This window comes from Camponotus vicinus, unplaced genomic scaffold (genome assembly GCF_025532165.1).
Source record: "Camponotus vicinus isolate PSW18456_S1 unplaced genomic scaffold, iyCamVici1.0 SCAF_8, whole genome shotgun sequence".
Classification (NCBI taxonomy): domain Eukaryota; kingdom Metazoa; phylum Arthropoda; class Insecta; order Hymenoptera; family Formicidae; genus Camponotus; species Camponotus vicinus.
In genome coordinates this window covers 6614923-6759101 of record NW_028141980.1, presented here as the reverse complement: position 1 = coordinate 6759101, position 144179 = coordinate 6614923, and the positions used below count along the sequence as shown (strand labels likewise).

The window sequence follows — 144179 nt, the reverse complement described above, 5'->3', positions numbered from 1 at the left end:
CCCTGCCCTCCTCCTCGCCATCCCTTTTTCTGCTCGCGTATATAGGGGGGTCATGGGGGGGCTATACTATGCCTCCCCCTTAGTCTTATCTCCCCATGATAGCCCCCCTCGCGGGTGCCCTCCGACGCAGGCTCCTCCTGACTGGAGGAGTCCGTGACTGTGGCGAGGGGGTTGGAGGGGGAGATAGCGCCTCCCCCTCCTCGTCCTCAGTTTCCTCTGTGCCGCTGTTAATGGCGGCCGCCGCCGCCGCCCCGCCCCTGCTGGTGTTGGTGATGCCGCTTCTTGACGACGGATACGTTCCGCCGTCTCTTTTTGCAGCATCACCTCCTCGCAAAAGGCGGTGACGGCCCTCCATGCCTCTTCACTGCCGACCATTTTAGTCACTAAGACCGGCAGTGAGAGGTCCTCCCCAACCACCCCCCTAAGGACACGGCGCTGCGCACTCCACGCCTCGCAGTCCGCGAGGGTGTGCTGCGCCGTGTCACATAAGATGGGGCAGTGGTGGCACGCCGTAGTGAGCTCTCGGCCTATGCGACGCAGGTACTGGCCGAAACATCCATGTCCCGTCAGCACCTGCGTCAGTCGAAAGGTGACCTCCCCCTGAGCCCTGTCGATCCACTCAAAAAGACAGGGCCGGACGGCCCCGACGGTCCTCTGACCTGCAGTTTTCGGGTCTGAGAGGTGGGCATTCCACCTCTCTAGCATGGACCGTCGGGCGTGGACCCGGATGGTCCTTTTGGCCTTTGCGGGCGGCTTACATCCCGTGGCCCCTAGAATTTCCCGCTCCTGCTGATATATCTCAGCATACATGCTGGCGAGAAACTCTAGGGGGGGCCATCCTGCGAGGACGGTGGCCGCAGCGTGGGACACCGTCCTGTAGGCCCTAACCACTCTGGCGGCCATGCATCGCTGGATACGGCGAAGCCGATCCTTGGCTTGCCGCCTGGCCGCCAGATCTGCCGCCCACACGGGTGCGCCGTAAAGAGCCACCGAGTTTATGGTGGCAATATATAGTCGGCGCACCCGACTATCCGGACCCCGAAGGTTAGTGATAAGGACCCTACGGTTCGTCACTCGTAGCATTTTTTGACTTCAAACACACACACACACAGCAGAGAGGGTTTGAAGTCAAAAAATGCTACGGGAGTGACGAACCGTAGGGTCTTTATCTCTGCTGTCACACACACACACGCACACGATGTGCCAAATCCGACCAGCAACCACCTCGTGGTGCACATCGGGTAATGCTAATGCTGGCGGTAAATGAACAAATATGTACAGGTAACTTTGATATGTCGTAACTTCGCGAAAAAAAATCGTACAAAAAAAATTTTTTTTAAATTCACACATGAAAGTTCATATTTTACGATGATTATCATGAAATTTGCGAAAAAAGTTTATTCCACCCCGTGGAATGCGTCAAAGTATGCAATTTTTTGGAGACGTAACACGTCCTTACTTTTGAGGAGATGACGAGAGGGGGGGAGGATAAATTCTAAATCTGACAAATGATTTTCAAAATAGAGGCTTTAAGCTTGAAAATGAAAAAAAATTTTTCAAATACGACCATTTTTGACGGAGTTATACTTATTTGAAGTTATGCGCGAAGATTTGACATGAAATTACATATGCGATAATTTTGTTGACGAGTGTATATAATGATAACATATACACGCACACGATTAAATTTTTTGTCGTATAGATGATAATAAACTTACTAAAGCGTAGTTTACACAATGTATTTTTACTAATTACTAACATGTATATTATAATATTTAAAAACGACATGTTTCTTTCTCTCTCTAAACTGGTATGTTAGTGAAAATATTTCAACTTTAGCATACTACAACGTACCAGTAGTACTATACGTAGTATAGTAAAAATGCGTTATTTAAAAATTATTGACTAAGACTGTATGCTGAAATTCATTGCCAGTACTGGAAAAATATAGTTCACATTACATATCTTATAGATTTTCAATACTGACAGTTTCGGAAAGCTAAATTAATAAATATCTAAAGTAGTAAATAAATAAGTTAAATTCTGATAATTTCTTTTATATATTTATTTTGTTATTATGTATTGTAACTGCATATAACTTCATATAATCGACTCATAAAGAATGTAACCGTTTATGCATTGTGCGAATTTATTCCAATAAAGTTACTGTTGTGTACAGTAGGCGCCAATAATGCCTTAACATATGAAATTGGTCGCATTCGAGACTAATAATAACTAGTTACTATTAAGTTATTATTAGTCTCGAATGCGACCAATTTCATATGTTAAGGCATTATTGGCGCCTACTGTACATCTGTCTATTTGGTGATTATACACATATCTTATATAATATTAGTAGTGATACTAGTCCGGTTCTAACGCAGGTCCTCCGAGGGGGGGTGAGGTGCGAGGGGGGAACCGCGGCGGGGGGTGACGTCACGCGGGGGGGGGGGTGACGTCACGCGGGAGGGTTACGTCACGCGGGGGGATGACGTCACGCGGGGGTGACGTCACGTGCGGGGGAGTGATGTCACGCGCGGGGAAGGGGGAATCGCGGCGCGAGCGATGGACGAGGGGGTCCGCGCGGGTAGGGGGGATCCGCGGCGCGAGCGATGGACGAGGGGGTCCGCGCGGGGAAGGGGGAATCGCGGCGCGAGCGATGGACGAGGGCGTCCGCGCGGGTAGGGGGGATCCGCGGCGCGAGCGATGGACGAGGGGGTCCGCGCGGGGAAGGGGGATCCGCGGAAAGAAGACGGTGGTGTGAGAAGGATAGCGCTACGTGTGGGAAAAGGATAGCGCTAAGTGTGTGAAGAGGACAGTGCGACAAGGATGGCATCAACGTGTGACAAGGATGACCAACGTATGACAAGGATGGCGTCAACGTGGGACAAGGACGACACACTGTAAGATGCTGCATAAGTGGAAGAAGGACGACGCAAAGGTAAGTGAGTGAGTGAGTGAGTGAGTGATAGCGACGAGCATATGAATGAGAGAAAACGATAATATCGCGAGACAACGTGTACGAAAGAGAACGATATTGCAAGAATAACGCGTGCGAGAGAGAACGATAGCGCGAAGAGAACGCATACGAAAGAGAACTATAATATCGCGAGACTTAGAACGATAATAGCGCGAGAACAACGCGTGCGAGAGAGAACGATATTGCGAGAACAACGCGTGCGAGAGAGAACGAAGATATCGCGAGACTTACAACTAACGCGCGAGAGAAAACGATATTGCGAGAACAACGCGTGCGAGAGAGAACGAAGATATCGTGAGACTTACAACTAACGCGCGAGAGAGAACGCAACGAAGATATCGCTATACTTACAACTAGCGCAAGAGAGATAGAGACGCAAGGGATGGGAGCGCAAGGAGAGGCGCGTAAATAAATACTTTTTTTTTTAAATTAAAATATAAAATTTATTTTAAAATGTGTGTGTGTGTGTAAATACATTTATGTGTGTGTGTGTGTGTGTGTGTGTGCTTAATATAATATATAATAATAAAAGATATAAAATTTAAAAAATATAATAATGAAAAAAAATATAATAAAATATAAAAATATATATATTGGGGGGTGCGCCGGGCTAAGAGGGAGGCCGCTCCTGGAACAGAAAAAGAGACATTTCATTAGTTTTTAATAATTTATTGTAAGATACTATTCATGTAATATAAATTGAAAATTACTTACAATTTATGTTTCTTGAAAGAAGAGTTCGTTACGCGTCGTCGAATTCTCGCTCTGAGTAGGCAGCATATAATAAGGTTCCAGCAACTCTTCTCGTTGCTCTTCTATACTAGGAGGTTCAGACGGTAAAAAATGTATCTTCCATATTTCCATACGGTCAGTATTATATACTATGACAGACATATTATCTACATCATATCCTTGCTTCTTGAGGGTGCGGAACGTATGACAGTATTCCGGGTAACAATCCTTACAGTCTAGGACAGGTCTTATCACCGTTACTTCCGTGCCGCAGTGACAGCACCTAAACGGCGTAAACGGTCCCTCGGAGAACCCGTGGAAATAATTATGCTGTAATGCATAATTTCGATAAAATCCGTACCGACAATCCTTGCAGTAGTGTCGGTTTCGACGTAGATAGGACTCGGTCCAGAAACATTTTGCAATGTGTATTCTCGGGAGATCGGAGTGAAAGCGAGGATCGGACCTCGATTTGTATGGTTTAGGAATACACATAATTTTGTCTCTTCTTTTCCTAATTATTATAAATAAATGTACTGTCAATATAATTCTTTCATAAAATATATGGAATAGAGTAAAAGAAAGTGTAATAAACTCACAGCTCACTTTTCTTCCTCGCACACTCTCCACAACTTGTGACAAGCACAGAACAACGAAAGAAATAATATTCTAATGTCGCAGACTCCTCTTCATTATATATCTTTTAATATCTTTTGTCTCATTCCAACTAGAGCATCACGTCTCATCTACCTCAGCATTTCTCTACATCTTTAGCGGAGCGTGTTGAGAAAAGTATAACTATTCTTATTCATATGGAAGGAAAGAATTAAAATCATAGATGGAATAAAAATAATTATTTATTGCACGCATCGTAAAGAATATCATTTACAGCGCATGTTAGTAATTCGCAATCGATTAATGATTCGCTGTTAAAGACATCACTATCGCGTATCGTTTTTACAGCATCGCATACAGTAGTAATATTGTTACGTTGTAATACAGTTTCAAATTGTTTAAATTTTTCATTCACGAGATAGGTATTCTCGCATAACCAATTGTGCATATGATCGATACAATTTTCAAAATTAAATAAATGTAATAATGTTTGTGGTTTCATGTACAAAGAATTTTCGCATAATGTGAGTTTTACAATTTTCGACTGATATATTTCAATCGATAAATCTCCAATCCTTAATGGGAGAGCAGTCAATTGTAGAAATTGTTCGACGTCTGCTTGCTTCTGCATCAACAAATTCCATATTGAAAAAGGCAACACTATTTGATTGCCTCGATTATCACCGAGAATCAGTTCTACGTACGATACAGCTCCAATGCTTATTCCAATGTCCAAATACTTGTACGACGTTGGGGTTAGAGCATATCTTCTTCCAAGTATGCGAGTCGGACGATGAAGCTGAATGCTATAAAAATATATATAAATTAGATCAATATTTAAAAAAAAAATTAATAAATAACAAAATTTTTAAACGATCGAAACTTACGTGTCACATTTTTGCTTCTTACACGGTGGAGTTTCACCGTTTCGAATCGGAACGTAAGAATTCATGTTGATTTCTTCAGCAGTGAGCCTTTTACACGCGCGATTGATGCAATACTGATCGTATTAGAATTATTATTAATTCAAATAGTATCGCAAATTGCAATGTAGAGGGGATTATTGCTGACGCAACATTTTAATTTCCTCAAAATTTTGTCGCGCCGATCTACGGCTGCGGTGACATCATCATCCCCAGAACAAAGAATTAGCTGAATTCGCTAAAATCGAGCGCCGATGTATGGCTGCTCCTGATGCAATCACGTTAGATTTTTCAAATGTACGTGACAAAACGTAAAATTTTCAAGGTTAAATTGCGCATCGGAACAAAGATTTAGCTGAATTCGCTAAAATCGAGCACCAATGTACGGCTGCTCCTGATGCAATCACGTTAGATTTTTCAAATGTACGTGACAAAACGCGAAATTTTCAAGGTTAAGATGCGCATCGGAACAAAGATTAACTGTCAAGGTTAAAACGCACATCACCCCTAGACAAAGATTTAGCTGAATGTGTTAAAATCGAGCGCCGATGTACGGCTGCTCCTGATGCAATCACGTTAGATTTTTCAAATGTACGTGACAAAACGCGAAATTATCAAGGTTAAATTGCACACGCTATTCCGGGGAATTTTTAAGATGAAATCATTCTAGAATGTTCGATGATATGCAGGAGACAGTATATAAATCATGATAAAGAGGCACACCCCGCCAGTATTTTCGCTAAAGTACATCCAGAACTATCATTGGGAAGCACATTTCGCAAGTCTGATACAATATGGAGGAACAAAATTTGCGAGAGCAATCCACATTGATTGATTCGCTGGAAGACTACATTGTGTGGGAGCAACGATGCGACCAATACATCGAGTCGTTGGAAGAGCAAAGTCGCATCAAGCGACCGCGATTATCGATCGGAAATCGACAATCGCTGATTGCTCGGATCGCGCGCCTCGAAGGGTTGAAAAATTCGGTACGTGGACGTTTCGTACACGCGGGTGCCGGATGTAGCGCGCGTCAAAATGGACTTGTGTGGCGTGAGATTGATACGGCGTTCGAGAGTCGCGTATCGACTGGTGCGGTGATAAACTATAATCACATCGAACCTCGCCAATTTCTCGATGACGCCAAAGACATTGTGATAGAACATGTGCAGGACGTTATGAAAAGACACAATTGTGTGAAAGTGAACACTATATTTAACGGTGAATTCGTGGCTGGAGATAAACGCGCCAACAAAAGTATCAATATGAGAAACTATGAACTCTTTCGTACATCCGATTTACGCGAGTGGTACGAATGGCGCGTCATCGAACCCATCCTAGCGTCTCTGGAAGAGTTTCAGGAACGCGACAGCGGGTGGGCACTGTCACGAATACTAAATTTAACTGTAAATATAAATAAGTATAATCCTATGCGTGCGGGATGTCACATCAAATTACCGCGAGAGATTATGATGAAAAGAGCGGTGATTAATGTACAATCAAAGGACAATGCATGTTTCGCGTGGGCAGTGGTCGCCGCCCTATACCCCGCTGAAAGAGACACGAATCGGGAATCATCGTATCCGCATTACGCGACAGTGCTGAATCTCCAGAACATTGAGTTTCCAGTGACTGTGAACCAAATAAAAAATTTTGAACTTGCCAATGACATTTCGATCAACGTCTACAGCATCGAAGACAAGAACAGCATTGTCCCGATGTGTCTTTCACAGCAGAAGCGGGACAAGCATATCAACTTGCTATACGTGGAAGACGACAAGCGTCGGACATTTTGCATGGATTAAGAATTTATCCCGGCTCGTGAGCTCACAATTGAGCAAAAAGGACCACAAGAAATATATCTGCGATCGGTAAGTTTAATTTATATTATTTGAATAATTATAGGTTATACACTTTGTTATATAAATCTTTAAAAAACTTTTCTTTTACAGATGCCTGCATTATTTTAATTTGGACGCCAAGTTGCAGTCGCATACAGTCGACTGCAGAAAGATGAACGATTGCGCTGTCCGATTGCCGAGCGATAAGGACAAGTGGTTATCGTTCAACAACTTTAATCGAAGGAGCGGCTTTCATTCGTCGTATACACCGATTTGAAATGCGTTCTGGCCAAGACGGAAGAAGGACAACAAAAATTGCGTCAACATCACCAAGTATTTAGCATAACTTACTATGTACATTGTTCATACGACGAATCGTTATCGGCGTATCATTCGCGTCGTAGTACTGATTGTATAGCATGGTTCGCCGAAGACCTCAAAAATTTAGCGTTACGTGTAAAAAATATTTTAAAAACAAATGTCCCCATGGTAAATTTGACGTCCGAAGAGTGGAAGAAATTCCATAGCGCCACTCAATGTCATATATGTGAAAAACCGTTCGCGGAAGACGATACACGCGTTCGCGATCATTACCATCTGACCGGGCGGTACAGAGGTCCAGCACACTCAAATTGCAATTTAAATTATAAAGAATCTTTTTGTATTCCCATAGTTTTTCATAATTTATCCGGTTATGATTCACACTTTATTATCGAGGAAATTACCACATCGTTCGAAGGGAAAATCGAGTTACTTCCGATAACAAAAGAGAAATATATTTCGTTTACCAAAAATGTTTGTATGGAAGAAGAATCAAAAAATCATGTAAAATTACGTTTCATCGATTCATACAAATTTCTCGCATCGAGTCTCGATAAATTGGCATCATTTTTGGACAAAGATAAACTCAAAATTTTAAAATCAGAATTTCAAAATTTATCAACAGAAAATTTCAATTTATTAACGCGAGAAGGTGTATTTCCGTACGAATACATCGATTCCGTTGACAAGTTGCAAGATACGTGTTTACCACCGCGCGAATCGTTTTACAGTTCCTTGACCGGTGACACTGTATCCGAGAGCGATTACGCGCACACCGAGAACATCTGGACGCGATTCTCCATTCAAACACTAGGCGAATATAGCGACTTGTACTTCAAAATCGATGTCTTGTTATTAGCCGACATTTTCGAAAACTTTCGAGATAAATATATCGAAAGTTACGGACTCGACCCCGCGTATTACTATACTCTCCCCGGATACACGTGGGCTTCCGATGCCATGTTGAAGCATACGAAAATTACGTTCGAGTTGCTTACCGACATCGACATGGTTATGTTCATCGAACGTGGTATACGCGGCGGTCTGAGTCAATGTTCGGGTAGATACGTTCGCGCTAATAACAAGTACATGGAATCGTACGATCCATCGAAACCATCATCGTACCTGATGTACTTTGATGTAAATAATTTGTACGGATGGGCAATGTGTCAACCGTTGCCTTACGCCGATTTTCGATGGGTCGAAGACGTGACCAATTTTAACGTATCATCCATCGCGCTAGATTCGCCTACACGCTATGTCCTCGAAGTGGACCTCGAGTACCCGCAACATCTTCACGATGCGCACACTGACCTACCGTTTTGCCCGACACGCGACAAACCACCTGGCAAGCGGGAATTCAAACTGCTTGCAACGCTATACGATAAGAAGCGTTACGTGATACACTACCGCAACCTGCAGTAGTGTACGCGTCACGGTCTTCGCGTAACAAAAATACATCGAATTTTACAGTTTTCACAATCTCCCTGGCTTCGAAATTACATAGAACTAAATACACATTTCAGAACATTGGCTAAAAATGATTTCGAAAAAAATTTATATAAATTAATGAATAATGCGGTGTTTGGTAAAACGATGGAAAATGTGCGGAATCGTGTCGATGTTAAATTATTAACAAAGTGGGATGGTCGGTACGGCGCAGAGGCGATGATCGCGAAACCAAATTTCCACAGCAGAAGCATTTTTTCAGAAAACTTAATCGCTGTGGAATTGCACAAACTCGAGGTGAAATTCTACAAACCGATTTACGTGAGTATGTGCATACTCGACATATCCAAGACATGTTTGTACGAATTTCATCACGAGTATATGACGCCAATGTATCGCGACAAATGCCGGGTAATGTACACCGATACGGATAGTCTCATATATCACATTGAGTGCGCGGATGTGTATGAGAATATGAAGCGCGACGTCAACAGATTCGACACGAGCGATTATGCGGTGGATAATGTGTACGGTATACCGCTTGTAAATAAAAAGGTACCGGGCCTGATGAAGGACGAAAACAACGGTACCATAATGACCGAATTCGTCTCAGAGCAAAGATGTACGCGTTACGAGTGAATGGAAAAAAGGACACAAAGAAAGTTAAAGGTGTCAAGAGTAATGTTGTCGCGAGAACGATAACGTTTGACGATTACACACGGTGTTTAAACGAAGAAATTGAAATGACGCGTCAGCAGTCGTGTATACGATCTAAATTACATCAAGTATACACGATCTGCGAGACGAAAATTGCTCTGAGTCCGTACGACGATAAGCGGTATATCGTACCCGAAACCACCGATACGTTACCGTGGGGACATTATAGAATACCATTGTAAATAAATGTATATTTTGTTTATTATTAATTGTATATTTTGTACATAACCATGTATATATTTTTATATTTTATACATTTTATATATTTTTATATTTTAATAAATTTTATATTTTTTATACACATATTTTATATATTTTAATAAATATTTATAATACATTATTTTTATGTATCCAAGAGTTGTATGATTTATCCATTCCCAACCATTTCACGTATACGTCATCACCCTTTTCCCGCAAAATTTTTTCCACGAGATATACGTCGGGATTAGCGACGCATTGTAGTTCGTATTCGTAGAATCCTCCAGCGACGGGAATCCTCCACGCGAATCTTCGAGTATGAATGTCGCGGGATTAGTTTTCTGCACCTCGACAATCTTAAAATCTTCGGTCGTCCAATTAGGTGTGAAACCTTTTTCAAAGATGGTCTTGTATTTGCTCACGCGTACAGAATCGCCTACTTTAAATTTTGTCGGAGCCGCAATTTTTACGTTGCTATACACCGTATTTAAAAGTTTTTCGGCGATCGCTGGAGTGACGTCGGCAGGTCTCATACCGATGATGCGATGTTTTCGCGTATTGTACTCTGCAACGAGTCGAGATAGCTCGTCGATCCATTTGTAATTTCCGTTGAGCGTAAACATTTTCCACATATTGTTTTTCAAAGTACGGTTGAATCGTTCCACGACCGAGGCTTTCATAACGGAATATGTCGAGTAATGATTAATGTTGTGTTTCTTCATGAGTTTCTGCACACTCGCGTTGTAAAATTCTTTTCCTCTGTCGGTTTGAAAATTTTTCGGCCACCTTTTATCATCTCCAATAATCTTTGCGATCGTTTCGGACATTTCGTTTCCGCTCTTACTCTTGAGCGGTACGGCCCACGCGTACTTGCTCAACACATCGATAACTGTGAGTATGTATTTATGAACCTTGTTGAGTCGAGAGTACGAACGCATGTCGACCACGTCCGCCTGCCACAGATCGTCGTATCCGCGTACAATGATGCGTCTTCGTGGAAAATTTCTTCTCGCCGGAGCATGTAGTTCCTCGACTAGTTGTTGCTTTTCGGAGGTATTTTTCTTCTTTCGCACGTTTGATCGAGGCATAATTACTATTGCGATATTAGTATGTCTCGTTTACTGTGTCGAGTCAGATGTTGCATATCTCAGCACATTCTTTATCTCATCCATCATTATTCGTAGCGCTTGCACGTTTGTTTCGAGCGCGATAATTTTTCGCTCAATTTCTCCCTGTCGATCTCTCAAAAGTTTATCCACCTATCGTTTGTTGACGGCGTCAGTATCAGCTTCCGGTTGCGCCACGCGTTGAATCTTGCGCGATCTTGCGTCAAAGCCGGTAGTAGTCTGGCAGAGAGCGTTATCGCGAACGTAATTTCTCAATAATCCATTCCATTGATAGTACAAATTATTCGACGTTCCGAGCGATAATCCAAATTTATTAATCGACATTTCGGTACCGAGAACATTGACCGAATGACACGTATCGTCGACGCATAGTTTAATTTATAATAATGCCAGCCTCGCGAAGTTCTTCGATAATTGATAAGATTTCATTGTCGTGAGCATTGTTGCCGGCTCGACGTGAGGCGTCCAGCAATCGCAAACGATCTACCAATTCGTTGGGATCGTTCCAATGCACGTAATCGATCATGTTGTCGCTTAGCGTCATGGTGCGTCTATACCTCTTCCCACCTTTCTATCGGGGAATAATGGTGCAATTATATATTTGTACTTGTATCCTTTATTACTTTTAATAGGATTATTAACTTTGTTGTCACGTTTATGCGCATTTGTTGCTTTTAATATACTTTGATATTTATACAAATCGTCTTGAGTGTATTTTTTATGATTGGGAATATTTCTAAAAATCAAATCGTAGATACCTTCGGTTCCCGTATATTTTATTCCATCGATAATTATATTATCTTCCATGTCCACATCGAAACGTTTATCACCGAGCATCATTCCTTCGCTGGTAAATTTAACACCGTAGACGTAATATTTTTGCGCTAGTGGACCAAAATGATCTCGGAACGTTTTCTGACCTTCGGACGTTTCTAATTCATGTCGGACCGATGTTACAAACGAATCGGGCGTGGTCTCGTAAATTTCTTCGACGGATGGGGATGGCATTGTTTGACGCGGTTGTACTTTTATCGGAGTAGAAACAGTAGCCATAGAAAATTGTTTCCTTCGTTTTGATCGATTCGGTGTCGAATATATCGGCGAATCGTTTATCGGCATATTTATCCGTGCTCGCTCTATTCCTTGCTTTGACTCTTTTATTTTTTCCTCGTGCTTCTCTCCAAACGTTAAACTCAATGGCTCGATTTTCGGCGCATCAGATTCCACAGTATTTTCGACAAGCTGTTTTAAAGGTTCCGTAATTGGCTTAAATTGTCTTTCCAATGCAACGTCTTCCTCCATTTTACCAGTTTTCAAAGCGCGATATTTTTTGCGAATTGATTCGCTCGTTTTTGCAATCTCTCTCGCAATCTTTTCACGATCGCCGTTCATGATGCTCGATCGATGTGTCGATGACGACTGATCGCTTTACGGTATCGCGAAATCATTAAATCCTCTTCTATATCGTCCATTGATCAACATGCTGTCTTTATCAATGACTACGAAGCCATATTTGCGTTGCCAACATTTCTGACACAATGCGCGGAAATCGTCGTAAGACATGTCGGTATTTACATGATCGTTGTACACATGTTTCAAGTTTGTGCCGTCTTGTTTAAATAAAATCAAAAGATTCGCATTGTCGCGTATAAGATGCTTAGGTATCTTGGCGTACGTTTGACAAAGATAGAAACAGTCGACGCTCGAGTGTCGACCCATTGCAAAGTACTCTCTTGTCGTATCTTGCTTGTCGCATGCCACGTCATCAAAGATAAAGATGGAATTCGGAAGCGCCTCGCTCGGTGGAATGACATCGCTGTTATTAGAGAATGTAAAATAACCAATTTCGTCTATATGTGCTAGTAAATTTTCCAAGTATCTATATTTCGGTTGTTGAAGCGATTTCGAGTATACGTACACGTTCTCGAAACGTACACCGTACGGACTTTCTATCAAACTAATCAACACGTTTGTCTTACCGCAGTTTGAAGGGCCGCAAACGATACCACGTATAGTAGTCTGTAGCATGTTTCCATGCTTGTGTACTTTTTTCTCCGATATCAAGAGACACGGTAGTGTCTTGCGTCGAGTTCATCTCTCTAGCAAGACGCGCGCCGTGTCTCTTTACGCGAGACGGGAAATTGAGACCAGTTCAGATTATTTCATATTATTATATTACGATAACCGCTGAACGGATCGAGCTCTTATTAGGCTTAATCGATAGCTTATGTTCGAATTATATAGTAAAAGTGTCTTTATTTTTACTCTACGAGCTGTAGAAGTGGAAATATCGCGATATATAATTCTAAAATCGTGAAAATACGATTAAGAAACGTCCACGTCATCAAACAATATATATAGAACACAATTTGGCGTACGACTGCCGCTGTCGACACCAGATGGCGGAGGCGCTGGCGCCTGGCGCTTCGTAATTGACATATACATGTCAAATCAAGAGACACGGTAGTGTCTTGCGTCGATTATTGATATGAATAAATTGTTATCAATAAATTAATATATACATGTCAAACATATACATGTCAAATTATTATTGATATGAATAAATTGTTATCAATAAATTAATAATAATTACTTTTATTTACAGCAAAGTCATATTAATAAATAATATAATATAACATATTGAGAGAAAATAATCTTCTGCATAGTCATATAATTATGATTATATGATATTTCTACAATCATTCTTGACTATGCAGTAAATATATAAATCTATGATTGCAGAAATACTATATAATCAATTATGTGGCTACGCAGAAGATTCTCTCTCTCACATTATGTTATATTATTGTTGTATTATTTATTATTATGACTACGCTGCAAATATATAAACTTTTACATAATATGTACTACTATGGAATGATGCAACAGGAAATGGAAAAGAACCAGAAATAAAATGGTTTGTGATTTCAGAAACGGTGCACCATAAAAATATAAAACTTGTACTGTTAGTTAAAATTTCTACAAAGATTAATTTAACGTATAATAATAATTTTTAAAAACAACCCATTGGGGGTGAAATCTAATATTTCAGAAACGGTGCACCACAAAAATATAAAATCTGTACTGTTAGTTATGACTTGTAGAAAGACTAATTAAGCGTATAATAACAATTTTTAAAAACCACCCTGTTCGCGGATGAACGCGTCGTTACAAGAGGCGCGAAGCGACAAAGTTTTGCAGGAGAACACCACACGATCAAATAATAAAGACGAGCCACGACACGTAATTTTTTTGTGTTTTTTGGTTTTTTATTGCACGACACCACAATTATAATTTTAGAAAATATATATATATATATATATATATATATATATATATATATATATACAGTCTGAAAGTTAATCTTCTTTCAGATTACAGAGCGGTTTTTCACAGCGGTTTGATCGAAGCGGTTTTCCGAAGAACTATTAACGAAAAGAATAGCGAAAGTCCAAGTGAGCAAGCGGTCGAATACTGAAATAGCGGTTTAGCGAAGCGGTTGAGCGAAAAGTGCGGTGTAACGTAAAGTGCGAGACTTCAACTTGCTCGCGTGCGGTGCCCGTTATAAGGCGAGCGGAATTTTGGGCCCGTTGCGACGTGGCCCAATAATTTTTGTACTTTAGCGGTGACCTCATGGCGCCGCGTACAATTGGCCGCCGATGAGGCCTGACGTTGACAATTCTTTAATGCGCGCAACCTTTTTCTGTCAGCTGATTGGCAATCAGCTGATCGTGACGTATGGGTGCGCACGCCCATACGCTGATTTTGACGATGGTTGACATTGTTGTTGTCGATGTTTATGACACGCGTTTCTTATGTCTCAAAAAAATTAAAGATAATTCGAACGATCGAGTTTTTCTGGCGAATAGAGGTCTCGAGAAGTTTCTCGACGCCCGTTAATTTTGAATTCTAGAGTTATCGAACATTATTCGAAATATTTTAAGTACTTTAATTCGGGATGAATTTTATGATTTTCGAACATCCCGCCCGCCTCGTCAGTACATGACGAAATTTGCGAGTGTGTTCGTGTGCGGACAGGTGTCGCGAACGGTTCCATCGGTGAGTTGTTGATCGCGATCAATGAATGGAATGCGTGACGTAGTACAAAGACACGTGTTGTTCAGTTTATTCGTGTCTTTCGCGAGGATAGTATCGTGTGAATGTAATGAGATTTATACAGTGATGAATAATGAGAAAATGTACAGAGTGAATTTGTGAATAATCTCGCGATGCAGTGAAATGTGAAAGTGAACGTGAAATTGTGACGCAAGAGAGAGAACAGAAAAGAAAAAAAAAGAGACTGACGCGGCTCGCGGATCGCACATAATATTGAATGTGCCTGAATATAATTACATGTGATTAAGCGCGGTACGATTCCCGGAAATATGATACCGTGAAACATAATGTGAGTGAATATTATACAATGCGGATGAGACATTTACGAAAATTCGGAGTTTATAAGAGCTCACGAATCCGAGTGCGTTGGAGATGCGGCGGTATCGGCTCCTGGCAATAGGATGATCTTCGCGAGTGGCCGGACGAACTCCGAGGATGTTGTGCGCACGGTGACCACGCGTGTTACGCCGTCGTCTCCCGGGTGCAGTGCCGTGATTCGGGCGAGTGGCCACCGGGTTGGAGGTGTTGTCTTCGACCGCAGGAGGCACAGGTCGCCGACGCTTGGGCCGGTCTCGTTTTTCTGCCATTTCGGTCTGCAGGCTAGCGTCTGGAGATATTCGCGCGACCATCGTTCCCAGAAGTGATCGCGCATTTTTTGGAGAAGCTGCCATCGTGACAGCGTGTTATCTCTCTCGGTGGCAAGCGATGGCTCGGGGACGGAAGAGGAGCTCCGATCAGGAAGTGACCGGGTGTGAGAGCCGTCAAGTCGTCCGGATCGTCGGTCAGCGGTTGAAGCGGGCGCGAATTGAGGCACGCTTCCACCTGTGTGAGAAGAGTCGTCATCTCCTCAAAGGTGAGCGTTGCCTCGCCGATGACCCTTCGAAGGTGGTGCTTCGTCGACTTGACGGCTGCCTCCCAAAGTCCGCCAAAGTGAGGAGCTGCGGGCGGGTTAAACCGCCACCTTATGCCGTCTGAAGCTGCTGCCTTTGCGATGCGACGGCCGTCGGCAGTTGAGGCGCGATACATCTCTCGGAGTTCTCGGCTTGCTCCGATGAAGTTGGTGCCGCAGTCCGAGAACACCTCGTGGCAGAGTCCCCGTTTGGAAACGAAGCGACGGAAGGCAGCCAGGAACGCCTCAGCCGTGTAATCGGAGACAACCTCTAGATGAACTGCCTTGGAACTAAGACAGACAAAGACAGAGATGAAACCTTTGTTTGCTCGATGGCCTCGCCCCTTGCTGGTCCGGATGAGGATCGGACCGGCGTAGTCCACCCCGGTACGCAGGAATGGACGCGCCGGAGTCACTCGCTCCTGAGGGAGGTTGCCCATCAGTGGCTGCGGTACGGTGGCTCGCCATCGCGTGCACGTGACGCATCGATAGATGGATCTCTTGACGATGGCTCGACCTCGCGGGATCCAAAATCGTTGACGCAGTAGCCCGAGGGTGAGCTGCACTCCTCCGTGTAGAGTTCTACGGTGGCAGGAATCCACTAGGAGCCTTGCCAACCAGGAATCCGGCGGAATGATGATCGGGTGCCGTTCATCGTGAGACAGGATGGCGTGTTTGAGTCGGCCTCCGACTCGCATTACGCCGCTGACGTCGAGATGAGGACTCAACCTTGTGAGCGGGCTGCGTGGCAAGGCACGTTCCTTGCTCAGTGAGACTTCGGTGTGGTAGTGCAGTGCCTGTGCAGTTCGAACCCATCGTAGAAGTGCGTCTTCGATCTCGTGTGGCTCGAGAGTTTGTGCGGTGTCAGCGGGGTTGTGCGTCCTCTGAACGGTTTTTTGTCGCCATCGAAGACTCCAAGCCGTCACCCTGAGCAGCCGGTGCAGCGACGAAAAGCGGAGAAGGATGTCTGGCTCGGTGATGGCCTTGCCGACGGCGTTGAGCGAGCTGACGGCTCGTTGCTCCGGCAGTTCCGCGTCTGGCAAGACGCAGTCGTTGCTTGGCCAAAGTGCTTCGCTACCCAGCAGCCAGGATGGTCCTGTCCACCAAAGCGGATGGCCGATCAAGTCACCCGGTTGGATTCCTCGGGAGGCGCAGTCGGCCGGATTGTCCTTTCCTGGCACATGCCGCCATCGAGCTTCGGGCAGTTGGACCTGGATCTGTGACACCCTGTTTGCCACGTAGGTCTTCCAGCGGGAGGCGTGTCCCTGGATCCAGCTCAGCGTGACCCTGGAGTCAGACCACAGGAAGACTGGTGCTGTGGACAGACCTAGAAGGGTGCGCGTGTGAAGAGTGAGATTCGTCAATAGAGTGGCCGCGCACAACTCGAGTCGCGGCAATGATACTGGCTTCACAGGAGCGATTTTGCCCTTGGCAGCCAGCAAGTGAAGTGCGGTGTGATCTCCAGTGATGGAGCGGAGGTACACCACCGCGGCATATCCTCGCTCCGAGGCGTCGGCGAACCCGTGGAGTTCGACCTGTGCGTGCGGTCCGTCGCTGCCTAACCAGCGAGAGACCCTGATCTCGTTCAGGTGCGGAAGATCGGAGAGGAGGTTCCTCCAGGATAAGGCGTCTGCCGACGGAAGAGGAGCGTCCCAGTCCAACTTCTTCAACCAGGCGGACTGGATTAGTATTTTGGCTCGCATTGTGACTGAAGTGAGCCACCCTAGGGGATCAAACAGTCTTGCGGTTTCGGACAGGACGCGTCTTTTTGTGAGTTCAGTGAAGTAACGCGGTTGTACCGAGAAAGTGAAGTGATTACTGGCCGGGTGCCAGTGAAGACCCAGTGTCGCGTGGCTTTCGTGTGACCACGAGTGCGGTGAGCTGGTGAGCCGGTGCGGGACTCCAGCCAGAATGCTGGTGTTGTTGGCCGCCCACTTCCGAAGCGGAAACCCGTCCGCCATGCAGAGACTGTGTAGCTCCCGCTGCAATGTGGTGGCCTCCGAGATGGTGCTCGCTCCGGTGACGACGTCGTCCACGTAAGTATCGCGGCGCAGCGCGACAGCTCCACGCGGATATCGCCGACCCTCGTCGTCGGCGAGCTGGCGTAGGGTCCGTATGGCGAGAAATGGCACGCACGCCATACGTGACCGTTCGTAGGCGGTATTCACGGACGTCGTCGGCGGCACGGTGCCGCCAGAGAATCCGTTGGTAGTCGCGGTCCTCCGGGTGGATGAGGATTTGGCGGTACATTTTTTCCATGTTCGTCACGAAGACATGGCGGTGCCAGCGCCAACGGAGGAGCACGTCGGCGAGAACTGGCAGGAGGTTGGTGCCCGTCAGCAGATTGACGTTGAGAGAGGTGCCCGAGGTCGTGAGCTGTGAGCCGTTGAACACGACCCTGAGCTTCGTTGTTGTGCTCGTTTCCCGCAGCACTCCGTGATGCGGTAAGTAGCACTTAGCGGTGTCTTCTTGTTCGGATGAGGTGTTTACGATCTCCATATGTTGCAGGTCTTCATACTCCTGCATGAAGCCGCGGTAAAGATCGCCGAATCGAGCGTCCTTTGAGCAGCGGCGCTCCATGGCGTGGAGCAGACGTTCGGCTGGCTTGCGGGTCTCAGTGAGAGAGGGCGGTGCTCCAGTGAACGGCAGCCTAACAACGTACCGTCCGGTGTTGGTGCGTGTGTGCTCGCGGGTGAAGAGGTCTTCGCACCTCTTCTCTTCGGCGGTGAGAGCGACGGGAGCGGCGGTCTCTCTTTCTTGCTCCCAAAACAGTTGCACCAGGTCGTTCAGCTGGTGATCGACCGAACATTGGTGGGTATTTTGGCTGCTCTGGGTCGTGGCCCTGTTACCTCCTGACAGGATCCAGCCGAGTGAGGTTCGCTGCGCGATGGGCTCGTCCTTGCGCCCCTTGCGAAGACCATCTTGAAGGATGGCGGAGTACACGTCCGCGCCGAGCAGTAATTCGATGGGGTCTCGGTCGAGGTACTGCGGATCCGCCAGAGAGAGACCGCGAATGTGTGGCCAGGTGATGGTACTTCGCACGATGGGACCCTGGTACGTCGAGAGGCGCGGAAGGACGTATGCCATGACTGGAAGCTCCCGTCACTCCAGAGACGAGGCTCAGGGATAGCCTTCCGCGAGTTGCTCCGGATGCTCCTCCAATCCCGGCGATGACCATCGAGGAGCGGATCCGCAGCAGACACAAGCGTTGCGCCAAGGTCTCGTAGACCAGAGAGACTTCCGATCCCTGGTCGATCAGCGCGCGAACGTCTTGAGGCCTCCCCAGGTGATCCGTGATAGTGACGCGTGCGGTGGCGAGGAGGATCGCCTTGCGGTCTGACGCGACACGTTTGGCCGATAATGAGCTCGCTCCGTCGGATGGTGCGTATGCGTCGTGGAGTAGTGTGTGGTGTCGTGACTTGCACGTGAAGCAAGTCTTCATAGACTGACATTTGGCCAGGAAGTGATTGCCAAGACAATTAAAGCACAGTTTGTTTGCTTCTACGAAGTTCTTTCTGTCGCTCGCGGTTTTCGACTTGAACTCCGTGCATTGCATGAGGGAGTGCTTGCCCTTGCATGCGGCGCACGTCGAGGAGTCGGATGTGCGTTTCACAAAATGCGATTTCGCGGATCTGGAAGTTCCTCCGGATTTCGCAACAGAGTTCGTCTGCACGGCGTTTAGTTTGAGGATCTGCTTTGAAATGAAGTCCATCAGCACGGCATTACTCGGCGGATCGACGGAATCGCGTATGGAGGACTCCCATTCCATCCGAGTTAGCGGATCGAATCGTTCGACGAGCAAGTGATTGAAAAGGTCCATCCCGTGCGTGGCAATGGGCCTATCGATGCTCTCCTGAGCGTTGATGGCAGTATTCGTGGCGGCGTTATAAATGCGACTTAGCTCGTCGGCGGTTGCGGCTTTCATTCTTGGCACGGCGGTATAAGCAGCGAAGTTGGTGCGAATGAGTTCCCGCTTATTCTCGTAATGCGAGCTCAGAATCGTCCACGCCCGCTCATAGTTGCCCCCGACAATTGGTAATGACCGGATTAATTTTTCCGCAGGACCTTGCAAGCTAGTACGGAGGTAATGCAGCTTCTCTACGTTGGAGACTGACGGATTATGGACAGGAAGATATCGCGGAACGCTGGCCAATCTCCGTACGCGCCAGAGAACGTCTGGAGCTTTATCCGCGGCAACGATGTCTTGAGCGCGTGCTCCTGGTGAGCCTCGGTCTTGGGCGCGCTGGACGGCTCGCTTTTGAGTTTGTTCGCGTACCCGACTAACGTGCTCCGCTGTGTTACGTAAGTAGATTCCGCGATATCAATGAAATCTGCCTTTGCGTACTCACTCTCGAAATATTTATCTTTCAGCGCTGTCCTGATGAGTTTGTGCTGGGCCTCGAACTTGTTCCACAGCGTCTCGAGGAGATGTAGGCGAGCTTGGATGGCTTCGGCGGTGATATTCGAGACGCCCATCTTACGCAGATTGTCCACTGAGTGAGACATTCGCCCGTGGATGTCGCTCTGTGCTTCGAGCAACGCCTTCAAGTCGACACTCATTTTTACCAATTGTCTTTTTGTTCAGGTTCGCGCACTGGACGACACACGTGAATTTCACCCACGAACTGCGTATGCGGATGATACTCCGGCTCGAAGGACCAGAAAATGTTCGCGGATGAACGCGTCGTTACGAGAGGCGCGAAGCGACAAAGTTTTGCAGGAGGACACCACATGATCAAATAATAAAGACGAGCCACGACACGTAATTTTTTTGTGTTTTTTGGTTTTTTATTGCACGACACCACAATTATAATTTTAGAAAATATACATATACATACAGAGTCTGAAAGTTAATCTTCTTTCAGATTACAGAGCGGTTTTTCACAGCGGTTTGATCGAAGCGGTTTTCCGAAGAACTATTAACGAAAAGAATAGCGAAAGTCGAAAGTGAGCAAGCGGTCGAATACTGAAATAGCGGTTTAGCGAAGCGGTTGAGCGAAAAGTGCAGTGTAACGTAAAGTGCGAGACTTCGACTTGCTCGCGTGCGGTATCCGTTATAAGGCGAGCGGAATTTTAGGCCCGTTGCGACGTGGCCCAATAATTTTTGTACTTTAGCGGTGACCTCATGGCGCCGCGTACAATTGGCCGCCGATGAGGCCTGACGTTGACAATTCTTTAATTGTCATGCGCGCAACCTTTTTCTGTCAGCAGATTAGCAATCAGCTGATCGTGACGTATGGGCGCGCATGCCCATACGCTACGCTGATTTTGACGACGGTTGACATTGTCGTTGTCGATGTTTATGATACGCGTTTCTTATGTCCCCAAAAAATTAAATATAATTCGAACGATCGAGTTTTTCTGGCGAATACAGGTCTCGAGAAGTTTCTCGACGCCCGTTAATTTTGAATTCTAGAGTTATCGAACATTATTCGAAATATTTTAAGTACTTTAATTCGGGATGAATTTTATGATTTTCGAACACACCCCTTGGGGGTGAAATCTAATATTTCAGAAACGGTATACCACAAAAATATAAAACCTGTGCCGTTAGTTAAGGTTTCTACAAAGACTAATTAGCGTATAATAATAATTTTTAAAAACCACCCCTTAGTGGTGAAATCTAATATTTCAGAAACGATGCACCACAACAATATAAAACCTGTACTATTAGTTATGACTTGTAAAAAGACTAATTAAGTGTATAATAACAATTTTTAAAAACCACCCTTTGGGGGTGAAATCTAATATTTCAGAAACGATGCACCACAAAAATATAAAACCTGTACTATTAGTTATGACTTGTAGAAAGACTAATTAAGCGTATAACAATTTTTAAAAACCACCCCTTGGGGTGAAATCTAATATCAGAAACGGTATACCACAAAAATATAAAACCTGTGCCGTTAGTTAAGGTTTCTACAAAGACTAATTTAGCGTATAATAATAATTTTTAAAAGCCACCCCTTGGGGGTGAATATTTCAGAAACGGTGCACCACAAAAATATAAAATCTGTACTGTTAGTTATGACTTCTAGAAATACTAATTAAGCGTATAATAACAATTTTTAAAAACCACCCCTTGGGGGTGAAATATAATATTTCAGAAACGGTGCACCACAAAAATATAAAACCTGTACTATTAGTTATGACTTGTAGAAAGACTAATTAAGCGTATAATAACAATTTTTAAAAACCACCCCTTGGGGGTGAAGTCTAATATTTCAGAGACGTAGAGTCACAAAAATATAAAACCTATGCCGTTAGTTGAGGTTTCTACAAAGACTAATTTAGCGTATAATAATAATTTTTAAAAACCACCCCTTGGAGATGAAATCTAATATTTTAGAAACGGTGCACCACAGAAATATAAAACCTGTACTGTTAGTTATGACTTGTAGAAAGACTAATTTACCGTACAGTAACAATTTTCAAAAATAAAATATTATCCCTAAAAATAATTTAGTAATATTTCCCCCCAAAAAATAATTTACAGGAAGCATATAAAATTTGACAAAAAGATGTGAAATCCCTCTAAAAAAAACCTTGCAAAGGTAAAAAAAAATACGCCAAGTACATAAAAAATATTTCGCTTTGTATACAACAAAACGTTTAATAAAAAAAATGTCCCTAAGAATAATTTACAAAAATTATCCCCCAAAAATTAATTTGTAGAAAGGATATAAAATTTTACAAAAAGATGTGATATTCCTCTAAAAAAAAAAACCTTACAAAAGTTAAAAAGATATGCCAAGTACATAAAAAATATTCTATCTTATATGCAACAAAATGTTTAATGAAAAAAGTCCTAAAAATAATTTATAATAATTTTCCCTTACAAAACCATATTTCTGAAAAACAAAACCTCAACAAATAATTATCATAAAAAAATATAAAAAAATAAAATATCAAAACTAAATAGGAAATCAATAATTACTATTAGCCAAGTACCTAAGAGCAATTTGCAAATTTGATATAATACTTGCCATGAAATCAATTTTACATTGTAGAAATATTATACATAAATTCTCCCTAAAAAATTAAAACGCATTTTATATTTATTCAGACAAACTTGATTTTTAAAATATTTAAAATCAACACTAAATGAGAATTAGGATTCTTTTAATTCCTAAAACATTTTTTATATAATGTATATAATTTAAGAAAAAAACGTTTTACGCAAGTTTTAAATCGCACAGTCTTTAAATCGAAGTAAGTTATGAAAACTTGGCGTGCCCGGATCGTTTACATTATAAACAAATATATCCCCAATAAAATGTAAAATCTTAGACATTATACAATTAAATATTAAATCTGTGCTTGATTACGATCCGGGCACGCCGTTTTCATAACTTACTTCGATTTAAAGACTGTGCGATTTAAAACTTGCGTAAAACGTTTTTTTCTTAAATTATATACATTATATAAAAAATGTTTTAGGAATTAAAAGAATCCTAATTCTCATTTAGTGTTGATTTTAAATATTTTAAAAATCAAGTTTGTCTGAATAAATATAAAATGCGTTTTAATTTTTTAGGGAGAATTTATGTATAATATTTCTACAATGTAAAATTGATTTCATGGCAAGTATTATATCAAATTTGCAAATTGCTCTTAGGTACTTGGCTAATAGTAATTATTGATTTCCTATTTAGTTTTGATATTTTATTTTTTTATATTTTTTTATGATAATTATTTGTTGAGGTTTTGTTTTTCAGAAAAATGGTTTTGTAAGGGAAAATTATTATAAATTATTTTTAGGACTTTTTTCATTAAACATTTTGTTACATATAAGATAGAATATTTTTTATGTACTTGGCGTATTTTTTTAACCTTTGTAAGGTTTTTTTTTAGAGATATAAGTATGTGCAGAGAAGGAACATCTAACATTTGGATCGAAGCTAATGATGCTCAAGTTAAGAAAAAACAATGGCCTAGAGGTGGTAAAAATGTTTGTTTACTTTTCCTACGAAGAATGTCTAATAAGTAATATATAAATATATCCAATATGATAAAATTAATAATTTAAATATCTGTAGTAGGCAAGAAAGACCGTCACATTTTGAAAAAGTATGACGGGGGGTTTATTTAAAAATGTATAATAAATACGTACTATAAAAAAATAATATTCATAAAAAATTTATAAAATATATAATGCATACATTTTTAATACATAAAAAGTGATATTCTTAAAAAATACATTTAAAGAAAAGTTAAACTTAAATATCTGTAAAAAACGATCATATAATATTTAAATATCTATAGTAAGCAAGCGAGATCGTCACACATTTTGATATATTATGACGGGGGTGGTGGTGGGTTTATTTAAAAATGTTTAATAAATATTATGAAATATAATAATTATCAAAAATTAAATTTAAAATACATAATTTTTTATACAAAAAGAAGTGATATCCCTAAAAAAATACCTTTTAAAAAAAGGTAAAGAAAAAGCGTCGAGTTCATCTAAGAACCGTCTCACAAAAAATAGCTATCACAAAAAGTAGCTATCTTTATGTAAAAAATTAACTCTAAAAAATTTTCACAAAAAATAGTTATCTAAAAATTGTTTCACAAAAAATATTCACAAAAAATAGCTATCACAAAAAATAGTTATCTTTATGTAAAAAATTAATTCTAAAAAACTGTTTCACAAAAATTCACAAAAAATAGCTATCACAAAAAATAGCTATCTTTATGTAAAAATTTAACTGTAAAAAAATTGTTTCACAGAAATCGTTATTTTTATGTAAAAAATATTTTTACAAAAAATACTTATATTAATTATAAAAAATTGCGTCAAGTTGGGGTGCAATTTCACTTTAAGTTTGTTAGTGTTATAAAATTTTATACATATGTGCTTTTATATAATCCGCTGCTGACAAATAGGTAGTAGTTCCATTTAAAATCTATTACATTTTTGTCATAAAGAAGAATATTTTTGTTAGAGTTGAATCAATTTTTTAAAATAAAAGATTACGTCAAATGATTTTTAAATTTTCTAGAAAATTAAAATAAGATTAAAAAAACTTGTTTAAAAATTAAAAATTCAAAAAAATGAAAGATTACGTCAATAATTTTTCAATCTTCTACAAAAATAAAATAAAAGAACAAATTTTTTTAAAAATTAAAAATGAAAAAAAATATAAATTAAAAAAATTTTAAATAAAAAAACTCGGCGCTACCTAGTAATTATTGAAATAATGTTAATATGTAATTGTTCATTTATTATTATTGCCAATCAAATTGGTAGCGCGCCGAGTTTTTTTATTTAAAATTTTTTTAATTTATCTTTTTCCATTGCGTACCGCTCAACATGTTGCTGGGATTTTGCGAAGATTATAAACGCGTTGTGATTAAGGCTCGTCACGAATTGATTCTGATACGTTCGCGCAACGATAATAATTGTCTATTCGGACATCCATTGTCGGAAGCAGAGATTGAATTACTCAAGATACAGTGGCGTATGTCTCATGTAATATTGAACGAGATTAATAAATTGTCGATGTTGCGAATGTTGGAAAGCGGACGATACTTGAACATGAGTTTCCGATCTTGGGATCTATACGAATTTCTTCTGCTACATAGCACGACTAAGCATTCGTGGACCGTGAAAGCCACCTCCCAGCTAGAGAAACCACGATACGTGATCTTTGCACTGCAAACTGGTAAAAAGAATTCAGTGTCACAAGATGTTACATTATTCGATGATTGCAAATTGACCAACGTTAAACTCTATTTAAACTCGGAATTTTATCCCTACGATGATTTAAATTTAGATTTTGAAAAAAATAGATTCGCCGTCCTATTCGACATGTGCTCTCGTTTTCGCAAATCTTATTACGGATGCGATAACAGCACCACGCTATTAACCATTTCAAAGTTTCTACATTGCGGTCCTCTCGCGGTCATTGATTGCTCGCGACAAAACGAGTCTGTCAAAACTGCTACCGTGGACGTGAGAATAGAGTTTGAATGCAGGGAAAATATACCGGCGAATACTACCGCCTATTGTCTCATCTTGCACGATCGGGTTGTCGAATATAAATCCATTGACCAATGTAGTCCGCAAAATTACATAAGTCAGCAAATATCCCCTCCATTGCATATGAAAAAAATATATAAAAGATTGAGATGTTTGAGGATCGACATCAGTCTGCGATCGGATCTTGTCATCATGGCTGTGCCAACGTTTGTGGATCTACAAGAATTTATCGTTGGGAAAAATTTTGTTGTGAAGGAAGCTGCGGTTCTGAGGAAGGGATCCGTACTTTCTCATTACATTTTTACATGTCCCGAACCATGGCACACGCTCACAAAATCTGAGAGATGTCAGGTTTTATGGCTGATGAAAAATCACCATGGATTATCGTGGAATGATGGACACGTTTCATATTGGAAATCGAAACGTTTAATTACGACGGCGGTGATGGGTGCAACGGGGGAGGATGATGATGCGTCACCTCTCGTGTACGTTAAAGGGCACGAAAAACGGAAATGGTTAGCCGATATACTGGACAATGATGCGAGAAACGATGTGATTATCGAAACTTTGGATGCAGACTATGAGGATGTAGCTTCTTTAAATAAGTTAGATGTTAAGAATACTGTGCGTTGTGAAAATCATGTAAAAAATTGCGCTTTACAAAATGTATTTAAGATTTATAATTGGTGGTTGAAACATCATGATAATGATTCATCGAATCCATATTTATAATAAATTGATGATGCGATATACTTTTATCGTCTTTCTCATTCTCTCCTTTCTTTCCTCATCTCTATCTATGTACGTGTGCAGTATCGTGTTTCCGTACATGACACAGCTGCCACAGATATTGTATTTCGATACTACATTGTGGTACATGATAAATCATTTAAATATTTGATAATTGGATATAGTTTTGCGTTCGATAGCTGTTGATTTCCGTTCAACGGTCGTTCGACGAGCGTTCGTTTCCGTTCGATGACCGTTCATTTCCGTTCGACGAGCGTTCGTTTCCGTTCGACGGGCGTTCGATGACCGTTCATTTCCGTTCAACGGGCGTTCGTTTCCGTTCGACAGTCGTTCGATGACCGTTGGACAGCCGTTCAACGGGCGTTCGTTTCCGTTCGACGGGCGTTCAATTACCGTTCGATAGCCGTTGGACAGTCGTTCGTTTCCGTTCGATGACCGTTCAATTACCGTTCGATAGCCGTTCGTTTCCGCTCAATAACCGTTCAATTACCGTTCGATGACCGTTCGACGGTCGTTCGTTTCCGTTTGACAGGCGTTCATTTCTGTTCAATTGTCGTTCGATGACCGTTCAATTGTCGTTCGATAGCCGTTCGATGGGCGTTCATTTCCGTTTGATGACCGTTCGACGGTCGTTCGTTTCCGTTCGACGGGTGTTCGACAGTCGTTCGATGACCGTTTAATTACCGTTCGAGCAGGGTTGACACATTATATTATAATGTTATATTATATCATGCTAATTTGCATGGGAACATGCATACTTTTGTCTTACGACGAGTTTTTGGTAAAGCGATAATGATACATCCCTATTCTAAAGTTTCATGTCGAGACGACTGTCTCCTCACAAAGTTGCAATATGATAATATTAATATTATATTATATACCATGCTGAGTTTCATGGGACCGCGCTACTTTTGTCTTACGACGCGTTTTTGATATGGTGATAATGCCACATCTCTACTATAAAATCTCGTGCCGAGACCTCGTTCTCTCATCAGAAAGTTGTTGACAGTGCGCGAGTCGAGAAGTACGTGTTAAAAAATTAAATTAAAAAAAATGGATCAAACGAATATTTACCCCCAATGGAAAAGAGCATTTTTTGACATCCTATGCATAGTATTTATGAAGTTGACGTTCCTGTGGAATGTAAGTATCGTTTTTGTGAATATTTTGTAAAAAATTGTGTATTTATATTAATTATATTTTTTAAATAAATTTTTGTGTAGTTCTAGGACCAGGTGGAAATTCCCGGGGTCATCAATATTGAGCGTCGACGCTGGATGCGGGCGGTGCGCCAGACCGAGAGGGAGGACTTCTCCTATATGTGGGGCGACACCCCGGAGAGTCGCCATCACCAGGTCGAAGATATTTTCGACCTGCGGCGGCTCTTCGGGGAAGAGCCCTACGATAACATAGAAGAAGAACAGTGGATACAAGAAGATTGGAACATAGAAGAAGAGGAAGAGGAGCAGGAGCAGGAAGAAGAGGAACAGGAGGAGGAGAGAGAAAAGGAGGATGGGGAAAGAGAAGAGGAGAATGAGGAGTAGGAGGAGGAGGAGGAAAGAGGAGTGGAGGAACAGGAATGCATTGATAGATGTAAGTGTTTTTTTTTTCTTTTTATAAATCTTATTGTAATATATTTCTATTAACGCAGCATCTTTTTTCTGTTCCAGGAGCGGCCTCCGCCTTAGCCCGGCGCACCCCCCAATATATATATTTTTATATTTTATTATATTTTTTTTATTATTATATTTTTTAAATTTTATATCTTTTATTATTATATATTATATATTAAGCACATACACACACACACACACACACACATAAATGTATTTACACACACACACATTTTAAAATAAATTTTATATTTTAATTTAAAAAAAAAAAGTATTTATTTACGCGCCTCTCCTTGCGCTCCCATCCCTTGCGTCTCTATCTCTCTTGCGCTAGTTGTAAGTATAGCGATATCTTCGTTGCGTTCTCTCTCGCGCGTTAGTTGTAAGTCTCACGATATCTTCGTTCTCTCTCGCACGCGTTGTTCTCGCAATATCGTTTTCTCTCGCGCGTTAGTTGTAAGTCTCGCGATATCTTCGTTCTCTCTCGCACGCGTTGTTCTCGCAATATCGTTCTCTCTCGCACGCGTTGTTCTCGCGCTATTATCGTTCTAAGTCTCGCGATATTATAGTTCTCTTTCGTATGCGTTCTCTTTGCGCTATCGTTCTCTCTCGCACGCGTTATTCTTGCAATATCGTTCTCTTTCGTACACGTTGTCTCGCGATATTATCGTTTTCTCTCTTTCATATGCTCGTCGCTATCACTCACTCACTCACTCACTTACCTTTGCGTCGTCCTTCTCCCACCTATGCAGCATCTTACAGTGTGTCGTCCTTGTCCCACGTTGACGCCATCCTTGTCATACATTGGTCATCCTTGTCACACGTTGATGCCATCCTTGTCGCACTGTCCTCTTCACACACTTAGCGCTATCCTTTTCCCACACGTAGCGCTATCCTTCTCACACCACCGTCTTCTTTCCGCGGATCCCCCTTCCCCGCGCGGACCCCCTCGTCCATCGCTCGCGCCGCGGATCCCCCCTACCCGCGCGGACCCGCTCGTCCATCGCTCGCGCCGCGATTCCCCCTTCCCCGCGCGGACCCCCTCGTCCATCGCTCGCGCCGCGGATCCCCTCTACCCGCGCGGACCCCCTCATCCATCGCTCGCGCCGCGATTCCCCCTACCCGCGCGGACCCCCTCGTCCATCGCTCGCGCCGCGGATCCCCCCTACCCGCGCGGACCCGCTCGTCCATCGCTCGCGCCGCGATTCCCCCTTCCCCGCGCGGACCCCCTCGTCCATCGCTCGCGCCGCGGATCTCCCCTACCCGCGCGGACCCCCTCGTCCATCGCTCGCGCCGCGATTCCCCCTACCCGCGCGGACCCCCTCGTCCATCGCTCGCGCCGCAATTCCCCCTTCCCCGCGCGTGACATCACTCCCGCGCACTTGACGTCACCCCCCCCCGCGCACGTGACGTCATCCCCCCGCACGTTACGTCATCCCCGCACGTCACCCCCCCGCGTGACGTCATCCCCCGCATGTGACGTCACCCCCCGCGTGACGTCACCCTTCGCCGCGGTTCCCCCCCTCGCACCTCACCCACCCTCGGAGGACCTGCGTTAGAACCGGCCTAGTATCACTACTAATATTTTATTAATTAATACAAAATCTGTATTATCATTTACACATCATATTTTTCATTACATTACTTTACATTTACATTATACTTTTCATTTTTTCAGATTAATATTTTGAAACTATTGGGTGGAAGTAATCCAGATGTAATGATATGAAATATATTAAAAAAGCTATTAACAAATTCTTTAGCTCAACAATTTAGTTGGGTTGGCACAAAAGCTAAAAGTAGCTTTAAAGATTTGAGACTAGCAAATATAATCACACGTAAGTTCACTTTATATAATATAATTGTATAATGTATAATTGATATTTTAATATATTTTGAAACATGTACTTTTTTTTGTATTATAGAAGCTGTTCGTACAGTTTATAACCAAACTACTGATGCTGAAATCAGTAATTCAATATCCAAATGGCTTACTCAAGGTACTCTAAGAACGCAAAGAGGAAGGTATGTTTATTATTTATAACCGAGAATAATAAATTATTTATTCATTTCTAGACAATAATTAATATGATTATTCATTTCTAGGCAATGTGCAAATGACAATGATTAAAAAGTATATAATAATATTAAAGAAAAATATTAAAATATTCACGTATTATATGTTGCAAAATATTAAGATATTTTAAAATGTTATTTCGAACATATATAAATATAATATATAATATATGTGGTATGTTAAAAAATATTGATATTTTAAAATATGTTATTTTAAATATAAAATAAATGTATGGCAGAAACAATAAAACTCATATTTCTTATTAAATTGCTTTATTTTTTTTAATACATAATATATAATTACAGTGAAAGATAGTAATTTCACACATTACCACCGATGTCATATATTGGATACTTCAAATTTCAATGTATATAATATTGTGAATACAGATAAATAATATGTCATCTATATACTGGGTGTTAAAAAAGTCTGGACGCGGTCGAATATCTCGATAAGGAAGAGTTTTACTAGAAAGTGTTTCAGACAAAAGTTGTATGGCTTCGAGGGGGACATAACATGGTACCATTGGTTTGATCTTGAAGAGTTATTTGAAGGTCACCTTCAATTTCTTAAATGGAACCCTCTATTTTTTATTGCATATTCTTGTAGCTTATCTCGAGGGCTTTCCAAAACACTATAATAAAATATTTTTCCCTCAAGTACTTTTTGAATTATAAGGCTTGAAATCATTTCTTAATTTTACATCTACCGTAAAATATCTTGTAAAATATTCATTTTTCGATTATCTTACCATACTTTTATGTACAAAATAATGAGAGGAATCAATTGGTGTAAAGAAAACACATAATTGTTTCGAAAGAAAAAATGTAATTTGCAATTAACAATTACATTTTTTTTCGAAACAATTATGTGTTTTCTTTACACCAATTGATTCCTCTCATTATTTTGTACGTAAAAGTATTAAGGTAAGATAATCGAAAAATGAATATTTTACAAGATATTTTACGATTTATGTAAAATTAAGAAATTATTTCAAGCCTCATAACTCAAAAAGTACTTAACGAAAAGGTACTTAATTATAGTGTTTTGAAAAGCTCTCGAGATAAGCTGTAAGAATATGTAAAAGCATATAGGGTGTCCCATTTAAAAAGTTGGACGTGACCTTCACGTGACCTTCAGGTGATTCTTCAAGATCAAACTAATGGCACCATCTTATGTCCCCCTCGAAGCCATGCAACTTTTGTCTGAAACACTTTCTAGTAAAACTCTTCCTTATCGAGATATTCGACCGTGTCCAGACTTTTTTAACACCCAGTATATTCACAATATTATTTATATATTGAAATTTGAAGTATCTAGTATATGACATGTCAGTGGTAATGTGTGAAATTATTATCTTTCACTGTAATGTTGATATTTTATTGCAATGTTCCTGAGGCTACACATTTCAATGTTGCTGTAATGTTTTATTGTAATGTTCCTGAGAACACACATTTCAATGTTGCTGCAATGTTTCATTGCAATGTTTCCTTGGGCGGACATTTCAACGTTGATGCAAGCTTGCAGTAATGTTGCAGAACATTTCGCAACTTCCGTGCAATGTTCCAATGTTTCAGTGTTAGGTCTATGCAACGTTTCTGCAATCTTTCGGTGCTGTATGGGTAACTTCTAGTCGATTTCAAATATCAACGACATTAAATGTATCAGATAAAGGTGTCCAAGATGACATTAGAAATCTCAATGAAGGTTAATTTATTTTATTATTTCTTATTCATAACCGTATTGAGTTGTTTAGTGCTTAAAATGAAATAAATATCTATGGATTAGTTTTTATCGCTTAACTGATAGTATTATTTAAAAAACTATATATACTGTATATAAACTATATAAACTGTAAGAATTTTGTGTACGCTTCAATGTATATTCTTATATATTTTTTGAACTTGCGCAGCCAATCCAACATAGGAAAAGAAACCTTATTTAAGGATTGAATAATGATAAAAAAAAATAGTAGCAGGCCGTGCTTGATAAACTCAAACTATAGTAATTTAATTTAAACAAATACAAACTTTCTAAAACAATACATATTGGAATGTACATATAAATACTTTTAGAATTATATTATTTGTATTACATGTTTTTTTTTATATTATAACATTTATTGATCATTTCAAATATCATAAATATCATTTTCAAAGATTATTGCCAAATATTAATGTCGGAACATCTGTATTGTTTTGTATTGTCTTGATTGATTTAGGTAAATTTATTTAGATATTTGTAAAAACGAATTTTTTTTTATCTTTCTACTTAATTTTTTTGTTTTTAAAGTCATACATAGCTGTAGTGGACATATTTTTAGATGAAGATATTTATCTTTTATCTTTCATCAGATATTATATAATATTAATATCACATATTTTATATTCGAGAGCCGACATCAAGAAATTTAATGATTATATAATATAATTTTAGATAATTTTCATATAACTGGCATGGCAACACATTTGAAGTATATGAAGATTACGATTTATTTGAACCCATCACTGCAGAAGCTACAATTTCTAAACATTCCGAAATTGGTTCATCTGTTTCCACTGAAGGTATATTTATTCTGTTACTTTAAGTTATAAAAATATAACTTATTTATAATTTATCATCTTTAATATAATTTAAATGCTTATGCATTTACTTACACAGATCGACAAATTTCATTTCATTCTAACTATCTGAGATTGGATATGGTAATCCCAAAGAATTTTTGTGCGTTAAAACTGAATTCGTTGTCCAAATTTGTCTATTATATTATAATTTTGAAAAAAGATGTTAAAAGGCTTTAAGGTGTTAAAACAAAAATTTCAAGGAATTTTATGACGTTGTCCCACTGACAGCACTTTTTTAAAAATGTCAATGCCATCAAAAATATCATTTAATAAACTTTCTCAAAATTAAAGTTCTTTTGAATCTGCTGTTACTTTAGTAAAAAATGTTATGTAATAAACAAATTTAAATTCGATTTCAGCACGCAAGAATTCTTCAAAATCGCCATGTCTAGTTCGATAGAGTAAAAAATGATTAAATTGTCAACCTGTGTTATTAATTAACACAATGTAAATAAATAATTTTTTTTTATATTTGCATCAAATGTAATAATTTTTGTTATATTTAATTTTTTTGATATTTTTATATTTTTATCCATTTTGTTTTTTTAGCATATCTTAATAATAAATCTGTACAAGACAACAATGATAATAAATCTGTAGAAGACAATATTTCAAAAAATATTTATGATGGGGATCAATCTTACATATCATCAAATAGTTCATCTGATGAAAGTTTTGTTCAACCTATGATGGATCAGGCAACAAATTCTCTTGCTAAAGAAACTAATAGTTCAGAAAATACTTCTAGTGGATTAGTCATATCAATGTCACTATTTGGTAAAAGTGTTCGGGATGACACTGAAATGTTTGTTACATCAGTTGGTGCAGGAAACAAGAAACATTTCTGTATGTATTGCAACACGTTTCAGAGCAAAATAGCTCATCATCTTGAAAGAGTACACGCAAATGAATTAGAGGTACAAAAATGTGTACATATGCCAAAAGGGAATCCAGAACGAAAAGAGATCTTAGAAACGATACGTAAACGTGGAGATTTCTATTTTAATACCGATTGTGCACGAAACGATGGTGAACTATTAGTAGAAAGAATATAACAGGACATCTTCTGAATATGTTGTATGTCCAAAATGTAAAACTTTCATTCTGAAACTTACAAGTAGACATCACTATCAGAGATGCATTAAAGAGATGGTAAAACTAAAGATAGTAGATCGATATCGATTTTAGGAAGACAAATAATAGGACGCATACATAATGAGGCAAGCAAGTAAGATTACAAGTATTTCCACTTTTACGAGAAGACGATATAATAAGAGGATTACGTTACGAATGAGTTAATAATTGCATTTGGTTATCAACAATGCGAAAAATATAAAACATCTGATCACAATGATGCGATGATGCGATGATTAGACAAAAGATTAGAAGGATGGGTCACCTACTTCAAGCATTGAAATTAAAAAATTTTAATATTACGGATTTTTCTTCAATTTACTTCCCCTGATACAGCAATACTTGTATTGAAACAATTAATACAAGTTAGTTAAAAGGCTTCAAGGGCCAAAGCATTGGTGAAATGTATGCGAAAGTAGAACGGTTATCTCACTTCATGTAGCAATCCATATGAAAACGTTTATTTAATTTAAACACGACAAACGCTGCGTTTCGATCCAATTCGGATCCTTTTCAATGTCAGAAAACAAAGTAACAGTAATAAGCATAAAATAAAAATAAAAGTCAATGAGCAATCAGTTGTTTAGATTGTGAGGCTTCTTATGTGGGACAGACTAAAAGAAAGTTGCTTACCAGAATCAAAGGACATCATTCTGATATTAATAAAACTTCTGGTTCGCTTTCGGTTGTGTCCCTTCACAGACTTGATGGCCATGACTTTGATTGGGAAAATGTTTCCATTTTGGATGAGGAGCCGAGATATAGAAAGAGATTGATTGGGGAAATGTTGCACATTTCTAGTCAGAATCATGGCATCAACATTCAGAGTGACACCGAATTCTTGGATAGGTTTTACTTGCCAATCTTAAAAAAATTTTCGCATTAATAACTAAAAAAGAGAATTCCGTTTTGTCTTTCGTTCTATCTTCTTTCCTTTTGTGATGTTCTGCTTTTCCCCCCTCTTCGGACGCTTCAGGTACTAGGCTATATATGTTTCTTACACCATTGTTCAGCGCCATTTGATACAGCGGTGTGATATTCTTAACTTGCTCGCCCTTTTTGTGGGATTCGATGAATGTCTGTGATTGCGTTTAATCTTGAGACCCGTATGTATAATAATTTTGTTATTAGATCTACATTACTTTTATATTGTACGTTAGATGTTTTTATCTTCGGATGTTTAATATTTAATATTTGTTTTCCGGATTGTCGTTGGAGAATATGATGCTCCGTCTGTTTTTCTTTTACAGGCGGTCACCTCGTTTAAGCCTTATTACACAACCTTCATCGCTTTGAGAATCTTCAAGATTTTAATTTTCATCGATTGACGCATCCTTAACTACCTTTCATTTTAAATTGGAAATGATCGTGGACTTGCGTTCCAGATTTCTTTTCGGTTTTTGCTTTCGAGCGGCGTGTTCTTTAGTGTACACTGTGGATATGGGGGAAAAGGGTTTTTTATCCGATTTTTGTTGCGACATTTCGACCATGAATTTTAATATTTTGCACTCTCGTCTAATCAATTTTTTGAATTATCCGTTATTTTGCGTTTTTTTGCTTCCGACTTTTTGACTTTGTAAGCACCTTTTATTCTGTTTTGTGTTTCCGAAACTTTGTATACTTTATTATGTTTTGCTCATTGACTTTTATTTTTATTTTATGCTTATTACTGTTACTTTGTTTTCTGACATTGAAAAGGATCCGAATTGGATCGAAACGCAGCGTCTGTCGTGTTTAAATTAAATAAACATTTTCACATGGATTGCTACATGAAGTGAGATAACCGTTCTACTTTCGCATACATTTTACCAATGCTTTGGTCCTTGAAGCCTTTTAACTAACTTGTATTGATTTTATCTAACGGACCTTTATTACATTATAATAATCTTTGAAACAATTAATACTTTAGCCGGTTTATTCTTATGTGGAAAATTTTATAAAACTCCTTCATTAGCTTCTGCACTTGGAGGTTTGATAAAAGAAGTGGGTAAACTTCTGATCAATCGATGTATTAGAAAAGAAGAGGAGGAAAGGAAATTACGTGTCGAAGATTTTTTAAAAGTATTTACGGAAGATTTTGCAGCACGTATTTCAAAAACAATAGCGGAAACAATGAGTAGAAGTATGAGACGTAAAAAAATTACATTACCCTCTAAAGCAGATATTATTAAGGGGATCCTAAAGCGACGGGCGAATTCCGACGGATTAGCGCCCCCATCTAAACGTAACTAAAAATGTTGATAATATCGATAATATCGACATTTTTAGTTCCGCCATTACCGACATTATTATTGAAACATGCATAATATAATAGAAAATGCAATCTTTTGCATTGCGTTCAATATATTGAAATGAGATAATATCATATTTTTATTGATTTATATATACATGCATATATATAATATATTTTATATATGTATAAAATATATATATTAAATATATTATATTACATATATATATACAGGGTGATTCAAAATAACCCCTGTGTCCCTGAAATGACATATTCTTGAATCAATTCTAAGACGATTTTTCCTTCGGCAAAATTTCGTCCGAAGCTTAGTTTTTGAATTATTAAAGGAAGTAGTTAACGTATGACGGGTCGAATACAAGAGGCAGGCAAGGGTGGCGCGATTCACCGTCAGACGCGGGAGCTTACGCGGGGCGCCTGCTGCGATCAGTTGATCGCTATACACATACAGACACACATGCGAACACATACATTCTCTCTCTGTCTGTCTGTCTGTCTGTCTGTCTGTCTGTCTGTCTGTCTCTCTCTCTCTCTCTCTCTCTCTCTCTCTCTCTCTCTCTCTCATTCGCTCACTCACCTGTAAATTTTTTTTTTTTTTTTTTTACGAGAGAGGGGAAAATGCATTTTATGCATACCCACCGGTCGATCCAGTGAGTTATGTGGGACTCGAGTACCAAGTCGAATTACCAACTCGGTACTCCCTACCCACTAAAAACCCCTCTCTTTTCAAGAATTTCCTTTAACACACTGTCCCTCTGACTCCCCGAGATCTGTTTTCACATAACGTCAAAAAATAGTTATTATTACCTTGTTCGATGACTTTTGATGTATTGCTGTAATTGCTTGAAGGAGAAATGAATTTTCCGATAGATCGTACGTTCTCAAATTTAACGTAGATATCACGTTGCAAAAGACAAGAAATCCACACTAAATTATTAACTGAAAGTTTTTCTTCTTTCATGAACTGTATTCTTTTATTAAACTTTAACATAATCACATTTATTTACTCACTCGATGAGACGAGAAATTTACTAATGACTCTATCACTAATCACTATTAATCACTGTCGAATAATAATTGTTGGCGATTAAAAATCACTCGATGAAAGAAACACGCGCGGACACGTTACTACACGACGCGACGACGCGACGACGCGACAATGCGACGATAATTACGACTCGGCGACTGCAAGCAGTTTTTTGTCATGGTAGGTTGCGGTAGGTTAAGGTACTACTGGCGCTATCGAACGCGATCATGTGTTCGATTGAAGAATGCGGTAAACATAATAAACATTTAACATAATAATAATATTAATATGTTAAATGTTTATTATGTTTACCGCATTCTTCAATCGAACACATGATCGCGTTCGATAGCGCCAGTAGTACCTTAACCTACCGCAACCTACCATGACAAAAAACTGCTTGCAGTCGCCGAGTCGTAATTATCGTCGCATTGTCGCGTCGTCGCGTCGTCACGTCGTGTAGTAACGTGTCCGCGCGTGTTTCTTTCATCGAGTGATTTTTAATCGCCATCAATTATTATTCGACAGTGATTAATAGTGATTAGTGATAGAGTCATTAGTAAATTTCTCGTCTCATCGAGTGAGTAAATAAATGTGATTATGTTAAAGTTTAATAAAAGAATACAGTTCATGAAAGAAGAAAAACTTTCAGTTAATAATTTAGTGTGGATTTCTTGTCTTTTGCAACGTGATATCTACGTTAAATTTGAGAACGTACGATCTATCGGAAAATTCATTTCTCCTTCAAGCAATTACAGCAATACATCAAAAGTCATCGAACAAGGTAATAATAACTATTTTTTGACGTTATGTGAAAACAGATCTCGGGGAGTCAGAGGGACAGTGTGTTAAAGGAAATTCTTGAAAAGAGAGGGGTTTTTAGTGGGTAGGGAGTACCGAGTTGGTAATTCGACTTGATACTCGAGTCCCACATAACTCACTGGATCGACCGGTGGGTATGCATAAAATGCATTTTCCCCTCTCTCGTAAAAAAAAAAAAAAAAAAATTACAGGTGAGTGAGCGAATGAGAGAGAGAGAGAGAGAGAAAGACAGATAGACAGACAGAGAGAGAATGTATGTGTTCGCATGTGTGTCTGTATGTGTATAGCGATCAGCTGATCGCAGCAGGCGCCCCGCGTAAGCTCCCGCGTCTGACGGTGAATCGCGCCACCCTTGCCTGCCTCTTGTATTCGACCCGTCATACGTTAACTACTTCCTTTAATAATTCAAAAACTAAGCTTCGGACGAAATTTTGCCGAAGGAGAAATCGTCTTAGAATTGATTCAAGAATATGTCATTTCAGGGACACAGGGGTTATTTTGAATCACCCTGTATACAGGGTGACCCATTTTAACTTAGGCAGCCAAATAACTCGAAAAATAAGCAAGATAGAGAAAAATGTTTTAGACAAAAGTTGTATGGTTTCGAGGGGGCCATAAGATGGTATCATTGGTTTGACCTTGAAGAGTCATTTGAAGGTCACGTGAAGGTCACTTCAATTTTTTTAAATGGAACATCCTATATATTTTTGTACATTCTTGTAGCTCATCTCGAGAGCTTTCCAAAACACTATAATTAAGTACATTTTCGTTAAGTACTTTTTGAGTTATGAGGCTTGAAATAATTTCTTAATTTTACATAAACCGTAAAATATCTTGTAAAATATTCATTTTTCGATTACCTTACCTTAATAGTTTTATGTACAAAATAATGAGAGGAATCAATTGGTGTAAAGAAAACACATAGTTGTTTTTAAGAAAAAATATGGAATTGTTAATTGCAAATTACATATTTTTTCTTCAAAACAACTATGTGTTTTCTTTACACCAATTGATTCCTCTCATTATTTTGTACGTAAAAGTATTAAGGTAAGATAATCGAAAAATGAATATTTTACAAGATATTTTACGGTTTATGTAAAATTAAGAAATTATTTCAAGCATCATAACTCAAAAAGTACTACTTAACGGAAAGGTACTTAATTATAGTGTTTTGGAAAGCTCTCGAAATAAGCTACAAGAATGTACAAAAATATATAGGGTATTCCATTTAAAAAAATTGAAGTGACCTTCACGTGACCTTCAAATGACTCTTCAAGGTCAAACCAATGATACCATCTTATGACCCCCTCGAAACCATACAACTTTTGTCTAAAACATTTTTCTCTATCTTGCTTATTTTTCGAGTTATTTGGCTGCCTAAGTTAAAATGGGTCACCCTGTATATATACAGGGTGAGCCATTTTAATTAACGCACGCAATTATTTCGGAAACAAAGCATTTTAGAGAAAAATGTTTCAGACAAAAGTTTTATGGTTTCGAGGGGGCCATAAGATGGTATCATTGGTTTGACCTTGAAGAGTTATTTGAAGGTCACATGAAGGTCACCTTCAATTTCTTGAATGGAACCTACTATTTGTCATTGCATATTCTTGTAGCTTATCTCAAGAGCTTTCCAAAACACTATAATTAAGTACTTTTTGAGTTATGAGGCTTGAAATAATTTCTTAATTTTACATAAACCGTAAAATATCTTGTAAAATATTCATTTTTCGATTATCTTACCTAAATACTTTTATGTACAAAATAATGAGAGGAATCAATTGGTGTAAAGAAAACACATAGTTTTTTTTAAGAAAAAATATGGAATTGTTAATTGCAAATTACATATTTTTTCTTCAAAATAACTATGTGTTTTTTTTACACCAGTTGATTCCTCTCATTATTTTGTACGTAAAAGTATTAAGGTAAGATAATCGAAAAATGAATATTTTACAAGATATTTTACGGTTTATGTAAAATTAAGAAATTATTTCAAGCCTCATAACTCAAAAAGTACTTAACGAAAAGGTACTTAATTATAGTGTTTTGGAAAGCTATCGAGATAAGCTACAAGAATATGCAATGACAAATAGTAGGTTCCATTTAAGAAATTGAAGGTGACCTTCATGTGACCTTCAAATAACTCTTCAAGGTCAAACCAATGATACCATCTTATGGCCCCCTCGAAACCAAACAACTTTTGTCTGAAACATTTTTCTCTAAAATGCTTTGTTTCCGAAATAATTGCGTGCGTTAATTAAAATGGCTCACCCTGTATATATTATATATATAATTGTTGTATATGTAAATGTTTATATACTTGTAATATAAATTTACAAATATTTACATTACATTATATATTTATCTCATCGCGAATATGAATAGAATAATGAATTTATTCATTTTTTCAATTTACAATTTCTGAATATAGAGTAGGCCCATCCATCGCCCATTCTTGTGAGATGCAATATATTTTTCGTCTCTCCAATTTTAATTAACGAAGATAATTTTTACATTGAGATTCTTTTTAGATCGCCTCTGGGATAAATATTTTTTAATTATCACAGCGCTTATATAAACCGCATCGGGTATAAAATATTTTCAAAAACCAGCACACGAATAGATCGCCTCTGGGACAAATATTTTTTAATTACCACAGCGCTCATGCAAACTGCATCTGGTATAAAATATTTTTAAAATCCATCATACGAATAGATCGCCTCTGGGACAAATATTTTTTAATTACCACAGCGCTCATGCAAACTGCATCTGGTATAAAATATTTTTAAAAACCAGCACACGAATAGATCGCCTCTGGGACAAATATTTTTTAATTACCACAGCGCTCATACAAACCGCATCTGGTATAAAATATTTTTAAAAACCAGCACACGGATAGATCGCCTCTGGGATAAATATTTTTTAATTATCACAGCGCTCATGCAAACCGCATCTGGTATAAAATATTTTTGAAAACCAGCACACGAATAGATCGCCTCTGGGATAAATATTTTTCAATTATCACAGCACTCATGCAAACCGCATCTGGTATAAATTATTTTTAAAAACCAGCACACGAATAGATCGTCTCTGGGACAAATATTTTGGTAATTATGCATAAAAAGGACCCACCTTCGCACTAATGTGTCATTGACATATGTTGTCAAAGTCATATCTCTAATTAATATTCTGAAGGTTTTAGCCGGCGGTCGTTGTTTATTAAAAAGTTATTAACAAAAGAATTTCACAATTTTAATGCTTTTTATCTCCGAAAGTATTGATTTGAGAAAAAAATTTTAAGCAAAAAATAAAGCAGCTGAAAAACTACAAAAAAGGTTATATGCACTTTTTTCATAAACCTACTATTTTAGCTGTTATATGAAAAAAAAATAATAATTTTTAAATACAATTTAAATTTATATAGAATTTAATACAATTTAATACAATTAAAAAATATCACAAATGTATATGTACACACACACACACGGGGGGGGGTGCAAGGGGGGCCTTTGGTCCCCCTCCCACAACCACCCCGCCGGTAGGCAAGGTGGACCTCGCTTTACAACTTACAGCATATATCCATTGTAATTGAACTCTTCGCAATGCGTTCCCTACCAGCGGGGTGGTTGCGGGAGGGTGGACCGAAGGCCCCCTTTGCACCTCCCGCGCGCGCGCGCGTGTATGTATGTACACATACATTTGTGATATTTTTTTAATTGTATTAAATTCTATATAAATTTAAATTGTTTACCTGTTTTATTTACCTTTAATTTACATTTTTTTGCGTTTTTCTTCGACTTGCGAGTTCGACCGCTATTTTTAAGTTTCATATTCGTGTTCAGGAGATAAAAATACGTAGAAATTGGGTATTCTTACCCATTATTTCATATAGGTAGGTTTTCAGAAGATTTACCTTATTTTTGTATTTATTATTTTTATCCTTTTTCAGCCTATATCTCCAAAACTATTTGAGTCTGACCCTTATATATACAGGGTGTCCGATTCCTGAGTGACCAAACGAAAAGTAGTGGTAGATTGGATCAAATTGAGAAGAAAAGTTCTCTACTATTTTGCAAAATTCGCAATAATTATTAAGAAATAAGCAAAAATGTTTCGGCGCATGAGAAGCGGTAGATCGCTCGCAGTGTCCGATTAATGAGTGATCGAACGAAAAGTGGTGGTAGATTTGGTCAAACTGGAAAGACAAGTCCTCTACCATTTTGCAAAATTCGCAATAATGATTAAATTATAGGCAAAAATATCTCAGCGCATGAGAAGCGATCTGTCTACCGCTTCTTATACTCTGAGACATTTTTGCCTATAACTTAATAATTATTGCGAATTTTGCAATATGGTAGAGGAATTTTCTTTTCAGTTTGACCAATCTATCACCACTTTTCGTTTGATCACTTAATAATCACACACTACAAGCGGTTTACCACTTCTCATGGACCGAGACATTTTTGCTTATTTTTTAATAATTATTGCGAATTTTGCAAAATGGTAGAGGACTTTTCTTCTCAGTTTGACCCAATCTACTACTACTTTTCGTTTGGTCACTCAGGAATCGGACACCCTGTATATACGAAATTACTCGGGAAAATCTCCCCTATAACATATTTAAAAATAAAGCAAATCGGTGAACAAATAAAGTAGAATCTTTATATTAATATTTCTCACATTTATTTGTTAATAACTTTTGAATAAAGAACGACCGCTGGCTAAAACCTTCAGAATGTTAATCAGGGATAACATCTTCACAACATACGTCAATAACACATTTGTGCGAAGATGGGCCCTTTTTATGCATAATTACCCTTTTTATGCAATATTTTTTAATTACCACAGCGCTCATGCAAATCGCATCTGGTATAAAATATTTTTAAAAACCAGCACACGAATAGATCGCCTCTGGGATAAATATTTTTTAATTATCACAGCGCTCATGCAAACCGCATCTGGTATGAAATATTTTTAAAAACCAGCACACGAATAGATCGCCTCTGGGATAAATATTTTTTAATTACCGAAGCGCTCATGCAAACCGCATTTGGTATAAAATATTTTTAAAAACCAGCACACGAATACATCGCCTCTGAGACAAATACTTTTAAAAGCAACTAGCTCACGAATAAATCGTCTCTGGCACTAACTACTATAAATATATAAATATATATATATTGTGACGTTGCCGTCCCGACGCGCGTCCATCCGCCCCGGAAATCTTCACGGGGCGCGAGCCGAGCGGCCGCGCCAGAAGAAGATTGCGAGAGCCGTGTCGAAATCTCCGGAGAGACGAGCCATTATCCTTTTTCGCGCTAGTATTAATTATTTTTTTTGTATCATTTTTGTACGTCGGGCAACCCGCCGGAGGGAAACCAGAAGAGGCCCAAGAGGAATCATTACGACAGCCGATACGACAACGCCGGAGGAACAGAGTCTCGGGTGGAGATCGCTCCCTTCAAATAAAGGAAGGAAATCAGCTGTCTTGTGGGCCGAAATAACCGGGCCGGATCGGCGCCACCCTCAGAGGAGGGAGGACGGAAAATTTACCTCCGGACGATCATGGATAACAGGATCGCCGAAAGTCAGCATTTTTAAATTATCGGGGCCGTTACGACCCCCGATACGGCGATGTCGCGGGGCGCAGTAATACCTCGCGTGTCGCGGCGCTATTGGCCGCTAATCCGCGCACCCCTGCGCGCAGAATTGACGCCGCTATCGACCCTGGATCGCGAGATCCAGGGAATCACTCTGGTGCGGTCGCTCTTATCGTATAGTCGCTCTGTTCCAAGTGTGTCGTTATCGTATTGTCGTTGTCGCCGAGGAGATCGAGCTGAGAGGACGAGACCGAGGATCATCCCCTGTCTAAGGGAGCAATTATCGGTGAGGTTGCCCATCGGTAATTGTAAGCCACGTACGCGATTCTGTCCGCGGACCGGCCGTTCTGTCGCCGTCGCCATTTTCGTGTCTCGTTGTCGCTCGGGCATTGTACCGAGCTCGCGATTTTCGTGTATTTCGGGCGACCGGAGACAAGCGACCGAGGCATCAAGGACGATCGTAACGTCGGCCGTAGCTGATAAGGAACCGTTCGTCTCTCTCCGGGATTCGGGGTGTCGTAAAACGCGTAGTGACCGGCTGTCGTATATCGACCACGTGCGCGGTAAATCGCGGGGAATGCGTCCGCTATCCGTGCTGTCGAAAAGAGTTGTCGAAACCGCGTAAGACATCCCCGCAATCGATCTCCGGGCAATTTTCGTCTGTAATTAGCGTGTATGTGAGCGTGTGACCGTGTGCGTGTGACGACGTGGCAAATGTCGTACTGTCCTTGTTGCTCTTGATACTTGTACGAATTGCGTTTATTACGCGGTATTTGTCGTACGTTGGAGTGTGTCGCGGTGCATAATAGATTACGAAAGTGTCGAAATTCGAGGGTTTCGCGTAGATAGAAAGCGTTACGCCGAAACGAGGCGAAGCGGCGTCCGACGGCTATCGAATTCCGAGCGAATCGATCTTGCTCGTAGCAAGCGAGATTTTTCGTCTTCGCAAATCGCTTGATTACTATCGCTCAATTATTAAGCCTCATTTCAAGCATAGTGCTGTCGATTAAAAGAGCGAGTAACAAAGGGAATAGATCTGTTAAATGCGTCCTCGAGGAGATTGTCGAAATTTCCGTTACGCTCTCGAAACGCCGTTCGGTTTCGCAAAGTCCGGCCATAAAAACGGGCCTGGAGGACGATAAATATCTCTGCTGTCTTATGATCTCGATTTCGTATTGCTATTGTTATCACCGCTGTCGATCTGTTGTACGTTATTTCAAATTTTCGCATTTATGTTAAACTCAGTTATATTTCGTTAATTCAGTCTCGCTAATTTATGTCATTATTACTATTTCTTTCTAGAACTTGTTATTTCTTTCCCTTTATATTCTTTTCTATTATATTTCTTTTATTTCAATAAATTTGTTACATTCTCTTTTCTATTAAATTCGCGTAACTTATTTGAGTGTTCGTTTGTCGTGAGCGTTAAATCCCGTTGTGTTCGTCAATTTTCGTAATCACCGACCGCCTCGCATAAAATAATTCAATATCCTTTTCAACGAACACTGCCCCTCTACCGTTAGGTGAGCTAGTCGGCCCGTGGCGAAACAGGCTAATGTTCTTCGCGTTATTCTGACGATTTTGCGAATTGATACGTGAAAGACCGTATCTGGCGCCCATCTTCGAGATTTCGAGACGGCCTTCGCTTCGCCGCGGCTCGCGCGAGAACGCCCTCCATCTTAGTTCCTCCGAGCGCGAGTATCTCTATCCGCCTTGTGTTTTTTTTTGACGGCGTTTTCGCTCCCCCTCTCACATCCTCCCCTCCAACACCCGAGGAGGATTGAAAAATTAAGAATAAAAAGCGTCGCAATATATATATATATATATATATATATATATACATATATATACATATAAAGTATGTAATCTTTGACCATAGAGAGGCAAGCGTTTGGCATTATACTTACACACCATTATATGAGCACTATATATAAAATAAATGAATATGCACTATATATATTTTACTTTCATTATTATAATCGACATTATAACGCGTTGTAACTTGTAACGGTCGTCACAGTCGACTGTTCTTACGCTGTTTTCTTGTTACGTAAGCACCGGCAGCGCGACAGCAAGTATCTGTTCGCGCAACAAATATATAATACAATAATTTTAAATATTACCCGATTTATGTCGTATTTGGTGTCATTTTAATCACAAAAATCTCATTAATTTATTACAAATATTTGTAAACGGATAAAATGCAAAATAAAAGTTTTAGTTTTAATTTTATAAGATGTTTATATGTATAGATAAAGAAAAATTCCCCCATGTTGAAGAGTCGCTAAACGCGAGAGCGAGAAAGAATAAGGAGCAAGTGAGATGAATAACATCAAAGAGTTCCGAAATCTCTCGCGAGGTTCCCTTTATCTATAATCTTTCACGTATTATATATCATCTTACAATCGAAAATAAAACTTTCATAATTCGCATTTTATTACTTTGAAAATAATTTTAATTAATTAATGAGATTTTTGTGATTAAAATGACACCAAATACGACATAAATTGGATAATTTTTAATAAAATATGTTATCAAAAATTTGATTATTTATTTAATTAAAATTGACCGATTTATGTCGTGTTTGGTGTCATTTTAATCGCAAAAATCTCATTAATTCATTGCAATTATTTTCAAATCGAAAAAATGCGAAATAAAAATTTTAATTTTTACAATATTTAAATCCCTAACAGTTGTTATAGATAAGGAAAGGTCTCCGATCGAAGCGAGAGCGAAAAGGAGTAAGGAGCAAGCGAGATGACGAGACACGAAAGAGTTCCGAAGTCTCGCTCGCCAGGCTCACTTTTTCTTATTTTCATATGTATACATGTCAACTTACTGTGGAAAATAAAATTTTTATATTTCGTATTTTTTCGATTTGAAAATAATTGCAATGAATTAATGAGATTTTTGCGATTAAAATGACACCAAACACGACATAAATCGGATCATTTTTAATTATATATATAATTAAAATTTAATAATTAATTTGATTAAAAATGATCCGATTTATGTTTGGTGTCATTTTAATCGCAAAAGTCTCATTAATCTATTGCAATTATTTTCAAATCGAAAAAATGCGAAATATAAAAATTTTATTTTTCACAATAAGTTGACATGTATACATATGAAGATAAGAAAAAGCGAGCCTGGCGAGCGAGACTTCGGAACTCTTTGATGACTCGTCATTTCACTTGCTCCTTACACCTCGCTCTCGTTTCGAATCGGAGACCTTTCCTTATCTATAACAACTGTTAGAGATTTTGAATTTTCTCTTTCCCTCCTTCATGCGTGTGACAATAATTTATATATATGCATTATTATTATTACATTCTCTCTCGTATTTTTTCTTTCGTTTTCTCGATCATATGCTCATTCTGTCTCTTTCTAATTTCTCGCTCATTATATATCGCTCAGCTTCATACTTCACACATACACGGTTACACATGTTGCGTTTCTCTCTCTCTCTGTCTCTGTTTATTTGCTCGGTATGATATTCTTTCATTCGTTCATGTCTCTTTTACTTTTTTGATTCTTGTTTCTCTATATGAAAATAGTTTTTTATATGTATGCATTTTTATTCTATAATAAATATAAAATATTTGTCTCTCTTTCTCTCTGTTTTGTTATAATAAATACATCTATATAATAGAATTTATATATATTTTTTACATTTACAGTAGAATAATCTTTATGATAATTGATCACAATTTACAACTATTTACCAAGAATAAAGTTTAGTAAAATCAATTTACATCAAATATGTATATTAATAAAATCACTACTACGAGTTACCTCGACATGACATAATAATGAAATTTACAAATTTTATTATAGGAAAATTTTGTTTTTTTGACAAATATAGACTAGTTCTTATAAATTATAAATACATACTTATCAGCTATAAGAATCATGTGACTATTATTATTGTATTGTATGAAATAAATAATTGAAATTAACTTGTATGCACTTGTATGTACTTGTTTTATTAAACATGTATAAGCATATTAAATTTTATGATTCTTATAGCTGATAAGTATGTATTTATAATTTATAAGAACTAGTCTATATTTGTCAAAAAAATAAAATTTTCCTACAATAGAATTTGTAAATTTCATTATTATATCATATGTTGAGGTAATTCGTAGTAGTGATTTTATTAATGTACATATTTGATGTAAATTGATCTTACTAAACTTTATTCTTGGTAAATAGTTGTAAATTGTAATCAATTATCATAAATATTATTCTTATTGTAAATGTAAAAAATATATATAAATTGTATTGTATAGGTGTATTTATTATAACAAAACAGAGAGAAAGAGAAACAAATATTTTATATTTATTATAAAATAAAAATGCATACATATAAAAAACTTATTTTCATATAGAGAAACGAAAACCAAAAAAGTAAAAGTGTATCATACCGAGCAAATAAACAGAGACAGAGAGAGAGAGAAACGCAACATGTGTAACCGTGTATGTGTGAAGCATGAAGCTGAGCGATATATAATGAGCGAGAAATTAGACATAGAAAGAGACAGAATGAGCATATGATCGAGAAAACGAAAGAAAAAATACGAGAGGGAATGTAATAATAATAATGCATATATATAAATTATAGTCACACGCATGAAAGAGGAAAAGAGAAAATTCGATTTTGTCTGTTCCTGTCGATAAAAGTTTAGATGGCAGTGCTATCTATCATGCTATCCATCAACTAATTTTGTTTGATTTTACTCTTTTGATATCGAGACTGTACACGCACGCACGTACACTAAACAGTTCGATCATTAATCTTTTTCATATAAGGTTCGATTCCCGATTCAGCGACTTTCAGCCCGATATTTTTCTCGCCTAAGACACTACAGGGGGGAAATAGAGGGATAATAATTAAATAATTTCTCGAATTGAGAATTATTTAAAATTTGCTTGGTATCGTACCAAGAAAATTTTGTGCCCTGTGCACACAAGTAAGTCAACGAAATCTTAATTCTCGTTGAACTTACGCACTACCATCCGCGTTTAGCTCTGATGGCCCGTTTAAATTTAAGTTTATATATTAATCTTTTTATACAAGCTTCTAAGATCATTTCTTTTACTTCTGTATTATTCTTTCATGTTATCCCAAGTGAGAGCGCTGTGTCTTTTACACAGACAAACTGCAAAACTTATATATTAAAACAATATTGTTACGACGTGATGCAAGAAGTCGTTAACACGACTGTAATTAACACAATTATAAGTAACTTTTCTTGGTTTTTTGTATGAAGTTGTAGGGCCCGCACTTCGTTATTCTTAGTACTTTAATTGTGGAAAAGGGTTTATCGATCTGTGTAGCCAATAAAAAGATTAATGATCGAACTGATTCTTCGCATCTTGTCGGTAAAAAAGTCGACTTTAGGATCCCCTTAAGCTGCATAACTTTCTAAAACAAGAACATGAAACAGCTTATAATTTCTTGAAAGAAAAGTTCACCTATGATGCATGGCTTTCACTTACCAAAGCAACATTGACTTCAATACAAGTCTTTAATCGTCGTAGAGCCAGAGAGATACAAAGGATAATACAAAGGTTAATCGAGGATTATAAAGCTTATCAAGGAATTGATTATCAGACACACGATATGTATAAAGCACTTTCAGCACGAGCTAAAGAAATTGCTAAAAAATATGTAAGATTTACCCTACGATGAAAACTTGGACGAACGGTACCCGTCTTATTAACAGAAGAATTAAGAGACTGTATCGAAATGATTTTAAAGCATAGAAAGGCTGCAAAAGTTTCTTCGAAGAATCCATATTTATTTGGTCTTCCTTCGCTTAAAAAAGATAAACACAGATATCTTTTAGCATATGACTTATAACGGCAATATGCAATAGAAAGTGGCACAGAAAATCCAGAAACTATTCGTGCAACAGAATTACGGAAGCATATAGCAACAATATGTGTTCATTATAATCTATCTGAAAATGAAGTTTCAACGTTTGCAAATTTTATGGCTCATGCCGATAAAATTCATTTATCTCATTACAGACAGCCTGTTATCGAAAAAGTAATCCTAGAAATATCTTAATATCTGGAAGCCGCACAAGGAGCTAATATGAATGAAAGTGATAGTATGATTCTAACTCTGAACTTTCAGATAATGAAAATACAACAAAGAGTACAGAAACTTACGATGACAGTATTAATAAGGAAATAAGGGCATCCAGAAGAATTCGAGATATTCAACAAGGTACTTATTCTTTCATAAATAAAATTTGAATTTTTTAATCATACTTTAATAATCAAGTAGTGATTAAGGAATGAATGCAAAAATTCTATTTTGGAACTTAAAATCGTATTTCTTTGATATACAGGGTGATTCAAAATAACCCCTGTGTCCCTGAAATGACGTATTTTTGAATCAATTCTAAGACGATTTTTCCTTCGGCAAAATTTCGTCCGAAGCTTAGTTTTCGAATTATTAAAGGAAGTAGTTAACGTATGACGGGTCGAATACAAGAGGCAGGCAAGGGTGGCGCGATTCACCGTCAGACGCGGGAGCTTACGCGGGGCGCCTGCTGCGAGCAGCTGATCGCTATACACATACAGACACACATGCGAACACATACATTCTCTCTCTGTCTGTCTGTCTGTCTGTCTGTCTGTCTGTCTCTCTCTCTCTCTCTCTCTCTCTCTCTCTCTCTCTCTCTCTCTCTCTCTCTCTCTCTCTCATTCTCTCAATCACCTGTAAATTTTTTTTTTTTTTTTTTTAACGAGAGAGGGGAAAATGCATTTTATGCATACCCACCGGTCGATCCAGTGAGTTATGTGGGACTCGAGTACCAAGTCGAATTACCAACTCGGTACTCACTACCCACTAAAAGCCCCTCTCTTTTCACGAATTTCCTTTAACACACTGTCCCTCTGACTTCCCGAGATCTGTTTTCACATAACGTCAAAAAATAGTTATTATTACCTTGTTCGATGACTTTTGATGTATTGCTGTAATTGCTTGAAGGAGAAATGAATTTTCCGATAGATCGTACGTTTTCAAATTTAACGTAGATATCACGTTGCAAAATACAAGAAATCCACACTAAATTATTAACTGAAAGTTTTTCTCCTTTCATGAACTGTATTCTTTTATAAACTTTAACGTAATCACATTTATTTACTCACTCGATGAGACGAGAAATTTACTAATGACTCTCACTAATCACTATTAATCACTCTCGAATAATAACTGTTGGCGATTAAAAATCACTCGATGAAAGAAACACGCGCGGACACGTTACTACACGACGCGACGACGCGACAATGCGACGATAATTACTCGGCGACTGCAAGCAGTTTTTTGTCATGGTAGGTTGCGGTAGGTTAAGGTACTACTGGCGCAATCGAACGCGATCATGTGTTCGATTGAAGAATGCGGTAAACATAATAAACATTTAACATATTAATATTATTATTATCATGAATGTGTGTGATATCCATACATCGTATATCTATTTAAAAATTAATTAGATTAAATAAGTGTTTTTAAAATATTTATTACTTTTACTATTATCTTAAATAAATATTTAATATTAATATTTTATGATAATAGTAAAAGTAATAAATATTTTAAAAACACTTATTTAATCTAATTAATTTTTAAATAACGATAATATAATTCTAATAGCGATAAATCGCGTTCGATTGCGCCAGTAGTACCTTAACCTACCGCAACCTACCATGACAAAAAACTGCTTGCAGTCGCCGAGTAATTATCGTCGCATTGTCGCGTCGTCGCGTCGTGTAGTAACGTGTCCGCGCGTGTTTCTTTCATCGAGTGATTTTTAATCGCCAACAGTTATTATTCGAGAGTGATTAATAGTGATTAGTGAGAGTCATTAGTAAATTTCTCGTCTCATCGAGTGAGTAAATAAATGTGATTATGTTAAAGTTTATAAAAGAATACAGTTCATGAAAGGAGAAAAACTTTCAGTTAATAATTTAGTGTGGATTTCTTGTCTTTTGCAACGTGATATCTACGTTAAATTTGAGAACGTACGATCTATCGGAAAATTCATTTCTCCTTCAAGCAATTACAGCAATACATCAAAAGTCATCGAACAAGGTAATAATAACTATTTTTTGACGTTATGTGAAAACAGATCTCGGGAAGTCAGAGGGACAGTGTGTTAAAGGAAATTCGTGAAAAGAGAGGGGTTTTTAGTGGGTAGTGAGTACCGAGTTGGTAATTCGACTTGGTACTCGAGTCCCACATAACTCACTGGATCGACCGGTGGGTATGCATAAAATGCATTTTCCCCTCTCTCGTTAAAAAAAAAAAAAAAAAAATTTACAGGTGATTGAGAGAATGAGAGAGAGAGAGAGAGAGAGAGAGAGAGAGAGAGAGAGAGAGACAGACAGACAGACAGACAGACAGACAGACAGACAGAGAGAGAATGTATGTGTTCGCATGTGTGTCTGTATGTGTATAGCGATCAGCTGCTCGCAGCAGGCGCCCTGCGTAAGCTCCCGCGTCTGACGGTGAATCGCGCCACCCTTGCCTGCCTCTTGTATTCGACCCGTCATACGTTAACTACTTCCTTTAATAATTCGAAAACTAAGCTTCGGACGAAATTTTGCCGAAGGAAAAATCGTCTTAGAATTGATTCAAGAATACGTCATTTCAGGGACACAGGGGTTATTTTGAATCACCCTGTAGAAAGACACATTCATAATTCTTCTTATCTTATCTTATATTTAAAGTTGTCTTAAGTTTGTCTTCAGATGCTATGTAGCCAATAAAACGGCGTTTACAGCATCTGAAGATGAAATTAATTGTTTTAAACATATATACTCAATACATCAAACTACTATGAGTTACTGGTCATAGATTTATAAATTTTTGTTAATGTAGATATAGATGAAAATACTGATATGCCGCCGGATATTAGTTATTAAATGATAATATACAAAATGATCAAAACGTGATAAATAGAAAGGAAAAATTGATTCAAAACAATCAGGATTTAACAAAGAAAAAAGAGTAAGTAAAAATATTGCATTATTTTGTAGTTATAAAACACATACACAATTTTAACATGATGATTTGATATTTATATATTAAGATGATATAAAGTTTTTAGTAAAAATATACATGTAAACTTGGTCAGCCTGAACAAAACAGTCGTCTATCATTTTTGCAAGCTACAAAAAATTTTGAGTTATTAATTATTGAAGATAGCCATGCATAGAGGCTTCTTTAATTCATAAATCAGAAATTTGCAAAATGGCATAGATTTTTTGTTCTAGATGACATAATCTACATGTACATTTTTAATTAAAAATGTCTTTGTATATATGAATCTTAAATAAATATTTTATAAAATTAAATATTATAAATCTTTAGAGACAATTATATAAATTAATAAATATTTTAATAGTTTTAGTATCTAATCGCAATCGATGGACACAAAATGAAAAACGTATCGTTATTGATGCTTTTAGTCATTATATAAATTCCACTGACAACAAATTACCCACATTTAATGAAATTGAAAAACATTAAAAAACATCCCGAGTTAGAACATCGAAGCGTACCTGTTCAAAACTCGGCGAAAATCGTCAGGTCAAACCGAAAGCCGTTAACGCGTGCCTGTACGGCACGATCACGCTTCGCGATGTTTTTCCTGGACGAAAATCCACGTGCCCCGTGGATGCTCCGGATCGTGCGATCGTTCGACGGCCAATCAGCGATCAATCCCCGTTTTCTAAAATTTGCGAGAATGCTTGGTCGCCGGTGCTCCTCGCTCTCCAGTCGCGATTTCAGCTTTGGAGAGCTCGGACGTACTCTGCGAATTTTCTTTAATCTTAAAACGCGCAATCTGCGAAATCATCTCTCGTGCTCCCTAGCCGATATCTCAGATCGCGAGTGTCCAATCGAGAATTGCATGCGTTCTTTTCGTGGCCGTTTTTCGTGATTTCGGTCACTTCCGCTATCACTGTAAAACCTCCTTTTGAATCATTATGTGTGTGTGTGAGTGTGGGAACGTCTCGTGCTCTTAGACATTCGTGTTCGCAGTCCCGTGCCTGCTCGCGATTCCGTTACGCGTGGAAGATTTCCTTCGCGTCAGGGCGTCCATCGAGCGCTCCTCAAGATCTCCATCGTGCCGAACCTGCAGGTAATCCACGGGACTGAAGATCTCCGTCCGCGACTATCACATGCTATTCAACCGCCGAGACCTTCCGCGACTATCATCGTTTCGCTTTCCTTTTTTGAATAAACGAACTGTTTAACTCTAATCCTTTCGTTATTTTCTTTCTCAACCCGTGGCACTATAGACTCTTTGTCGAGGAGTCGTTACGCACAGCCGACGCTCAGCGCTGGGCGAGAATCGGCGATTTAAAATTGGCTTCGGACGACGAAATTCTCAGAGCAAATTTCGTCCGAACGCGCACAGTACCTATGATTAAAACATGGATACATAATCAGAAACGTATTAAAGTGAAGCAAATGAAAATTTAAACAAGTATGTAATTAATGCAGGATTTATATTATAGTTTATATAAGATTTTTTTTGTTTATAGTTTATATAAGATTTATGATGTTTAATGATACATACAGGGTGTATCTGAAATGATGCACTAAACTTTAGGAGCGTATTCTAGAGGTTAAAATAAGACTTTTTTTTCTTATGAACATGGGTCCGCAAATGAACCACTCTCCGAGCAAAAATTCGAAAATGTGTGAAATTGACCAAACACCCGCAGCGCAAATTTATTTATCTCTCAAGAGAGGGTGATAGGTAACGTCAAAACCAAGATCAAATAATAAGGTAATCCATAATACAGTCAATTTTCAATTTATTCCTCAAACTTTAGGGGTCTCTAGCTCGGAGAGGGTTTCATTTGCGGACCCATGTTTATAGGGAAAAAGAATCTTATTTTGACCTCTAGAATACGCTCCTAAAGTTTAGTGCATCATTTCAGATACACCCTGTATCCTTTCTAAAAAAAAGTCATGATACGCATGAAGTGTGTGTTTGGTATCGCTTGTATTGTTGCCCCTTTTCCGCGTATGTGATTGGTGGTCGATTCCGAGCGATCGAGACCGCGACGAGTTTGACAGTTTCACATGTATCGTGTCAAATTATTAAAAGTGATAAAGGTTAAAGTGTAATAGAAGCTATTGTGTAAGATCGGTGTTAATATCTCGTTAGCATCAACGTGCGTGATTATATATTGATATAATGTCGCTTGTTGGTATGACACGAGGTTACCGAAAAAAATTTATAAAAGAAATCAGATTTATAAATTTGAAGCAGTAATAAGGAATAAAAAAAGTATGTATATTATATTGCATGTAATATTAATGCGCTATCAATATATAATATTAGTTAATACACTCGTCAACAAAATTATTGCATAGATAATTTCATGTCAAATTTTCGCATAACTTTAAATAAGTATAATTCCGTCAAAAATGGTCGTATTTGAAAAATTTTTTTTTCATTCTCAAGCTTAAAGCCTCTGTTCTGAAAATCATTTGTCAGATTTAGAATTTATACTCCCCCCCTCTCGTCATCTCAAAAGTAAGGACGTGTTACGTCTCCAAAGAATTGCATACTTTGACGCATTCCACGAGGTGGAATAAATTTTTTTTGCAAATTTCATGATAATCATAAAATATGGACTTTTATGTGTGAATTAAAAAAAAATTTTTTTTGTACGATTTTTTTTCGCGGAATTACGACATATCAAGTTACCTATACATTTTTGTTCATTTACCGCCAGCCTTAGCATTACCCGATGCGCACCACGAGGAGGTTGCTGGTCGGATTTGGCGCATCGCGTGTGTGTGTGTGACAGCAGAGATAAGGACCAACACACACACACACACACAGACACACAGCAGAGAGGGTTTGGAGTCAAAAAATGCTACGGGAGTGACGAACCGTAGGGTCCACGGCAAATAGTTTTATGGATGCGTTATACAGGGGCACGATACATCGATGTTGATTTACTAATTGTAAGTACATATCACATTATCAGAGTCTCAGCCTCTCGATCTCTCACGACTCTCTCTCGATTGAATAAAATGTCAGACGCGCTCGCGATTCGCAGCAAAATGGATAATTAATAACTTGCATCGAACGTCATCTTTTGCGTACAAGCACACACAGAGAAGCAACTCCTGCGTGTAGTACGTTTTCACACCACGACTCCCATACACTTCGGTATGCGAGATATTATTGCGATATAATTCACATATGATTTAAATTAATTAATCTTGTTGTACAAGATTAAGCGATATAAAACCGGAGATTAGAAACAAAAATTCTGCCGTAAGTATTAGAAATAGAGATTCGTAGAGATTTCATTAAGCTTCGTGCGCAGTGTGTCATTTTTTCCAATGTATCCGATATAAATACGAAAGTATTTTTATTGTACGTAACTACTTTGTATTTTATTTTTATTTATTTTATTTATTTATATTTTTTATTTATTTTGTTTATTTTAGTCTTTTGCATACTCACATTTTTTTTAGGAAGATTAAATTAATTTACGTGTTTTATAAAATTGTTAATAATTTACCAAAAATTTAACAGTTCGATCTCTTGTACCACATTTGAATTTTTGTGACTTTGCGCATGTTTGTATTTATATATTATTATCGACTCGCTCTGACTCCTTTATGAAGTAGCCTCGTTACGTCTCGAGGACTAGTCAATTTTTGTCGTTGAAATGATGGTCGGTCTCTCTTCACCTTTATGGTCTACCAATGTTTTCGATGTCTGGAAGTAAGTGAATTTTTTAGTGTTCCTTTATACAGTTTTAACTCCGTAATTTTTTAATTTTTTAATTTTTTAAATTTTAGAACTCTTATTTATTTATTTTTCTACATTTAGTCTACTTATTTATCCTAATTTATTTAAGTTATTTTATCATTTCAAATTGTTGTTCGGTTTGATGTATTTTATTTGCTAAAAGATTCGGATTGTTTAAATTGCAGACATCGTCAAAACAACAATGAGACACCGCATCATTCAACTGAAACGTATTTTTAGACAGCACTCTTATGCTTGACTCCAAATTTGTATTATTTCATTGCTTAGTTAGTTTAAATTTGCGCTGAAGATGACCCAAAAATAGAGTTCGTAACTCACTCAAATGTATATTTATTATATGTATGTTTTTATATGATTGTCTTTTGTACAATAAATAGCGGTGTAATAATTTCGACACTAGACTCGCATTGCCACTTATACCAATTTATACTTTTAATTTTATATTCACGAGTCTGACATTTTTAATAATTTTATATATATAAAACTTATTGTTAACTATATTTGCGTTACAGCGTTGACGGGCTTTATCCATGGTTTAATACGATCTGGCGAAAGTATCGAATTATATATTTTTGATGTAACATTAAACTCAGGTACATCTGTTACCACAAATCTGTTTTTATCCAGTATTTTCTTAATTTGATATGGACCTTTATAATTAGATTTTAGCTTTTTATCGTCACCCGGTTTAAGAGTTGTATCTCTAACAAGGACGAGATCTCCTTCACTGTATTTTGAAGGCTTCTTATGTTTATTGTCGTAGTACATTTTATTGTACTGTTTAATCTTATTAGTTGCTTCGATCGCTAATTCGCGTTTAGAATTTCTATCTCTCACGAAATCTAACTCAACTCCAGCTATTCTATTAAGACAGTCTACTAATTCGACATCAGCGTTATTACGCTGTTCGATTCCTAACAATATTTTAGAAGGAGATGATTTTAACGCTGAGTGGAAAGTATTGTTTAGAACGTACTGTACCGTGTCCAAATGAATATTCCAGCACTCATAGTCATCGACCTATTTTTTGAGTGATGATTTGAGAAATCTATTAATACGTTCGACTAATCCGTTGGCCCATGGTGCGGCCACGGCTACTAAATGATGTTTTATTTTGTAATTTTTTATGAAACCGGAGAATTCCGCAGAAGTAAATGCTGTACCTCTATCCGATATGATTTTCGAAGGGAAAGAAAAGTTGTGAAATAGGTTTGCAAGGCTTTTGATTACTTCCGTTGAATTTGTTGTTTTCGTAGGGACAAGCCAAGTATAATGCGAGAAGGCATCGACAATTACTAAAATGTGTTTAAATCCGTCCAACGATTCTTTGATCGGTCCGAAGTGATCAATATGAATTATTTCGAAGGGTAGAGATGGGGTGTCGGTTAACTGTAACTCCCCTTCCCGTGTATTGGAGGAAGTATTTGCCAATAGGCAGATCAAACAATTGTCTATATGATTTCGGATTCTTTTCCTACATGAGGGAAACCAATAATTATTAATGATACCCTGTAGGGTTTTTTCAAACCCGCAGTGGGCCATGTCGTCATGATACACTCTTATAATATTTGTAATCATGGAATCAGGCACGACAAACCTGTGTTTATGTAATTCTTTTTTGAAAATTAATCCGTCGATTAATTCGAATTTTTCGTGCTCTTTGTGCTCTAGACTTTCGGCTAACGCTTTCAATCTGGGATCTTGTGATTGTCTATATTGTAATTCCTTTTTTAAAGGAATAGAATCTGTAAAGCAAACTACTCTACTAAGGGCGTCGACGTGAGCCATATGGCGTCCGTCTCGATGTCTAACTTTAAAGGTGTAATTTTGTAATCTTAAGATCCATCTAGCTACCCTTGGATTTAAACAAGCCTTATTAATTGCGTGAACTACTGCATTACAGTCGGTAACAACTGTAAATTCGAGGCCATACAAATAGATATGGTATCTTTCTATTGTTTTTACTATCGCGAGCATCTCTAGTTCAAAGCTGTGATAGTTCTTTTCAGCATCGTTTGTGCGTTGGCTATAATACGAGATGGGAGACCAGTTATTGGAATGTAGTTTTTGTAATAATATGCCAACAATTGCTAAAGAGCTAGCATCGGTATGGATTTCAGTGACCGCGTGTGGATTATAAATACCTAGAGTTGGAGCTGATACCAATTCTTTCTTTAAAGATTCGAAAGCTGTAATACAATTTTCATCGAACTTAAAGGTAGAAGACTTTTTCAATAGGTCTGTAAGAGGCTTGGCTTTAACTGCATAATTTTGTATAAAGTTTCTAAAAAGGTTGGTAAGACCTAAAAATCTTTGAACTTCTACGACTTTCCGCGGGAGAGGAAAATTCTTAACTGCCTCAATATGCCTGGAGCTGAGCGTGATTCCCGAAGGAGAGATCATGTAACCTAAAAATTCTATTGATTTTCTCAAGAAGAGGCATTTATTATAATTTAATTGAAAATTGTGTTTCTTGAGTTGAATCATGACTTATTTTAAGACTGAAAGATTATCTGCGACCGTCCGCGACGGAATCAACATATCATCCTTATATATTATTATTTTTCCTCCTTGAATCAATTCTTCTACAATGTTAATGAGTCGCTTCTGAAATTCTGCCGGAGCTTCACAGTAACCAAACGGCAATCTGAGATACTCGAACTGACCCTCCGGTGTAGCAAATGCAAATTTCGTATGCTCGGGATGGATTTTAATATGATGAAATCCATCCTTGAGATCTAAAATCGAAAACACAGTCATATCATTCAGTCTGGAAAGACAATCTTCAGTATTCGGAAAAGGGTAATGTTGTTTAATAACTCGGCTGTTTAACGGTCTTAAATCTATGCAAAGTCTAATAGATCCGTTCTTTTTCCTTATGGGAACTACTCTAGCACAATAGGGTGATGTACTATGTTTAATAATATTTCTTTTTAAAACATCATCTGTTATTTCTTTCATTTGTAATCGCTCAGACCACGCAAATCTTCTTGGATTAAACGCATAAACTGAGTCATCTTTTAACGCTACTTTGACGGAGTAATTGTCCTCCACCGGACATATTGACATGTTTTCTACTTCTTGAATAACCGATATTAACTCTTTGTTAGATTCGAGATCAAAATCAGTTTCAATATTTGCTAAAAACTCTAAATTATTAGAAGGAGTTTCAAGAATATCCGTTGAAGCTATTTCATTAAATAATTCAATGCGTTCGTCTAATTTTTTATTTGAAAAGTTCATCGTAATTGAAATTTTATTATTTATGAGGAAGTCTCTTCCTATAACTAAATCTGCAAAAGTAAAATTATCTTTGAGAACATGTAAATTTATTGGCACCGTCAAATTAGATAAAGATTCTAATTGTATGTTTGTTGATATCGAGCCGAGAGTAGCAATAGGAGTATTGTTAAGAGCCTTATATACTGGTTTACAATCGTTCTGAAGACTCAAGGGAACATCAAAAATTTTCTCAAAGCTTGAATGACGTAAGAAAGAAACTGGGCTACCCGAATCCAGCAACGCAACTAGATTACAACCTATATTGTTTAATTTTACGACCTTAAGTAACGTATCGTTCGTTGACATCCTCTTGACGTCGTCCTCGTCGACTAGTGCTACTACTGTAGTTGACTCCTCAGGCTGGTCGTTCACCGCTGTTACTGTTGTCTGTGGCTTAGTAGATCCTGATTTTTGCGTTTGGTCCTTTTTTTTCAACTTGAGACAATTGTCCTTTAGGTGTCTTTTGTTGCGACAGTATACGCAGAAAAGCTCTTGTTTTTGTGGGTGATCCTTTCCATTTGTATTGGTATGACTTTTAGCGGAAGACTACCCTTTATTGAACTTGGAGTTGTCTTTGTTTTTGTCAAAGTTGAGATCAGTTGAATGATTTTTCTTTAATGAGCTATCACATATAGTTGTAATGTTATGCATCTCATCCAGGAACTGGTCCACTGAGTCAGCTCGTAATGTAGCTACAGCTGAATTGATTGACAAGTGTTTAATACCGTCAATTAGCAGATGAATAATGTCTTCGTCTTCTAACTTCAGAGGTTGAATAAGAAGCAACTTGTCCATTGCATATTCCTGGAAAGATTCGGACGAGTAGATCCATTTTCGGTTTTGTATCTTCTGCATAGTTATATAAAATACTCTTTTTCTTTTGAATCTCTTGGAATAGCCGTTTTGAAAGAGGTCCATGACTCGAAGATGTCTCCAGAGCTCAAATCGAACCAACGGCGTGCCATTTTATTCAGTTTGGTAGTGGCTGCTGAAAGTCTGACCATTAGAGGCAATTTATAGTTTCTGGCGATGACTTCTATTTTTTCTAGCCATACGGTTATATTTTCTTCTTCGGTTCCCCCGAACGATGAAATAGAAGAAGCTAAAAACTTGACCGCTTGATCCATTCCAAAAACAGAATTATCGTGTTTTTGATACGGTCCTTCTTGATTCGAAAATAGGAACTTGATGATTTAATTCCTGTTGAAACGGAAAAGTTGAATGAGAATAGTTATCCAGAAACGGTGATGTGTTCTGGTTTTGCAATGAGTATACAGGGTGACCCATTTTAACTTAGGCAGCCAAATAACTCGAAAAATAAGCAAGATAGAGAAAAATGTTTTAGACAAAAGTTGTATGGTTTCGAGGGGGCCATAAGATGGTATCATTGGTTTGACCTTGAAGAGTCATTTGAAGGTCACGTGAAGGTCACTTCAATTTTTTTAAATGGAATACCCTATATATTTTTGTACATTCTTCTAGCTTATTTCGAGAGCTTTCCAAAACACTATAATTAAGTACCTTTCCGTTAAGTACTTTTTGAGTTATGATGCTTGAAATAATTTCTTAATTTTACATAAACCGTAAAATATCTTGTAAAATATTCATTTTTCGATTATCTTACCTTAATACTTTTATGTACAAAATAATGAGAGGAATCAATTGGTGTAAAGAAAACACATAGTTGTTTTTAAGAAAAAATATGGAATTGTTAATTGCAAATTACATATTTTTTCTTCGAAACAACTATGTGTTTTCTTTACACCAATTGATTCCTCTCATTATTTTGTACATAAAACTATTAAGGTAAGGTAATCGAAAAATGAATATTTTACAAGATATTTTACGGTTTATGTAAAATTAAGAAATTATTTCAAGCCTCATAACTCAAAAAGTACTTAACGAAAATGTACTTAATTATAGTGTTTTGGAAAGCTCTCGAGATGAGCTACAAGAATGTACAAAAATATATAGGATGTTCCATTTAAAAAAATTGAAGTGACCTTCACGTGACCTTCAAATGACTCTTCAAGGTCAAACCAATGATACCATCTTATGGCCCCCTCGAAACCATACAACTTTTGTCTAAAACATTTTTCTCTATCTTGCTTATTTTTCGAGTTATTTGGCTGCCTAAGTTAAAATGGGTCACCCTGTATATTTCCTTTTTGAGGATCTTGAAAAGTAGTAAATTGCGATTGCGCCATGCCTGATTCGATGCTAGGCTTATACATATGTTGAGTAGCCGTAGATATTGAAGGATAAACCTGTGACCTGTCGTCTACGGGCTTAAATGATTGCTGGTATGCAGGTAAACCAAGCCATTGATTCTGCGCTATGTCTCCATCCTTATGTGAAGGGTTGCAAGGTTGCTGCGCCATCGGAAAATCAGGCCATTAACTCTGCGCCCTGCCCACCACCTTATGCAAATGTTTGACTGGTTGCTGCGAAGCAGGTACATCAGAAGTTAATTTCTCATCAACATTTCTATTAATTGACATAGATTTTAACATTTGCAATATTAAAGCTTGTTGTTCCATCATTTTCTTAAATTCCAATGGAAAATCTTGGGGTGATGTTAGATCTCTTTCGAAATTGGGTGTGTCCAGTAAATGAACCTCTGAGTTCTCAATAAAAGAAGCATTACCTGAGGCTGGTGAATCTTCATTTTCGTGTTCACCTGTCGGCTTTTTAAAAGGTCCGTTGTCTATTTGAAGTGGTAAATTGTGCCTTATCACTGCATCGATGATAGCATCTATCCAGCGCGTTTTGTCTTCTGTAGTTAACTGGATTCCATACTTCTTGCCCTCCTCTTGCAGACGAGGCATTTCTATATCGAGCAGCTTTTCTCGGAATGCATTTAATTTCAAATTTGTGATGGACATCTTGAATGTTCTATTTTGTCGACGTGTACGAATGCTAAAATACTGTTACAACACTAGTTACACGGCAAAAATTATAGACACGCGAAAATGCTTAAACTCTCGCACGACACGGATGGTTGAGACTGAAACAATCCGTAAGAACAATGGTTGTCCAAGTGCGTAGCACTGACTGACATGAAAGACAAAGGTGCTCGAATTGCGTATTCACTGACTCTAATCTCACACCGAAAGTAAATTGAATTTTCAATGCACGGGAAAATCTCTTCTGCTTCGTGACTTGCAACGAGAGAACCGTGTAGTTTCGTCTATTAGACGGAACATAAACGAACGAACAACTACCGCGTGTTGCTAACTCGCTGAGACCGTTACTGCGTATTGCGTATTCGTCCTGGAACCGCGTGCGAACCAAGGGATATCCCACTTCTAAAGTTGTAAACGGGTGGCTCTGGAATGTCAGGAGAGGGGCGAAGAAGGAAAGGATATGGTCAGCACGGGTAAAAATGAGTCTGGTATTCGAGCTATGACGATTATATTTCAAAGACTAAATGGCGGTCACGTCTTAACATGGCCATCGTAATACAAAGACTGACTCTCCGAGCCTTCATCTTCCGGTTCTCCCATGCCATCGGAGATCACGAGATCTCTCGACCAATAGGCAGCGTTCCCGCTGTTGCGTTCTGATAACGAGATGCGTGCGCATCTACCGAGATGCGTGCGCATCTGATATGGCGGGGTAAGGTACGCTCGTATCTTACATAACTATTTTTAATGTCTTATTAAATGAAAATAAAAGAAGAATTTGTGTTTTTTAGAATTATCTTAATAAAACATTCAATTCTATATAAATAATTTTCTAATAATTTTCGATTTATAAGTGAGTGATTGAAAATAAAATTTAATTTAAGTAAATAATAATATTATATTAAACCTATTAAAAATAAATAAAAATCGATATATATAAAATCGATATAAAATGTTTAAGTAAATATTGCTAAAAATATTCTTTATTATTATTTTTTAAAACGGATAAGAATTAAATAAGAATCTCAAAATTATTATAAAAAATACACATAATATATATTGATAAATTTTAACTATAAATAAAGAATTTTATTTTAATTATAACATACACTGAAAAAACATCAAATGTACTGAATTGAATTTCGAAGTTATACTAATTTATAAACCTTTATAAACATTTATAAACCAAATAAATTGAAATATAATTAATTCAATTCAACTAGAAATTGAATAAGATTAATAATATTATATATATACACTCAGTCCAAAAAAAAGCGGTACACTTAAAATTTGGAAAAAAATCACTAAATTTCAAATGACGATAACTTCGTAAATAATAAAGATAGAAAGATCTATAAAAAATGAAAATGAAGCTTGGAATCTCTGCTTTACGAATCGATTCATTTCAATGTTGCGAGATAAATTTATTTAAAATGGCGGATGACAAAGCAAGAGCATGCGAAATTGAAAAATAATGGTGCGAGTTTGCCATGGCACATGGCGTGATTCAAACGTCGCAATTCAATGGGATAAAAAGCATATGATAGTACAGAGTTTCTTCTGTAAAATGCTTTTTCATTCATATCGATACGATGATTTTTCGCCGAGACATTCGCATTTGAATAAGAAAGCAGCTTTTTACGTTAAATGCGAATAACTCCAAAAAATCATTGTATCGAGATGAACAAAAAAGCATTTTAAAGAGGAGACTCTGTACTATCATATGCTTTTGATTTCATTGACAATCTGCGACATTAAACTCGCGCCATGTGCCATGGCGAACTCGCGCCATGTGCCATGGCGAACTCGGACCATTATTTTTCAATTTTGCATGCTCTTGTTTTGTCATCCGCCATTTTGAAAAAAATTGTACAAAATTGCGATATAAAATTTCGAAAACTGGAAATCCGAACCTTTAAAATGCTTTTCGTAAAATCCTGCTAACTGTATTAGGTGCTGAGATATACAATTTTGAATTTTTAACAACGCCGAATTGCAAGAATAAAAATTCCGTGGTTCGCTAGCACCGCGGTATTTTAAGACTCCAAACCGTTCTCGTGGTTGTATGCGTTATATGTGTTAGTGAGTGTGCGTGCGTGCGTTTACGTCACTCTTTGTGCGTGCGTGCGTGTGCGTGTGTTCATCCCAAGGATAAGGACCCCGTGGCTCGTCAGCTTCACGGTATTTCATGACTCCAAACCCTCCTTGTGGCGTGTGCGTGTATGTGTGTGTGTGTGTGTGTGTGTGTTCATCCCAAGAATAAGGACCCCGTGGCTCGTCAGCTCCACGGTATTTCATGACTCCAAACCCTCCTTGTGGCGTGTGCGTGTATGTGTGTGTGTTTGTGTGATTACCCCAAGGATAAGGATCCCGTGGCTCGTCAGCTCTACAGTATTTCACGACTCCAAACCCTCCTTGTGACGTGTGCGTGTGTGCGTGTGTGCGCGCGCGCGCGTGTGTGCGTGCGTGTGTGTGTGCAAGAGAGAGAGAGAGAGAGAGAGGGGAGAGAGAGAACACTGTATTAGTAATGTGTGTGACCACCTCTTGCACGAATTGCCTCCTCCATGCGACGAGGCATACTCCTTATGAGTGTTTGAATTTCGGCCTGCGTAATGTTAGCCCATTCAGTTTCAAGAACTCTTCGAAGTTCTGGCAATGATTGTGGGGCAGGTACATGATTGCGTACTTTTCTACCGAGATTGCCTGAGTGTGTCCTGCACTTAAAATTAATCTAGCAAAAAGCTACCATTTTGACCTGTAACTTCTGTATGGTACATTCCTTTTTTGTCGATATGAATGAATAGAAAAGGAAATCTTTCTTTATTACAACTTTTTACTCGGAGCGTTCTTCATGATTCATTGAGTGAACGACACAGAAAAGACATACAATCACTCACGCACACACAGAGTGACGTAAACGCACACGCACGTACGCACGCACACACACTCATTAATACACATACGCACACAACCACGAGAAGTAACATTAAGTCATGATTCGTTCAAGTTGTTTCTTGTGCTTTTGCTTTCTCCTTGGCCCTATTTCTTCAAGCTTGCGAATTCGAATTTTTTATTCTTTCGCGAATTATCATTGCCATTGAAATCTTAAATGCATATAAATTTAGTCTCTTCCTGTTTGAAAGTTTGTTGCCATTTTGCTTTTTCGTCCGAACACGAACAGTAAACAACTTTCCCAAATTAATTTTTCCCCATTCAAATTGGTCGATTATGGCGACGATTACTCCTGAAGTCGCTGCTCAAGTTGTGGCGTTAATTGAAGATGGGAGAAGTCGCAGATACGTTGCTCAGTCACTTGATTTATCGGTGTCAGCCGTGCAACGTGCTTACACTAGGTATCTAGAGACCAATTCCTTCCAGTGAAGACCCGATTCGGGACGTCCCCGTATTACCGATGAAAACGATAACCGATTTATTGTTTTAAATTCGCTAAGAGATCGTCATCAAACAGCTGTTCAAATTCGAAGCAGTTTAAGGAACGTCCGCAACAATAACATATGCGTTAACACTGTTCGGAATCGATTGAGAGAAAACGGCCTTATTGCACGAAGGCCAGCAGCTGTACCTTCGCTTACACGTCACCATCGCGTAGTTCGGCTCAATTTTGCAGTCAATTATAGACATTGGACGTACGCAGATTGGCGTAACGTTCTTTTTAGCGATGAATCTCATTTTGCTCTATCCTCTCCAGATGGGCGAGAACGGGTTTACCGTCGAATTGGAGAACGCTTTGCAGATTGTACGGTGAGTGAACGACACAGCTACAACGGAGGCTCTGTCATGGTTTGGGCAGGAATATCTGCCAATGCTCATACGGATTTACATTTTTTCGAGCAAAACATGAATGCAGATGTATACCTAGAGGAAGTACTGATACCCTACGTTATTCCGTATGCGCCCTTCATCGGAGAGGGTTTTATATTAATGAAGATAATGCGCGACCACACGTTGCAAGAAGAGTATTGGATTTCTGCAGGGAAGTTGGCATAAATTTACTCGAATGGCCAGCCATGAGTCGAGACTTAAATCCCATTGAACAACTTTGGGACAATCTCGGCAGAAAAGTACGCAATCATGTACCTGCCCCACAATCATTGCCAGAACTTCGAAGAGTTCTTGAAACTGAATAGGCTAACATTACGCAGGCCGAAATTCAAACACTCATAAGGAGTATGCCTCGTCGCATGGAGAAGGTAATTCGTGCAAGAGGTGGTCACACACATTACTAATACAGTGTTCTTTCTCTCTCTCCCCTCTCTCTCTCTTACACACACGCACGCACACACGCGCGCGCTCGCGCACACACACACACACACACACGCACACGCCACAAGGAGTGTTTGGAGTCATGAAATACCGTGAAGCTGACGAGCCACGGGGTCCTTATCCTTGGAGTGATCACACACAAACACACACACATACACGCACACGCCACAAGAAGGGTTTGGAGTCATGAAATACCGTGGAGCTGACGAGTGTTACGTCCCCAGTTCCTTAGGACTGGTCTGGAAGTCTTACTTTCCCAGTTGGACGCAATTAATCTCTCAATTTGTTTTAGGGCAACCTGCTAGGCGGGCTATACCCTGGGACGCCGAGAGATTGAAGGTCTGTTGTGCTTAATAAAGAGGATTCAGGAGGGAGTGAGAATAAATATATGTATTTGTATGCAAAATCTTTATTTATTTCCTTCTTTATTTTCTTATTTCCTTTACATGCTGGATAAATGTTGATATTTATTTATTGAGGTTATTCCAAGATCCTTCGAGTGAGGAGATTGTTGAAGTTTAAAGAAACAGTTGAAATTGCGGCTAGAGTATAGTCTGAGAAAAATAAATGATATTAGTACTGTTAATTATAAATTATCGACCCATGGAATTTATTGACCCGGGGTAATTGTCGACTCCCGAAAATTACCGACCGATGGTAATGTAGATTTCTGTTTTTACCGACCGATGGTAATATAAATTTCTGTTTTACCGGCTGATGGTTAGCATTAGTTTCTGTATTACCGACCGATGGTAACTTGTCAACTGATGGTAAGTTATCGGCCGATGGTATGTTTTGACTGAAGGTAATTTAAAAATTATCGGCTGATGGTAAGTTCATGTTCGATGGTAAATTAGCAACTGTAGGTATATATCGAGGGTAAATAATTATTGGTCGAAAATAGTTATTGACTTGTGGTATAATGATATTATCAAGCAAAGGTTATATGGTTTTATTAAATTGTTAGTTGGGTTGGATTTGCAGTTCCGATTTTGAGTTTAATTTAATTTTTATTTGATTTGCTGAAAGTCGAAGAGGGATTCAAGGAGGAATAAGGAGGTTGGATACGCTGACAAAGTATCCACCTATCAGACGTCTGGCTTAGTATTAACCTTGCAATGTCGGGTTATAATTAATTAAGAGTATTGAAATAATAATTGAAATTATAAGCTAAGCCAGTGTATCATTGCTAAATTCTGGGATGTATCTCGTATCTTGAAATCAAGGCTAGATTCAATCAGACGTTAATGTCAACCAGCTCCAAAATTAAAAGACAATCTCATGATAATTGTCAATTAACCGGGCCGAAATTGTATCTTTGCCTAATCAAACGTCGATTGACAGGAGGCCGCTAATTTTTTATTTGCCTCACCAGCTCCAAGTTAAGAGGTAACCTCTATCATCGGAATAAATTCCTCAAGATAATTGCCTTTTCACTGTGCCAGACGTCGAGTTCGCCCTGCCGAAGCAGTTTCGCACTCACTCACTGTCAATCGAGTCGTCTTATCAAGGAGATAAGTCCCATAAAAGTCTTCCAATTCGAAGTAATATTTAAATAAATTGAGTGTATGGATGAGGGAATATGGATAGTTGAAGGTATAGATTCCCAAATAAAAACTATCATGCAAATTAATGTTGTTAGTATTAATAATGAGTTGAATAAGATTGAATAAAGAATTTAGATGAATGGCAATTTGGCTGAGTACTTACCAAGATCTGCTGTACATTGATGAGTGGAAACTGCTTTCTTCCATTGGATACCGTCTACCTCGGTGATGGCTCTGGAAGAGGGTTGCAGTCCAAGAAGTTGAGTAAGAGAGAGTTCGAAGTATTGTAATAACTGAGTTTATTATTTAAGTCTAAGTACAGAGTTGCTGAGGTTAAATATGAAGGTAAGTACTAATCAGAGTTGTTGACTGTTCTAAATCGTTGGGCCAAATGCGAGGAGGACCGCTCTGCACGCGTTTATATAGTCGTTGGTCTCGATTTTGCACACGGGCCCAATGATGGAGGATGCACGCCGATGTGAAGGGCAGTCGAGCTGTGATTGGCTCCCTCTGACGTGCTGGATGCGCGCGCCTCAGGTGTGGGCGGCGCGGTCGCTGATTGGTTCTCTTCTCTGGCTGGATGCGCGCGCCGCTGGGCGTTGCCATCGAGAGTGGGCGTATCTTGAGTTATAGATGGCGCGACTCTTCTGAGTTAGAGCGGGGGTGGCGGAGAGGTCAGTATAGTTTTGGCTATACTTTTTTTTATATCGGAGGGGAAATCCTTTATGGATACCCGCCCTGCCCCGGGGAGGGAGGGCGGGTTATGTGGGACTCCCGGTCTGAAGGACCGGTTTACCCACTAAAACCCCTCCGGATACCTACTCGGATGTTTGGGGGGAGGACCGGGTATCGCCTGTGGCATTCGTCCGGACGTCCTCCCCCCACCCATCCGACCTATCCTTGTGGGCGGACCCCGTTCGGCATAACATACCGAGCCGGGGCCCGCCTACGCCGCTGCTTACGCGGCGGCACCTACTCTAGTTGTGGCGCAGAGGGGCATCACCTCCACGCCACGCCCTCCTCGGGTTTTCCGGGGGGCGAGGTCGGGGCTCGAGTCTCCCGCTTGAGCCCCGACCCCCCGAGCCCCAGGGTGGGCCTTCCTCCCTTCCCCAAGAAGGGTTGGGATTCGGGCAGCATCCTAGGGCTCTTTCTTCGGTGTCCCTCCAAGGGCGGGCTCCCTCTCTCTCCCTTTGGGATCGAAATTCGGCTACGCCCCGGGGGGGCTCCTTCTCCCTTCTCGGGGTGCTGCTGCGGAGAGCGTTTGCTCCCCGCAGCAGCACCCCCTTCTTTCCTCGGCCGGGGGAGGGGAAGCCGGCTTACCGGGTCCCCGCCCCCTGTCGAGGTCATCCTCCCCCTCTATTTGTACGAGGGGGCGGACGATGGGGGCTACGATGCCTCCGCCTTCTCGGAGGTGGTCCGATGGGCGGAGGCATCCGACCCCCGTCTCCCGGCGGAGAGGGAGTTGCGCGGCGACGGCCTTCGCCACGCCTCTCCCTCTCCGCGTCCTCCTTCTGCAGCATGACCTTGCCGCAGGAGGACGCTGCCTTCGACGCTCTCCCGCTCCCGACCATCGCCCCTACGACGGCCGGGAGCGAGAGGTCCACCCCCACCGCGACCACTAAGTCCGCACGCTCGGCCGCCCACGCTGGACGAACCTCCAGCGTGTGCTACGCCGAGTCGTGCGGGTGGTCGCAGTGGTGGCACTCCGCGGTGTGCTCCTTGCCTATCCTGCACAGGAACTCTCCGAAGCATCCGTGTCCGGAGAGCACCTGTGTCATCCGATAGGTGATTCCTTCCCGTTTGACCCCGTCTATCCATTCCGATAGACGGGGTCTAATGGCCTCGACGGTCCTTTTTCCCGAAATGTTGGGGTCCTCCAGGACCCGCGTCCATTTCAGGATCATAGACCGTCGAGCCTGGTCCTTGGCTATGCGACGATGCTTGCCGGTGACAACCACTCCCCTATTGCGGAGCTCGCGGACCCTCTTGTACATGGATTCGTACATTTAGGCCGCGAGATCCAAGGGGGACATACCCGCCAGCACCGTCGCCGTCGCGTGGCTAACTGTTCGGTAGCCCCTTACCACCCTGATGGCCACCCGCCGCTGAAGCCTGCGAAGCAGGTCTTTCAGACGGCGAGTGGTCACGACGTCGGCCGCCCAGACCAGGGCGCCGTATAGAGCCACCGAACCCACCACCGCGGCGTACACCCGGCGAACCCTTCCGCCCGGTCCCCCGAGGTTCGGGAGTAGCCGGCTCAATGCCATGGCCACCCCCTCTACTCTCGGGGCCAGACGGCGGAAGTGCTCGCCGAAGGACCAGGTCGAGTCCAGGTGAAGTCCTAAGTATCTCATACTCTCTCCCACCTGGACCCGAGCCTCACCTACCCGGATGAAGGTCGGAGGAGGCGGCCCGTGCGACCCGTCGTGAAAGAAAACGGCTTCCGTTTTTTGCGCCACCACCTCCAACCCCAGGGCTCTAATGGAGCGCACCGCACACTCTAGGGCGATGTTCGCCGTTGCGGTCGCTTCCCCCCAACTCTGTCCCCCGGACAGCACGATCGTATCGTCCGCGTAGCAGACCATCGTGCTGCTGGGGGGGGGGATCGGAGGACATATCGGAAGGCATATCGGAGGACACGATCGTATGCGAGGTTCCACAATAGCGGGCCCAAGACTGAACCCTGTGGAACCTCGCATTCCACGCTTCTCTCTCTCATCGCCCCATCGCGGTCCACGTACTCTAGGATCCTGCCCCGGAAGTAGTCCCGAATTATAGCGGTGAGATAATGGGGGACGCCATGATATTCTAGCGCCCCCAGTATCCACCGCCAAGGCAGGGTGTTGAAGGCATTTGTTATGTCTAATGACACCGTCAGCAACACTCCGCCTTCCTCGATCACGGCCTCCGTGGTGGACCTGACGCGCAATATCGCGTCGATCGTAGAACGTCCACCACGGAAGCCGTATTGATCCTCGCTAAGATTGGGACCTACCCGGGACAGTTGCCGGACGAGGCGACTGGCAATGATCCTTTCTAGGATCTAGCCTGCCTCATCCAGCAAGCAGATGGCGCAATAAGAGGAGGGTGAGTCCTCTGGTTTGCCCTCCTTGGGAATGAGGACGAGCTTCGCCCTCTTCCACTCTGAGGGGAAGCGACCGTCCTTGAGGCACCTACTTAGCAGGTGCCTCATGTACTCTGCGATCTCCTTGGAGGCCAGGGCCCAGACCTTACCATGGACGCCGTCAGGACCAGGTGCTTTCCTGGATTTAATTCTCCTGACGGCGTCCTTCAGCTCGCCCTGGGTGACCCCCAGCTCGTCCTCCCACTCCGGACCGGATTCCGGAGCGGGGATAGGATCGGCGCCCTCCTCCGACGGAAAGAGGGTCGCTACGATCCGGTGGACGAACTGACGGTCCAGGGTTTCCGTCATCGGGGTCGTCCCGCCTTTGAGTTTGTTAAACACAATCTTGTAGGGACGACCCCACGGATCCTTGTCCAGGGCGAGCACCAACTCGCCCCAGGCCCTGGCCTTTTCCTTGGAGATCGCACGCCTTAAGGCTTCTCTCACGGCCTTGTACTCCTCGGCCGCTACCTCGATCCTCGCGGCCCTGTGTGGGGAGCTTCTACTCTTAGGGTCCTGTCTAGGGCCCTTCTTGCGTGGACGGAGGAACGCCTTAAGTTGGCAATTTCCTCCATCCACCAATACGTTGACCTCTCAGGGGAGGGATGGACCCGGGGCATCGACGCGTCACACGCGTCTTCCATCACCCCCCGGATCCATTGTACCTCCCCCTCGATGTCAAACTCCCCTTCGCCCCTGGCTTCTCTCCCACACAGCCGCGAGGATCGAGGATGTCAATGCCCCTTCATCCAGTTTTTTGAGGGCCCATCGCCGTGTCCGCGCCTCACGGCGGCGGGTGAGCACCTCCCGGGGGGTGGGGGCGGAGACCATCTCCACGTACCGATGGTCTGAGAGAGTTTCGGTCTCCGTCACCACCCTCCAGGATCCAATTAGGCGCGCGGCCGAGGGGCTCGCCCATGTCAGATCGACTATGGATTCCCCCTGCGGCCGTACGCAGGTGCTCCTCGAACCTGTGTTAAGGATACACAGGCCGAGCCCCGCCGCCCAGTCCGCCAGGATTCCGTCCCTACCGTTCTGCCGCGGGAACCCCAAAGCGGAGACTTCGCATTGAAGTCCCCCGCGACTAGGACTGGACTCGAGAGGAGAAGGTACCTCCTAAGACACCCCTCCAACTCGTCCAACCGTCTTGTGAACCAGGCGGGATCCCGGCGTGCATTGCGCGGGGGCAAGTAGACGCTAACCACGACGATGGACCCCCATCTGCCTATGACGAATCCCTCCCCTGCCTCGAGTGCACGGGGGAGAATTCGCTGCCCTCCTCTATGTGATCACTGCCGAGCCGCACCGAGACACCATCCACGATGGATGATTGGCTGGGACCCGGTACGGCTCGCCGATGATTCCTAATCCACAATCACGTTCGACCAGGGCCTGGATGAAGAGATCCTGTGCCCTGACCGCGTGATTCAAATTGGCCTGCAGTATTCTAATCATACTGCAGGCCAATTAAATATCCTCCTCGGCATCCATTGCCTCGGTAGCGTCAGAGGATAAGGGTCTCTCATCCTCGTTTTTGCCCTCGACCACTCTTGTTTTATTCACCCTCCCAGACTCCGAGTCTGTGTCTTCGGGGTCCGAGTGGGTTTTTCTCTCGGACCTTGTCCGCTTTTGCGATCTGTTGGTCCCCCGCAGCTCCCTCTGCGGTTTAGGCTTCTCTATCATGTTCTCCCCGGGCCCTCTCCTCAACGTCTGCGAGGCCATGGGGATCTCCATGACCTCCCTCTCGATGTCGAAGAGACCGGGGAGTCCATGATATTCTGTGTCACGGCGACAGGGGATAAGGGGATTTTGGGAGGGGTTACCTCCTCCCTTTTCCCCCTTTTTCTAGTCGCCGCTATCCGACATGCTTTGCTCCCCGTACGGTGGTCTGCAGGGGACTTCTTGATCGCATAAGCTATACAGTGCGCCTTATTAGTGCAGTCCCGCGCTCTATGGCCCTCGTTACCGCAGTTGAAGCAGTGACCACATAGTCCTGCTAGTTGGGACATCTCGACATTACATGTCCTCCCTCCAGGCATTTAAAGCACTGGAGGAAGCGATCAGGTAGTATCTCTATCTTGGCCGTGGCCCAACCCACTCGTATCTTCCCAGATTTTTCTATTCTGTTTGCCGACACGAGTGGGCATTGGGCCCACAGTGTGCCAAGACCACCCGGTGGTCTTTTAATTACGTCAAACCTTAACTTCGTCCAAGGAGCACTGGCCTTCCCTGGCCAGCGCTGCTTGGACTTCCTCCGGCGCAATTGATGCATCGAGATTCTTTACTCGCATGCCAGTTAGTTTGCAGGGTCTGGTTACTTTGATCCCCGCTACGCCTTCGTGTAATTTTGCTGCCAGCCGATCCGCTTTCGCAACTCTGTCCTCGCCGGAGATCTCAAATTTATAGCCGCCTATAACAGCTCTCGTGATGTTCAACTCCGCAATACCTATTTCGTCGAGGTTTATTTTCCCTCTAGCTTCCCTGATTTTTTCCGCGTATTTGCCATTCGGACATGTCATCACGACTGCCGCTGTCCTGGATGGCCTCTTTCTCCTTTTTTTCCGGGTAGGAGGTACATTGGGTGTTGCCCCGACTTCCTGACTCTTCTTCTTATTATTTGGTGGAGATTTACTTTCCTTCTCCTTTTTCCTCTCTTTCCTACCTACAACTTTCGACCAGGCTGTATCGGTTATGGTTGGAGAGGTTTTATCCTTTTCCCGCGTTGTCTCTTTAATAGAGGCAGCGTATGTCGGAGTCTTCTTCGTTATGTACCCTTGATTCTCGTTGCTTGGGTTCTTTCCCTTGCCATTTCCCTTTTTTCCCTGGCCTTGGGCTGTTTTTGTCCTTTCGTCTGGGGCGTTTTATCTGGCAATCCAGTTGCGAAGCCAGTATTACGCGTGGACAGCTCTTTCTGCCTCGCGCTCTTCACAACTTCAAAGAGACCTTTTATTTCCTCCTGCATCTGGATTTTCTTTTCGGCCTCCGTAATTATTCGCTAACTTTCCTTGCTCATGCTGGTCGGAGCAACGATCATCGCTTACAACCCTGGGTTTGACATTTTCTGATTGCAAGTTTGCCCGTTCTGAGGATGGTCTTGCCTTCTCAGAGTCAGCTGGTTTACCCTTCCTAGTTTCTTTATCCTTTTTTCTTTCCTCCTCCTGGGAGCCTAAGGCCTCCCCGCCTCCCGGCGGATGCGAGGTTTTCCGCTCCCTTGTCCTCACGGGGCCTCCCCCATCTATAAATGGAAGAGGAGGACTCGTGGATCCTATTCCTGAGTCACCCATGACCTCCCCACCTTTCGGTGAAAGTGAGGTCATTCGTGATTCATCCTGTTCCTTCATCCAGAATGTCTTTTCCTCTGGCCAAGTATTTCCTTTTCCCTTGTGAGTATCTAGAACTGGGAATTCCTTCATGTCATTGTTTGGGATTGGAGTCCCTTTCTTCGTGTGTTCTTTTATTTGGTTAGTCTCAAATTGCTCTCGTAAGAGTCTAAACTCTTCCTTTAGTTGTCCAAATTCCTTCTGTAGCTTCGCCTTCTCTTCATTCTCTTTCTGGAGCTTTCTAGTAAGTCTCTCTATCTCTTCACTAGCCCCTATTTCCTCTGTTCTTCGTACTAGGGTCGTGATGGCTGCCATAATTGTAGCTGTATTATCTTTCATCTTACCCGAGACCGTGTTCTTCAGATTCTTGGAGCGACCTGCTGCTACAAACAATTGTGTTGTTTTTTCTATTAGCGTAGCGGCTATCTCTCTCGTAGCCGCTCGGCTGAAGTATTCCCCTCTTTCCTCTTGTTTCTCACGCCACCTTTCTGTAGCCTGAGTTTTAGAAAGTTCTGTGGAAGCCCCAGAGTCATCATCAAAGATGCTCACCATTTCTTCATTGTATTTATCCTCTTTCATTTTTTCCTTTTTTTCTTCTGCAGCTTGCTTCCTGTAAAAATCGCCAGTCGTGGCTTTTCTTCCCCTCCCCTTTCTGGCTTGCGAGGTGGCTATTTTTCTCTGTACCCCTATTTCAGAGTCAGATCCGATCGGTTCAGGCCCCGATGTAGTAGCCTCAATCTTCTTTCTTCTCTCGTCGCACCTCTCCAATCGAATGAGTGCGTAGTTAGCTAACGTTTGCCTGCGGAGTCTGTTTTTTTCCATCTCCGGGCTTTCCTCTCTCGCCACCTCCGTCATTACGATTTCTTGTAACGGGCTTCCAAGAGAGTCCGATATAATTATCGGGCTCTCAGGAGGGCTCAGTACCTCCATGAGCTCTTGATCGCCATCCTCCATCTCGTTCTCATTATTATTATTATAATTTATTGTTTGTTGTGTGTTGTTTGGGTTTTTGTTATTATTCATAGAATTCATTTTGAGATTCATCCCTTTCTCGTTGAGGCTCTGCCGACCGGGTGTACCCTCACCGGCCGGGGGAGTGTTCCGAAACATGACCGGCCACACTCCCCCGACCGGGCCCCGAGTTCCCCCGGGGGGTCGGCATATGCTTCTGGCCTGAGGAGTTGGTCATCTCAGGCACGGAGCTCCAGCCCCTTACTCCCTCATGGAGGTTGTAACGCCTCCATGGGGTTTCAGGGGTCCCCAGCCTCCGACCTCTGGGGCACCTCAACGAGCGGCGCCATCCCGGGGGCCCCATGGACGGTTGGGGTACAGGTCGCCGCTGCCCGGCCCGCACCTGGCCCGCCATGGCGACCAGCACGCCCCACACCGGATGCACCGGATCTGGGGGCAAGCGCCGTCCCGGTGGTTCGGGAGGGGAAACGGTCGCGGACAACCACCGGGTACCAAAGCTTCTCGCCGCCGGGCCCTGCCTCGGAGAACGTCCGAGCGGCCCCGGCGGCTGGTGGCGACTGGGGACCGATGGGAGAGAGTGACTTCTCACCCGCGAACACCCAGTCGCCACATCCTCCGTCGCACCGACCCCGTCTCGGAATATGTCCGAGCGGCTCGGTGCGACCCAGGCCGGCAGTCTGGGCAAACCCGGTCGTCCGGATATCTCCGGACGAATCCTCCTGCCGGCCCGTCCCCCTCTCCTACTTGGCGCGTATCCCGGGGTCACACCCCGGGCTGTTTGCCAAGCGGTGGAGGGCGACTACCCCCTTGCGGGTCGCCGCTTCCACCCCGCGACGGAGGGACACCCATACGTGGGTGACACCCCGACGCAGGGAGGACCGGCACCCGCATCCCACCCGGGAATCACGGGCTAGCCCCGTGATCCCATACTGAGGGACGCCGGAAGCGGCCCAAGCCAGGACGCACGCCTCCCCCGCAGATTGCGAGAGAGACGTCGCCCCCAGACTCAATCCGCCCCAGCACCCTCATCCCCCCACATAAACGAGGCCGAAGCACCGTTGTATACTCCTGGAGCACCAGGAGACCCCCGCGCACGGTGGGGAGGATAGAAATCCTCCCCTCTCGGCCCCGTGCAGCCGGGCGATTGAAGTCAGGGCCGCCAACCCCTATCCGTGACGGGCCATCCGCCCAGGGCCACAGAAAACCCCTTCCCATTCCCCCACCGCCAGGGAGCGAGGCGAGCCTCGCCCCTACCGGAGTGGGAAGCAAGTAGGAGGTAGTGCAATGGGCGCGCTTAGTTCGGTGTCCCGCTCCCCGGGCCGGAACAGCAGCCAGTGGCTAACTGAACCGCCCCGGAGGGCTAAAGCACCTTAAGCTCTCCCACCACGTCAAGGTGGCGCCCGAGGGAGAGAGTTTTGGCTATACTAGTTACATCGTGTTTGACATATAATTTTTATAATAATTATGCAGGATATCAGAATTTCTTTGCAGTTCACATGTATATATTTTATAAGGTAGAATTTTAACTTACAACACTACAGGAGGGGAAAGAGAGATAATTAAATAATTTCTCGAATTGAGAATTATTTTAAATTCGCTTGGTATCGTACCAAGAAAATTTTGTGCCCTGTGCATACAAATAAAGTTTCAACGAAAACTTAATTCTCGTTGAACTTACGCACTACCATCCGCGTTTGACTCTGATGGCCCGTTTAAATTTAAGTTTATATTTAGAATTTTAAGCTCTATTTGTAGAAATGTCAACGGAGTTTCTAGCATGCTCCGTTCATAAGTTCATTCTTTTCCTTCATGTATTATTGTAAAAAATGCTTTTAAATATTATTAATAAATTCTGATATCGTAATTATTATAATTACAATTATTTTACATACGAAAATTTATATATATTTATGATTACGCGGTGGAACATAGATATGTATATATATTTTTATAAGAATATAATTATTATTAACAAATCTTATTTTAGCGTGCAATAATTCATTGTATGTTAAAAGAATAATACAAATTAATTTCATTTAATGTGGATTAATTCATAATAAATTATTGCAGCTTTTTACATGGTGGGATATAATTGAATTTACGGTGGGATAAAGATTATTAATTATAACTCTAACGTACGTATTAATAATTAATAGTAAATTCGTTTTGTCTCTAATAATATTCGTATGCAATAATATTCGAGCGGAATATTCCTTAGCTTTGGAGCTTGGAATGCGACATACGTAAAATCATATTTAAAACTTTACTTATAAAATTAGTAATATTGAAGTTATCATAATTATGCTTATATGTATCAATTCAGCTTTTTATGCTCTCTAAATAAAAATCATTACGAGATTTATATCTATATTATTTTTACAGTTATTAAAGGATCAAAGATTTTTAGGTTTAAAACTATGTCTTAAAATAATGATATATATATATAGTCGGTGTTGAGCCGTGTACATATATATATATATATGTATATATAATTTACTAAAAGTCCTTTGAATTTCAGTATTTAAGTTTTTTTAGTATCAGGATAATATACCAATGAAGGAGATATACTCTTGTATGTCGGTAAGGTTAGCAACATCATTATCTCATGTTGGTATTACCGTTCGTCGGTAATGTAGGTATTATCATTATCCATTGTCGGTAAGGTAGGTAACATCGTTATCCTACGTTGGTAATTACCATGAGTCGCTAGAGTAGAAAATGATTTTATCCTCAGTCGGTAAAGTAGGAAATGATTTTATCTTCAGTCGGTAATGTCGGTAACTGTATTATCATGTGTTGGTAACTATTTCTGTCAGTAATTTTTACTGTGTCGGTAAAGTAAACAATTATTTTATCTTCTGTTGGTAAGGTAGGGAACTATATTATCTTCCGTCTTTTGTGCTGATGATATTACCTACTGTCGGTAAGGTAGGAAAATATTCTGTCGGTAATTTTTATGCGGACAACATTATCTACCTTAAAATTATTTCGATTATTCTTAAGTGAGGTTGTTATGTATAGCTAGCTTCTTAATAAAGAAAGATTACTTTCGGAGACATTGACAGTAATATACCGCGCGGTGGGATAATATTGATGTACTATGAATATCGGCGATAATACATTGCGCGGTGGGATTATATAATAAAAAATATTGGCGACAACAGATCGCGCGGTGGAATTTTAGTTAACAATATAAATTATATTGATAATAATATGTAACACGGTAGGATTGAGATTTATACATTCATCGATGGGATTACAGTTTAAAGACTATAAAGGCAAATTTTGCATATTTAAGTAAGTATTAAAAATTTTGTTGCGGGACGTAACACGAGCCACGGGGTCCTTATCCTTGGGATGAACACACACACACACGCACACGCACACGCCACAAGGAAGGTCTGGAGTCATGAAATACCGTGGAGCTGACGAGCCACGGAGTCCTTATCCTTGGGATGAACACACACACACACACACACACGCACGCACGCACAAAGAGTGACGTAAACGCATGCACGCACACTCACTAACACATATAACGCATACAACCACGAGAACGGTTTGGAGTCTTAAAATACCGCGGTGCTAGCGAACCACGGAATTTTTATTCTTGCAATTCGGCGTTGTTAAAAATTCAAAATTGTATATCTCAGCACCTAATACAGTTAGCAGGATTTTACGAAAAGCATTTTAAAGGTTCGGATTTCCAGTTTTCGAAATTTTATATCGCAATTTTGTACAATTTTTTTCAAAATGGCGGATGACAAAACAAGAGCATGCAAAATTGAAAAATAATGGTCCGAGTTCGCCATGGCACATGGCGCGAGTTTAATGTCGCAGCTCAATGAAATCAAAAGCATATGATAGTACAGAGTCTCCTCTTTAAAATGCTTTTTTGTTCATCTCGATACAATGATTTTTTGGAGTTATTCGCATTTAACGTAAAAAGCTGCTTTCTTATTCAAATGCGAATGTCTCGGCGAAAAATCATCGTATTGATATGAATGAAAAAGCATTTTACAGAAGAAACTCTGTACTATCATATGCTTTTTATCCCATTGAATTGCGACGTTTGAATCACGCCATGTGCCATGGCAAACTCGCACCATTATTTTTCAATTTCGCATGCTCTTGCTTTGTCATCCGCCATTTTAAATAAATTTATCTCGCAACATTGAAATGAATCGATTCGTAAAGCAGAGATTCCAAGCTTCATTTTCATTTTTTATAGATCTTTCTATCTTTATTATTTACGAAGTTATCGTCATTTGAAATTTAGTGATTTTTTTCCAAATTTTAAGTGTACCGCTTTTTTTTGGACTGAGTGTATATATATATTGTGGCTTCTTTAACACTCGCCACCATATGACGCGCCGAGCGTGAGCTCGGAAGGCGGCGGCGGACGCAATGAAGTCGGCACAAATTACAATTATTAATTACGCCACTAAAGGACGCAACAGAAAAAGATTTTTCCGCATCAGAAAAATATCAGAGAGACTATATAAGAGGAAGCGAAAATCGAGTCGGCACCTCGCAGCACTAACAGGACAAGCTTCTAGCTTCCCGGCGAATATAACCTTTCGATCTTTTGAACCTACCGGATCCTCCAGATCCTTGTAACCTTTCTGATCTTCGAGATCTTCCAGATCCTCGAGATCATCGGGATCTTCCAGATCCTTTAGACCATCGGGATCCTCGAGATCATCGAGATCGTCCAGTTCCTCGAGACCGACGAAATCGCCCAGATCCTCGAGACCCACGAGATCTCCCAGATCCTAGAGACCGACGATATTCCTCGAGACCTTCTATCCTAGACCTTCGAGATCTCCCAGATCCTCGAGACCTTCCAGATCCTCGAGACCTCCTAGATCCTCGAGATCTTCCAGATCCTTTAGACCTTCCAGACCTTCGGGATCTTCTAGATCCTCGATGCCTGACAATTCCCAGAGAACCGTCATCCGGTTCCTATCCTGGAAACTTATCCCTATTGAGTTCGAGGAACGGGTAATTTCTCCGAAACCTGCAACTCCCTGTGCCTTTCCTCTAAGAACTCCTCGACACCCGAGAAAGAGAAGTCGAGGAACACAAACTGACCTACTCAACAGTAGAGAAGAGAAGCTCGGAAAAATAAATTATACTAAAACTGTGCCATTAATAACCTGGCGAGCAAAAATTATTAAATAATGAAATAAAATAAATTTTGTAAAAATTAAAAATAAAAATAAAAAATATATTTACAGAAGACAAAACCAAGCAAATATAATTATATATATATATATATATATATATATATATATATATGTATATATCTATATATATATATATACATATATATATATATATATATATATATATATATATATATATATATAGAATTATATTCGTCGAGGAATATATATATATATATATATATATATATATATATATCATTTATTATGACAATAAACTAAAATCTAATCAAATCAACTCTATATAAATTGAATAAGATTAATAATATTATATATATCTTTAAATTATTGTTTAAGAAGTTTCGAGGTTGATTGTTTCTCAATATATGATGTATCAGTATGCGTTCTTTTTAGTATTGTTTTTGTTGCCTTCAAACTCTCTGCCAAGGATAATCGTCTATTTTCATTTAATAATTTTGTATTTGATATATTGTCGACTTCAATGAAGAATATGTTATCTGTAATACAAAAAAAACTAATTTAGGACAAAATTAAAGATAAGAAATTAAGGAAGATGAAAATATAAATAAACATATTTAAATTTTTTTTTAATTTTTGAAATGTTTTATATTAATTACTATTTTTTACAATTATTACATATATTATAAAATAATTATTAATTTCTTTATTTAAAAAATTTAATTTGCTATAATATATTAATTTTAATATTTTTAATTTGCTATAATATATAATATTTTGCTTATTAAAATTTGATAATAACTTATTATTTTTACATAACCCTTTACTTCTATGTATTCTCCTTTCTCGAAATATGAATATTGTTCATACTCCATAATTTGGATTTGTAATTTATAACATCCATCTGTTATGGATCCACATCCATAACTTTTATAAGTGTTATTAAGTATATTAAAATTAGTTTTAATATATCCGCGTATTACTGTAGAATAGTGCAATTTTGTTAAAATTAATATTAAAATTATAAAGATATTTAAGATTATAAGATTACAATTATTAAAATTTAGTTTAGATATACATACGTATACATATATACACGTATAACTTAAAACACATATACAGGGTGTTCCAAAACTCATAATCAATCTTTCAGGGACAGATTCCTAGGATCATTTGGAGACGATTTTTCCTCAGCGAAAATGTCGAGGAAAGCCATCATTTTTTGCAAGTTCCCAATATGTCATCATATATCTTTGCAATTAAGCTTTAAATTAAAACTGAACTAAAATAAACTATTTAAAATTAATCGAAGAATGTGATTTTGTTAATATATTATTTCAAGGCTTAGTTTGTGAAAAATCCCTTATTTTCAATCACTTATAATTCGAAAATATTTTCGCTGAGGAAAAATCGTCTCCAGATGATCCCAGGAATATGTCCCTGAAAGATTGATTATGAGTTTTGGGACACCCTGTATGCAACACACTTTAACTTGTCTAGCTAATTTGAAGATAATTTTTCTATATATACATATATATATATATATATATATATATATATAATGCCCCCCGAATGGGTCTCCACTTTGGCGTGGTGGAGGGGCTTATGGTCGCATCCGGGCCCACCCGTTATGAGGTGGAGCCGGATGCGACCAACGAAGAGGGACCCCCCCAAGCCAAGGTGTTAATGAAACCGTGCCGACGGCTGCGTGGCGCAGGGGGTGCTGCGTCTCGAACGGTTCCCCCGGATACCGAGCGACCTCCGGGGTATTTAGCCAAGCCGCAGCCATTCGCGGCTCTGGTTGGGTGACATCGCGCTTCCGCGGTACTCGTGGGATAAACATGGACATGACTAATAAACATACAAATAAAGACACAACTATGGACAAAGTCCTCCAGGGCGTGGCTTCCTTAGGGAGCGAACGACCGGAGGAATGCAACTCAGGGGCACCTAAAGCCCGAGTTAGATATAGCGGAGCTGCAAGGAGCCGCTACAAGAAACAGCTTCAGAGGGAGGGAAAGGCTACTAAAGTCCAAATCTCTCCCGCTAAAGCTGATTCTAGTCCTGGGCCCAGTAGCGATGGAGCCCCGACTGTGGCGCTTAAATGCGCCCGGGGAATAACACCCCTAGCCCCAACGATACTCGCCAGGGCAAACGACCCAAGATCAAGAGTCATATGCCCAAGCGACCAAAGGGCTTATCAGATTAGCCCTCATTTTGGAGGGCTTTCCTGATAAGAAGCTAGGAGCCGTGGACTGTGGATTAATCAGGAAAATGATCAGAGGGCGTATCCTCGAGTTACCCGAGGGTACAAAAGTCCCCACATTCTCCGGCTCCTGGGAGAGAGACGGAGCCTTTGTTTTTGTGTGCGACGACGAGCAGTCGGGGGACTGGCTAAAAAGCCTATCCTCCGAACTGAAGGTGGGGTGAAACTCCCTACGTGTAGTGCCGGTCGACGAGCTGCCTAGGCGCCATCGAGTGGTGGTACACGTAGAGGAGCCAGACTTGTCTGCTGAGGAAGCCTTGAGGCTCCTCGGCAGACAAAACGCAGGACTGGCGACCGGAGATTGGATCGTCACCAGGGGGGGCGTGAGTAGGGATGCCACGAGCACCCACTTCGCCTGTCTGATTGGGGATCAATCTCTAGACGCCCTGAAGTCCTGCAATTTCAGGCCCAGCTGCAGTCTCGGACGGGCAACTGTTAGGCTGCTCGAAAAAGAGTGCGGCAGGAAGCCTGAATCTGTGGAGGGAATACCAGGGGAGACTGCCTAAATATGGTGGTCTCCACGGTACCCATCACCCCCCCCGGTACACATCAAATTAACTTGCATCACAGTAAAGGCGCCTCGACTATCCTTGTCAGGAGCACTGTTGCGATGCACACACACCTTGCCATTATCCAGGAGCCTTGGCTCCTGAATGATGCCATCAAAGGTTTGGACGGCTGTGGAACTATTTCCAGAGCCTGCTCGAACTGCAAACTAAGGACATGCATTGTAGCAAAAGGCCTTAATATCACTTTTCTGCCTCAGCTTAGCAGCGAAGATCTAACTGTCGTCCAGACGAGCATCAACCTGGAGGAGGGGAAGACAATGGACTTACTCATAGGGTCAGCATACATGCCCTATGATTCCTGCGATCCTCCACCTCAGGACAATGTCAAGAACCTGGTTGCCCATGCTGAGGAAGCAGGACTCGAACTCCTCCTGGGCTGTGATGCTAACTCCCACCATGTTGGTTGGAGGAGCTCAAACATCAACCCGAGAGGGGAGAGCCTACATGACTTCATCCTGGACAAGGGACTTATCATCCTAAACAGAGGTACAGAACCTACCTTCATGGACGCTAGAAGACAGGAGGTAATCGATATCACTATTTGTACCAAGGGCGTGTTTGACCTGGTAAGAGACTGGAGGGTCTTAGACGAACCTTCAAGATCCGATCACAGGCAGATACGGCTCACCCTTCGCCAGCAACCTACGATCTTGCGGAGGCGAAATCCTAGGAAAATGAATTGGGACGGCTTCAGGCTAGATTTGAAGAATAGACTAACTACCGTTCCGACCAGACCAGGGATAACCTGGAAACTGCCGCGGCTTGCTTAAGTAACGCTATCTCGGATGCCTTTGAGGCAAACTGCTCCCTGAAACTTATACGGTCCCAGACCAAAGTCCCCTGGTGGAACAAAGAGCTGTCAAAGCTCAGATCCGAGACCAGGAGACTCTTTAACAGGGCAAGAAACTCTTGCTTGTCTTCGCACTGGGAAGCCTTTAGGAACGCCCAACGCAGGTATAGCAAGGAAATAGTCAGAAGTAAACGCAGCAGCTGGAGAGAGCGCAAGCATCGAGAGCGCTCCAGAGACCTCCAGGCTAAACAGAATACTCAGCTCTGACAATCGCACCCAGTTGGAATGTCTCAAGCGTCCCGACACAGGCTACACAGTCAACCTCACTAAATCTATCGAGCACCTTATGGAGACTCATTTCCCAAGTTTTCGAACGGTCGACAATCTTCCTACCGCCCGTGTGAGACCCAGGGAAGTTTTTAAACCCAGGGATTGGTCACTAGCGGCGAAGATAGTCCAACCCAAAGGTGTTGAATGGGCTGTCAAAACCTTCAAGCCCTATAAATCATCTGGACCAGACGGGATTTATCCCGCCTGCTTACAAGAGAGTTTGAGCCTTTTGATAGGCCCCCTAGTTAAAGTGCTTAGGGCTAGCATAACCCTTAGACACGTGCCCCTTGTCTGGAGTGGCACCAAAGTCACTTTTATACCTAAACCAGGCAGAAACGGCCATATCTTGGCCAAAGACTTCAGACCCATTAGCCTTACCTCCTTTGTTTTGAAGACACTGGAGAGACTGATAGACAGCCATATTAGGACATATCCCCTTACTACCCGACCGCTGGCATTATCTCAATACGCCTATAGGGTGGGCAGATCCATGGATACTGCCCTTCATCACCTTACGAGCAAGATTGAGACACAGCTAGCGAGGGTATGCCCTAGGATTATTTCTGGATATTGAGGGGACATTTGATACCATCTCATATACAGCGATCAAAGAGGCCATGCACAGGCATCACATCCCGGAAACTCTGATCGATTGGACGCAAAGCATGCTATCGGACAGAGTTCTGACTGTTGACTATGGAGATAAAACTTTGAGTGGTCTCCCGGCCAGAGGTTGCCCGCAGGGCGGCGTTCTCTCTCCGCTCTTGTGGTGCCTGGTGGTAGACGAACTCCTGGTCAAATTACAAGAAGCGGGCCTCCTCGTTTGTGGCTATGCGGATGACGTGGCTGCAATCGTGAGAGGCAGCTTTCTCTCAACTCTTAAGGAGCTCATGGATAAAGCACTTAAGATTATTCAAAGCTGGTGTCAAGCCAAAGGTCTCACGGTTAATCCGTCTAAGACCGAGGCCATGATTTTTATCAGAAAATACAAGCCCGAACCCATAGGGCCTTTGAGGCTCTGGGGCAAAGAGCTACCATACACTTCTTCGGTGAAGTACCTGGGGATCCATCTTGATCAGAAACTAAGCTGAAAATTTCATCTTGAAGTCAAACGTAAGAAATTTTACACCTCCATGTGGGCATGTAGAAGGGCTGTAGGTAGAACGTGGGACATTAAACCCAATATTGCCCTCTGGATCTACAAAGCCATTCTACTGTCCCGTCTCACATATGCTGCGGTGGTCTGGTGGCCCAGGGTGGAGAAAGTGGGGGCCAGGAACCTATTCAGAAGCCTTCAGGGTTGTTACCTCAGGGCGGCGATGGGGGTCATGAAAACCACCCCTACAGAGACGCTTGAGATTGTACTCTGTCTTCCACCCCTGGACCGCTTTATTATCAGCACAGCCAAACTTTCTGCCTACAGACTAAAATGTCAGGGTGAGTGGAGAGGACAGCATCTTGATCATACCAGGCTATCGTTCCTCCATGAACACCTATTCTCTCTGCTGCAGGATAGAATACCTAGGAAATCCCAGATCTCTAAGTTCTTCAAAACCCAGATATCTTCTAGGGAAGATTGGAGTAAACCAGAACGAATCTGCCGGCCAAACTGGGACATCTGGTACATGGATGGCTCGGGGGCGGAAGGACGATTTGGAGCTGGAGTCTACGGCTCAAGGACTAACCACAGGGAATCTTACTCCCTAGGGGAGCTGGCCACGGTTTTCCAAGCTGAGGTTCTAGCAATCCTTGAGTGCGCAAACATCTTAACCTTAGTTAAAGCCACCATTAGAAATATACTCATCTGCTCCGATAGTAGAGCAGCCATTAACGCTCTAGCCAAGATCACCACTGAGTCCTCGGTAGTTTGGGACTGCATGCTAGCGCTCAACAGACTAGGCGAATCCAATAGGATCACCTTAGCCTGGGTTCACGGTCATCAGGGAATTCATGGCAATGAAGTAGCGGACGGCCTGGCAAAGCTAGACACCCTCAAGGTCCCGGCTAGACAGGTCGTCGGCGTCCCCTTTACCATAGGTAAAAGACTCATCAAAGAGTCTCTAAAACGGGAACATCTGGTTTCGTGGGGCCAGGTTCAGGGCTGTCGTCAAGCCGTTATTGCTGAACCGACCCCTTTCTAAAAGGACCTTCAGAGAAAGATAGGGATGTATGTGGGAGGAGGTCGGACGTGTCTTTACGCCCATTTGATCAACGAGCGACAGAATCCATCCGTGGCAACGGCATTGACGCATATCCTGTGTAGAGAGCATTCACATATTTTTCAGCCTAACGAATAATTGTTAGAAAACAATATTCGCAGACTAGAAAAATATGTGAGGCGCAAGTGGCTGGATCGGGAATCGAACCCGAGTCATTCGCTTTCCGGTCAACTGCTCTAGACCACTGAGCTATCCAGACCTCACACCTAATGCTGCTTTTTAACACAGTGATATGCGACTCCAGAGCGATGTTGGAATCTCACTCGATGGATGCAATGCCGATTGCCATGGAGGATTTCTGAAAGGTCGCTCGCAGACCAAATAAGTGCCGGTGGAGGTATTCGCGTGCATGCTGGCTTCCGACTGGCCTTCCGTATGAAACGGCACCGACGAGCACAACGCCGTTGTCCTTTCTATAAGGACCCTCAAGGCCCACTTATCCAATCTCGGCTCGGCCGAGCGGAAAGACTGCCGGTTATGCGGCGAAGAAAAAGAGGACAACATTCACATTCTGTGCTACTGTCCCGCACTTGCTCTTAGGAGATACGCACTTTGGGGTCACATGTTCGTTGAACCCAGTGCATTACAAAACGTAAGAGTGGGCGATCTATATAACCTTCTTGTAAGGGCCAAATTGGATCGCCACTTATAACCTCAGACAACCACGGGGTTACAGAAGATCTTTTAGATCTAGGTGACATCAGGGATTGATCTAGCCCCACCCGTTCTTATTACTACTACTACTACTATATATATATATACATATATATATACATATGAGTAGGTATACAAGGAGAGTTCTAACTCAGGTCCTCTCAGGGGGGGTGAGGCGCGAGGGGAACCGTGGCGCGGGGGAGTGACGTCACGCGCGGGGAAGGAGGAACTGCAGCGCTCGGCGAGTGACGTCACGCGCGGGGAAGGGGGATCCGCGGTGCGAGCGATGGACGTGGGGTCCGCGCGGGAAAGGGGGATCCGCGGAAAGAAGACGGTGGTGTGAGAAGGATAGCGCTACGTGTGGGAAAAGGAAAACGCTACGTGTGTGAAGAGGACAGTGCGACAAGGAAGGCATCAACGTGTGACAAGGATAGCGTCAACGTACGACAAGGATGACGTCAACGTGGGACAAGGACGACGCATTGTAAGATGGCGCATAGGTGTGAGAAGGACGACGCAAAGGTAAGTGAGTGAGTGATAGCGACGAGCATATGAAAGAGAGAGAACGATAATATCGCGAACAACGCGTGCGAGAGAGACAACGATAATATCGCGAGACTTAGAACGATAATAGCGCAAGACAACGCGTGCGAGAGAGAACGATATTGCAAGAACAACGCGAGTGAGAGAGAACGCATACGAAAGAGACTTATGATTAACGCGAGACTTACAACTAGCGCAAGAGAGAGATAGCGCGAGGGATGGGAGCGCAAGGGAAAGACGCGTAAATAATTGCAATTTTTTATAAATTACAAATATAAAATTTATTTAAATGTGTGTGTGTGTGTACTATACAATTTGTGTGTGTGTGTGTACTTAAAATTAAGAATAATAATAGTAATATAATAATAATATAAAATTTAAAATTTAAAATATAAAAATAAGGGCGGGGGAGGATGCACCGGGCTAAGGAGGGAGGCCGCTCCTGGAAGGCTAAGGGGTCGATGTGCCGGGCTGAGGGTGGCCGCTCCTGGAATAGAAAAAGACATACATTTCATTAGATTTAATAATTTATTTTAGAACTTTTGATGTATTATAAATTGAAAGTTACTTACAATATTTTTCATGATCCATTTATTTTAATTTGTACAAACGGGACACATGTTGCATGGTATTATTTGATGCAAAGATTTCCTGCACTCTTTGCAATAACTGCCTATTAATAGAGCACAACAATCTGTTTTGTGTTTCCGGACGGAGTATACGTTTCGAAACGACGATGCCAATCTCAGAAAACAGTCTGAACAATACTTAGTTCCTTCTTCCGCATCATAATAATAGTATTTGATGCGACACATTTGTATGGTAACATCCAGATTATTTATTTCCATCGCGTTTAAATGTCTATACTTTTTCAGTCTTAATTCTTCATCATTATCACTAGCATAATCTGAATCCACTAAGGATGGTATTTCCTCCTCGGATTCTTCCTCAGAGCCATCCTCGTTTGATTCATCTAGATTATCAACGTCCATTTGGTTACCATCTTACGATAACAACCTCTTCAATGTCCTCGTCGACGATAATAACATCTTCATCTTCGTCATTGATGATAATAATCTCTTCTTCAGCCATTGCACTAACGTAACACAAGACTAACGAAACGCAAAGAACAACGAAAGAAATAATATTCTAATGCTGCAGACTCCTCTTCATTATATATCTTTTAATATCTTTTGTCTCATTCCAACTAGAGCATCACGTCTCATCTACCTCAGCATTTCTCTACATCTTTGGTGGAGCGTGTTGAGAAAAATTGTCAACTATTCTTATTCGTATGGAAGGAAAGAATTAAAATCACAGATGGAATAAAAATAATAATTTATTGCAAGCATCGTAAAGAATATCATTTACAGCGCATGTTAGTAATTCGCAATCGATTAATGGTTCGCTGTTAAAGACATCACTATCGCGTATCGTTTTTACACCATCGCATATAGTAGTAATATTGTTACGTTGGGGCGTATCCCGATTGGACACGTAACGATTCGACACCGCTCGATTGGACACGCATTATTGGACACGTTTTATTGGACACCGCTCGATTGGACACCGCACGATTCGACACCGCACGATTCGACACTGCACGATTGGACACGCACATTGCACGATTGGACACGGCAGCATTGGACACTGCACGATTGGACACGTACATTGCACGATTGGACACGGCAGCATTGGACACCGCACGATTGGACACAGCACGGTTGGACCAGTATAGCCAAAACTATACTGACCGCTCCGTCACCCCCACTCCAACTCAGAAGAGTCCCGCCATCTACAACGCAAACTACGCCCACTCCCTGCGGCCACGCCCAGCGGCGCGCGCATCTACGCCAGCAGCGCGCGCATCCAGCCCGAAGAAGGGAACCAATGAGCGATCGCACTGCCCATGCTAAGGCGCGCGCATCCAGCACGTCAGAGGAAACCAATCAGAAATCGATGATGACGTCTTCCAAGGCGCGCGCATCCAGCACGTCAGAGGGAACCAATCATCAAGCGACAACGGAGCACGACATCCGAGGCGCGCGCATCTTTCGAGGCGCGCGCATCCAGAACAAAGGAGGGAACCAATCAGAGCTCGACTGCCCTTCATATCGGCGTGCATCCTCTACCATTGGGCCCGTGTGCAAAACCGGAATCAACGACTATATAAACGAGCGCAGAACGGTTCTCCTCGCATTCGGATCAACATCTTCACAGTATTAACTTGGAATTTTGCCCAACGATCTTCAACATTAAACTACTTTAATTAGTACTTACCTTCAGCTCTTTTGTACTTATACGTAAATAATAAACTCAGTGATTATAATACTTCAACGTCTTGACTTCTTGGACTGCAACCCTCTTCCTGAGCCATCACCGAGGTAGACGACATCCAGTGGAAGGAAGTAGTTTCCACTCATCAACGTACAGCAGCCCTTGGTAAGTACTCAGCCGAATTTCATTTATCTAAATTCCTTATTCAATCTTATTTCAACTCACAATTAATACTAACAACATTAAATTGCATGATAATTTTAATTCGGGAATCTATACCTTCGACTATCCATATTCCCTCATCCATACACTCAATTTATTTAAATATTACTTCGAATTGGAAGACTTTTATGGGACTTATCTCCTTGATAAGACGACTCGATTGACAGTGAGTGCGAAACTGCTTCGGCAGGGCGAACCCAACGTCTGGCACAGTGAAAAGGCAATTATCTTGAGGAATTTATTCCGATGATAGAGGTTACCTCTTAACTTGGAGATGGTGAGGCAAATAAAAAATTAGTGGCCTCCTGTCAATCGACGTTTGATTAGGCAACGATACAATTTCAGCCCGGTTAATTGACAATTATCATGAGATTGCCTTTTAATTTTGGAGCTGGTTGACGTTAACGTCTGATTGAATCTAGCCTTGATTTCAAGATACGAGATACATCCCAGAATTTAGCGATGATACACTGGCTTAGCTTATAATAATTTCAATTATTATTTCAATACTGTTAATTAATTATAACCTGACATTCCAAGGTTAATACTAAGCCAGACGTATGATAGGTGGATATTTTGTCAGCGTATCCAACCTCCTTATTCCTCCTTGAATCCCTCTTCGATTTTCAGCAAATCAAATAAAATTTAAATTAAACTCAGAATCGAAACTGCAAATCTAACCCAACTAACAATTTAATAAAATCATATAGTCTCTGCTTGATAACACCATCATACCACAAGTCGACAATTACTCTCGACCAATAATTACCTACCATCGATATATACCATCAGTAGATAACTTACCATCGGTCGGTAATACAGAAACTGATGCTAACTATCAGCCGGTACAACAGAAATCTACATTACCATCGGTCGATAATACAGAAACTGATGCTAACCATCAGTCGGTAAAACAGAATTCTACATTACTATCGGTCGGTAAAACAGAAATCTACATTACCATCGGTCGGTAATTTTCGGGAGTCAACGATTACCTCCAGATGGGTAAATGCCACGAGTCGGTAAATTGTAACTAACGCAGTACTAACACGTTCATTCTTCTTCGCGAAGACTAAATCTGTCTACTTCTCCCTTTCTGGGGTTAACAATTAATTTTGCATTGAATGAATATTCACGCGAGACTTTTTCATTTGACAGGTGTTGGTTTTTAGAACTCGATCAACGTAAGTAACATCGAGCACTGAGTAATCCTTTTCAACCTTCATAAATAACTAACAGCAGAACTATGTATGTAATAGATGGTTCGAGTGCGACGCACTAATTCAAATACTCGTCAGGAAACCTTTCACCGGGTACGACAGAACAGACGCACCCGATGATCACCGCATAATCGCACCCCGTTCTTAAATGATTTTATAGAGCCAACCCCATCTACTATAAATCAATTTCCCCCTTTTATCCCTGAGATCATAGAAATAGATTCACAATCACCCGAAGATCTACGTCTCTCCCCAATCCCCGAGTTGGAAGACTACTCGGAGATCCAAATAATATTCAGCGAGACTCCAGTTCCAACTACGCCGTCGGCGGAGAAACAACATACAGATGTGGAAGTAATAGACGTGAGTGACAGCTCCATAGTCTCTCTGGACCTGAATGACCCTCTCACCCAGAGAATCATAGCAGCTGGACAGCACAGCGCAACGATTATACCAAACCCAGATCAATATAATTACTCGCCGGAAGACTACGATTTTTACCCTTCTCCTAGTTACTCACCTGTAGATTACGACGAAGTGGATACTCTAGCCACACTCTTAGCTGTCTCTCCGATAAATATCGAAATTCCCCTTATTACTTTTGAGATTTCCTATACTAATTCAGACAGCGACGAATATATTCTCCCAGAATTGTATGATTCCTATCGCGAGGAATAGATTCACATCTATTATAACCTATATACATACACGACATAACATATCAGCTAAAAGGAAGGAGTAAATAACGAAAGAAATAAATAAAAGAATATTATAAAAATACATATATTTATTCGCATTTCCTCCTGAATCCTCTCTACGAGCACAGCAGACCTTCAATCTCTCGGCGTCCTAGGGTATAGCCGGCCTAGCAGGTTGCCCTAAAACAAATTGAGAGATAGATTACGTCCAACTGAAAAAGTAAGATTTCCAGACCAGTCCTGAGGAACTAGGGACATAACACAACACTATTTGATTGCCTCGATTATCGCCGAGAATCAGTTCCACGTACGATACAGCTCCAACGCTTATTCCAATATCCAAATACTTGTACGACGTTGGGGGGTTAGAGCGTACCTTCTTCCAAGTATGCGAGTCGCACAATGAGGCTGAATGCTATAAAAATATAAAATAATTAGATCAATATTTAAAAAAAATTAATAAATAACAAAATTTTGAACGATCGAAACTTACATGTCGCATTTTTGCTTCTTACACGGTGGAGTTTCACCGTTTCAAATCGGAACGTAAAAATTCACATCGATTTCTTCAGCAGTGAACCTTTTACACGCGCGATTGATGCAATACTGATCGTATTAGAAATATTATTAATTCAAATAGTATCGCAAATTGCAATGTAGAGGGGATTATTTCTGACGCAACATTTTAATTTCCTCTAAAATTTTGTCGCGCCGATGTACGGCTGCTCCCGATGCGATCAATTATGCGTGACAAATCGCGAAATTTTCAAGGTTAAATTGCGCATCAGAACAAAGATTTAGCTGAATGCGCTAAAATCAAGCGCCGATGTATGGCTGCTCCTGATGCAATCACGTTAGATTTTTCAAATGTACGCGACAAAACGTGAAAAAATAACCGCCAAGGTTAAAATGCGCATCACCCCTAGACAAAGATTTAGCTGAATGCGCTAAAATCAAGCGCCGATTTACGGCTGCTCCCGATGCATTCACGTTAGATTTTTCAAATGTACGTGACAAATAGTGAAAAAATAACCGCCAAGGTTAAAACGCGCATCATCCCTAGACAAAGATTTAGCTGAATGCGCTAAAATCGAGCGCCGATGTACGGCTGCTCCTGATGCAACCACGTTAGATTTTTCAAATGTACGTGACAAAACGCGAAATTATCAAGGTTAAATTGCACACGCTATTCCGGGGAATTTTTTTTTAAGATGAAATCATTCTAGAATGTTCGATGATAAAACAATGCACGAGACGGTATATAAATCATGATAAAGAGGCACACCTCGCCAGTAGCTAAAGTACATCAGAACAGTCATTGGAAACGCTAAATTTCGCAAGTGTGTGTTACAATATGGATGAGCAAATTTTGCGAGAGCAATCCACATTGATTGATTTGCTGGAAGATTACATTGTGTGGGAGCAACGATGCGACCAATACATCAAGTCGTTGGAAGAGCAAAGTTTAATCAAACGACCGCGATTATCGATCGGAAATCGACAATCGCTGATTGCTCGGATCACGCGCCTTGAAGGGTTGAGAAATTCGGTACGCGGACATTTCGTACACGCGGGTGCCGGATGTAGTGCGCGTCAAAATGGACTTGTGTGGCGCGAGATTGATACGGCGTTCGAGAGCCGTATATTGACTGGTGCGGTGATAAACTATAATCACATCGAACCTCGCCAATTTCTCGATGACGCCAAAGACATTGTGATAGAACATGTGCAGGACGTTATAAAAAGACACAATTGTGTGAAAGTGAACACAATATTTAATGATGAATTTGTGTCGGGTGATAAACGTGCCAACAAAAGTATCAATACGAGAAACTATGAACTCTTTCGCACGTCTGATTTACGCGAGTAGTACGAACGGCGTTATCGAACCCACCCTAGCGTCTCTGGAAGAATTTCAAGAACGCGATAGCGGGTGGGCTTTGTCGCGAATACTAAATTTAACTGTAAATATAAATAAGTATAATCCTATACGCGCGGGATGTCATATTAAATTGCCGCGGAACATTATGATGAAAAGAGCGGTGATTAACGTGCAATCAAAGGACAATGCGTGTTTCGCGTGGGCAGTGGTCACCGCACTATACCCCGCCGAAAGGAATGCGGAACGGGAATCATCGTACCCGCATTACGCGACAGTGCTGAATCTCCGGGACATTGAGTTTCCAGTGACTGTGAACCAAATAAAAAATTTTGAACTTGTTAATGACATTTCGATCAATGTGTACAGCATCGAAAACGAAGGCATTGTTCCGATACGTCTTTCTCGCAGCAGAAGCGGGACAAGCATGTCAACTTGTTGTACATGGAAGACGGCAACAGCGTTGGACATTTTGCGTGGATTAAGAACTTATTCCGGCTCGTGAGCTCGCAATTGAGCAAACACAACGGTCAAAGATATATCTGCGATCGGTAAGTTTAATTTATATTATTTGAATAATTATAGGTTATACACTTTGTTATATAAATCTTAATTAAAATTTTTCTTTCTTTTACAGATGCCTGCATTATTTTAGTTCCGACGACAAGTTGCAGTCCCATACGGTCGACTGCCGAGAGATGAATATATGCTTACTATATACATTGTTCATACGACGAATCTTTATCGGCGTATCATTCGCGTCGTAGCGCCGATTGTATAGCATGGTTCGTTGAATGGTTGTGCTATCCGGTTACCGAGCGATAAGGACAAGTGGCTCGAGTTCAACAACTTTAATCGGAAGAAGCGGCTTCCATTTGTGGTCTACGCTGACTTGGAATGCATTCTGGCCAAGACGAAGGAAGAACAACAAAAATTGTACCAACATCACCAAGTATTTAGCATAGCTTACTATGTACATTGTTCATACGACGAATCTTTATCGGCGTATCATTCGCGTCGTAGCGCCGATTGTATAGCATGGTTCGTTGAAGACCTCAAAAATTTAGCGTTACGTGTAAAAAATATTTTAAAAACAAATGTCCCTATAGTAGATTTAACACCCGAAGAGTGGGAGAAATTCCATAGCGCCACTCAATGTCATATATGCGAAAAACCGTTCGCGGAAGACGATACACGCGTTCGCGATCATTGCCATCTGACCGGGCGGTACAGAGGTCCAGCACACTCAAATTGCAATTTAAATTATAAGGAATCTTTTTGTATTCCCATAGTTTTTCACAATTTATCCGGTTACGATTCACACTTTATTATCGAGGAAATAGCTACAGCGTTCGAAGGGAGAATCGATTTATTACCAATAACTAAAGAAAAATATATTTCGTTTACCAAAAATGTTTGTATGGAAGAAGAATAAAAAAATCATGTAAAATTACGTTTTATCGATTCATACAAATTTCTCGCATCGAGTCTCGACAAATTGGCATCATTTTTGGACAAAGACAAACTCAAAATTTTAAAATCAGAATTTCAAAATTTATCAACCGAACATTTCAATTTGTTAACGCGAAAAGGTGTATACGAATACATCGACTCTGTAGATAGGTTGCAAGATACGTGTTTACCACCGCGCGAATCATTTTACAGTTCCTTGACCGGTGACACTGTATCCGAGAGCGATTACGCGCACGCCGAGAACATCTGGACGCGATTCTCCATTCGGACGCTAGGCGAATATAGCGATTTATATCTTAAAATCGATGTCATGTTATTAGCCGACATTTTCGAAAACTTTCGAGATAAATGTATCGAAAGTTACGGACTCGACCCCGCGTATTACTATACTTTCCCCGGATACACGTGGGATGCCATGTTGAAGCATACGAAAATTACGTTCGAGCTGCTTACTGACATCGACATGGTTATGTTCATCGGACGTGGTATACGCGGCGGTCTGAGTCAATGTTCGGGTAGATACGCTCGCGCTAATAACAAATACATAGAGTCGTACGATCCATCATCGTACATGATGTACTTTGATGTAAATAATTTGTACGGATGGGCAATGTGTCAACCGTTGCCTTACGCCGATTTTCGATGGGTCGACGACGTAACCAATTTTGACATATCATCCATCGCGCTAGATTCGCCTACAGGCTATATCCTCGAAGTGGACCTCGAGTACCCACAACATCTTCATGATGCGCACACTGACCTAACGTTTTGCCCGACACGCGACAAACCACCTGGCAAGCGGGAATTCAAACTGCTTGCAACGCTATACGATAAGAAGCGTTACGTGATACACTACCGCAACCTGCAGCAGTGTACGCGTCACGGTTTTTACGTAACAAAAATACATCGAATTTTACAGTTTTCTCAATCTCCATGGGTTCGAAATTATATAGAACTAAATACACATTTCAGAACATTGGCTAAAAATGATTTCGAAAAAAATTTATATAAATTAATGAATAATACGGTGTTTGGCAAAATGATGGAAAATGTGCGCAATCGTGTCGATGTTAAATTATTAACAAAGTGAAATAGTCGGTACGGCGCAGAGGCAATGATCGCAAAGCCAAATTTCCACAGCAGAAGCGATTTTTCGGAGAATCTTATTGCTGTGGAATTGCGCAAACTCGAGGTGAAATTCTACAAACCGATTTACGTGGGTATACTTGTGGGTATACTACGTGCATACTCGACATATCCAAGACATGTTTGTACGAATTTCATCACGAGTATATGACGCCAATGTATCGCGACAAATGCCGGGTAATGTACACCGATACGGATAGTCTCATATATCACATTAAGTGCGCGGATGTGTATGAGAATATGAAGTGTGATATCGTCAGATTCGACACAAGCGATTATGCGGTGGATAATGCGTACGGTATACCGCTTATAAATAACAAGGTACCTGGGGCCTGATGAAGGACGAAAACAACGGCGCCATAATGACCGAATTCGTCGGGCTCAGAGCAAAGATGTACGCGTTACGAGTGAATGGGAAAAATGACACGAAGAAAGTTAAAGGTGTCAAGAGTAACGTTGTCGCGAGAACGATAACGTTTGACGATTACACGCGGTGTTTAAACGAAGAAATTGAAATGACGCGTCAGCAGTCGTGTATACGATCTAAACTGCACCAAGTATACACGATCTGCGAAAATTGCTCTGAGTCCGTACGACGATAAGCGGTATATCGTATCCGAAACCACCGATACGTTACCGTGGGGACATTATAGAATACCTTTGTAAATAAATGTATATTTTGTTTATTATTAATTGTATATTTTGTACATAACCATGTATATATTTTTATATTTTATACATTTTATATATTTTTATATTTTAATAAATTTTATATCTTTTATACACATATTTTATATATTTTAATAAATATTTATAATACATTATTTTTATGTATCCAAAAGTTGTATGATTTATCCATTTCCAACCATTTCACGTATACGTCATCACCCTTTTCCCGCAAAATTTTTTCCACGAAATATACGTCGGGATTAGCGACGCGTTGTAACTCGTATTTGTAGAATCCTCCAGCGACGGGATTTCCACGCGAATCTTCGAGTATGAATGTCGCGGGATTAGTTTTCTGCATCTCGACAATCTTAAAAACTTCGGTCGTCCAATTAGGTGTGAAACCTTTTTCAAAGATGATCTTGTATTTACTCACGCGTACCGAATCGCCTACTTTAAATTTTGTCGGAGCCGTAATTTTTACGTTGCTATACACCGTATTTAAAAGTTTTTCGGCGATCGCTGGAGTGACGTCGGCAGGTCTCATACCGATGGTGCGATGTTTTCGCGTATTGTACTCTGCAACGAGTCGAGATAGCTCGTCGATCCATTTGTAATTTCCGTTGAGCGTAAACATTTTCCACATATTGTTTTTCAAAGTACGGTTGAATCGTTCCATGACCGAGGCTTTCATAACGGAATATGTCGAGTAATGATTAATGTTGTGTTTCTTCATGAGTTTCTGCACACTCGCGTTGTAAAATTCTTTTCCTCTGTCGGTTTGAAAATTTTTCGGACACCTTTTATCTTCTCCAATAATCTTTGCGATCGTTTCGGACATTTCGTTTCCGCTCTTACTCTTGAGCGGTACGGCCCACGCGTACTTGCTCAACACGTCGAACTGTGAGTATGTATTTATAACCCTTGTTGAGTCGAGAGTACGAACGCATGTCGACCACGTCCGCCTGCCACAGTTCGTCGTATCCGCGTACAATGACGCGTCTTCGTGGAAAATTTCTTCTCGCCGGAGCATGTAATTCCTCGACTAGTTGTCGCTTTTCGGAGGTGTTTTTCTTCTTTTGCATATTTGATCGAGGCATAATTAATATTGCGATATTAGTATGTCTCGTTTACTGTACCAAGTCAGATGTTGCATATCTCAGCACATTCTTTATCTCGTCCATCATTATTCGTAGCGCTTGCACGTTTGTTTCGAGTGCGATAATTTTTTGCTAAATTTCTCCCTGTCGATCTCTCAAAAGTTTATCCACGTATCGTTTGTTGACGGCGTCAGTATCAGCTTCCGGTTTCGCTACATGTTGAATCTTGCGCGACCTTGCGTCAAAGCCGATAGTAGTCTAGCAGAGAGCGTTATCGCGAACGTAATTTCTCAATAATCCATTCCATTGATAGTACAAATTATTCGACGTTCTGAGTGATAATCCAAATTTATTAATCGACATTTCGGTACCGAGAACTTTGACCGAATGACACGTATCGTCGATGCATAGTTTAATTATAATAATGCCGGCCTCGCGAAGTTCTTCGATAATTGACAAGATTTCATTGTCGTGAGCATTGTTGCCGGTTCGACGCGAGGCGTCCAGCAATCGCAAATGATCTACCAATTCGTTGGGATCGTTCCAATGCACGTAATCGATCATGTTGTCGCTTACCGTCATGGTGCGCGGCGCGTCTATACCTCTTCCCACCTGTCTATCGGGGAATAATGGCGCAATTATATATTTGTACTTGTATCCTTTGTTACTTTTAATAGGATTATTAACTTTGTTGTCACGTTTATGTGCATTTGTTGCTTTTAATATACTTTGATATTTATACAAATCGTCTTGAGTGTATTTTTTATGATTTGGAATATTTCTAAAAATCAAATCGTAGATACCTTCGGTTCCCGTATATTTTATTCCATCGATAATTATATTATCTTCCATGTCCACATCGAAACGTTTATCACCGAACATCATTCCTTCGCTGGTAAATTTAACACCGTAGACGTAATCCATACTCTTATTTTTATCAACACTCATGATAGCTCCTATATATTTTTGCGCTAGTGGACCAAAATGATCTCGGAACATTTTCTGACCTTCGGACGTTTCTAATTCATGTCGGACCGATGTTACAAACGAATCGGGCGTGGTCTCGTAAATTTCTTCGACGGACGGGGATGGTATTGTTTGACGCGGTTGTACTTTTATCGGAGTAGAAACAGTAGCCAAATTAGAAAATTGTATCCTTCGTTTTGATCGATTCGGTGTCGAATATATCGGCGAATCGTTTATCGGCATATTTATCCGTGCTCGCTTTATTCCTTGCTTTGACTCTTTTATTTTTTCCTCGTGCTTCTCTCCGAACATCAAACTCAATGGCTCGATTTTCGGCGCATCAGATTCCACAGTATTTTCGACAAACTGTTTTAAAGGTTCGGTAATTGGCTTAAATTGTCTTTCCAATGCAACATCTTCCTCCATTTTACCAGTTTTCAAAGCGCGATATTTTTTGCGAATTGATTAGCTCGTTTTTGCAATCTCTCTCGCAATCTTTTCACGATCGCCGTTCATGATGTTCGATCGATGTGTCGATGACGACTGATCGCTTTACGGTATCGCGAAATCATTAAATCCTCTTCTATATCGTCCATTGATCAACGTGCTGTCTTTATCAATGACTACGAAACCATATTTGCGTTGCCAACATTTCTGACACAATGCGTGGAAATCGTCGTAAGACCTGTCGGTATTTACATGATCGTTGTACACATGTTTCAAGTTTGTGCCGTCTTGTTTAAATAAAATCAAAAGATTCGCATTGTCGCGTATAAGATGCTTAGGTATTTTGGCGTACGTTTGACAAAGACAGAAACAGTCGACGCTCGAGTGTCGACCCATTGCAAAGTACTCTCTTATCGTATCTTGCTTGTCGCATGCCACGTCATCAAAGATAAAGATGGAATTCGGAAGCGCCTCGCTCGGTGGAATGACATCGCTGTTATTAGAGAATGTAAAATAGCCAATTTCGTCTATAGGTGCTAGTAAATTTTCCAAGAATCTATATTTCGGTTGTTGAAGCGATTTCGAGTATACGTACACGTTCTCGAAACGTACACCGTACGGACTTTCTATCAAACTAATCAACACGTTTGTCTTACCGCAATTTGAAGGGCCGCAAACGATACCGCGTATAGTAGTCGGTAGCATGTTTCCATGCTTGCGTACTTTTTTCTCCGATATTAGTCTATCGTCGAAATTTGATACTTTGATTATCCGCGCTTGTCGCACGAACCGCTTGTTTTCTCTTTCGAATCAATTTTGCGAATGATCACGAGAGGGAGACCTATTTATAGAGGTGTCTCGACTCGAAACAGCTCAGTATCAAAAATGTTTCTCCTTCTGTCGGATAAAAGAGACATTGTCTGGCTTACCGCTGAACAACTGCAGTATATCCCAAAGATTGTTTTACTGCAAAATTTTGATGATTACGTGGAACGATTGTGGGACAAGCTTCCAGAATATATAAAGGCTGATTCGGAGGTTCGACAATATCGTTCGTGCATGCGACATTACAATCAGCCGTGGCAGCGAACACACATCGACGATCCGCCACCGTTAATAAAAGATTGCTACGAATGTCAGCGAGAATCATAAGAGGTAGCGGTCTCTTAAATCGTGCGATAAACGCGCTTCCCATCGAATTACATATTCCCGGTTATCAGTTTTGCGGCCCGGGAACTCGATTAGAGAAACGATTGGCTAGAGGCGATCGAGGCATCAATCCATTGGACGCCGCTTGTCGCGAGCACGACATTGCTTACTCGCGAAGCAAGGACCTCGGTCAACGACACGTCGCGGATCGCATACTAGCTGCAAGAGCGCGAGAACGCATTGCCGCGAGGGATTCGGCTCTTGGCGAAAGAGCAGCCGCTACGATTGTTTGGGCGGCAATGAAGGCAAAGACAAAACTCGGCATGGGGATGAAAAAGCCGTCGACGACAAAGAGGAGGAAAAAACGAATACTTCCAGTAGCGAAACGCGGTGGTATTTTACCACTTTTACCGTTGTTGGGAGTTGTCGATTCTTTGGCCGGCGGTGCGGCGGGAATCGCAAAAGGCGGTAAACGATAGCAAGGCGGCGCAACGTCAGCTGGAAGAGTTGCAGCGTCACAATCGCGCTATGGAAGGTCGCGGACTTTATCTCGCTCTGTACAAGCGTGAACAGGAATTCTCAACAAAGTCTAAGAGAGAAAAAAGCGTCGAAGAAACATTAAAAATGCCTACGGGTGCGACAAATAACGTGCAATTGGAACAATTGGCGAAACGTATGCACATATCTTTCTTTAGAGGTGTTTTCATGCGCAATAATTTACCGATAAACGGTGTACGACGAAACGAGAGCGGTATCGTCAATTTGGATGACGTTGATAGTCCCGGTACTCATTGGGTAGCGTACGCAAAGAGGATAGATCGTGTCGTATATTTCGACAGTTTTGGAAATCTTCGACCACCCAAGGCACTTGTGCGATATTTCGGACGAGTGAAAATTGAATACAATTACGCATCTTATCAAAGTTACAATCAGAGCATCTGTGGACAGTTTTGTTTAAAATTTCTTCAAACAGTCGACGATCAATTTAAAGACTAACAATCCATCGTCACGACTCAGTATTCGTTCGACATGTCACTGACACTTACGTTGACTGGCAGAAGCAGCGTTCTCGCTGTAAGCTATTTTCCCGCTATAGATTTGACCGATGCCGATTACGAGCTCGGATTAACGGATTTCGAAACTTATCATACGGTTCCGAACGTAAATTTTTCGATTAATAAATTTTACTTTGGCAACGACGACAAAGAAATTACGATTCCCGAAGGTTCGTACGAATTGCACGCTATAAATGACTATCTCAAACGCGCAATTTTGCAAGATGAACACTTTTCCAGAGATATCGAAAACAATTATGATGAGGAATATACAATAGCGCTCCGCGCCAATCATAGCACGCTAAAGAGCGAAATCAAATGCGCATACAGAATAAACTTTACCAAACCCGACAATGTAGGATCCTTGCTTGGATTCTCGTCGAATCGTATATTGCAGCCTCGCAAGTGGTACAAATCGGACGAACCGGTTAATATTATAAACGTAAATATTGTTCGTATAGAATATAACGTGACTACTGGTGCGTACAGCAATGTCATGCGCGTACACACGATACATGAATTTTCACCGAGCGTACCGCCAGGATATAAGATATCGGGAACGCCGACGCAGATCATTTACCTGCCGATCATCGTACGGAGCATTACGGATTTAACGATACGTATTGTGGATCAAAGAGGTCGATTGCTCGACTTTCGAGGAGAGGAAATTACCGTAAGATTGCATATACGGCGGCGACAAACATAGTATGCTCGTGCTGAACGAAACGGAGCACGCGAGAGACAATACTTTTACGAGGGACAATACTATTGCGGTAAGGCGAGCGGTATCGGGTGACAATAATAAGATAGTCGTTAAAAAGAACCTGAGCGCGTTGAATCGTGAATTTTTAAAATCATTGGGATTCATCGTACGAAAAGAATGATTGATATTTTGAATATCGGAGGTGAGCCAGTCTTTGACGATTGCATCATCAAGATTGAGACTCATCCGTACAATCCGTATGCCAATACGACGCTTGGATACAGCGACGAGATACGAATACCTATACAACATCAGGATTTGTACACGTTACCGTGCGAAACCTTTCTTTACATCGAGGGAAGGTTTAATGTGCGTAAAGTGAATGACGAAATGAAGGTTGTATTGGGAAACAATTGCGCCGCATTCATGTTTGATGAGCTTCGATACGAACTCGACGGAGTAGAGATTGATCGCAACAGAAATGTTGGAATAACTTTGACGCTCAAAAATTATGTCTCTCTAACGCACCAGAAAAGTATAAACTTGAAGAACGCTGCGTGGGATTTGATGTACAACGGTGACAAAAATTATTTCAACTATTGCGTACCGCTCAACATGTTGCTGGGATTTTGCGAAGATTATAAACGCGTTGTGATTAACGCTCGTCACGAATTGATTTTGATACGTTCGCGCAACGATAATAATTGTCTATTCGGACATCCATCGTCGGAAGCTGAGATTGAATTACTCAAGATACAGTGGCGTATGCCTCATGTAATATTGAACGAGATTAATAAATTGTCGATGTTGCGAATGTTGGAAAGCGGATGATACTTGAACATGAGTTTCCGATCTTGGGATCTATACGAATTTCCTCTGCTGCATAGCACGACTAAGCATTCGTGGACCGTTAAAGCCGCCTCTCAGTTAGAGAAACCACGATACGTGATCTTTGCACTGCAAACTGGTGAAAAGAATTCAGTGTCACATGATGTTACATTATTCGACGATTGCAAATTGACCAACGTTAAACTCTATTTAAACTCGGAATTTTATCCCTACGACGATTTAAATTTAGATTTTGAAAAAAATAGATTCGCCGTCCTATTCGACATGTACTCTCGTTTTCGCAAATCGTATTACCGATGCGATAACAGCACCACGCTATTAACCATTTCAAAGTTTCTACATTGCGGTCCTCTCGCGATTATTGATTGCTCGCGGCAAAACGAGTCTGTCAAAACTGCTACCGTGGACGTGAGAATAGAGTTTGAATGCAGGGAAAATATACCGGCGAATACTACCACCTATTGTCTCATCTTGCACGATCGGGTTGTCGAATATAATCCATTGACCAATGTAGTCCGCAAAATTACATAAGTTAGCAAATATCCCCTCCATTGCATATGAAGAAAAATATAAAAGATTGAGATGTTTGACGATCGACTTCAGTCTGCGATCAGATCTTGTCATCATGGCTCCGCCAACGTTTGTGGATCTACAAGGATTTATCGTTGGGAAAAATTTTGTCGTGAAGGAAGCTGCGGTTCTGAGAAAGGGATCCGTACTTTCTCATTACATTTTTACATGTCCCGAACCATGGCACATGCTCACAAAATCTGAGAGATGTCAGGTTTTATGGCTGATGAAAAATCACCATGGATTATCGTGGGATGATGGACACGTTTCATATTGGAAATCGAAACGTTTAATTACGACGGCGGTGATGGGTGCAACGGAGGAGGATGATCATCGGAGCAACGGGTGCAACGGAGGCGTCATCTCTCGTATACGTTAAAGGGCACGAAAAACGACAATGGCTAGCCGATATACTGGACAATGATGCGAGAAACGATGTGATTATCGAAACTTTGGATGCAGACTATGAGGATGCAGCTTCTTTAAATAAGTTAGATGTTAAGAATACTGTACGTTGTGAAAATCATGTAAAAAATTGCGCATTACAAAATGTATTTAAGATTTATAATTGGTGGTTGAAACATCATGATAATGATTCATCGAATCCGTATTTATAATAAATTGATGATGCGATATATTTTTATCGTCTTTCTTATTCTCTCCTTTCTTTCCTTTTCCTTATCTATGTACGTGCGCAGTATTGTGTTTCCGTACGTGATACAGCTGCCACAGATATTGTATTTCGATACATGGTGATACATTGTAATACATTTAAATATTTGATAATTGAATATAGTCTTGCGTTTGATAGCCGTTGATTTCCGTTCAACAGTTGTTCATTTCTGTTCGACGAGCGTTCGTTTCCGTTCGACGGTCGTTCATTTCCGTTCGATAATCGTTCGATAGCCGTTCGATAGTCGTTCATTTCCGTTTGACGGGCGTTCGATGACCGTTCATTTCCGTTCAATGGGCGTTCGTTTCCGTTCGACAGCCGTTCAATTGCCGTTCGATGACCGTTCAACGGGCGTTCGTTTCCGTTCGACGGGCGTTTGATAGCCGTTCGTTTCCGTTCGACGATCGTTCGTTTCCGTTCGACGGGCGTTCAATTACCGTTCGATAGCCGTTCGACAGTCGTACGTTTCCGTTCGATGACCGTTCGACGGTCATTCATTTCCGTTCGATAGCCGTTCAATTACCGTTCGATGACCGTTCGACGGTCGTTCGTTTCCGTTCGACGGGCGTTCGATGACATAGAAGAACAGTGAGTACAAGAAAATTGGAACATAGAAGAAGAGGAAGAGGAAAGAGAAGAGGAGGAAGAGGAGGAAGGGGAAAGAGAAGAGGAGGAGAATGAGGAGCAGAATGAAGAAAGAGAAGAGGAATGGATTGACAGATGTGTTTTTTTTTCTTTTTATAAATCTTATCGCAATATATTTCTATTAACGCAGCATCTTTTTTCTGTTCCAGGAGCGGCCTCCCCCTTAGCCCGGCGCATCATCCCCCCATATATATATATTTTTTATTTTTTTACATTTCATTATTATTATATATTTTTATTTTTTCATATTTCATTATTATTATATATTTTATTATATATATTATATTAAGTACACACACACACACACAATTGTATTACACACTTAATAAATTTTATATTTGTCATTTATAAAAAATTGCAATTATTTACGCGCCTTTCCCTTGCGCTCCCATTCCTTGCGCTATCTCTCTTGCGCTAGTTGTAAGTCTCGCGATATCTTCGTTGCGATCGTCATTGCTCTTTCGCGCTACTTCTTGCTCTCGCGCTTAGATAGAATAAGTAATCTCTCTCGTACGCGCTATGACACAAAAATGTACACACTAATAAATTTTATATTTAGTATTGAAAAAAAATGTATTTATTTACACTTTTCCCTTGCGCTCCCATCCCTCGCGCTATCTCTCTCTCGTGCTAGTTTTAAGTCTCACGATATTATCATTGTCTCTTTCGCACGCGTTGTTCTCGCGATATTATCGTTCTCTCTCGCGATATTATCATTGTCTCTCTCACTCGCGTTGTTCTTGCAATATCGTTCTCTCTCGCACGCGTTGTCTTGCGCTATTATCGTTCTAAGTCTCGCGATATTATCGTTGTCTCTCTCGCACGCATTACCTTAGCTATTATCGTTCTCTCTCGCACGCGTTGTCTCGCGATATTATCGTTGTCTCTCTCGCACGCATTGTTCGCGATATTATCGTTCTCTCTCTTTCATATGCTCGTCGCTATCACTCACTCACTTACCTTTGCGTCGTCCTTTTCACACCTATGCGCCATCTTACAATGCGTCGTCCTTGTCCCACGTTGACGTCATCCTTGTCGTACGTTGACGCTATCCTTGTCGTACGTTGACGCTATCCTTGTCGCACGTTGATGCCATCCTTGTCGCACTGTCCTCTTCACACACTTAGCGCTTTCATTTTCCCACACGTAGCGCTATCCTTCTCACACCACCGTCTTCTTTCCGCGGATCCCCCTTCTCCTCGCGGACCCCTTGTCCATCGCTCGCGCCGCGGATCCCCCTTTCCCGCGCGTATCCCTCGTCCATCGCTCGCACCGCGGATCCCCCTTCCCCGCGCGTGAGGTCACTCACCGAGCGCTGCAGTTCCTCTTTCCCCGCGCGTGACGTCACTCCTCCCGCGCCGCGGTTCCCCTCGCGCCTCACCCCCCTGAGAGGACCTGAGTTAGAACTCTCCTTGTATACCTACTCATATATATATATATATATATATATATATATATATATATATACAGGGTGATTCAAAATAACCCCAGTGTCCTTGAAATGACACATTCTTGAATTAATTCTAAGACGATTTTTCCTTTGGCAAAATTTCGTCCGAAGCTTAGTTTTTGAATTATTAAAGGCAGTAGTTACCGTATGACGGGTCGGATACAAAAGGCAGGCAAGGGTGGCGCGATTCACCGTCAGACGCGGGTGCTTACGCGGGGCGCCTGCTGCGATCAGCTGGTCGCTATACACATACAGACACATGCGAACACATACATTCTCTCTCTGTCTGTCTGTCTGTCTGTCTCTCTCTCTCTCCCTCTCTCTCTCTCTCTTTCATTCGCTCACTCACCTGTAATTTTTTTTTTTTTTTTACGAGAGAGGGGAAAATGCATTTTATGCATACCCACCGGTCGATCCAGTGAGTTATGTGGGACTCGAGTACCAAGTCGAATTACCAACTCGGTATTCCCTACCCACTAAAAACCCCTCTCTTTTCACGAATTTCCTTTGACACACTGTCCCTCTGACTTCCCGAGATCTGTTTTCACATAACGTCAAAAAATAGTTATTATTACCTTGTTCGATGACTTTTGATGTATTGCTGTAATTGCTTGAAGGAGAAATGAATTTTCCGATAGATCGTACGTTCTCAAATTTAACGTAGATATCACGTTGCAAAAGACAAGAAATCCACACTAAATTATTAACTGAAAATTTTTCTTCTTTCATGAACTGTATTCTTTTATAAACTTTAACGTAATCACATTTATTTACTCACTCGATGAGACGAGAAATTTACTAATGACTGATCGAAAATCGGTCATTGATAATAAATAGTTAAAAATAAATAGGTGAAATAGATAAATAAATCAATAAATAGATAAAATAGTTAAATAATAATAGTTAAATATTTAATATTAATATTTTATATGATAATAATAAAAGTAATAAATGTTTTAAAAACACTTATTTAATCTAATTAATTTTTAAATATATATATATATATATATATATACAGGGTGTCCCATTTTAACTTGGACAGTAAAATATCTCAAAAACTAAGCCCAGCAAACAAAAATGTTTCAGACAAAAGTTGTATGGTTTCGAGGTGGACATAAGATGGTACCATTGGTTTGACCTTGAAGAATTATTTGAAGATCACATGAAGGTCACCTTCAATTTCTTAAATGGAACCTACTATTTGTCATTCCATATTAAAATAATTATATTAATATTTTAATTAAAATTATTATATTAATACTTACATGCATAAGTATTTATATTATCAGGCACTTCTTCAAAAGTTATTAATTCTGCTTGACTTACATTAAAAGAGTTTAGTATGTTAAATACACCTAAGTTATTAACAATGGTGTTAGAACGAATTATTAATTCAAATGGAAGTGTTCCATTATTGAAAGTTGGACTTTTGGGTATTTTTGCTTTTCCTCCATCTATATGGATAATCTAAAACGTAAATAATGTTTTTGCATACATTTCACCATTGCTCAGGCCCTTAAAGCCTTTTAACTAATTTTTATTGATTTTATCTAACGGACCTTTATTCTCATTATAATAATTTTTAATAATGTTTAATAAAAATCTAAATTTCATATATAATAACATATTAATTTTCTTATTTTTTATTGTTAAATTGTTTTATTTTATTGTTAAAATTTTTTCAAAGCATTTGTTAATTCTTTAATAGCAAAGTTATTAAATACTAATATATTTATATAAATTATGTGTATAATATATATGTAAATTATATTTATTGTATATATTGTATATAAATTATAAAAAAATCTAGGGTGCGTTCCGATTTACGCATGTTACGCATAGACTGTATTATTGTTGCGCAACGCTTCGAAATCGTTCCGTTTTATCAATGCGCATGAAGCGCTTTAATTATTCGGAACGGTGTCTGCGCATTCTATGCGCTAATACGATTTGAAAATGGTAAAATAGTAAAAAAAATAAATAAAAATAGAATAAAATAATAAATACAAATAAAATAAAAAAATAAATAATAAATATAAATAAATAATAATAAATATAAACATAAATAAATATTAAAAATAATAAATATAAATATAAATAAATAATGAATATAAATAAAATAAAATAATAAATCAAGGTAAAATAATATATTAATATTAGCTTGGCTTGTTTTCTCCATATCATTTTTATTTAAAAACAGTTATCATTTCATTAGTTTCTTCAATTAAAACTGGAAATTCATATAATTGTTGTTTTTCCATCGTCACAAAGAATCTGTTATCTGTTATTGCGTTCCGAATTACGCATAAAACGCATAGATCGCATAAACGCATCAACGCATCAACTGCCTCAAGTCGAGAGTAGAGGCAGTCAATGCGCTGGAAGGGTGCTAAGAATTTAGTACGGTTAGTACAATCTAGAGAATTCTCAGCGCTACTAAAGCGCTACCAATGCGCGCATTGGTTAAATCGGAACGATTTTCTATGCAGTCTACGCGCTTCATGCGTAATTCGGAACGCACCCCTAATAATACAATAATATATATATATATATATATATATATATATATATATATATACAGGGTGTCCCCCATTTTAAAAGTTCCACCCTCATAACTTTTCAGGATCAACGTTTGAAGGAAAACGACTCGAATAAAAGTTGTAGGGAACAAAGGGTGCTATCTAATAGTGACCTTGGATTCGACATTAAAGGTCATTTTCAAGGTCATTTGAAGGTCAACTTCTGTTTTTTAAATGGGAACCCCTATTTTTGACCCCGGATTCTAAAAGAGCGGAAAATTTTACATTAGAGTTGTAAGGAGTCAAATTGACCCTAGGGGTCATCTAAAGGTCAAATGTCTCTCCCGTACTTTCCAGGCTGGTATCTTGTCATGATAGCGATATATCGAAAGAATGACCTGCATAAAAATTGTCGAGGTCATCGGAGGCCACCACCTGGTGACCTTGAATTGTACCTTGACCCTCATTTTCAAAGTGTGAGAAAAATAAGACAAAGGTAATAACTCAGAATCCGGTTCAAAAAGTTACTAACTCAGAATCTCAGAATCCTCAGAAGTTTTCTTAAATTTTAATAATTTCTGGAAATTTTGAAAATTATATTGAAATTTATCATTAAAAATTTCTCAGTTCTTTTTCTCGATCAACTGATCATATTATTGATAGTTTATTGTATGTATTGAAAATCTCTTCTACCTGTCACAGTGTGTACGTAACGTGAGTGAATTTATCTTTCTGAATTTCTCCGTACTTTGTAAACATGCCGGATTACACAAGGAATGAGATTGTTGACATTCTATTAATTCTTGGAGAGTGCCGTAATAATTATCGTGCAGCAGAACGATTATATCGTAGACGTTTCCCTGGCAGACGTCAGCACCTCGTCGGGACCTCGTAGAATACGACAACGTCATCGTATTATGACAATCGAGTGGAACGATCCACGAGTCCTTGTAGTGTTAGCTATGGTCAATTTAGATTCACATATTTCACTACGACAATAGAAGTACAATCTGGCATCCCAAGATTAACGGCTCAAAGAATTTTGAGACTGCATAATTTCCACCCTTATCACATAGCCTTAACCCAAGGCTTATATATATATTTCCTCATGATTTCCAACGAAGGTTAGCATTTTGTAATTGGGCTCAAGCGATGTTACGTCAAGATCCAGAATTTTTTAGATACGTTATGTTTTCTGATGAAGCTACTTTTCATAACACAGGCCAACTAAACTGACATAACTGTCACTATTAGTCTGTAGAAAATCCACATTGGTTCCGTGAGGTTGATCACCAACAGCGCTGGAGTCTCATAGTGGTGTGGTATTGTGAATGGTTACTTAATTGGGCCTTATTTTTTCGAAGGAAATGTCAACTCAGCTAGATATCTCCATTTTCTAAGACATGAATTACCAGATCTGTTAGCCAATGTTGATCTGCAAACACGACAACGTATGTGGTTCCAGCAAGATGGGGCACCTGCTCATAGGAGCAGAATCGTTCAACGATTTTTGCATCGTCGATACTCCTGTCGGTGGATAGGAATTAGTAGCCATGTTGAGTGGTGCCCCAGATCTTCTGATCTAACAAGTCTTGACTTTTTTCTCTGGGGTTTTTTGAAAAATATGGTCTATGCAGATGCACCAACAACCAGAGAAAATATGGTGCAACGAATCACTGATGCTTGCAGGAACATACCAAGACATGTACTATTGTCAACTGTTCAAAACTTTGAACGGAGAATACAGCTATGTATTAACAATAATGGGGGCATTTTCGAAAATCTAATTCGGTGAAACCTCAAACTTCTTTTTCATTGGAACTCTTCACAGTCTTGCCTTCATTGGCTGGATTATTAATGGTCCTGCCTTCATCGGCCGGGCTCAGATTCTTGCCTTTATTGGCTGGATCAAAATGGGACCTGAAAATTCATCCTGCTATGTCCTCGTCATTGGGTCCTGGACATCGAGTAGCATATCGATGATTGAACGCAGGCAATGGTTGACCCTCGAATGATCATCTGAACGTGAAATGACCCCTTACAACTCTAATGTAAAATTTTCCGCTTTTTCAGAATCCGGGGTCAAAAATAGGGGTTTCCATTTAAAAAACGGAAGTTGACCTTCAAATGACCTTGAAAATGACCTTTAATGTCGAATCCAAGGTCACTATTAGATAGCCCCCTTTGTTCGTTACAACTTATATCGGATTCGTTTTCCTTCAAACGTTGATCCTGAAAAGTTATGAGGGTGGAACTTTTAAAATGGGACACCCTGTATATACAAGATGGCCCATTTTAATCCATCCAGTCAAATATCTCGAAAACCAAGCCCGGGAGAGAAAAATGTTTCAGACAAAAGTTGTTTGGTTTCGAGGGGGCCATAAGATGATACCATTGGTTTGACCTTGAAGAGTCATTTGAAGGTCACGTGAAGGTCACTTCAATTTTTTTAAATGGAATACCCTATATATTTTTGCACATTCCTGTAGCTTATCTCGAGAGCTTTCCAAAACACTATAATTAAGTACCTTTTCGTTAAGTACTTTTTGAGTTATGAAGCTTGAAATAATTTCTTAATTTTATATAAACCGTTAAATATCTTGTAAAATATTCATTTTTCGATTATTTTACCTTAAGGGGTAACACCACTGTAAACGCTCGAAAAAAACGGTTTTTTCACGAATTTTTTTGTGATGGAAGGAAAGGTGATAAGAAAAAACCTTTTAAGTATCTTGTTGGCTATATATTGAAATATAAAAAAAAATTTTTTCATTGAAAAATAATTAAAAATGGCGACGGTACAATCGTTTTCGGACGTCGTCTTGAAAAAAAGGCGCTCCGCGGCACGCAGCATAAGTGGTGTAAATTTTGATCTGCAAAAAAAAATTTTTTTTTCTTAATCTACATCAGTATAGCTAGAGAAACACGTAGGGGATTTTCAAAATATTAATTTTTGAATTTTTGGTAAGTGTTTGAAGTAAAAAGTTGAAATTTCAATAAAAAAAACGGCCTTTATTTGTTTATAAAAATTGTTCAAATTAATTTATCGAAAAACCCCTACGTGTTTCTCTTAAGAATGTTGTTTTCAATGTGTGGTTAAAATTTCAAACAAAAATATTGAAAATTGTTCGAGTTATGGTGCGTGCCAATTTAAAAAATCATGTTTTGAGAAAAACGCGTTTAAAGTTTTGAAATGAGTTTTAGACGTGAAAAAATGAAAAATTCAAGTATTATAATTTTTTTACCATTAATCTGCAATCCCAGGACCATAAAGCTGCCCTTCCAAGTTCAAAAATTCGTCCTCGTTTTCTTTTCTCGACGATTTTAGCGAGGAACGCGCCTCTTTCGCCGCATCACTCAACGAGCGCTCAGCGTACTTAATACGTAAAGCATCGGCCTCCATGCAGAAATTGTATGCCTGAACGCCAATTTTCATGTATAGCTGCTTCATGATTTCTAAGATGCTTGTCAAGCCATCATTGAAGTTGCATGCAGCGATATTTACTGCAATATCGAGTACGTTTTTGCCGCTCGAGAATGTCTTGGGAGCTAGCTTCCATACGGTGGCGTTGAAACTTTCGTTGTTATTTTGCGTATAGCCTCCCAAGCAACGGCTCAGTAACTCGTCTCGGCTTAATTCCTCGTAGATAGGCTTTACAGCATTAAATACTTCTTGAGGAAGAGGCGGCTTATGAGAAAATAAATCCAGGGCACCCGCCGCTTTCGCCTTCTTCCATTGACACCAAGACTCCGAGCATTTGTCGTGCTGCGGGTTCGCATCGGTCGATATTTTGTGGAATAAAGTGGCCCATATTTCATTTTTCATATTTTCAATGGAGTCACAATTACGGCGTATAGCTTATTATTAATTTAGCCGTCAATTTGCCTTTTCCACCGAGTCCTTTCACTTGCTTTTTTAAATTTCGCAATCGATTGCCCATCCTTTTTTGTACATGATCGATGCACTCCTTTTTTTTTATTTCAAAATTATCATATGGCTGACTTTCCACGATGCCCTTGAAGGTTTTACTATCTCCATCGCCGATATAATTTGCGTATTTAACGCCATACAAACGATCAGAGCAAGCGAACATTTCTACCATCGCGTCTACCTCCATTTTCCCAGCCGAGCCCTGGTGGTTTGCTTGGCATTCGTCCGCGTGTGTTGCATACCATTGTTCATATTCACTTGTTTCGCTTTTATTTTTCCAATATTCGCACTGTTTGCAGTATTTTGATTTTACTTGAACATCTAAAATTTTGCCAGTATGACAACCAATCAAGGACGTAATGCCGAAAAGAGACGAGAATCCACGCTTCCTCCACGAACCATCACCGGATACAGTAATTCTTTCAAATTTTCCTTTTTCTCGGCTTTTGCGGATCTCTTCGTCTGCTGCTTTTTTCATCGAAACTTCGCGAACAGTAGCTGATGCTGTTAAAATCATTTCTATTACGCGATCGTAAAATGATTGAAAAATTGGCCGCGGTAACTCCATGAAAGCACAAAACTTTAGTATGCCATTCAGCCCTACTCCGAGAAGCCGCATCGCAAGCACAATTCGACGATTGATTTCGTAAGCATTTCGTATATATTTGCAGCTTGGAATTTCAACTGCCGGGCAATTTGGGCAAACAATGACAATTTTGAAGCCGAGACCACGGGGACTTCTTTCTTGAAAACTTATGCTTGAGCCGCACGTTTTACAACGAACGTGCTCCGCAATTGCAGAAAAAACCATCAAAAAATTTATGATTCTATAGCCAAATCCATAATTAATGTCAAATTCATTACCACATTTCTCTAGTTTTTTTGCAGAAGCACTGACGCCTTCAGAATCTTTCTCGGCTTCGTATCGATTCAACGGTCGCTTTGACGCGTTGCTCCGACGCCGCGTTGGATACGATGTTTTCGAACCTTTTTTGCCCACATACACTTTATCGCTCATTTTAACTTGTTTTACTTTGACTATAGCGATTAATTATACACACGCACACTATAATTTACTGTATAAACACAGAGAAACACACAAAAAATCGCAAAAAGCCAGGAACACGTGCGTTTGTCAACAAAGTATACCGACACTATACTAACGTACTTCTGTGTAAAAATTATTCTAGATTAAAACTCTAGCTGAAAATAGTAAATAGAGACATTTAGCGACATCTAGTAGGGCATTAGAAAAGCTTGAAATCATTAGGCAAGTCGATACGTAGTACCTTCCGAGCAGGTGCGCGCGCTAATGCGATTAGTCGTTTTGGAGACGCGCGAGGCGCCTGGAAAAAACCACGAAATTTCATACAAAAAAAATTTTTCCAGGTATAAAAGTTTTTTCCTCATATTCTACAGACTTCAAAGTATTTTTTAAGCAAAAAAAAATCGATTTTTTAAAAAATCTACAGTGGTGTACCCCTTAATACTTTTATGTACAAAATAATGAGAGGAATCAATTGGTGTAAAGAAAACACATAGTTGTTTTTAAGAAAAAATATGGAATTGTTAATTGCAAATTACATATTTTTTCTTCAAAACAACTATGTGTTTTCTTTACACCAATTGATTCCTCTCATTATTTTGTACATAAAAGTATTAAGGTAAGATAATCGAAAATTGAATATTTTATTAGATATTTTATGGTTTATATAAAATTAAGAAATTATTTCAAGCTTCATAACTCGAAAAGTACTGAATGAAGAAATACTTTATTATAGTGTTTTGGAAAGCTCTCGAGATAAGCTACAAGAATAAGTAATAAAAAATAGGGGTTCCCATTTAAAAAACGGAAGTTGACCTTCAAATGACCTTGAAAATGACCTTTAATGTCGAATCTAAGGTCACTATTAGATAGCCCCTTTTGTTCCCTACAACTTTTACCCGAGTTTTTCCTCCAAACATTGATCCTGAAAAGTTATGAGGGTGGAACTTTTAAAATGGGACACCCTGTATGTATTTAGTACTATGTAATTCGGTAAAAAATTTCTTCCGAAAAATCTAACATAAGTAAAGTTCCATAAATTATATTTTATTTACATTTTTTTTTATTTTTCTTAAAAATAGAAAAAATTTTTAAACAATTGATAGTATATTGAATTAGAAATTTCAAGCTTAAAAAATTTACTTGTTTAAATTTTTCTATAACAATGATTTTTCACCTAGTTTGAGTACTCAATTTTTAATGTACGAAAAAACGTTTTTTTTAAATAATGCATTATAAATGCATATATTATTAAAATAAAAAAAAATATATATATATAAATTATTTTTTTATATGTATATGTATATATTAAATGTTTTTAAAATCATAAAGGTTTTATTATAGTGTAAAATATTCCATTTAAATCCTCTTTAGTATTAATGTAAGATTTCAATTTACTTATTGAAATTAAACAGAAAAATCTAACAAAGTCAAGTAATAAGATAGTAAAAAAAAAGTTTAAAATATCCAGTATAACAATTAATCAAGCGACGCGGTAGCGTCGCGACGCCAAGTACATAAAAAAACTGAAAAAGAATTGGATCCGAGCATTGAGAGTCACTGTCCTCGACGCGGCGCTACCAAGTAGCTTATCCGGAATTTTACGTCAAATAAACTTTCGATTAAAATATTTCAGAAACGAAAATCGTAATAAAAAATCTAACGTCATTTTCCTTATATAATGTGATACAAGCTTTCGATTGCGACCAGTTTGAATAAAATCGGTGCAGTCAATCTCGAGAAATGATAACCGCATGCCAGAAATGTGACATTTTTCGTTTTCCTCTATCATAAGATTCAGATTCAGACTCGTGAACGTATCTTCGCACGCACACATTCAAAGCGATTTTGTCCCTCAAGCTGCGTTCATACCGCGCATATATGATTATTCGCTTTAGTGTGCAAAAATGCTTTAAGAAACAAAACCATTTATGTACATGTGTGTGCATACGTGTGATATGTGTATATGTGTGTGTATACGTGTGAGAGATTAATTTATCGCACAACAATTTTCAAAAACCTCTTGGGGGTAAAATCTAATCTATCTCGAAAACGGTATCACAAAAATATAAAAACTGTGCCGTTAAATAAGACTTCTAAGGAGACTAATTTATCGTATTATAACAATATTCAAAAACCACTCCTTGGGAGTGCTCTAATATCTAGAAAATGAAACCTTGTAAAAATACGCGACTTACTCTTAGTAAAGATTTTTAAAAATGCGTATATATTTTTTGCAGAAATAATATAAATTTTTACAAAAGGTGGTGATATCCCTCTAAAACAACCTTATAACGGTAAAATAAAATACGTCAAGTATATAAAAAAATATAAAAAAATCTAACATATTTTCTGTAGGAATAATATTTTTTACAAAAAGCAGTGAGATCCCCTAAAAAAACTTTATAAAGGTAAAAAAATACGTCAAGTATATAAAAAAAATCAAAAAATCTGAGAGTGATAAAAATAAAATATTTAAAAACCGATATGAGATCAATACTATTAGCCAAGTACAATAAATTATGTGATATTAATTCGTAATCGATACTAAATGAGTTAAGATTACTTTAATTCCTAAAGCATTTTTTATATGATGTATATAATTTAAAAAAGTTTTACACAAATTCTAAATCGCATAAATGACCTTCAGGTCGAAGTAAGATATGAAAACTTGGCGTGCCCCCCTTCCGTTCCGTCGTTTACATATCTTGAATAAAATAAAAAATTTGATTATATAATATATATATAATATACATATATACAATATATATTTGTTAATCCTTTCATTTAGTAAATACAATTTACATTTTTATAAAATAAGCTTTAAACTACGAATGTGCAACAGGCAGCCTGTGGGTCAGAAACGACCTGCGAAGCTTTTCAATCCGACTTACAACAATTAAACTTTACTTGCAGAGAAAATAAAAGCTCATAAAAAAAGAAATTTCACTTTGCCTAATCTCTATGTGATGATTTCCAGGTAATACAGAGGAGATAAGATATATAATTCGAAATTTAGCTACGCGCGTGCGCGGTCCGTAGTGTAATTTTAAATTTTACATTCGGCCCATCAAAAATTTAGCTTTTTCCTGTTTCAAACTATATGATTTAAAATTAAATTAACTAAATTGACGGCTCAAGTACAAAAACATATAAATTTAACTAAATAATTAGGCAATATTGAGCCAACGCGGATGAAAGGCGTGAAGCAATAAAAACTACTTCTGTAATCCACACTTTATTGATGATCAATCATACGTTTCAGACTCCTTTCGAGCCTTCTTCAGTGATATACTGCAAATCTACAAAAAAGGAATAAAAACAATATAAATACAATGTATAAAAGAAAGAAATTAAGAAGTCACTGTTAATATACATACAAGTCAAATAGTTCGACATTACGTAACCGTCTCAACCGCACGTCCAATCTAAGAATCTCCTAACGGTACAAGACGCAAGGAAAGATGCACTATCAAATATATTCCAATGATTATTACGACGCCAATGGATGCAAATATTATACTTGCGGTACTTATTCGGACACAAAAAACGCGACGGGGCCGGACACGAACATCTCACCAAGTCTAACGACTTTTAACCGACAATCAACGGGACGAGAATGTCAAACAAATACCCACGTATACATGTGTGTTGTTGACAAAACATCAACGGATCCAATAACAATGACAGACTCAAATTTTCGAAAAAGTATCGATAATCGGCAAACAGGCATCACTCAATTTAAGCGTATCGCTCTGAAGAGTTACAGCATTCCTTTGGCGCTTAATGTGTATCATCTCGGACATCAATCTCTTCCCCAAAAAAGGTTCCTCATCCAAGATCTCAACATTATCCCAATCGAAATCATGATTCGATAACTTATGGTTCGCTAAGACAGAGATGCGACTCTTTTTATGCTCCTTGCGAGTATTTAGCGGACGACTCGTTTGTCCCACGTAGGAAACAAAGCTTTCAATAGTTTTCAAGTTGTAGAGAGGCTCAACGGCCTGTACATGCACAGTGATTTTAAATTAATTTCTCTGGATGTGGTATCTTTATTTACCAACATACCTTTGGATATGATAGCATCGTAAAGAGGTGGGACTATATTGGAAAAAGGTGTGCTATATCTCGAGAAGAATTCTAATTGCCATACGTTTTGTATTGAGTTCCACATACTTCGTGTTTAATGACATTTGTTACCAACAGATTTTTTGCACGCCCATGGGCTCTCCGCTCTCTCCCATCATTGCGGATATCACTCTCCAGGATTTGAAGAGTAGGGCTGTCCCGGTTACGCTTCCGTTTTACATGAGATATGTGGATGACATTGCGCTGGCGGCCACTTCCTCAACCTTCGACACAATTGTACACATTTTTAACTCCTATCATCCGAGACTACAGTTCACGATGGAGGAGGGAGCCGATGGCCGGTTGAATTTTCTCGATGTCACAATTATTTCTAATAATGGATTTATTCAATTTGATTGGTTTCATAAACCAACATTTTCAGGAAGATACCTGCATTTTGAGTCGCGGCATCCTTTATGTCATAAGCGAGGCATCATTATCGGCCTAACTGACAAGGTTCTTCGTCTTTCTCATCCTGCGTTTCACCAGGGGAATTTCGAGTTGGTCATCAAAATTCTTATGGATAATGGATATCCGATCCCGTTTATTTTCCATACCGTTAACGAACGTTTGAAAAAATTTTTTTCTTCTTTTGACGGTGTGAGGGTGGGCGGTAGGACGTTGGTCGGATGTGATGAGAGCAATACTATGACAGCTAATACAGATGACAACATCAGTACAAATAAAATTACATATTTTAATGTACCATACATAAAGGATATCTCAGAAAAGTTTAGTGTTTGTGTCAAAGATCTAGATATACGGATGTCTTATACGGGAATAAATAATTTGCGTAGGTTTATACCTGTAGGAAAAGACAAGCTCCAAAACAATGCGAAAAGCAACATAGTATACAAGATTAACTGTAACGATTGCGATGCTTCCTACGTGGGACAAACGAGTCGTCCGCTAAATACTCGCAAGGAGCATAAAAAGAGTCGCATCTCTGTCTTAACGAACCATAAGTTATCGAATCATGATTTCGATTGGGATAATGTTGAGATCTTGGATGAGGAACCTTTTTTGGGGAAGAGATTGATGTCCGAGATGATACACATTAAGCGCCAAAGGAATGCTTTAAATCTTCAAAGCGATACGCTTAAATTGAGTGATGCCTGTTTGCCGATTATCGATACTTTTTCGAAAATTTGAGTCTGTCATTGTTATTGGATCCGTTGATGTTTTGTCAACAACATACATGTATACGTGGGTATTTGTTTGACATTCTCGTCCCGTTGATTGTCGGTTAAGAGTCGTTAGACTTGGTGAGATGTTCGTGTCCGGCCCTGTCGCGTTTTTTGTGTCCGAGTAAGTACCGCAAGTATAATATTTGCATCCATTGGCGTCGTAATAATCATTGGAATATATTTGATAGTGCATCTTTCCTTGCGTCTTGTACCGTTAGGAGATTCTTAGATTGGACGTGCGGTTGAGACGGTTACGTAATGTCGAACTATTTGACTTGTATGTATATTAACAGTGACTTCTTAATTTCTTTCTTTTATAGATTGTATTTATATTGTTTTTATTCCTTTTTTGTACATTTGCAGTATATCACTGAAGAAGGCTCGAAAGGAGTCCGAAACGTATGATTGATCATCAATAAAGTGTGGATTACAGAAGTAGTTTTTATTGCTTCACGCCTTTCATCCGCGTTGGCTCGATATTGCCTAATTATTTAGTTAAATTTATATGATTTAAATACGGGGCACGCCAAGTTTTCATATCTTACTTTGACCTGAAGGTCATTTATGCGATTTAGAATTTGTGTAAAACTTTTTTAAATTATATACATCATATAAAAATGTTTTAGGAATTAATCTTAACTCATTTAGTATCGATTACGAATTAATATCGCATAATTTATTGTACTTGGCTAATAGTATTGATCTCATATCGGTTTTTAAATATTTTATTTTTATCACTTTTAGATTTTTTGATTTTTTTTATGTACTTGGCGTATTTTTTTACCTTTATGAGGTTTTTTTTAGGGGATATTATATTAATTTCTTAGATTGAATATTTAAAATTTAATTAGTTATAATTATTTATCATAAATTAATTTCTTAAACATGTATTTTACAAAGATTTATCATCAAAATTTAAAAAAATTAAAAATTTACGTAAAAATATAAAATAGATTTTAGCAAAATAATTGTTTTTTATAATTAAATTAAAGCTTATTTTACGAGAAATTTAATCATATTATGTTATATTAATTGAAATTGTTATATTCCAATTATATTTTTAAAAAAATTAAGAATATCTTTATATACTTGTTTTATGTTTGGGCTTCGTTTTTGCTTTGCACGAATACTTGTCTTAAATACTTGTTCTTTCTTCCCTTCTCTTTCTTTTTTTAATTTCTTATAATATGAATTAAAGATAAATTAAAATTATCAATTTGGTAATTATTTACCTTATTGAAGTCACCTCGGATAACCTTGACCTTGACATATGTTGTCAAGTTGATGACTCTGAGTAACATTCAAAAGGTTTTAGTTGGCGCTCATTGTTTATTAAAAAGTTATAAACAAAAGAAGTTTTATAAATAGGACATATTTTTCGGATACTATGTACATATATTATTAAATGTACATAATATTATCTGATATATATTATTAAGACCATTAATTTAGTCATAATGAATAATGTTGTGAAGGTTTAATCGGTGCTGGTTGTTTGCAAAGAATAGTACCTTTTTGTTATTAACAAAAGAAGTACTATAATATAAAATGAACGCGTAGGATACCACATGGGTTTATTACTTTCTATGCAAAGCAAAGTATATCCCACACTATGGACACGAGTTAGGTTAGGTTATATCTTCTAGAAGTGGAACCCCCCGCAGGGGGGCGGAACACACTGTGTCCACGCATGTACTTTCCAAAATGAAGCAAAGTTCACTTATATTTAACCTTGAAACTCGTTAAAAGTGAATTTTGCTTCATCTTGGGAAGTACACTACGCGTCAATGATCCTATCCTAAGCGGGGCAAGGGGAGCGTAGGACAGGATCATTGACGCGTAGTGTACATGCGTGAATACAGTGTGTTCAGCCCCCCTGCGGGACTTCCTCCACTTCCAAAAGATATAAACTAACCCAACCCATTTCCGTGATGTGGAATATATTTTGCTTTACATAGAAAATTATAAAGCCATGTAGTATTCTACGCATTTATTTTATATTATAGTACATTTTTCGTTAATAACTTTTAATTGCTCGTAACTTTTATGATAAATTAAACATATTTTTTCAGCATTGTGTACATATATAAATCTTGTTTCTCATTGCAAGGACTAATTGCAAGGACTAATTGTTACAAAGAGTAATAATTTTAGGAAGTAGCGTACATTTTTATTTACTGATGATTTATTATTAATGAACCTATGAAACTTCTTTTGTTTATAACTTTTTAATAAACAATGAGCGTCGATTAAAACCTTTTGAATGTTACTCAGAGTCATCACCTTGATAACATATGGTAAGACCAAGGTTATCCGAGGTGGCTCCCCTAAAGTAAATAATTATTATATATATATATACAGGGTGTCCAAAAAGTCACGATACAGCTGAATATCTCACAAACGGTGCATTTTAGAAAAAAATGTTTCAGGCAAAAGTTGTTTGGTTTCGAGGGGGCCATAAGACGGTACCATTGGTTTGACACTGAAGAGTCATTTGAAGGTCACGTGAAGGTCTCTTCAATTTTTTTAAATGGAACACCCTATATATTTTTGCACACTCTTGTAGCTTATCTCGAGAGCTTTCCAAAACACTATAATTAAGTACCTTTTCGTTATGTACTTTTTGAGTTATGAGGCTTGAAATAATTTCTTAATTTTACATAAACCGTAAAATATCTTGTAAAATATTCATTTTTCGATTATCTTACCTTAATACTTTTACGTACAAAATAATGAGAGGAATCAATTGGTCTAAAGAAAACACATAGTTGTTTTGAAGAAAAAATATGTAATTTGCAATTAACAATTCCATATTTTTTCTAAAAAACAACTATGTGTTTTCTTTACACCAATTGATTTCTCTCATTATTTTGTACGTAAAAGTATTAAGGTAAGATAATCGAAAAATGAATATTTTACAAGATATTTTACGGTTTATGTAAAATTAAGAAATTATTTCAAGCCTCATAACTCAAAAAGTACTTAACGAAAAGGTACTTAATTATAGTGTTTTGGAAAGCTCTTGAGATAAGCTACAAGAGTGTGCAAAAATATATAAGGTGTTCCATTTAAAAAAATTGAAGTGACCTGCACGTGACCTTCAAATGACTCTTCAAGGTCAAACCAATGGTACCACCTTATGTCCCCCTTGAAACCATACAACTTTTGCCTGAAACATTTTTTTCTAAAATGCACCGTTTGTGAGATATTCAGCTGTATCGGAACTTTTTGGACACCCTGTATATATACAGGGTGGGCCATTTTAATCTATGCACCCAAATTTCTTTGTATCTAAGACAGATACGGAAAAATGATTCAGACAAAAGTTTTATGGTTTCGAGGGGGCCATAAGATGGTATCATTGGTTTGACCTTGAAGAGTTATTTGAAGGTCACATGAAGGTCACCTTTAATTTCTTAAATGGAACCTACTATTTGTCATTGCACATTCTTGTAGCTTATCTCGAGAGCTTTCCAAAACACTATAATTAAGTACTTTTTTGTTAAGTACTTTTTGAGTTATGAGGCTTGAAATAATTTCTTAATTTTACATAAACCGTAAAATATCTTGTAAAATATTCATTTTTCGATTATCTTACCTTAATACTTTTATGTACAAAATAATGAGAGGAATCAATTGGTGAAAAGAAAACACATAGTTGTTTTTAAGAAAAAATATGTAATTTGCAATTAACAATTCCATATTTTTTCTTAAAAACAACTATGTGTTTTCTTTACACCAATTGATTCCTCTCATTATTTTGTACATAAAAGTATTAAGGTAAGATAATCGAAAAATGAATATTTTACAAGATATTTTACGGTTTATGTAAAATTAAGAAATTATTTCAAGCCTCATAACTCAAAAAGTACTTAACAAAAAAGTACTTAATTATTGTGTTTTGGAAAGCTCTCGAGATAAGCTACAAGAATATGCAATGACAAATAGTAGGTTCCATTTAAGAAATTAAAGGTGATCTTCATGTGACCTTCAAATAACTCTTCAAGGTCAAACCAATGATACCATCTTATGGCCCCCTCGAAACCATAAAACTTTTGTCTGAATCATTTTTCCGTATCTGTCTTAGGTACAAAGAAATTTGGGTGCATAGATTAAAATGGCCCACCCTGTATATATATATATATATATATATATACAGAGAGAGTTTTATTTCGTGCATCAATTTTTTTATCATGCGAGAGATTACCGACTGTAATTGTAATATATTGATCGGTACAAAGATGTCAATTATTTAGAATATTTAGATTGACTGTATCGAAGGCTCGAATATAATGTGTATAATTTAAACAAGTTAAAAGCTGTGAATAAAATTATGTGGTATGGATTTATTATTATTATTATTAAGCTACGTAATTATTATTATTATTATTAAATATACAGAGTGTCCCATAACTCGCAATTGAAATTTGAATAACATATTTTTCAGCAAAAATTGAGACGAAAATTCTAATACAAAAATGTTGAAGCTATAGTTGAAGCATTAGTTTTTAAGTTATAAGCGATCAAAATTTGCCAATAATGTCGCGTAGAATTCACGCGCTCAGGTCCGTAACTACATTTACACGTATATCGATCTGTCATCTGTTATTTTTTCATGTCAGGTTGTATTGATTTCTATTGCACAGCTGATTTTATTTTATCGTTTCTTATGTATGTGTTTATTATGTACATTATACATTATGGTGATTAATTAGTATTATATATAGTATTAACGAATTATAAATAATATACAGAAAACGTTCTTTTTAAAATAAAAATTTAAATAATAGTTCAATTATTACATTTAAACAGAATTATAAAATTTAATGTTTCAACAACTTGAAAAATAAGATACATTTTTTTTTAATCAAAGAAATATTTGTAGAAATTAATCTATTATCATTATAAAACAAAATTAAAAAAATGAAATCAGATGTGCAGTAAAAATCAATATTACCTGACATGAAAAAATCAATAACAGATGACATCGGTGCACGTGTAAATGTAATTACGGACCTGGATGCGCAAATTCTATACGATATCATTGTCAAACTTTGATCACTTATAACTCAAAAATTATTGTAGCTTCAACATTTTTCTATTAGATTTTTCGTTGCAGTTTTTGCTCAGGAATATGTTATTAAAATTTCAATTGCGAGTTGTGGGACACCCTGTATATTATTATATTTATTATTATTAGTATTAAAGCTATGTATACATATTCGATACATTAAAGCAGTAGAAATACATATTTAAAAATTCAATCAATTTTAATACTTTAACTTTTTATTTAAAACTATTTCAATTTCCGCATTTATTTTTATGATAAATTTTTATTATTGTTTTGCACGTTAAAAGTATGCAGCAAAATTTTCTTCCTTCTTTAAATAAAATTACACAATTGTTCCATAAGAATGTATTTCTTTCGAACTATTTTAATTATGATATTATAAAGTGTTTTTAAAAGTATTTTGTTTGTAACTAAAAGTATTATTCAGAATATTAAAATTTAAATTTATTAATATTTTATTTTATTGATATTCTCTATTTAATAAATTAATTTTTAAACATCAATAAAATAAATTAAGATGCCTGTTTCAAAAAAATAATTTATAATTTAATTAATTTCTCAATTCTCTGTTGTTCTTTTTTTTTAATCTTATTTTAAATATTGAGATATTCCTTTATTAAAAAATTTAACCATTTCTTTAAAATAATAATTAAATTTATAATAATTAAATTTATAATAAATTGATAAATTTAAATATTTTAACAAATTACCAGCAAACACCAAGTAACATTTATATAACGTGTTAGTTGTAATTTCCCACTCAACAATATAACAAATACATAACATATCTATTATGTAACAGTTATATTGTTGAGTGGGAAATTATAACAGTTATATAACTGTTATTTGGTGTTTGTTGGGTACATTAAATGTTCTTATTTTTTTTTTTAATTGAATATCAGATTAATTGCTTATTGCAATTCATACTTTAAATAAACTGACAAATAATTAAAAATTCAAATTTTTAAACATCGTAATTATAAAGATTGAAACTAAATTTAATTTAAAATAATAATTTAAAATAATAAAAATATAAAAATAATAAATTACAAAATTAATAAGAAATATATTATTCTTATCGCAAATTTAATTAACAATATACAAATATAAAATGATTCAATCATCAGTGATTTTTACACACATTTCTGAATAATTTCTAACTAATTACATAATAAATATTTTGGAAATACTTTTATCTTAATATTCTATTTTCTAACCTCCTCAAAAAGTTTTCATTAGTTGCTTTTGTAATTTAATTAAAATATTTTTATTTATTTTTTATTTTATTATTAATATTTTATTATTAACATTTTACTTTAAAATCTCGTTTAACACTGAAATATTACTTTATTATTAAAGAGGATTTAAAAATTTAAAACCGAAATATTTAATTATACAATAATTTACATTTACGTATATTTTTTATGTAATATATGTTTGTGTGTGTAAATATATGTATTAATGTAATTATATGTTAAAGTTTTTCTATTATTTGTATATACAGGGCGATCCTGAAAAACGTTATGTCTGTAAAATGACGTATTCCTGACACCACTCTAAGACAATTTTTCCTTTACCAAAATTTGATTTAAAGCGTAGTTTTTGAATTATTAAAGGAAGTAGTTAACGTATGACGGATCGAATACAAGAGGTAGGCAAGGGTGACGCGATTCACCGTCAGACGCGGGTGCTTACGCGGGGCGCCTGCTGCGATCAGCTGGTCGCTATACATATACAGACACACATGCGAACACATACATTCTCTCTCTGTCTGTCTGTCTGTCTGTCTGTCTCTCTCTCTCTCTCTCTCTCTCTCTCTCTCTCTCTCTCTCTCTCTCTCTCTCTCTCTCTCTCATTCGCTCACTCACCTGTAATTTTTTTTTTTTTTTTTTTACGAGAGAGGGGAAAATGCATTTTATGCATACCCACCGGGCGATCCAGCGAGTTATGTGGGACTCGAGTACCAAGTCGAATTACCAACTCGGTACTCCCTACCCACTAAAAACCCCTCTCTTTTCACGAATTTCCTTTGACACACTGTCCCTCTGACTTCCCGAGATCTGTTTTCACATAACGTCAAAAAATAGTTATCATTACCTTGTTCGATGACTTTTGATGTATTGCTGTAATTGCTTGAAGGAGAAATGAATTTTCCGATAGATCGTACGTTCTCAAATTTAACGTAGATATCACGTTGCAAAAGACAAGAAATCCACACTAAATTATTAACTGAAAGTTTTTCTTCTTTCATGAACTGTATTCTTTTATAAACTTTAACGTAAACACATTTATTTACTCACTCGATGAGACGAGAAATTTACTAATGACTCTATCACTAATCACTATTAATCACTGTCGAATAATAACTGTTGGCGATTAAAATCACTCGATGAAAGAAACACGCGCGGACACGTTACTACACGACGCGACGACGCGACAATGCGACGATAATTATTCGGCGACTGCAAGCAGTTTTTTGTCATGGTAGGTTGCGGTAGGTTAATGTACTTCTGGCGCTATCGAACGCGATCATGTGTTCGATTGAAGAATGCGGTAAACACAATAAACATTTAACATATTAATATTATTACTATCATGAATGTGTGTGATATCCATACATCGTATGATATCTATTTAAAAATTAATTAGATTAAATAAGTGTTTTTAAAATATTTATTACTTTTACTATTATCATATAAAATATTAATATTAAATATTTATTTAACTATTTTATCTATTTATTTATTTATTTATTTATTTCACCTATTTATTTTTAACTATTTATTATCAATGATCGAAAATCGGTCATGCGGAAATGCGGAGGATCACAGGTACATCGAGCTCGGCTTGGTCGCCCGTCATCCACCCACGGGGGCGGACACTCAGGGGGAGCGCAGGTGGTCCCTCACCAAGCTGAACCCGGATATGCTGATGACCTCAATGCGGGCCTCACTATGGGTCTGGGGGGATGACCCTCAGGCCTGGGAAGGGAAAGGAGTGGAGGAGCTGGCATCGAGGCTTCGCAGAGCCCTCTGGGAGGCGTGCGACTCTTCGATGCCAGGGGTTAGGAGGGGGTGTGGGAGGAAGTCGGCGTACTGGTGGACCGAGGAGATCGCGAATCTCCGCGATGCCTCGATCCGGGCCAGACGCCGGCTTCAGAGATGTTTGCGAAGGAGGAATGGTAGTGAGGCCTGCATTGGGCGGGCGCGGGGGGAGTATCGAGATGCCCGGCACTCACTTGGCGTCGCCATCGGTAGGTCCAAGACTAGGGCCTGGGAGGAGCTGCTCACCTCCCTTAACGAGGACCCGTGGGGGCGCCCGTATATGATGGTTCTCAAGAAATTGAGACCGCAGGCGCCCCCGACCACGGAGTCTCTGGCCCCTGGCTTCCTCGGGGAGGTGGTTGAGACCCTCTTCCCCGGGGGAGCCGGGGGCGCAGTGCCCTTCCCCCTCTCGGGCCGCTTGCCTGAGTGGAGGGAGGGCTGGGGATGACAGCGGAGGAGATGAGGGATGCCGCCCGGAGAATGAAGCCGAATAAGGCTCCCGGCCCGGACGGCATCCCTGGTAAGATCTGGGCCTTGGTCATGGGTGAGGCAGGCGGGTCCCTGAGATACCTCTTTACGAGGTGCCTCAGGGAAGGGGTCTTCCCCTCCCTCTGGAAGAGGGCAAGGTTAGTCCTCCTTCCGAAGGGAGGGAAGGACCCCGGCGATCCATCGGCTTACCGACCTCTCTGTCTTTTGGATGAGGTCGGTAAGCTGATGGAGCGCGTTCTGGTGGGGCGACTCGTTGAGCACCTGCAATCTGTTGTGGGGCTCAGCGAGTGCCAATTTGGGTTCCGGGCGGGCCGGTCGACCATCGATGCGATCGATGATCTCCGGGCCCGCTCGGAACAGATCGTCCAGCACAGGGGGATGGCGTTGGCTGTGTCCTTGGACATAGCCAACGCATTTAACACCCTCCCGTGGGACAAGATTGGAGCGGGCTTGCGCACGGGGTTCCGGGTTACCTGTCAAGGGTGATCCGGGACTACTTCATGGGCAGGACGATCGTGTACCGCGATGGGGAGGGGACCTGGATTAGGAGGCCCGTCGTGCGAGGTGTTCCACAGGGGTCCGTCTTGGGCCCCCTTTTGTGGAACATTGCGTACGATGAGGTACTAGGGAGAGTCCTTCCCCCCGGCTGCCACGTCATCTGTTATGCGGATGACACGTTGGTGGTGGCCGGGGAGAGGGACTGGAAGGACGCGACCGCGCTCGGCGCTATTGCGGTGGCCGGACTGGTCCGGGGAATAAAGGCGTTGGGCCTGAGGGTGGCCCTCCGGAAGACTGAGGCCGTCTTTTTTCATGACGGCTCCCGGGGGACCGCCCCCCCAGGCTCGCTTTCAAGGTGGATGGCCACGATGTATGGGTGGGGACCCGGATGAAATATCTGGGTCTCCACCTGGATGGGAGATAAACCTTCGAGGAGCACTTTGCCCAGCTGGCCTCCAGAATAGGGGGGATAGCGGCCTCACTGGCGAGGCTGCTGCCCAACCTTGGGGGGCCGGACGACCGTGTCCGCAGGTTATACGTGGACACGGTTGGTTCGGTGGCCCTTTACGGGGCACCGATCTGGGCGGGCGCTGCCTTGAAGTCCAGTAGGATAAGGGGCATACTACGGGGGGCACATCGCCCCATAGTACTCAGGGCCGCGCGTGCGTATCGCACGGTCGCATACGCGGCCGTGACGGTCTTGGCGGGTTCCCTTCCCCTGGAGCTTTTAGCCCGTGCTCGGGCTGAGATGTACTGGGGGGTTAGGGAGCTTCGGGGGAGGGGAATTTTGGTGGGGCCGGGGGCCAAGAAGGCCATCAGGCAAAAGGTGATGGATTTGGTCCTCGTGGACTGGCAGCGGCAACTGGCCGGGCCAGCCCACGAGAACCAGAGGGTTGTGAGGGCCGTCCTCCCGGTCTTTGGGGTGTGGTTGAGGAGAGCCTGGGGGCGGATCACCTTCCGGGTGGCGCAAGTGGTGACCGGGCACGGGTGCTTCGGTCACTACCTGTGCCGCATCGGGAGGGAACCGACCCCTAGGTGCCACCATTGTGAGGGGGACCGGGACACGGCGCAGCACACCCTTGAGGCTTGTTCGGCCTGGGAGGTGCAGCGCCGTGCCCTGGTCGCAGTGGTGGGGGCAGACCTCTCCCTCGGCAGCGTCATAGAGGCAATGCTGAGGGGGGAGGAGGAGTGGAGAGCCATGACCTTCTACTGCGAAGAGGTCATGTGCGCCAAGGAGGAGGCCGAAAGGGATCGGCGTAAAATGCCCCCCCCAACAACAGCCCTGGGAGGAGGAGCAGCGGATAGGAGGGTCCGGCGAGGAAGGAGGAGGCTTCCTGGGCTTCCAGCCCCCACGCGGGACGGAGATTAAATGGGGGACCTGATGTAGGCCTACCTTCCCCCTTTACAGCATTGCTGATGGAATGGTGGGGTGAGTAGGGAGGTTCCGGGGCTGCAGAGACCGCATGGCCTCCCCGGCAGCCCCCTCCCGCTCCCCCTCCACAGCGTTAAAAGAGGCCAGCTTAGGGCCGCGGCGAGGGGGACACAGGTGCAGAGCGGGGAGACCTCCCACCGGTGCAATACCCCCACTAGGCGGAGCCGGGAGGCGGACGGGTGTCCTCCCTCCCGGCTACTTTGGAGGTGAGGCGGTGGGGGGGGTCGCGGAAGAATGCCTGTGGCGTACCCGTGGCTCCCCCGTGACACCGCGGTGGAGGACACCCGCAGGGGTTTTAGCCGGTAGGAGTCCGGCATAACCCTCTCTCTCTCCCCGGGGAGGGGGGGTATCCTTGAGGATTTCCCCTGCGTAAAAAAAAAAAAAAATGTGTTCGCATGTGTGTCTGTATGTGTATAGCGACCAGCTGATCGCAGCAGGCGCCCCGCGTAAGCACCCGCGTCTGACGGTGAATCGCGCCACCCTTGCCTGCCTCTTGTATTCGACCCGTCATACGTTAACTACTTCCTTTAATAATTCAAAAACTACGCTTCAAATTAAATTTTGGTAAAGGAAAAATTGTCTTAGAATGGTGTCAGGAATACGTCATTTTATAGACGGATCGTTTTTCGGGATCGCACTGTATGTGTGTGTGTATTATATACATATACATATATGCTGTGTATATGTGTGTGTGTGTGTGTGTATACATATACAAATTAGAAATCGAATAAATAGTTTAAGGTTCAGTGTATAACAAATAATAAAAAAATAATTAAAATTCCGGGTCAATGAACCGAGATCGCGTATCTTGTGGCGACAAACAAAAGAAACAGCACCTATATATTATTTTGGCAAAGATGGAAAAAACTGGGAAAATAACATATGAATCAAGTGCAAGATTTATTGACAATAGACAAACGTTTCTACCCCATTCGGGTTCTCTTCAGTGAAAAAGATAATTAGTTAATTGACAAACGCAAACAAAAGAGTGGTACAAAACATTGCTAGCATGTAAAAGTCGCAAAAAATAAAATAAAAGTGCCGGTGTGGTCGATTAAATTACTTTCATTTAAAATAAAAGTGTCATTGCGCATCAAAGATTAATTTATGTCTGTGAACGTGTGCAGACATGACGCTCGAATTATTTATAACTTACATAAACAATTATGGAGTTGCCGGTATATAAAGGTATCGGAACGCATAAAAGACGGCGACGAATTTGTTTACGCATGAGAGACAATAACCGATTAGTGTACATGTGCAAACATGACACTCATCTTAGGCGTTGAAAAGTCTCTGAAAGGAACGTTCCTCCATATAAAAGCATGGCAAAATCCAAGCATTTAGTAATCAGAAGTAGCGAGTCATTAATGTGTTTATGGTCCTGAAAATTACCGTGGTAAATCTGTAAAAATTATAAGCAGAAGGAGTCAAGAAGACCCAACATACATGTCAACAGATGTCGCAAAAATAATATGTTATGTACCGAATCAATAAAATAACAAAGACGAACCGTTACACTTTTGAAATCAAACGCAAAGATAAATAACATGAAGTAAGAAATAAAAATAAAAAAAGAATTCGCAAAATAATAACCGTTGAAACAAAAGGTAAGAAGCAATTGAAAAAATTCGATAGAGAGCTCACCAAGACGCCCGGAAGAAAGCAGAAAGGAGTTAGGCCCATCAAAGAGCCCGAGAAGCGTCGAAACTCATGTATCGATGGATCGCAAGTTCGAACAGTAATAAGACACGCAAGGCGAAATATCCGAGCTAGCTGTTAGAGAGGGAGGGGATAAAGGAAATAAAAGAAGGGGGGGAAAAGGAAAGGAAAAAAGGAGGTAGAAGGAGAGGGAAAGGATAGGAATAAAGGAGAGATAAAAGATATGCTAGACTAAATTTCTAAAGGAGTTAAACTAATTTATTTAAAATGGGAAAGTAAGAGCTATCCAGCAGATCCGTGTCCTCTTTGATATTAATACTGTTAGATTGATTTTTGATATGCAGCATTTCAGATACCAGTCTTTTAATGTAATGTGGTTCGTTGTCTAATATGAAAACGTTATTCCAGTCAAATTCATGACCTGCTAATCTGTGCTCCGACACAACGCTTAAATTAGCAGATGGATTATCTATGTTAGAACGATGTTCTTTAATCCGAGTAGTAAGTTGTCTCTTAGTTTGTCCAACGTAAGAGGCATTACAGTCAAGACAGTTAATTCTGTAAACTACATTGGTTTTTTGTTCGTTGGGTAGGGGATCCTTGTGTACTTTGATGAAACAGTTTAGCTTATTAAGAATGAGGAACTTTTCCGCGAAAATTACTGTCTCAGTTTTTTTACTACCAATCACGCTTTTTTATATTTTTCCAACATAAACAAAATCGTATTATGGAAAGCAAATTTAACTGGCTGACTAGGAAACATGAAGAAAATATTATGCAGGACATTGATGCGATTCGTTATCATGTGTCGATTCCTCCAAGCGATAAACGTTCATATTATTGTTCGAGGCTCCGTTCAGCTGTAAAATCTTCGTCTCACTCCTTCCTTCCCCAATTTTCCTGTAAACCCATCCCTTCACCTTCAACCTTTGAATCTTATTGTGTGTCCCTCCATCCTTCAAATTATCCCTCTCTCACTTCTTGTCTTAACCTTGAAAAAAATTTTTTCACATTAAAACCTAACTGGTTTAAAAACCTATCTTCCACAGTTATTCCGGAAGAGGTCATATCTTTGCTTCAGCTTGGTGAAAGGTTTAGTTTGCCGGTCTCTGCTTCTCAAAAAAATTATGTTGTCCACGAATACATTAAAAACATGGAAAAAAATTTTCGCGGTGTACATCCGGACGTGACTACTAATGTTCGCAACCATACGATACATATTTTGGAGGGCTTTCTTTCCTCAAGTTCGGTTCCCTCCAGTATAGATAAAATGATTCAAAGCAGGTTTGTTAAAACAAAAAAATTTCTTGCAGACCACCCTAACTTACTTTTCACCAGAGCGGATAAGGGTAACGTTACTGTTTGTCTTGACCAATCTCTATATAAAAACAAGATGAATGAGATGTTACACGATTCGAACACATACCAGACTATAGACAGAAATCCTTTGAACATCCTAAATAACAATTTAAAAACATTGTTGAAGGATTGGGTTGGAAAAAATTATATTACTAATATTAAAGCGAAGTCTCTCAAAACTAGTGCGGGAACTTTACCACGAGCTTACGGCCTGCCTAAAATACACAAACCTGGCATTCCGCTCAGAATTATAGTCTCTTCCATAGGAAGTCCCTTACACTCCTTTGCTTTATTTTTACACAATCTCATTTATAAAAATATCCCCAATCCTTCTAGTCATGTTGCCAATAGTTTTAACCTCGCTAAACTTATGCAGGATCGGCCCTTTGATGAAAATTTAAACCTTTTTTCGCTAGATGTGATTTCTCTGTTCACTAACATACCTCTAGATTTAGCAGTGGGTGGGTTGGCCAAGAGATGGCATCATATAAAAAAAGGCTGCTCTCTTCCGTTCCATGAGTTTATAAGAGGTGTAAAATTAGTAATGAATTCCACTTTTTTTACTTTTGATAATGTTATCTACAAACAAACATTTGGCACACCAATGGGATCTCCACTGTCTCCGATTTTAGCGGATATAGTGATGTGTGATTTGGAGGAGAAAGCACTCAAACAATTGCCTTGTAGTGTTCCTTTCTACTTTAGATACGTCGATGATATTATATCGGCTGCACCCCTCACACTCATTTCAGATATTAAAAAAATCTTTAATTCTTTCCATCATAGAATTCAATTTACAGTAGAAATTGAACAGAATAGATCATTGAGTTTTCTTGACGTTTCACTTATTATTCAGGACAATAAAATCGTAACGGACTGGTACAGAAAACCTACTTTTTCAGGACGTTTCCTAAATTTTAATTCACACCATCCTATGGCCCATAAGAAAGGCATTATTGTGAGCTTGACTGACAAAGTGTTCCACGTCTCGCACCCGCAGTTCCATGAAAAAAATCTCCATTTCATCATTAAAATTTTAATTGAAAATAGTTATCCTCTTAGTTTAATTTTTAAAGTTATCGGCAATAGAATTCATAAACTAATTTTTTCTATTCCTAATTCAGTCAACTCTCTTCCTTCGTCTACTTCTCCTTGTCTTTCTACATCTGATCCTCCCCCTCCCCCCTCCTACTTTGCGATCCCCTTCATTAAAAACATAGCTCCGAAATTTATACCTCTGTCGCATCACCTTAATAAAAAATTAGCATTCCTCATTCTTAATAAGCTAAACTGTTTCATCAAAGTACACAAGGATCCCCTACCCAACGAACAAAAAACCAATGTAGTTTACAGAATTAACTGTCTTGACTGTAATGCCTCTTACGTTGGACAAACTAAGAGACAACTTACTACTCGGATTAAAGAACATCGTTCTAACATAGATAATCCATCTGCTAATTTAAGCGTTGTGTCGGAGCACAGATTAGCAGGTCATGAATTTGACTGGAATAACGTTTTCATATTAGACAACGAACCACATTACATTAAAAGACTGGTATCTGAAATGCTGCATATCAAAAATCAATCTAACAGTATTAATATCAAAGAGGACACGGATCTGCTGGATAGCTCTTACTTTCCCATTTTAAATAAATTAGTTTAACTCCTTTAGAAATTTAGTCTAGCATATCTTTTATCTCTCCTTTATTCCTATCCTTTCCCTCTCCTTCTACCTCCTTTTTTCCTTTCCTTTTCCCCCCCTTCTTTTATTTCCTTTATCCCCTCCCTCTCTAACAGCTAGCTCGGATATTTCGCCTTGCGTGTCTTATTACTGTTCGAACTTGCGATCCATCGATACATGAGTTTCGACGCTTCTCGGGCTCTTTGATGGGCCTAACTCCTTTCTGCTTTCTTCCGGGCGTCTTGGTGAGCTCTCTATCGAATTTTTTCAATTGCTTCTTACCTTTTGTTTCAACGGTTATTATTTTGCGAATTCTTTTTTTATTTTTATTTCTTACTTCATGTTATTTATCTTTGCGTTTGATTTCAAAAGTGTAACGGTTCGTCTTTGTTATTTTATTGATTCGGTACATAACATATTATTTTTGCGACATCTGTTGACATGTATGTTGGGTCTTCTTGACTCCTTCTGCTTATAATTTTTACAGATTTACCACGGTAATTTTCAGGACCATAAACACATTAATGACTCGCTACTTCTGATTACTAAATGCTTGGATTTTGCCATGCTTTTATATGGAGGAACGTTCCTTTCAGAGACTTTTCAACGCCTAAGATGAGTGTCATGTTTGCACATGTACACTAATCGGTTATTGTCTCTCATGCGTAAACAAATTCGTCGCCGTCTTTTATGCGTTCCGATACCTTTATATACCGGCAACTCCATAATTGTTTATGTAAGTTATTATAAATAATTCGAGCGTCATGTCTGCACACGTTCACAGACATAAATTAATCTTTGATGCGCAATGACACTTTTATTTTATTTTTTGCGACTTTTACATGCTAGCAATGTTTTGTACCACTCTTTTGTTTGCGTTTGTCAATTAACTAATTATCTTTTTCACTGAAGAGAACCCGAATGGGGTAGAAACGTTTGTCTATTGTCAATAAATCTTGCACTTGATTCATATGTTATTTTCCCAGTTTTTTCCATCTTTGCCAAAATAATATATAGGTGCTGTTTCTTTTGTTTGTCGCCACAAGATACGCGATCTCGGTTCATTGACCCGGAATTTTAATTATTTTTTTATTATTTGTTATACATATACATATATGCTGTGTGTGTGTGAGTGAGCGTACGTATGCGCGCGCGCGCGCGCGTGTGTGTGTGTATAGATCACATTAAAGAAAGTTAAAAATAAATTAAATTCAATAATATAAATATATACATATACCTCTATTTTGCATTATACCAATTATTTTAACTATATCGCCTTTCATCAAATTATACTCATTTTTATCAAAATTCATTATATGAACTTCTAATTTAAAACGTCCATCGGTTAATGAACCAAAATCAATTTTTTTATTTAAGCTGTTATTATAGATTGCTCCAAAATTAGATTTTATATAACCTTCTAATGCTATAAAATATATGAATATTCAGAGTGTATTTTACAATCATACAATACTTTAATAGTGCAAATAAATTAAAGTTAAAAATATTAATACTAATTAAAATATTATCAATTTAAAATTATAACATTTTTTGAATGATAGTTTCACAATTGCTAAATAACATTTTCAACAATCGTATCATTTACCAATGACAAATTTTTAAAATCAATTAAAATTTCTTTTAACGAAAAGAGAAGTCGAGAGAAGTCAATATTTTCAGCAATTTTCTAATTTTTGCCATCGTATCTTTGTAACTAAATTTTAAATTAAAATTTTATAAAAGTAAATTCCATTGAAATTAACAATTTAACTTTACTAATTTTTTAAATTCTACAAAATTTATTTTATTTACGAAAAGCATTAAATTTTTCTCAATTGTTTTAATTTGGAAATTAATAATAATGACGTTTTTGTTGAAAAAATTATTTGTTATATTTATTTCAAATGATCTCAAGGAACTAATTACTCATTAATATGTAGTACAATAACTCCGAAATATGTTATATATGTATCTGAATAATCAAAAATATAAAACTTACCAATACGTGTCGATTTATTTATAGCATCACAAAATTCAACATATTCTGTTTCTTTTTCTGACAAAATTAATGGATTATATTTTCCTAAATTTGTAATAACAGTATTGGATCGAACTTGCAATTCATACGGTACATTGCCATTATTGAAACGAGCATTTTTAGGAGTTCGAGCTTGAATACCGTTTAAATGAATAATCTATCATATCAAAATTTTTATAATTAAAGATGCATACAAATAAGTATAAATATATATAAAATAACTAAAAAAATTTCATTTAATAACTTTTGAACACACCTACACACATACATAGGCACTTGTTTCATATGAAAAAAGGAAAAACATAGGATTACTTACATGATTTAATTTTATATTATCTTCTATCGAGTCGATATCATCGTTCCATACTATAATTTGGACACGTCTCCTATTACCGTTATTCACATAAAATTTGAAGACTTCATATTGTGATTTATCACCAACATATCGTATATACCCGGCTGGATACCCCCACGCGCTACCCCCACACGGTCATGCGTGTTGAAGTGGGGTAGGCCGCGATTCTCAATTGGCGGCTCTTAATCCGCGGCTCGGCCGAGGTGCTCAATCGGCGGCGCTCAGCGCCAACTTGGCGCGAGCGTATGTTCGTAAACTTGGCTCTAGTAACGCCAGAGCCGTTACACCACCTTCCCGCTTTATGGGGGAGCGGGGTCCGGAAGCCTCCTACAAGAGCGCTGGCGGCCCTGGTGATCGAAGCGGTTCAGCCAGCGCCCTGTTGCGGTGCGCGCGCGATACTTCCGTGACTTGTGCGCGGCGTAATACGGGACCTCTAGTGTTTCCCCGTTTGGAAGGTGGACTTGGACCGACCGGGGCAGGGTCGAATCGGCTGTTGGCCGTGTAGCCGCGGCGCAAACCGGAATTGTAACCGGCGCTGGTGGTGCGGTCGTGGAACTGGTCGATGTTGACGGCTCCGGCTGGCTCCCTCGTCCGGAGATTGCCCGACGACGCGGCGCCGTAGCTGGCGGTCCTCGTGCGCGTGGTGGTGGCGGCGGTAGTGTGGCCAGAAAGATGGCCGCTTTTCGGGCCTGGTCGCGGTCCGACCGCTAGATCGTCGTGCCCGGCTTCGGTGGTGGTCGGCGTTCTTCGTCCTTCCATTCTCGCCTTCTCTCTTGACTTTCCTCTTCCTCGGACTCCTCGGAGTCGCTCCCGAACAACTCCTTTATCATCGCTCGCTTATCCATTGCGAAATGGTAGACGGTGTCGCGTGTGCTCGCCTTATATACCCTGCGAGGCCGGATCGAGTGGTGGGGCAACCGTTTGCGGGACTTCCCCTTCGTCTTTGCTCGGTGGTGCGTTCTTTAAGTCACGAACGTGCACGCGGCGGTGCCACCTACCGGAATCGTCGCGTAGGTCTACGATAACTGGGGAAATAATTTTCCGGACGGTCATTAATAACGCGGCGCCAGTTTTGCGTTGAAGCCCTCTGATTTGTCGGACAACGGATGGTCACGTTTCCACACGCGTTCTCCTATTCGCGGTCACCAGTTGCGCCTGCGCAGATCGTAATGTCGCTGTTGCCGTTGGAACGAGCGGACAAGGTTGATGCGCACGACCTCGAACGCGTCCTCGAGACTTTGACGGACGGTCTCTGGTGTGGTAGTGGTTCGTGACGTCCGCCGATCGTCCGGATGTGGGAGCGCAAGTTCCCTTCCATGCACCAAAAATGCAGAAGTGTATCCGGTGGCCTCCTGTTTGGCCGTGTTGAAGGCGAACTATAGCTGGGGTATGTTCTCATCCCAGTGTCGGTGTCTCTTTCCCACATATTGCGCGACCATAGTTTTTATCGTCCGGTTGGCCCTTTCCACCGGATTACATTGGGGGGCGTAGGCCGGCGTAGTACGGTGGACGGTACCGAACGCTTGGAGTAGCTCTTTAAATTGACGGGACTTGAACTGAATGCCATTGTCCGACACTAGTACGTCCGGACACCCGTGACGGTATATTATCCGGTTTGCGAATTTCCTTACGACGCTGTCAGCTGTAGCTTGGCGCAACGGGGCTAACTCGAGCCACTTAGAAAAACGGTCTTGCATCGAGAGCAGCCAAGTATGCCCTCGCGTGGAACGCGGCAATGGGCCTATTAAGTCTATGGAAACTTGCTGCCAAGGGGCGGTTATGTTGGTGGCGTGCAACCGACCTAGTGGTAGTTGTTGGGAGGCCTTATATATAGCACAGCCTGAGCAGTTACGTACGTAACGGGCTATATCCCGGTACATCCCGGGCCAATAATATAAACGGGCTATCCGTGCGATCGTTTTTGAAATCCCTAGATGGCCGGCAGTCGGGTCGTCGTGAAAACGGCGCAATATTTCTGGTCGGTCTGGAGTGGCTACGCACCGCTTCCACTGCTCGTGTACGGGAGTTTCCTGAAAATCCAGGCTATGTAAGACGTATCGGTAGAGCTTGCCTTCCTGCAGCCGAAAGTCTGGGTAGTCTATTGGGTTTCTCTGCACGCCTTTGTAGACCTGCTGGTACCACGGGCACTAGTTCTCTGGATAGCGCTACTTTCTGGTTGTCAAGACAGGGCATCGGCTACTTTATTTAGAGCCCCCTTTCGATACCGGATGTCAAAGTCGAACTGTTGTAATTCGAACACCCATCTCCCTAGACGGCCGGTAGGAGATTCGAGTCGCTGTAGCCACTTCAAAGATTGATGATCAGTAACTACTGTGAACCGATAGCCTTCAAGGTAGTCTCGCATACGGCGCATTGCCCAGACTACGGCAAGACACTCTAATTCGGTAGCGCTATAATTCTTTTCGGCTTGATTTAACGTCCGACTCGCGTAGGCGATCACCCGTTCGCCGTGTTCTAGATTCTGGGTGAGGACGGCGCCCAGACCATATGCGCTAGCGTCGGTCTGCAAGATAAATGGCCGGTTAAAATCGGGACAGGCCAGGACCGGAGCCGTGGTGAGCGTTTCTTTTAGTCGTTCAAAAGCTTCTTTTTCCTCATTAGCCCAGATGAATCGGGCGTTTTTCCGTGTGAGCCGCGTCAGTGGGGCCGCGATAGTAGAGAAGTTCGGTACAAATCGGCGGTATCATGAGGCCATTCCCAGGAATTGCCGGACTTGGCGAACGGTGGTCGGTGCAGGCCAATTGTTAATAGCGCTTATTTTCTCAGGGTCGGTACGGATCTCTTCTCGGTCTACAATGTGGCCTAAATATTTTAAGCGATCCCTACAGAAATGACACTTGGCGACGTTTAATCGTAAACGGGCCTGTGTCGTAGTCGACGGAAGACTTCCTCTAGATGCGCCAAGTGTTCTTCAAGGGTGTAGCTGATGACGATGATATCGTCCAGGTATACTAGGACGTGCGGCTCTAGCTTTGGGCCTATAACGCTATCGAGGAGTCGCTGGAAGGTAGCTGGTGCGGAGTGAAGGCCGAAAGGCATTACACAAAATTGTAGGAGGCCTCGGCCAGGTATCGTAAATGCGGTAGCGGGTCGGCTAGCGGGTTCGAGGGGGACTTGCCAGTACCCATCTTTTAGATCGAGCGTGGAGAGATATTTATCCCCCCTTAGCTTATCTAGCGTCGCGGTGATATGTAGAAGAGGATAAGCGTCCTTCTCCGAGGCCTGGTTTAACTTTCGAAAGTCGATACAAAATCGATAAGCCTCGTCTTTTTTCTTTACGAGGACCACGGGAGAGCTCCACGCGCTGTTGGAAGATTCTATGATTCTGGCTTCCAACATCTTGTCTACTTCGGTGTTGATCACGGCCTGCATTGCCGGGTTCCTGGGTCGATATCTTTGTTTAATTGGTGGCCCGGGTTTTAAACGGATTGTATGTGTGATACAGTCAGTGGGGCCTCAGACGGACTCAAATTTTAACAGTTCTTCCTCTAGAAATTGACGGAACCGTCGGTCTTCCGTATGGGATCGAGGGGTAATTCCCGTAGATATATCACCGGTGATGGTAGCTACTTGAGGCGCGAATGTATCCTGGCCAAGCGGTGGGGCTGGTACGGTAATCCCCAACTTAGCCCACAGATCGGTACCAATGACCATGGTGCCTCTTGCCGTGCGTACGACTCCGAACCGATGATCAACCCTGGTCCCTCCGACTCTAATTGTGAGGTCGGTAGTAGCCTTCACCGTGGCCTCAGTGCCGTCTGCCAGGATTATTGGCTCTTCCGCGTTTTACGACCTGCCGCCTCCATTCTCTCGGCGGTTTCGGCGTTAATGAACGAGACTTCGGACCCGGAGTCGATGAGTGCCCATACAGCGATGCCATGAGCGTGTACCTGGATATGCGGCCGTGGTGTGTATCTTATTCGGAAGCGGGTCGGGGCTCGGCCGCCTTGTCGCCGACCCGTGGGTCGTTTCCCGACGGGGGATGGCAGTCTCGAGTTAGGATGCCGTCTTTCCCGCATCGCGAACAAAATTTTCGAGGTGGGCGCTTACAATCGAGGCGTGTGTGTCCTCGCTGTTTGCAACGCCAGCAACAAGTGCTGCGGTCGTACTGAACGGTGGCTACGTTGGCCTCGGGGGTTTTCTTAACATCCTTCGGGTAATCTTTGCGACGCTGGTTGAGAGTCTCGTATTCTGCGGCCCGGCGGAATAGCTCGGGCAGGGTAGTTATTTCACTAATTCGGGCGTAGAGTTGGAAATCCGGCTCGGAATTTTCATACAGTTGATCTATCTGTTCTTGGGCGGTATAACCACCAGCTCTACGCATCATCGTCAGAACGGTCGTAGCGTATTTTTTGAAGGACTCGTTTGGTTGTTGTTTTTGGCGTTGAATTTCTCGCCGTAACTGGCGTTGGTAGCCACGGGGTAAATACTGATCTTTTAGATCTTTGCAAAACTGTTCCCAAGTTTGCCAGGTGGCTCGACAGTTTCGACACCATAGTAAGGCATCGCCTCATAGTAATTCGGGCAAGCCCGTTAACAAGCGTGACCCCTCATATCCGTATGCTGCACTAAGCTCTTCTACACGTTCAAGGAACGAAAGGGGATCTTTCCCGTCAAAATGTAAGCCCCATTTTCTGATTTAAGATCGGTACTAGATCCTCTAACGGAGGTTCTGAGGTACTGGGTATGCTCTGGAATCTATCACCCCCGGACTTAGCCATCTCGGTGTTTTCCGCGATGATATGATCTCGAAGTCGCTGGTGTACGGTCTCAAAGTTCCCGGTAGTCTCTAACCCGGCCGCGGATAATCTCGCGATAATCTCGGTCTTGTTGAGTCGGTAAATTTCCGAGAGCATGGAGCAGGGCGGACGTAGCTTGCGAGTCGGAGCCTCTAACGGTCAGGTCCCTGTTCGGGCGCCATGTAACGGTGCACCTTTCCCGACGCCGCGGATCGGCTCGCCGGTGTCAGGGTTCGGGAGAAGGGGAGGCTCAGGCTCGCAGAACTACACGTGTTAATTAGGAACAAACCCTTTATTCTGTAATCCTTAAGCTAAGTTTCACAAACAGGTGTATTTCTAAAAGGACGCGTACAACTAGAGATGCGGACGCAAGATTCTTTATACGCTGGTCGCGTACAATACGTCACGGACACGGATTTCTCATAACGAACATAAGATGTGTACAGGGTGGTCGCGTACAGCACGCCGCGGCTCGGGCGCGTCGAATTTACGAACACAAGCCTTAATCTAGTGACGCGGGATATATACAGAGTGACCGTGAATCGGACGCAACTTACTTACGAACACAAACTTTAATCTAGTGACGCGGGATGTGTACAGAGTGATCGTGAATCGGACGCAACTTACGAACACAAACCTTAATCTAGTGACGTGGGATATGTACAGAGCTATCACGTAAAGGCTAGGCGCAGACGTGAGAGGGAGATATTTACAGGGTGGTCGCGTGAATCTAATTGCGGACGCGGGCGCGAAAGAACTACAGGGTGGTCGCGTGCAACGAGGCACGGACACGGGCCTAACAGGGTCTGCCAACCGTGGTCGGCTGAGGACGGGAGCACCCGTCCTCCGGGTGGTATACACGAGAACGCCTGTAGTACACCGGGATACTGGACGTCGGTTACAACCGACCGAGCCCGGTAACAACCGGGCTCTAGACCAGGGGAGTTAAGACAGGTCACCGAAGTACAGCTAATGAGTACGAACTAGCGTGACGCGGGGCCGAAGAAACGGCCGGTTCGGTCGGAGAACGCGGGTGTTGCCGACGGGGAAGGAGTACGGCTAGGAAGTGAGGCCGCGAAGGTGGTTGTACTTTATTCGTTCCAGGAGCCGTAAAAACGGCTGTTGTTCCTCCGAGCCGTGAAAACGGCTGTTATCCCAGAAGTCGTAGCAACGGCTGGCGTCCGGGAGCCGTGGAAACGGCTGTCGTCCGGGAGTCGTGAAAAC

The 144179-nt window shown here is 40.2% G+C and overlaps 3 protein-coding genes and 3 pseudogenes across 3 annotated transcripts; 4 read left to right on the top strand and 2 right to left on the bottom strand.

Annotated features, from left to right (window-relative positions):
* Window positions 1-15619: 15619 nt before the first annotated feature.
* Window positions 15620-20468, bottom strand: LOC145976364 (uncharacterized). The gene is made up of 4 exons (XM_083107427.1): window positions 20258-20468; window positions 18967-20201; window positions 18193-18893; window positions 15620-18128 (listed from the first exon to the last, which is right to left on the bottom strand). Exons 1-4 carry the CDS (start codon window positions 20466-20468, stop codon window positions 15620-15622), a joined length of 4656 nt encoding a protein of 1551 aa, XP_082963553.1.
* Window positions 20469-34323: 13855 nt separating this feature from the next.
* Window positions 34324-49990, top strand: LOC145976363 (uncharacterized; annotated as a pseudogene).
* A 33308-nt stretch (window positions 49991-83298) lies between these two features.
* Window positions 83299-83966, top strand: LOC145976362 (uncharacterized; annotated as a pseudogene).
* Window positions 83967-83968: 2 nt separating this feature from the next.
* LOC145976361 (uncharacterized) lies at window positions 83969-84799 on the top strand. Its single transcript, XM_083107425.1, has one exon. It carries the CDS (start codon window positions 83969-83971, stop codon window positions 84797-84799), a length of 831 nt encoding a protein of 276 aa, XP_082963551.1.
* Window positions 84800-86282: 1483 nt separating this feature from the next.
* Window positions 86283-87290, top strand: LOC145976360 (uncharacterized). Its single transcript, XM_083107424.1, has one exon. It carries the CDS (start codon window positions 86283-86285, stop codon window positions 87288-87290), a length of 1008 nt encoding a protein of 335 aa, XP_082963550.1.
* Window positions 87291-113519: 26229 nt separating this feature from the next.
* Window positions 113520-115221, bottom strand: LOC145975749 (uncharacterized; annotated as a pseudogene).
* Between the last annotated feature and the right edge of the window lie 28958 nt (window positions 115222-144179).

Bases quoted from the DNA above. Each gene is read 5' to 3' on its own strand.
- LOC145976361 (XM_083107425.1), top strand. From the start codon at position 83,969: ATGGTGGTCTCCACGGTACCCATCACCCCCCCCGGTACACATCAAATT.
- LOC145976364 (XM_083107427.1), bottom strand. From the start codon at position 20,468: ATGAGTGTCGACTTGAAGGCGTTGCTCGAAGCACAGAGCGACATCCAC. The intron at 20,202-20,257 runs GTGAGTACGCAA...TACGTAACACAG, and splicing joins GAAAGATAAATATTTCGAGA to CGGAGCACGTTAGTCGGGTA. The intron at 18,894-18,966 runs GTACCAGGGTCC...GCGGATCCGCAG, and splicing joins GTCCTTCCGCGCCTCTCGAC to TACCTCGACCGAGACCCCAT.
- LOC145976360 (XM_083107424.1), top strand. From the start codon at position 86,283: ATGTGGGCATGTAGAAGGGCTGTAGGTAGAACGTGGGACATTAAACCC.